The following is a 144179-nucleotide window of genomic DNA, read 5'->3' as shown; positions in this document are numbered from 1 at the left end:
AAACCACATCTGCGACCTATGCTACTGCCTGCAGCAACACTGGATCCTTAACCCACTGAGTGAGGCTGGGGAACTGAATCCCCATCCTCACGGACACTATGTGGGGTTCTTAACCTGCTGAGCCACAACAGGAACTCCACCTTATATTTAAATATACACAAGGCGGTTAAATAAAAATAAAAGGAAAAATTGGAAATTACTCAGAGGGGGAAATAATTGCTTTAGGAAGAAGAAAATAGTCGACAAGTCCATTTTCTTCCATCTTTCTAAAAGCTAAGAGAAACAGAATTTTGTCATAAATTAATTCGTGAGTGTTATACGTTTTTCTGTCCCTAAATCCAAAGAGGGATTTACAACATGGATTCTTAGATGACAGATACTCAAAATGTCATTGACACAGTTTTACCTTTATGAAAGTTGGAGGAAAAATTCTCCCTGTGGTCAAGGACCTCGTGTTAAATCATAACTCAAAAGAGGTATTTTCTGTCACAAGGAAACTGGTGTTGTCCAGGGGTTTTTGATGATTTAGCAAGACTCCAGGATAGCCTTCAGAGAAAGTAATAAACCAAGGAATGTAACTGGAATAGTGGCCAGCTGATCAGCAACCCTATTTCTGACAAATGCTTTCTCATGGGATCATCTGTTTATGCCCTTCCTGTTTAAGACCCATAGTTCTTAAAAAAAAATTATATGTATGTGAAGGAATGCTTGTTTTCCTCTTTTTTGGGGGATGTGTAAAATTCATGAATGGGATCAAGTTATTAGTTGGCAATTTAGAAAGGAAAAAAGGATGGGGGGTCCAAACCCTCTTTGGATTTTCATGACCACCTTCTCATATGCCCGAGGAGAGTTTTATCCAAAGGTTTTGACTCTCACAATTGGGGTGATGGTGCAAGATCTTTATTAGCATTCTTAATGGCCAAGGATAGGTAAATGGAGACCCTAAAATTTTTATATGGGTCAAGGTGTTCTTCTCCTCAAGGATATTGTAGCAGATGCGTCTGGGCTAAGCCTCTTTGCTCTAGAGAGAGAGGTGGTTAGAATGCTTCTTGGACCATTTTTTTTTTTTTTTTTTTTTTTTTTTTTTGTCTTTTTGCCATTTCTCGGGCTGCTCCCACAGCATATGGAGGTTCCCAGGCTAGGGGTTGAATTGGAGCTATAGCCGCCGGCCTACACCAGAGCCACAGCAACTCGGGATCCGAGCCTGGTCTGCAATCTACACCACAGCTCATGGCAACACCAGATCCTTAACCCACTGAGCAAGGCCAGGGATCGAACCCGCAACTTCACGGTTCCTAGTTGGATTCATTACCCCTGAGCCACGACGGGAACTCCGGACCATTTCTTAAATATAGTTTGTCCATGGTGCTTTCAACAGGACTATGAAGTGGAAAGAGTCTTGGGTGTTGTTAGAAGATAATCCATTCGCTTAAGATCCTGGACTCCCACCAGGTAGCCCCAGACAAGAGCTGCGCTACCTCTGCCTGAGACCAAGCAGAGCAGGATCTGTGGGAACATATGGTATTGGGGCGGGGGGGGTTGTATTGGAATAATTTAGAGTATTAGCATCAGATCTAGCACTCATAACTCTTAGCTTGTCTGTTATGTAACAGATTCACTGTTAGAAAGCTTTTGCTGGATTCCACCTTTTGCCTTTTAAGGGAAACCATGATGAGTAACTTGAGCATCTCTTAGTTTTGCCAGTTGCTCAATGGGAAGCAAATCTGATCCCCCCACGAGTATATCAGGATGATTTTTAAGGGTGAAGGACTTTGGTGCCCACCACTGGGTTGAGAGGCAGACAAGTTTGCTCTCTAGGTGAGCAGACTACACCATGTTGTTATCTGCCATGGGTGGCAATAGCTTGCTTTCTGGAGAAAAAAATGTCCCTCAAAGTCCATACAACTCTTGAGACAGTTTTTGCCATTGTTATTTTTAAAGTAAATAGACACCTCCAATTTTAATGAATGGTTGTTTCTATGGGACCTGTGCTCTGCAGTAAGTGGCTTCCATGGGGTGGGCAAGCTTTATTTGGGGGTCACCTGCCACGTGACTCAACAAAACAATACAAAACAAAACAAGCCCAGAGACCCTTGAATGGAAAGATGCGGGGGTACTCTTGTGCTGACTTAGCATGGTAGGCAGGCCCAGGAAAGGTGAACTGTCAAGTATGAAGTGCAGATTCAGCACCATAGGATCAAGCTGAAATGAGCATCTTTTTTTGGAAGACGCAAACCATATGTACTTTGTGCTTCTATGTCTTCAAAGTTTTAGTTCAGTTTTCAACAATCAAGCTGGAAACAGTGTTTGGCGTTTGTATGCCAGGTGGACTAAGACAGACTAGGGAGGTCATGGTGTTTCATAAAGTCCATTTTTTGGTTCCTACCCAATGCAGAGTCCCTTTCGATCCCCAGGTCAGCCCAGGCTCACAGGACAGTGGAGGCTATCTGTAAGTCCTACTGGAAGAGCGAATCCTGACTTTGTGTTGGAAAGGCATGCATTTTTGTGTCTGTTGTTTTGACACCTTGTGATGGTTTTCTTAGTCTGACAGGGAGGCAACTTATCTGTAAATCACAGTTGATTCTTATCTTAGAGAGGTTGATTCTTAGAACAGTTTATTAAGATGTCACTTTTAGAAGGGCCTTTAATCTTTAAGGCCAGAACTCAGCAACACATTAGATCACTTTTGTGATTTCAGCCACTTTGGAACTTAAGGTCTTGGATTCACATGGAAAGGGTACTGCCTGGGTGAATTTCAGGCCACTTTGGAACTGAAAGTCTTGGGTTCACGTGGAAAGGGTACTGCCTGGGTGAATAAGCCTTTCAAATTACAATACATGAATCAATCATGGATTTAAATCTCAATTTCCCACATAGTAGATGAGTGATATTGTGCAAGATTTTAACCTCTCTAAATCCATAGTTCTATTTTCTGTAAAATGAGGATAATAACAGCACTTTCCTCTTAGAATTGTTACATGAATTAAATGAAATAATGTGAAGTTCATACCTCAGTTCCTGGCAAACAAGCTGCCTTTGGAAAATATTAGCTGATAAAATGATGGCAAATGGCAACGGAGGAGGGAGAATCTATCACATTCAGGTTCTTATAGCTCAAAGAACTGGATTAAAACAACTCTGTTTTCTTATTGTAATTGTACATAGTAAGAATGTTTTGGGATAATGCATAACTTTAATTTGGGAAGATGTGGTGGAATATTTTGTAATGTAATAACATAGAAAATAAGAAAAGATCAAATTTTAATTTTCTGAGAATGAGTCCAAACGTTGGCATAAATTTGAAGTATGATTTTTCTAAGGGTAGACTAGAATAAGAATTTATTAAATAGACACTCATTTTAGGCACTCATTGGAAAATAGTCATTTTAGAATGTCTAGGATGTCCGTTTTCCTCTAGACATTCTACTTTTCAGCAGAACTTCTCCCTTCTATGTGCTATGGTTGAAACGAAGTCCCTGCATCTGCTGTGGCCTAAGCAGAATCCCAGGCTTTATTCTTGCTATTTTGGATTGTGACTCATGTCTTCTTGTTCCTTAAATTTACAATCTCAGGGTTAGATTTCCTGCTGCAGACGTTGTTTGTGCTGAGTGGTAGTTCCTGAGAAGGGCAATGTTTTATGACCCTGGGAAGCATTAATCTCTCTGATATACGGTCCCTTCTAGAGCAACTTCGGTGGAAGACTGTGGTTTAGTGAGAAGAGGGACCTCTCTGGAGTCAGCCAGGTTCGGCTTCTGTTTTTTTTTAAGTTGAAGTGCAGTTGATTTACAATATTATATTAGTTTAGGTGTACAGCATAGTGATTCAGTATTTTTACAGATTATACTCCATTAAAAGTTGTTATAACGTTTATAACTCCTGTGCTATACAATATAGCTTTGTTGCTATTTTATACACAGTAGTTTGTCTCTCTCCCTCTCTCTCTTTTTTTTTTTTGTTTTTGTTTTTGTTTTATTAAGGCCTCACTCAAGGCATATGGAAATATGGAAGTTCCCACCCTAGGGGGTCACATCGGATCTGCAGCTGCCAGCCTATGCCACAGCCACAGCAATGTGGGATCCGAGCCATGTCTGTGACCTACACCACAGCTCATGGCAGAGCCAGATCCTTAACCTACTGAGCAAGGCTAAGGATCGAACCTAAGTCCTCATGGATACCAGCCAGGTTCATTACTGCTGAGCCACAGTGGGAACCCCCAGTTTGTATCTCTTAATCCTTTATCCCTATCTTATCCATCCTTCCTTCTCTCTCCCTGCTGGCAACCACTAGTTGGTCTTCTATGTCTGTGAGTCTGTTTCTGTTTTGCTATATATATATATATATATATATATATATATATATATATATATTTGTCTTATTTTTGTAAGATTCCATGATATCATACAGTATTTGTCTCTGATTATTTCACTAAGTGTAATATTTTCTAGGTCCATCCACATTGCTGCAAATGGAAGAATTTCATTCTTTTTTATTATTTATTCATTTGTTTTTGCATTTTTTTTTCTTTTTAGGGCCACACCTGTGACATATGGAAGTTCCCAGGCTGGGGGTCAAATCTGAGCTGAAGCTGCCAGCCTACACCACAACCACAGCGGTGCAGGATCTGAGCCATGTCTACGCCCTTCAGCACAGCTTGCGGTAACACTGGATCCTTAGCCATGGATCAAACCGATATCCTTATGGATACCAGTGGGGTTCATAACCCTCTGAGCTGCAATAGGAACTCCTTTTTCTTTTTTTTTTGTCTTTTGTCTTTTTGTTGTTGTTGTTGTTGTTGTTGTTGCTATTTCTTGGGCCGCTCCCGCGGCATATGGAGGTTCCCAGGCTAGGGGTTGAATCGGAGCTGTAGCCACTGGCCTACGCCAGAGCCACAGCAATGCGGGATCCGAGCCTCGTCTGCAACCTACACCACAGCTCACGGCAACGCCGGATCGTTAACCCACTGAACAAGGGCAGGGACCGAACCCGCAGCCTCGTGGTTCCTAGTCGGATTCGTTAACCACTGCGCCATGACGGGAACTCCGGAACTCCTGTTTCTTTTGTCTTTTTATGGCCACACTTGCAGCATATGGACGTTCCCAGGCTAGGGGTCAAATTGGAGCTGCAGCTGCCAGCCTACACCACAGCCATGGCAACACTAGATCCAAGCTGCATCTGTGACCTGTACCACAGATTGCTGGATTCTTAACCCACTGAGCAAGGTCAGAGATCAAACCCACATCCTCACAGTGACAACATTGGGTTCTTAACCTGCTAAGTCACAGCAGGAACTCTTTATTCTTTTTTTAATAGCTGAGTAAAATTCTATCGTCTATACATTTACTGCATCTTCTTTATCCATTCATCTGTTGATGGGAGCACTTGAGTTCAGTTCTGGGTTCTGATCCAGATTCTACCTTGTCTAGAATTTTTAGCCACGAGCAAGTCCCTCCACTCTCTGAACCTACTGCTTCACCTGTGAAGTGGGAAGACACATATGTGTAAAGCCCCCAGAAAACTCCCCAGTTTATAGTGAAAACTCAATCTATATTGTGTCTTATTCTTAGGATGCTTATGCCCCTGGTTATTGTAATACAGTAAGTTAATTGTGACAACATTGTGCTATAACAATGTGTACAAAGCTGCAGAGGAGACACTTGATAAATGACAGATATTGATATTATCAATAATTTACTCCTTGCTCATAGACACTTTAAATGTTGTACTGAGTAAGTGTGTAAGGGAAGAGGATGAAGGAGTAGCCTAAAAGGTCCATGTCACCTGTCTTACAACGTTGAACAGGGCCAAACTCAGTTCTCTTCCAAGAGATTGAGGATGACGATGATAATGACAATGGCAATGATGCTGATGAGGCTGATGATGTTACCGAGTGAGCGCTTCCTCTGAGACAGAGGTGGTATTCGGCACACTCCTTCACTTATTCGTCCTGGCAAATCTGTGCTTCTGTAGCATCCCCAAACATCTTTTTCTCGCTGTTTATTTACTTGCTGGATTCCCTGTAAGAGCTGGAATCTTCTGTTTAGTTGATAAGTATGCCTCCAAAATCTTGCACACAGCCTGAAACATTGTGGGCCCTCAGTAAAAACTAGTCAAGTGAAGAATGGGGTCCAATGTCTCATGACAATCTAAAGTATAAGGGTTGATCGTCCTTCATGACTTTTGACAACCTAGAGGTTTCTGATGACCTCCATAGGGGCAGTTTTGGTGGAGAAGTGGCAGCTGCAGCCAGGGTCTGTGGGGGCAAGGAGGAAGTGGACACAGGAAGTCCACATCCTTCCTCACTCCATGACTGGCCAAGATGTTTCACTGGGGTCAGGGGCAGGATGGGTGGTGGAAGCAGGAAGGTACTAGATACCCAGTATATTTGTGTGAAAAGAATGGCAAAGGAGCAAAAGCACCAACTTTAGGCTGAATTCTCCACTAGGTACAGGAAGCCCAATGTCTAAGATTCCCCCATACTTTCAGGGGCCCACAAAACTGTTTGACTTTCACTTTTAATAAGAAGAACCAAAACTGCTTATAATCATGAAGAATCTATACTAATGAATCTGGTTTGGATTAGATTCCTCTTTATAGCAACACTTCATAAAATATAATTTTTAATATTATTTAATGGAGGAAGGGGACTCTGAAGGCAAAAGTGCCCAGAGCCCATGGCATTCAAGATCAACACCAGTGCAACCTTGTTGACCTCACAGTCTAGTCCTGCTTCTGAGATTCACTTGTCAAGAACTGGGTCACACCCTTTCTTCTCTTGGCCTCTGACTGCTACCTGGCTTTGGCTCTCCCATGCTCTCCCTGGGTTGGCCTGATGGAGGCAGGAGGCAGTTGTACCCCCTGATATCTCAGGGGCTGTGATTTGGAAAGGGCTGGTCAAGAAGGTCCTGACAAGGCCAGAGGGTGACACTGTTTTTTCACAATTTTCGCAAAGATTTTGAGTTCATCAGTTGGGCATGTCTGTTTATTTCTGTTTCTGCTAAAGGTAAGCAAAGTCTACAGGGAAAGATACCACCTTCTTGGAACTGTTGACTGAGAGAACACCAGCCAAACTGCCAACACAGCACTGGATCTGGAAACAAGAAGTGCTGACTTTGTTGGATGTAATGATTAGCAACTTTTATACAGGACTAGATGGAAGAGGAAACCCAGGGAAAATCTTCCCCCTCTTGCCCAACAAAGCATCCTTTGTTCTAAGGAGGGATCTAATTTGCTCTAGATAACCTGGGGAAGTTCTCAAGAATCTCAACCTTTTGGAGGAGGTAACTTCTCTGCAGCACTCAGGGTATATGGGGCAGGGGGAGGGGTTGAAGCAAAGACTCAAGGACTTGTCTCTTAAGGCTTTTCCTTTGGGGAACCACCTGCAGCCAATACACAAGACCTCAGTTTGTGGGGGATGAAACTAAAGCATGCATGCCCCACCCACCCCATTCTATGACTGAAGAGCAAATGTTCTGTCTGCTCAGAGATTCTACAGGTAGAGTTTATTATATTAAGTCATAACCTATTCATCCTCTTAAGCTCCTTCGAGGGCCCAGATGCTAGTGAGGTAGATGTACATAGAAACTCCAACTCTGCCTGCTTTCCTGGTGCTTTTAATCCAATGCCTTTTTTTTTTTTTTTTTTTTTTTTTTGTCTTTTTGCCTTTTCTAGGGCTGCTCCCATGGCATACGGAGGTTCCCCGGCTAGGGGTCGAATCAGAGCTGTAGCCACCGGCCTACGCCAGAGCCACAGAAACACGGGATCCGAGCCGCGTCTGCAACCTACACCACAGCTCATGGCAATGCTGGATCCTTAACCCCCTGAGCAAGGCTGGGGATCGAACCCGCAACCTCATGGTTCCTAGTTGGATTCATTAACCACTGCACCATGACGGGAACTCCAATCCAATGTCTTATATATTTACTTGTTTACTATCTTTCTCTAACCCATAAAATTATGATCTCTGTGAGACTGGGGACTTTCCTCTTTTGTTTACTCTCTGAACTTAATGCCTAGAACAGTGACTAGCATTTCTAGATAAATACTTGTTGCATGATTTTTAATGAGTGAATGAAATTGTTTTATGATCATTCTAATTCCTGAACAAACTGCTAAAATTCCCTGACCTATATTCAAAGGAGTCTTGGTTACCATTTTCAAGATTTTGGTTTTGAAAACATTTATAAAGACGTGGTAAAATTAACACGAAACATCAACACTTTCGTTTTATACAAACTCGATATAAATATATAACAGGGTGCTCCCAAACTCTACCTAAAATTCTCATAAATTATTCACTTTGAGGAATTTGAACTTCAGTTGAAGTAGCAATTGTCTTCAGTAACTTCTAAATAAAGCATTCACAGGCTCAGCAGTGTAATTCACCTTTTAGTTGTTTGGATTAATTCTTTCATCCAAGGCTAGATTCCTTACTAGGAAAGATTAATCTGTTTGCAATGATCTCTGCACATGTTCAAAGACTGGTTGGCCTGTTTTGACATTTAAAAAGAAAATAAACTTGGGCTCTGAACCAAATCAAACAACTCTTCAGGAATGAACCATATGGCTTTGTAAAGTAATTTGGTAGGCAGAATTGAGCCTTAAGAGCAGCGAGTACAGAACATAGTATGGAAAGGTTGTCTCTTGCCTTCCATGATTGAAGAGTCAATCCTTTGGGTCTCAAAAAGCTTAATTTTTGAGTTTTCTTATATAAATTTGAGAGAACTAAGTGCTCTAAGCCATTATGCCTTGAGCAACCGGGCAAAGTTATGAAACAGAGAAGCCTGGGAGTTGGGGGAACTGTGAACTATTGATGCCTATGCTCCTGATTTCTGGCTAGTAGCAACTTTAGACGTTTTATTTATAAGGATGACCACCTATCTGGGGCTAGGGTAGGGATGGGGTTATGGGGTTGTGGTTTGCATGATTGCATAGTAGTTTACATAAAATAAACACAGCATTTATTGTTTGTGTTAAGGGGTGGGGACAAAGTACAAATGGAAATTATTTGGAAGAATAACTAAAGCTCCCCTGTGACCCTGGCTCAAGTCCATTGTTGCCCTGTGATCACTAGGTCCCCGTATTGTCAGAGAAATTGCACTTTCTAAAGGAGCTGAAAGCCACAAATTTTGTGGCAAATGTCCTGATGATGGTGCTGGTTTAGCTAAGGTCGTCAGAAAACGTCTGTTTGATGAGGCGACATCTGAGTACAGACTTGAGGGTATCGCAAAGGAGTAAACCATGAGATAGCAAGGGAGGACGATTTAAGTACACAGCCCTTTGATAGCCGTGTGCTTAAGGGTCAGCAGGTACCTGGAATGAAACAAGCAGGGAGAATAGCAGACCGAGGTCAGGGCAGAGGAGGAGCAAGTAGGGGCAGCACATGGAAGTGCAGATAAGTCTGGTATGGGTTTTGATGAGGTCCTGATGGGAGTAGCGTGGGAAGCCACTGAGAGGCTTTGACCACAGGAGTAGCAGAAGCCAACCTGGGTTTTAAAGGCATTGTTCTGGCTAATGCTGTAGGGGAGAATACTTTCTAAAGGGACAAGAGCAGAAGCAGGGACAAAATCAGAAGGCATATTGGCTTGGATGCAGTTCAGCAGTGACATTGTTCTCCAAATAAGAGAGGCTTTAAACTCTCTTTTGCATTTAGAGTGAATAAGCAATGAGATCCTGCTGTGTAGCACTGGGAATTATACCTAGTCACTTATGATGGAACATGATGGAGAATAATGTGAGAAAAAGAATGTATATGTGTATGTGTGTGTGTGTGTGTGTGTGACTGGGTCACTGCTGTACAGTAGAAATTGACAGACCTCTGTAAACTAAATACAATGGAAAAAATAAAAATCATTGGAAAATTTTTAAAAAAGAAAAAAAGAGAAGCTTTATATAGAAGTTGTTGTTTTTTTTCTCTCATTCGTTAAGTTTGGAGGTCTGAATCTAGAGGTAGATAGCAGCTTCGTTTACCAAGTTCTTGGGGATTCAAAAACTTTCCAGCTCATTGCTCTAAGGACTTACCTAGGATGTGAATGCAGAGAGAAAAGTGTAACAATAAGGCTGCCTATCTGTGGGTCAAAGAGTCATCTGTGTACAGAAAGCGGGATGAGAAAAAGAGAGGAGGCTACAAAGGGTACCCTACAGCTATCTCTCACACAAGGTTCTTAGAATTTCCATAGACATTTCAGCTTACATCCCATTGGCTACACTAAGTTGCAAAACATGTTAGGAAGTCTAAATTCTGGAAGACCTGGTACCTAGTTAAAAATTCTATTTGTATCAAAGGAAAGAATATAGATATTGGCAGGAAATACACAGTTTTGCCCACTGGATACTATTGTAGAAAATCCAGTAAGAGATGATAGTGATGGAGGTGGCGAGAAGGGGTTGGATTCTGGATATGAGATGGAGGTAAGAGGATATGCTGATGCCCTTTTTGTAGGGTGTTATGGAAAGAGAATAGTCACGGAGGTGGAAAGTTTGGGTTTGAGCAACTGAAAAAATGGAGTTACTTTATTGAGCAGGCTTAAGGCTCATCATGAGTTTGACTTTTGGGAAAGTTAATTTTTTTTTTTTTTTTGTCTTTTTGCTATTTCTTGGGCCGCTCCCGCAGCATATGGAGGTTCCCAGGCTAGGTGGTCCAATCGGAGCTGTAGCCCCTGGCCTGCACCAGAGCCATAGCAACTCGGGATGCGAGCCGCGTCTGCAACCTACACCACAGCTCACGGCAACGCCAGATCGTTAACCCACTGAGCAAGGGCAAGGACCAAACCCGCAACCTCATGGTTCCTAGTCGGATTCGTTAACCACTGCGTCACAACGGGAACTCCTGGGAAAGTTAATTTTGACACCAAGAGGAGATGTCAGAAAGGCAGTTGGATATATAAGCCTGGGGTTAAGGGAGATACCTGGCTTAGAAATGGAAAATTGGGATCTGTCTGCATAGATATGGTGTTAAAAGCTATGAAATGTGGCAAAATTGCCTACAGAATGATTATACGCAAGAAAGAGTAAACAAAAGATGTTGAGCCCAAGACATTCCAACATTAGAGGTTGGGGAGATGGATAAATGACCAGTAAAGAGGGAAAAGAACCAAGAGAGAGGGGTCCCTGGAATCCAGGAGAATTGAGTATTTCCATAAGGAATGATAGATTGTATGAATGCTGCTAACAGGTTGAGTCCCATGAAGATTAATAATTGACCATTGGGTTTGGCAACATGAAGGTGATCATGACATAAGAGCTGCTTCAATGAAATGGTGAAGAAGAAAGCCTGTTTGGAGAGGGTTCAAGGAATAATGACATTGGAGAAAGAAAAAGAATGAATATAGACTTTTTCTTCTTTTTTCAGGGATATATAAAAGCTAACTAAGAAACGAAATAGTAGTTGAAAGAGGATGTGGAGTCGAGTTTTTGTTTTTTTGAAAAAATGAGATAAATTGCAACATATTTTGAGTGTTGATGGGAAAGCTCCAGTGTAGGGGAAAATGTGGTGATGCAGGAGAGAAAGGAAAAGAGTCGTTTGGAGTAAGCTCCTTGAGCAGAGAAGAGGAAATGGTGCCCAGTGCACATATGGAAGTTTTGGCTTTAGAACGGAGCACAGACAATCCACCCAGAAGAGAAGACAAATTTCATGAGAACAGATGAAGGGAGGCCGTAGAGGCCTGGTGGGAGCTAATGGAAACGCTCCCCTGATTGCTTCTGTGTTCTTATTGAAATAGAACTCAAACTTCTCAGCTGAGAGGGAGGAGGAGGGCGGAGGAACTGCAGATTTGTGAAGAGAGAAGGAAACATGAACTAGTTCTATAGGAGACTGGATGAGTGAATGAACTATGGAAATGTAATGAGGTTGCTGGAGAGTACTATGGACCGTTTTTACTTTACATCAGTGGTCATGAATTTAAACTTTGTGAGGCGTTTCCACTGTGGTCCAATGGGATTGACCATGTCTCTGCAGCACTGGGATGTTGCTTTGATCCCAGACAGGGCCAGTGGGTTAAAGGATCCAGTGTTGCCACATCTGCTGTGTCGTTTGGATCTGATCCCCGGCCTGGGAACTCCATATGATGCAGGGTGGCCAAAAACGAAGAAAAAAAAAAAATGAAGTTTGTGGGTGTGGGAGTAGGTAGAGAATTGGATGTAAGCAGAGGAGAAAGAGAGGGCAAGATAGAGCAGTTGGGCGGGGTAGACAGAGAAGAGATTAGGAGTGGATTTATAGGACTTCTTCAAGGAAATCATAAAAAATAAAAAGAAGCCATACAATCTAATCTCATCAAGGGATAAGGTGGTGATGAAAGACGGGTAAAGATCTTGGATTCCATTGACTTAAAAAAGGGCACCTTGTGAGAGCTGTAAGTTAAGTTTTATTTGAGGCAAAATGAGGACTAGAGTCTGGGAGGGAGCCTTTCTGAGAGCTCTAAAAAATTGCTCCTGGAGTTCCCGTCGTGGCGCAGTGGTTAACGAATCCGACTAGGAACCATGAGATTGCGGGTTCGGTCCCTGCCCTTGCTCAGTGGGTTAACGATCTGGCGTTGCCGTGAACTGCGTTGCTGTGGCTCTGGCGTAGACCGGTGGCTACAGCTCCAATTCGACCCCTAGCCTGGGAACCTCCATATGCTGCGGGAGCAGCCCAAGAAATAGCTAAAAAGACAAAAAAAAAAAAAAAAAAAAAAAAAATTGCTCCCAAGAGGCAGGGGGAAGGTCAGTCCATATGTGATTTTTGTAAAGGGGGATGCGTGTGTGGTCAGGCACACATTTGGCAAAAGGTCACTGCTGGTCATGCAGGGCAGATGTCGCCATGAAGGATTTTAGTGCTTTTCTAGATATGAGGAGATGCAAGAATTGGATTCATAAAATCTCCTGAAAATATCTAACTAGAGGAAGACCTGCCCTGCCAGTTTTCCCAGAGCACAGAGCGCCTCACTCCTGATCTCCACCCTAAACCTTCTCACAGGGTGTTGAGAATCAGTAGCTGCTGTGCTCATGATTCAACCCTGTAGAGGCAGATGCAAGGGCCGATCTCCAGTCCACAATTTCATGGGTCAACCATAGCCTTTCTTGGAAGAGTTGGAAAATTATACAAAAATAGACATACTACTTTTTAGCATGATGTGTTAGAGAATGTTAGACTGCAGTTAAAATAAAATTTAAATTTTATGGCTTAAAAAACCAAAAAGCCATACTGATAGGACTTAGGCTGATGGCAGCTCCCCTTCACATGGCTATTTAAGAATCTAGGTTGAGAGGAGTTCCCGTATGGCTCAGTGGTTAACGAATCTGATTAACATCCACGAGGATGCAGTTTGATTCCTGGCCTTAGCTCAGTGCTTTAAGGATCTGGCATTGACATGAGCTGCAGTTTAGGTCACAGACCTGGCTCGGATCTGGTGGTGTTGTGGCTGTGGTGTAGGCTGGCAGCTACAGCTCCCATTTGACCCCTAGCCTGGGAACTTCCATATGCCACACCTGTGGCTCTAAAAAGCAAAAAAAAAAAAAAAAAAAAAAAAAAATCCACATTGATGGTGCCTCTGCCAACTTCAATGTGTGACATCTGGGGTCATCCATCACCTTTCCCTGTCAGTCAGCCAGGAGGGAGAAGGGGCATAGAGGGACAAGCATGAGAGGCTTTTATGGGCCATGCTTGGAAGTGGCATGTAACACTTTAATCATATTCCACCTAAGAGAACTTAGTCACGTCTCTGCTGGGGTTTCGGAAAAGTGAAATCTAGATGTGTGCCCAGAAAGAAGGGGAGAATGGATTATGGTTGTCATCTAACAATCTCTATCACAATTATCCCCTTTGGTCATCATCACCCCTTACGAAAAACGTACATACTCTGGGGAGAAAACCCCAAATTTCATCCAATTATTGTATCTGTCTCAAAGTCAAGATCTCCAGGTGATTCCCAGACTACTCCTTCAGGTCCAGATATGGTTCCTCAGGGTTCAACACCCTCTGAACCAAAAGACAAGTTACCTGTGCTCTTTCTGCTCACCTAATACACAAAAGTGGACAGGATAACCACAATAAAAACTCATAAAGAAGCCCCTTGTTCACAGCAATGATAGAATCTACTGGGGGGATACTGTAAAGGACCCCAACCCTTAGAAGCGGATGTTATAATAGACTCTGGGTCTGTCCTTTGCAAGGAGTTTTCTTGTTCATTGTTCCAAGGAGCCCTAAGTTCTGCTTTCCTGGAGAATATTCTTGTCCATTATCTTCATGGTCATACATAGGGTGGATATTGGGGAGTGTGTTATAAGGAGTTGTACACCTTCCAGAGCCCACTTTCCGCTGCCATATGAGGGTAATTTTATAGATACAAGCTTGTGGTTTCGAAGTTTGCTCAAAAACATGACAGGCTTCTGACCTACTTGCCTCCAGTCAGTTCCACATAGTGGTAGATGAGCTCCAAGAGCTCTTCTAGGTCTGTTCTAAAGTCTGCTTTTCTTGCTCAGCCCATCCACTTTGCCCTCATGGAATCTACGTTGACGTCTGAAACAATCATCTTATGTGGCAAGGCAACGTCCTTGATGTTATCTTTGACCCCGGGTTGCGTCCACCCCGCCTTTTTTTATGACCCACAAGTGTTATCTTCTAACATTTGACGTACGGAAACCATCTCTTTTCCAAGCCCCACGAAGCCCTGAATTTTGAGCGTCTTTTTATTTAGTTTCACTTAAGCTGTAGACTAGACCATTTTTTGCCTGGGTTCATCTCTTTTTTGTAATACTTTGCTAAAAAGGATAAATAGTAGCCAGTATACACCAATATTCTTGCTTTTTCCAATTGCTTTCCCTAGGATACATACTTAACAGGCTCTGGGTGTGCCTTCCAGGTTATCGTAGATGATAATTTTATTGTTTTTTTTTTCCCCCCCATGGATAACATGGGGCTCTAGTTTTCAAGTCTTTGATACCTGCCTTCCAATTTGAACCCTAAGCTAGTATCATGCACTTTAGGTGTTTGCTGTGGCACCCACATTTAGGTACTGACTTCCATATATTGATGAGTGAAGATGGTGAACAATCCCTAAAATTCAGTAGTTTAGATAAAAATGTGTCCCTCTCTCATTGAGGGAGTTGTCAGTGGAAGTGGTGGCGTAGCTTTTCAGGAATCCAGGTGTGACGATGAATCTGCTATTTGCCACCCAAGGCCACCATAGTTTCCTTATGGTCGCCTTCCTGGTCAGCGAGAAAGAGGAAAGCACATGGAGGATTACGAGTAGGGAGTTTTAATGAGCTAGCCCTGGAAGGATACGGTTTACTTCTGTTCATAGTCCAGCAGTGAACACTTAGTCATATGAAACAACTGCAAAGGAAATTGAGAAATCTCCTCCAGTCATTTCTTTTTAGTTTATTAATGGGAATCTTCCTTTGAAGAATCACTTCTCCTTATATACTGTTTGGATACAGACGTCAAAGTCATACAGGAACGACAGGATGAGTGCTTGATCCTTTCCCCTTGATTAGTTTTCAAGATAATAATTTGGTTTCCCTAACCCTTCTCCAAATATGACCAATTATCTTATGAGAGTAACTACTATAAACTCATAGACTTAAACATATTTTATATGTAGTAATCTGTTGTAGTTAGTATCTTTATTGAATCTCAAATTTCCCCGTATTTGACCTTGGGGAGCCTCTTCAAATCGACTCCTTTTAACATGACGCTTAGGGAGTAACATGTTCTAGGATCATATTGTGTATTTCCTGCCACTCTCCTGAAATCAGTCACATCTCTGAGAAGCCCTCATTTCAAATCATATTTTGGGTGTTATGGATGCTCATTGCTACTGGTTTGGGTCCTTGTTTACTCATTTCTGTAGCCCCAAGGGTGGACCAGAAAATTTCAGTGAACAGATCTAGGACCAGTACACTGACACTGGGCATCCTATGCAACCAAATTGTGAACTTGAGATGAAAGCTTCTGAAATATACATACACATATATTCATAAGTGTACATTTGAATTATAGTAGTATAAATTCATTCCATTTGAATTCAGGACAATTGAGATTTTACTTAACCTCTCTTAGCTTACATCTGTCTCTTCTTTTTTCCCTACTAAGAATCTTGATTCTCTAGAATATGGGATGATAGAATTAGAATAGGTCATAATTACTAATTTGTTTTATCCTATGTCATACACAAGGTTTGTTCTATAATACTGATATTACTGACCAAAGGATTATTGGAAACAAAAAGTTTTTTGATGCTCTCCCCATTTCTTTTTTAGTTATTTTGTGATTACATTGACAGAACATAATAATGTAATGTAACTATTACACACTATAATCGTGCCTTTAACTCTCATTTTAACTTCTATAAATAACTATATGCCTGGGTTTATGTTGATGTCTCTCAATATATTGTGTGTCCAAAGTCTGATCTCTGGTAGATTCAGAAAAGGGTTAAGGGGAAAAATAGTTCCTGAATATTTAGATGTTAACACTCAGATGCTTAGAGCCTTCGATATTGAAAGTCAGTTTGGCTGGTTATACAACCTTTGGAGCATATTCTTTTTCCTTGAGTATCTCAAGTATTGTACTTCTTTTCTTCTGGAGCATTGTTTTTGAAAAGTTTGATGACAGATAAATTTTCTTTCCATTATAAGTCACTTGATCATCTTCTCTAGATGCTCACAAATAAGTTTTGTTAAAAGCAAGAGCCTGTTCTTAGCTCTATTTGGAGACTGATGAGAGAGAATCATGTCCAGGCTTGGAGGAAATCTGCTAAGTGTTTGAAATGCACTGTGAGGTGGCAAGAGGGGCTCCACCTGGCTTTGGAGAAGCGGTGGTTCAGAGAGTGGGCTGCAGCAGCAAGCGAATGAGTCCACCGGTAGAGAACAATTTTCATAGATGCATTCCTTGGAGCTTCCCCCCAAACCTATTGAAAAGTGAAACCTTGGAGAGGAATGTATTTCAGGCAGTCCATGCAGTAGGCCTAGTAATCCTGGTACTTTGAATACCAAAGAAAATAAAATACTATTTTGCTCTTATAGACTGCTGAGTCTGGTAATGTGCTGGGTATATTTTAAAGAGTTTAGCAAAGCGATTAGAAATGAATGCAAATATGCCTTCTATATACCAGTATTGACTAGAAAATATATATAATAGAGACTTCATTTCACAATACCAAGTAAAAGATTTTTTTAAAGAAATGATTCAAGACCTCTGATTTTAGAAAGCTAGCAGATCATGTTAATATAAAAACTTGCATAACATGTAGAAATTCAGGATACTATATATAATACATAGCAATTTTAAAAATACGCTTCCTGACTTCACATGATAGGGAGAAAATCTGTAGAAGTAAGAAATAAGTAAGGAATGAAAACCAGACCCGTAGGTCTAGATGAAGTTATAGGCAAGTTCTAACAACTCTAAAAAAAAAAAGTCTTATACAAACTGATTTCAAAAATAGAAAAAGAAGAAATGTTTCTATCTCATTTTGTGCCATATGCTAATCTCTATAGATGCAGAGAAGGTATTCAGAATACTAATATAAATTATTAATGCTAATATTAAATTCTAATAGAAACATAACAAATTTCTTTAATCAGAGAAGGGAACTCATAAGAAAGCCAAGATCGGATACCATATTTAATGGTGAAACCTGACAAAGATGCTTGTTATGCATATTCTGAAAGTCCTAGCTTTCAATTTTATTCAACATATTCTGAAAGTCCTAGCGAGAACAATAATAATATGAAAAGAGATAAAAGTAAAAAGGATAGGTTAAAAAATCAAAGTGTCATCATTTGTGAGCAAAATTAATATCTACACAGAAAACTGAAGGAATTTAAAGGCAAACAACTGGAACTAATAAGAGACTTCATCAAAGTTGCTAGATTCTAGATTATCTTATGAAAACTTAATTCATTCTTACACATCAACCGCAACCAATGAAGGGATAAATTTTTAAAAACACCATTTGCAGCATCAAAAATTTATAAGTCACAGATTTTAGAAGTGACCTAGCAATTAATCTAATATAGATGTCTAAGATCTTTATAGAGAATATTTTAAAACTTTCTTGAAGGCCAGAAAAGAAGATTTACACAAAATAGAAACATATGCTAACTTCTTCGATGAGAAGCCATAAATATGTAAAATTCCCCAAAATTTGTCTGTAAAATTTAATGCAATTTTAGTTAACATTTCAACAGAGTCTCCTCACAGAACTTGTTAAACTGGTCCAAAGAGCCCAACGGAAGTGTAATGGGCCAAGAATAAAAAAAATTTTCTTGGAGTTCCTGTTGTGGTGCAGCAGAAACGAATCCAACTAGTATCCATGAGGATGTGGGTTTGATCCCTGGCCTCACTCACTGGGTCGGGGTCCAGTGTTGCTGTGGTGTAGCTTGCAGAAGCGGCTTGGATCCCTCATTGCTGTGGCTGTGGTATAGGCTGGCAACTGTAGCTTCAGTCCCATCCTGAGCCTGGGAACTTCCATATGTCACGGGTGCGGCCCTAAAAAGCAAAAAAAAAAAAAAATTTTTGAAGAAAAATTAACAGTGGGATAAATCTCCTCACCAGATACAAAAATTTATTATAAATCTATGTGGTAATGAACACAGCATGATAATGGTATAAAAATAGGCACAAAGTCTCACTAAAAGAGAGGGCAGGAGTTCATGTGGTGGCTCAATGGTTAACGAATCTGACTAGGAACCATGAGGTTGCAGGTTCGATCCCTGGCCTTGTTCAGTGGGTTAAGGATCCGGTGTTGCTGTGAGCTGTGGTGTAGGTCGCAGACGCGGCTCAGATCCCGCGTTGCTGTGGCTCTGGCATAGGCTGGCGGCTACAGCTCCGATTCGACCCCTAGCCTGGGAACCTCCCATATGCCGTGATCCTGTGTTGCTGTGGCTCTGGTGGAGGCCAGAGGCCGCAGCTCCCATTCGACCCCTAGCCTGGAAACCTCCATATGCCACAGGAGCGGCCCTAAAAAGACAAAAAAAAAAAAAAAAAAAAAAAAGAGGGTAGAGTATAGATACAGACTTAGATGCATACCAGAATTAAGAAAAGTTGGAGAAATGGCATTGCATAGTGCAGGAGAAATGGCTATTCAATTAATGGTGCTGAAAAAATGGCTTTCCATGTTAAAAAATATAGAAATATTTTTATTTTTACACAGATACCACTCATTAAAATAAACTTCAGATAGGGTTCAAGTATTAATCATAGACTTCCCAACCTAAGGAAATGGCATACTTATTACCCCCATGATGATTTATAAGAGGCAACATGAAGAAACCGTGCAAAGATGGTCCCAGGCTGAAGAACCAGCCTTTGCCCTGATACAGAATGAGCAAGACAAGAAGAAGGAGGCCAGTGTGATGGAACGGGGGTAAGTGGCCAGAGTTGGGATTAGATAAAGTGTTAGTTCCATGTCAGATCGCCAAGCTTTTGTGAGCCGTGTTAACGAGTTTTAGAATCGATGCTAAGAGCAATAGAAGCCAAGAGGGGTTTTAGTGGGACAAATCCTGGTCAGACTTTTTTTTTTGAGGATCCCTTTAGCTGCTGTTTGAAGAATAGATGAGAAGACGCAGGAGTGGACATGGAAAGACCACGCTGGAGGTTCTGTCAGTGTCCAATGGCTTGAATTATGGAGGCGGCTAGAGTGTGACAAGAGAGACCTTTAAGAAAGGTATACCTAAAATGGGGAAAGGTCACATAAGCAGAAACGGATTCCGCTGCAATTCTTCCCGTAATTTTACATCGGAAGTGTAAAGCTCCAAATGAAATGAACCTTCCAAAATTGCAAAGGCCAACAAAAATGTCCTACTCCTTTATGCTGAGAGGTAAAGGACTAAGGAAGGAGACAGGCCTTATGTTTGGGTGGAAGAGTGGAGAGATGGAGAGAATTTTAGAATCACTTGGGAGAGTCTGTTTAAATTATACACACCCTGGCCTCTCCAACCTTCCAATTCAGGCAAAAGAAATTCTAATAAGGGACAAAATTAGGTGAATTATTAAGAAGTTAAGATGATTACAGGAGTTCCCATCGTGGCTCAGTGGTTAACGAATCCAACTAGGAATCATGAGGTTGCTGGTTGGATCCCTGGCTTGCTCAGTGGGTTAAGGATCCGGTGTTGCCGTGAGCTGTGGTGTAGGTCGCAGACGCGGCTCGGATCCCGCGTTGCTGTGGCTCTGGCATAGGCTGGCGGCTACAGCTCTGATTCTACCCCTAGCCTGGGAACCTCCATATTCCATGGCAGCAGCCCAAGAAATGGCAAAAAAAAAAAAAAGAATGTTAAGATGATTATAAATTTCAATATGAATATGAAAATTCAAACATATTGCTGTCTCATTGCTTCTAAGAACAGGTATGCTGACCTTGGGGGATGGGACAAAGGGTGTTGAATTTATACAGACTGAGCTCTTCACAACCCTCAGAAAAATGTATGCTCTGTTGTGAGCTCTCCAGTTGTCCATGAGAAAGTGAAGGACAGAAGGAAAGAAGGTGTGAACATCAAGCCAGGGACAGTTGCAAAGGTGCTAGAGAGGACTCAGCAGGCATAGAGGACCACAGCCCTAGCCACCACGGCTGAGTGCAGGAGCATCGTGGCCGGACACTCAGGTGAAGGGCCAGAGATGGACAGCAACACTGTGCAGAGACTCAGGGTCTGGACCCTTTGGCATCCTCCCAGCCTCACGTAACCTCCAGTGGTGTAAGAAAAAGAGCCCTAGGAAAGACTAAAGCTTTCTCAGACCAAGCATCCTGCTATCTGCACCTCAGGTCCACAGAGAATCATGGCTATAAATATTCTGGAGCCTCTTTCTTAAGAAGGGGTCTTTCCTAAGCAGGGTCCTTTTAGCACATTGAGTTCTCCAGAGTTTTCTCCAGTCACTTCCATTTATTATCATGCGGTTACCCAGGTACACCTAGATTCAATCAGGAGGAGACTTGCAGGAGCATCTAACTCCCACTGCATGGATGAGACAACTGGGTATTTGGCCAAGGTCCCACAGCAAGAGTGGGTATCGCCGGGTCAAGAATTCAGGTCTCCTGCCTCCTGCTCCAAGGCTGTATCATTATATCATCATACACTTTACACTTTAGTAAAAGTAACTTGACTCCGAAGCACAATCTATTTCTAACCTCCCCCTATCAAATATTAACTGCTTCTGGGTTTGTGTTCGACTTGGGGAGTCACATCATGAATGCACACTAGGAGAAATTCAGCAGAATGAATTCTTTCCTTTCGGATCCCCTACTGTTCTCACATGTATTACTCCAATGCTCAATAGGGAATTCAGGTGCAAGAAGTCAATGAAATAACCCTGCTTAGCCACCACATGATGGACAACCATTAGGAGATAAACATCCACAGGATACACTATGCCTCAGGCAGCTGTTTTGAAGAAGGCTCATTTGTATTTTTTTGATTTATTTTTGTCTTTTTAGGGCTGCACCTGCAGCATATGGAAGTTCCCAGGCTAGGGATTGCATGGGAGCTGCAGCAGATGGCCTACACCATAGCCACAGCAATGCAGGATCCTTAACCCACTGAGTGAGGCCAAGGATCAAACCTGCATCCTCATGGGTACTGGTTGGGTTCTTAACCCACGGAGCCACAGTGGGAACCCCTGAAAATTCCATTCTTATTGTTTGATTTCGAGGGCCACCCCTGATGCCAATCATTTAGCCTGGGCACCCTAGGAAGCACAGCTTAAAGGCTTGAGAATAATCCCAGAGATCAGGACAAAGGGAAAATAGATGTACGGAAAGCCAAAATGAGGATTTGTCAGCAAGCAGGCTGCCACTAGGTAAGACTGACTGATTACTCAATTCTGTGTATCCATCTCCCGAGAGGCCATTAAAAACTGCATCTCAGACCTGTCCATCAATCAAAGGAAGTTATCTAGTAGGAAATTAATGAGCAATAAACTTGGTTATCCATTTTGTGTGGATGACTGGTCTAGAGTCTGGAAGGAACAAGACTGCAAGAGCAGGCATAGAGTATGCAGACATTATCATCCAACAGAAACATCCACCACAGCGGGTCTCTCAACAACCAGTGGGATAGGAAGACTCTGTGCTGGACCATGGGCCCAAGGACCAAGTGGGTATATGGCAGAGGCAGATGCTTTACAGGTCCCTACTGACCTAGCTAACACAGCTCCTGAAGGCCCAACCTGCCAGCAGCAGAAACCAAGGACATAAGTCAGCCTTTTAAATTTTTGTTTTACTTTATTTTTTTAATTTATTATTTTGGCCTTGCCCATGGCATGCAGAAGTTCCCGGGCCAGGGATCGAACCCACACCACAGCAGCCACCGGAGCCACTGCAGTAACAATGCTGAATCCTCAACTTGTCGAGTGACATGGAAACTCCTCAGCCAGCCTTTTGACAGCAAGTTGATGACAACAAACATCGTTCACTCGGGGGGGGGGTGGGTGAGGGGGCAGAAATTTTTACAGGAATTGATACTTAATCTGAATATGGGTTTTCTGTACATAGAGTTTAAACACAAGTGTATTGCAACATCTATGGCCCAGCAAAGGCAAGGCAAACTTATTTGCCTTAGGCTCAGCTTCCTCAGAGACAGTCAGTGTTTATCCCACCAGGACACCAGCCTAGACCAGAGTCATCTTCCTAAAGCACAGATTTGATCGTGTCATTCATTTGCTTAAAACTCTTAAACTTGTTGACCTTAACATGAAGGGTCCCAATTATCTCAGCTAAGAGACTCTTTAAGCTTTAACTTCTGCTTCTTGCCATCCTTTATCTTTGGCCACATCCTCTGTCACGGTCAGCTCCCACAATACGGAGCTACTTTCATTTCCTTAAAATGGGGCCAGGCCTTTGTCTGCTGCCCCTCAGCCTGAAACACCCTCCGCCTTCTCATTCATGAAGCCTTCAGATCTCAGAGGAGACAGCAAGGGTTCTCGGATGTTTCCCTAGATCCTCCAGGATGGAGTCAATAGTGGTCATGCCCACTCGCCCTTCTTACTCAACTCTCCCTTAACACTCACTATATGGCATTGCTTGTCCCTGAATCCCCTGCTAGACTACAAGCCTCCCAAATACCCTTGGAACTCAGCAAAAATTAGGCATTTGGCAAAAATTCATTGAAAGAATTAATAAATAAATCTGTTTTTCTTTTCTTTTTATTAAATGGTTCATTAAAAAGATGTGTACTTTTTTTCCCTCCTACACATCTCCAATGTACTCAAGAAGTAAAAAGAATTCGAAAATGAACAGCATGACATTGATGGTGAATTTTACCAGAGGTAAAAAATCTCTTATAGTCATCATTTAGGAAAAATAGATTAAATTACATATATACAGATTTTTAGCCATTTTCACATTTTAAAAATCCTGGGTATTTTTTCTTTTTTTTGCCATTTTCATATTTTAAAAATCCTGTGTTGTATTTTTTCTTTTTTTTTTTTTTGCCATTTTCATATTTTAAAAATCCTGTGCTGTATTTTTTTTTCTTTTTTTTTTTTTTGCCTTTTTCTAGGGCCGCTTCCTGTGGCATATGGAGGTTCCCAGGCTAAGGGTCTAATTGGAGCTGTAGACGCTGGCCTGTGCCAGAGCCACAGCGACATGGGATCTGAGCCACATCTGTGATGTACATCACAGCTCACAGCAACACTAGATCCTTAACCCACTGAGCAAGGCCAGGGATCGAACCTGCAACCTCATGGTTCCTAGTCGTATTAGTTAACCACTGCGCCATGACGGGAAATCCTGTGTTGTATTTTTACCACAACAGTTTATTGCAAAGCTGAACACCCTGCCTCTTGACCATGTATTTTGTGGTGGCCTTGAATTTTATGTGATATCAAATACTTAGAATTTAGACTTCATAGTGACTAATAGAGAACAGCAATTCACTATAGCTGTTCCCTTTTCAGCTGTTAACGTGGGGTCCTCAAGGGATAGTGGCTGTCCCTTTCCCAGTAAAGTATCTGCAGTATAGCTGCAATCGGTACACAAGCATCTTCTGAAATTAGAGCAATAAAAGTCCCTCTGCCTCTTGATCCATGTAAGACCCATTCTTCAATGAAGATCCATCAGATTTAACTGTAAGAGAGAAAACATGAAAACAAAAACCCCCTGCTAGGAGAACGTGGGAACAGATGGGCTATCTAGCATGATGGTTAGGGTCACAGACTTTGGGCTCAGACATCTTGATGTAAATTCTTATTCTGCTTTTAGCCTCTCTAAGCTTCAGACCTTTCATGTACAACAGAGTTTAATAACATCTACTTGACGTGACTATTGGGGAACGTAGATAAAATATTGGATGTCGAATTCTCCACACATAGTATACTATCCTTGGACTCATGGAAGCTAAGACTGATGAGTTCTCAAGAAACTGGGACAAGAAGGAAATCTGATCAAAAGAATGTTAGGAACCAGAATATTCATAGGGGGGTGGGGATTGAGAAGAAACAGGGGAACTTAGAGGGGATATGTGGCCATTTTCTTAAAGTAATTTTATCAAACTAGAGCTTCCAATCTGGGGTTTGAAGATCTAGGCAATCATCCTGGGAGCTAGGAATGCAGAAATGAATGGTGATAAGCCTAGTTATTTATATTACGGAAAACACTCTCAGCAAACTGCAGAAAGATCCATGGCTAATGTACTGCTTTTAAAGGACTTGCATAATTCACTGGGACATACATGGATGTTTTGTGTTTTGCCTACTCATAAACAGATAATAAGCATAATGACTCACTTGTCAGGCAGAAAACTTGATTAACCTTTTTTTTTTTTTTTTTCCCCAGCAGTAAGCAGAATCACAGTAAATCATTTCCTTAATGCAATCCTGGAGTAAACTGGAGGTTAATTTCTCATTAATTCGTTTCAACTTTCACATGGTTAAAAAATACTGCCACATATAAAATGAGTCAAATGAACTTTAGTACTTTTCCTGATGTAAGAACTACAAAAATCGTGCCCATAAATAAAACATATTGATATATTTCTTATGCTCACATACAAAGGTTGAAATGATCAATATGAAATTAGTGCTTTACCACTCCCTAAACACCTTCCTATCTAATATTTTGTTTGTACGGAATGACAAATACCATCAGATGATCAAGGGAAATGTTATCTTTATATTAAAGACGAGGAAACTCAGTCTCCGAGAGATTATCTGATTTGATCACGGTCACAAAGCTAACGAGCAAAGGAACAAACACTATAACAAGTCGATGACTCCAAACCACACTGCTCTTGTCATGTATGTTCACAATCCTGTGTGTTTCAAAGGATTATTTTTGTAAATGTTTAGCAGGAAATGCTGTGATATAGGAATTTAGACAAAGACATAAGTTCAGACGTCTCATGGCCCAGGAATTCGGAATACTTGCCTACTCCCTCTTCAGACCTAATCTTGATCCTTGTCTATCCAGCTCTGTGCCCCGAGAGGCTGATGTTATGAACTACAATGATGAGATTCCCGTCTCTGGCTTCGTCATGGGTCATCCAATATGGACCCTCTTTGGAAAATTAGGTCCTTGTCCCACTAAGCAAGGCCAGGGATCGAACCCACATCCTCATGGTTACTAGTTGGATTTGTTTCTGCTGCACCACAACGGGAACTCTCAAGATACATGATAAAGGACACAGATGAGCAAAGATGAAGAGATGCGTAGGGCAATGAGGTCTGGGAGCTTCTGTCTCTGTGGGGGTGGGGTGTATCACCCTCTTGCATGGATGAATAGCCCAAGCTAGAAGCTCTCTGAACTCCGTGCTTTGTGTTGGACTTCAAGGCCCCTTCAAGGAGGCAGAACTCAAAGCCTCTGGCCAGGACAGGAATTACCATACTCTTATCACTGCCCCATCATCTCATCATAATGCTCCTTCCCCCACCTTGAGCAACCTGGCCTACTCCTTCCTACCCTCTACTCGGAAAGGGATGTGGCCCTCTCCTCACCCCACCTCTACAGGGCCCTTATATGTCCCCAAAGACCCAACAAGTGCAGGATAAGACCCCTCTTTCCCCAACCAATCTGCACGTCGGCAGGTGTATCTCCAGACCTCTCTTCTCCCTGGGTTATAAAAACAGATGCTTGTTGTCGGCTCTCCCTGATTATCAGGAAGTCGTACCACTGTGCTTGCAGTGTCTCTTATCTCAAACTCTTCTTTTTCTTTGAGTCAGGAAGTTATCCCACTGTACTTAGGGTGTCTCTTATCTCAATAAACTCTACTTTTGCTCCACTTCGTCATGCTCAATAAACCTTTCCCTTCACCCTGATACGGGCCCAGAAATTCTTTTCCAACCTGCAAGCACAGACCATGGCACTCTGGGGATGTTTATGGAGGCCCTCTCATGAAGGCATTATCCACTATGAACATTCTTTTTGAAATTTATTTTTTTTAAATTAAAGTATAGCTGAATTTGTATGTTGTGCCAATTTCTGCTGTACAGCAAAGGGACCCAGTCATACATGTGATTTTCTTCTCGTGTAATCTTCTGTCATGATGAAGTCCACTTTCAGCCCTTCTCCCTTCACACGAGAACGGTGGGTGGGGTTGAAAGTTCCAAGCTTCTAATCATAGCTTGTTCTTTCTGGTGACCAGCATTCATCCAGGAGCCATCCAGGATAAACCCTGTCACTTCATTAAAACAAAAGACACTCCTATCACCAACGGTTTCAGGAGTCCTGATTCAGGGATGCGGTCAAAGGCTAAATATGAGAACAAGAGAGATTCCTGGTGCTCTTACCACTTAGGAAATCACAAGATTCTTGGGAGCTCTGTGTTGAAAATGGAGATGAAAACCAAATTCATATTTCTTATACTTTTTTGGGGCAAGGTGGGCAATTTTAGGTCCACACCTATGGCATAGGGAAGTTCCCAGGCTAGGGGTCCAATCAGAGCTGTATCTGCCAGCCTACACCACAGCCACAGCAACACAGGATCTGGCCTGCATCTGTGACCTACACCATAGCTCACCAGATCCTTAACCCACTGAGCTAGGCCAGGGATCGAACCCACATCATCATGAATCCTAGTTGGGTTCGGTACCTCTGAGCCACGATGGGAACGCCCTTTAATTTTAAAAATTAAAGTATACCTGATTTACCATGTTGTGTCAACTGTTTATATTTCTTATTATAAATCACAATATCACAGGGGACCAGCACTCTGTTTTAACAAGCCCTCAAGGTGATTCTGTGTTCATAAAAGTCCAAGAACCACTGTTCTAGACTCTAAAACTGCGCACCACAACCCCTGGACCCAGGGCCAGGCAGCACTGACATTACCTGGGAATTTGTTAGACGTGCTCGGTGTTCTCCTTATATTTATTGAATCAAAATCTTTTAAACTAAGATTCCTCATTATTCTTACACATATGAAAATTTGAGGACCATTGCACTTATGAATGGACTTATAGTCAACCTTGTAGGGAACAGGGAGATGGTACTATTTTAAAGAAAGGTATGTTTTAGGAGTTCCCGTCGTGGCGCAGTGGTTAACGAATCCGACTAGGAACCATGAGGTTGCGGGTTCGGTCCCTGCCCTTGCTCAGTGGGTTAACCATCCGGCGTTGCCGTGAGCTGTGGTGTAGGTTGAAGATGTGGCTCGGATCCTGCGTTGCTGTGGCTCTGGCGTAGGCCGGTGGCTACAGCTCCGATTAGACCCCTAGCCTGGGAACCTCCATATGCCACGGGAGCGGTCCAAGAAATAGCAAAAAAGACAAAAAAAAAAAAAAAAAAAGAAAGAAAGGTATGTTTTCTTCTCTCTGTTACAGTAGGCACAGTAGGCAAAGCCTGGGCGTCCAAGAGACAATGATCACACTTTGACTTAGTCATGCCCACAAAATGCAACTTTATTATTTGTCACTGGTCTGGATGACCAACTTGCTGGGTGGCAGGGTGCAAATAATTGTTTTGCTTGTGGATGAAAGTATCTCCACTTCTTCCTGCTTAAATGGTCTCACTGGGTTAACTCAGCTACTCGGAGGTAAATGCTCCATCTTTCAAGTCTGCTCCACCTCTCCTAGCTCCTCTGATGAAGGCTCTGGAGTGAAAGAGGCTTACATAGTCTTGTGTTGGCAGAGGAAAGGCAATGTTAAGCTGCTCCCATGGCATTTTCCTCCCAGTGTTGAAACATTGTCATGCTGATTTTGTTAGAATGTGTTGCTCCCATATGCTCTAAAACTGCTGTAATGAACATGCAGACCTGGGATGCCTATGAAATGAATGGTGCACCATAAACATGGATTTCCTGCACAGTTCTCAACCTGCACAACCGTATGCCAGTCTCTGGTTGTGTACGACATGTGCATCAGGATGAACACAGGACTTCTCCCAAAGGCTTGCAGCTGCCAGCAGGGAAAGCAGATTACTAGCATTGGCTATCTCTCGCCTGCTCACTCTGAAGTTTCTGCCACTCCTCAGGCCATGAGGTTCAACATTTACCTTTGAAATCCTCATTCTGATCCTTCTTGCTTCCCCCGCCTCCCCCAACAGCACACTGGGGTCAGAAGGCCAGGCGTTTCCATTTTCTTGCATAACAGGAACTTTGTTTACATCACAACTGCATCATCACTTCCCTTGGCTTAGAGAAAACTCCACATTTAAGTCATCCAGGCCCGGTTCTTGATATGAAATGGGAGCCTAAGGGATTTTAAAAATTCTTTTCTTCCTCCATAACATCTGACTTTTGAGACTCTGCTTACTAGTGACTCACAATTAATACAGACTTCTTTTTTCTAGCTAAAATTCCCTTCCTTTCCCTGAAGCATGAAAACATATTGCCTCAGTGCGTAGGTCCCTTAGGTAGCAGGATTTTCTAGGTTTGAAAATGTATCAGGAAAGCTCTCACCAAAACATTGTATTATTTTACCTTTCTCTTGTGTGTGGGACCTTACTGAGGGCTGTAAAAAGAAGCCCAAAGACTCTAGTGTCTTAAATTGTTCCTAAAAATTCCCTGATGTCAAAGCCCTGGTAGGCATTTTCTGAATTCTAGGACATAGTAGAAAACAGTTTAAGCAGTTATTACCACTGATAATAAGACCTGCAAAATCCACAAGCTAGAGATGCCCCCATGGCCCTGTCATGTCTCTGCAGCCCTGCTTACTCAGCAGTCTTAGTCTGTAACTTAGATTACCTCCATTTCTGAAACCGAGCAGGGCCCTGTGGGGCTCCTGGGCACAAACGCCTTTCTATGTCCCCCCATTTCTTGTTTGTAGGACATAGACCTCATTCAGCCTCCATGGCCTTCCCTGAGTTCCAAAGGTTCAAACAGTTGCCAGTCAGGGAAGGGAGGGGATGCAGGGACCAGGGAAGAGCAGTCAAGAACATTAGTGCAGCCTTGGGTAAGGGTGCTGGGACTGCCTCAAGGGATACACATAGCAATTTTTTTTTCCTTTTTTTTTTTTTTAAGGGTTTTACCTGCAGCATATGGAAGTTCCCAGGCTAGGGGTCAAATTGGAGCTACAGCTGCTGGCCTACACCACAGCCACAGTGATGCAAGATCAGAGCCACATCTGCAACCTACACCATAGCTGGATCCTTAACCCACTGAGAAATCCCAGGGATCGAACCCACCTTCTCACGGATATTAGTCAGGTTCGTTACTGCTGAGCCATGATGGGAACTCCAGATACCAATATTTTTGAGCTCTTCTGCAGAAGTAAAACTCCCAGCAAATGGAAGAAGTTAACTACTTGATGAAGCATTCTTCATTCCAGAAAGAAAGTCATGGCGTGACAGCCTCAAGGACCACCAGAGCCCATCCAGGACTACCTAACACTAGTTTTGAAAAGAATGCAAACTTATATCTAAGCTGATCCTTACCTGTGGCCCTATTTTCTACTTCCAAACTGTAAGACCCCTTTCTGTCTCTCTCAAGGGAGGGCACATCTTTAGGGCACTGGCCTGCTGTGGCCTCCTTTGCCTGGCAAAGCAACAAAATCTATTTTTCTCTACTTCACCCCAAACAACGTCCCCACATTTCTAGTTGGTACCGGTGAACAGAGGCTGGGTTTTGGCCACACTTCCATGTACCACATTCCAGTCCAAGGAAGGGAAAAAAACCCTGACTCAGACCGATGTAAAGAATAAGGAAGCTTATGTAGCTCATGAAACTGGGATATTCAGAGAATCATTGCGTCAGAAGACCCAGCTCGAGGGCTCTGATTCCTTGGGTTCTCCTTTCTTCTATGTGTGGGCTATTTCATGATCATGAAATGGCCACAGATATGCCAGGAACCTCACCTGGAAGGCAGCTATGCTCAACACTATACCACCAAGGCTGGACCCAGAAATCTCATCTGCAGATGACATCATCTAGAGGCAAAGAAAGAGCCTTTGTCCTAACATTCTAAGCAGGTTCAGTCACATGACCACCACTGAACCAATCCTGGTTCCAGGGCATTGAGCTGCTTTGATTGGGTATATGCTCCACTCTTGAAGCCAAGAACCCCATGGGTTTTGAAGAGAATGTCTACCTGAGGCATAGGAGCCTGGGTCATTAGCTGACTCCTAGTCAGTCTTGTCAATGAGTCCTCTGCCTCAGAAGAGTCAGGGAGGTAGCAAAGAACAATTGTCGCACCAATGAAAGCTTAGAAAATGTCGTTGTCACTGGTGAGCGTTAGAGACTGGAAATCAAAGGCCCCCCCCTCCCCGTTTTCTTTACATTGTGTAGACCTCCCAGATTCTGATGTGAAGCTGAAAAAGAACAGCCCAGTAATGATTGAGATGGAATTTCCTATAGCCTGGTGGTTTGGGGGCTGGGAGTTACAATTAAGTTGACCTAAAGGAAAAGCAGTAATATTTTCTGTAGCACTGAATTAGTGAATAGAGACACTCATGCCATTGTATAGTCAATAACAAAATTTAGTCAATTTATGAACATCTGACTAAAAATTTAAGGAAAGAACATCCTAAAAAAATTCTCATGCATAAGGGATGATAGATGGAAGTCAATGTAACTTCTGTTCTTGCTAATTTAGAATGAATAAAATGTCACTGATAATATTCGTTTCTATTTTACTTTAACAAATTAAAAAACATTAATAAAACTTTCATAAAAGAAAACTATTTCTAGAGTTCCCACTGTGGTGCAACTGGATGGGCAGTGTCTCTGGAGCAATGGAACTCAACTTCAATCCCCAGCCTGGCACAGTGGGTTAAGGATCCAGCATTGCTGCAGCTGCAGTGTAGGTTGAAATTCAGCTAGGATCTGATCCTTGGCTTAGGAATCTTGTAGGCCAAAAAAGGGGGAGGAAAAGTAAACTTTCTCTTTAACCTCATTTTAACCCTACAATCTTAAAATTTTTCAACTCAAAATAAAAATAGTTCTAAGGGGTTTCAGGAACTGAACTCTGGGGTTAGGACAAAGAGTGAACCTGAATGATTTTTAGTTCATTTAATTAATTATTGTTTATTCCCTCATCAAACAATTCTGATTACCAGTGAGAACACCTTCAGCAATAGCCCTTTTAGTAGTCAGAGCTAGATTTGTAGAGCAAGACAAAGAATCTATTTATTCCAGACCCTGCTTTTTCTTAGCAATTCTTTCATCCAAGGGGAACTGAACAAGTGCTGAAAGACATGAGGTCTTTCCTTCCCACAGTCCTTTCGAACACAGGGTGTCACATATACACTTCTTGAGTAAACTGCCAGAGACTTGCTGAAGACATTGCTCCAAAGATGCAAAACCGCTTTCTTAACCATCAGCGAGTGTCATTTCCAGGAGTGGGTGGGTGGTATGACAGATGACTTTTTTTATCATATATATTTTTAAAAAACACTAATAAACTTAATAGAGCTGGCATTGGCAATTCCCACTGTGGCACAGTGGATTAAAAACCCAACTGCAGCCCCTCGGGTCTGATACCCAGCCTGGAGCAGTGGGTGAAAGGATCCGGCATTGTTGCAATTGCAGTGTAGTCACAGCTGTGGCTCGAATTCAGTCCCTGGCCTGGGAACTTCCACGTGGTGCATCCATTAAAAGAATAAAATAAAATAAAATAAAATAGACCTGGCACTTATTGTGCACGTGTTTCTAGGTGGCCAGTACGCCTCTATGTAGGCACTTTTCAGTCCATTACTACAATTCTTTGATTTGGTCCATCTAACTGTCAAAAGAAATCATGGTTTTCAAGTTAATCTATTTGTTGGTGCCAATAGTCTTAGAGCCAAGACCAGGAATTTTACAATCATTCTGAAAAGGATTCTTTTAGAAGCATTTCAATCATATTTCCAAGAAGGATCGATGAAACCCTGAGAACTGAGGTTAATATTTCTTGCAGCAAGTGTAGTCACTGCAGAGCAAGATTTCTTGATTGTATTTGATTTTGAAATTAACTGCGCACACATTTCCCAGATAATGAAATTTATGTTTTTATTCTAAAGCTTGCACTGAACAAGACATGGAGATTCCCCAGCTCATTCCTTTATTGGCTTGCTTTCTGAACATCTAATTATGACATCATTTGAGGAATCATAACCTATTTCTTAAATGTGTAAAAATCTACTGGTGTTTCATAAAGAGTTTAAGAAAATTACGGCAGAAGAAAAGTAGATTATAGGCCATTACATGTTTAATGATATGCAAATGCTGTTAAACTAGAACATGATTATATTACTGTTCTTTGGGGAAGAACAAATTTAAACAATTCAGAATAACAGATGTATATTTCTGGTGCTGAGATCTAACAATAATAAATTAGGAATTGAAAGTCATACAAATATTGAATTATATCTTGAGTTTCACAGATAATTACATCATAGTAAACAAGTTGCAAACTGCTTACGGCTCAAATGTCTTATGTTTCTCTATCTGTGAAAGATGGCCAGGATTTTCTTAAGTGGGTGAGATAACTAAATAAGAACAAGTCATCAATGTTACATCCAAAATCTTGTAGAAATTAAACAATTTAGTCTATGTTCTCTCGTGTGCAGACTGACCAATTTAACTGGTTGGAAAAAAAAATGTTAGAACAACGTGGGGAGTTTAAACCAACTGCGATTATCTGATGGTTGCTAAGCTTTCTGGAAAGCAGATAACTCAGTGATGCACACTGAATTTCACACCGTATTATTTTCCAATTCATTGTGGATATTTCTTCTTTCTTGTCTGGAAGAATGTCATCCTAAGCTCCTTTTTGCTTTTTGGAAGTGGCAGCTAGCCTTGAACTCCAAGGTTCTGAATGGAACACCATCGACACCCAGTGGCCACAGGCAGGGCTCCTGTTTGATTTTTCAGCAACAAACGATGTGGTAAGAAAAGGATATTTGGAGAAGAGGAATTTTCACTCCCACATCACTTTTTCCCTCCCTCAAGTTTGACCCAATGTTGCCATTGTCAGCTTATTTTTGCAAACAATGGGTGTTCAGCTAATGTAACTGAAAACCATGAGCTTAACCCTGTTGCTTTCCATCAGTAAGCTGTATGAAATGCCAAGGAATAACAGAAACAGCAGTGGTCAAAAATTTTTTTTAATCCATTCATCTATCGATGGATATTTAGTTTGTTTCTATGTCTTGGCTATTAAGAATAGCGCTACAATGAAGATAGGGGTGCATGTATCTTTTTGAATTGTAGTTTTGTCCATATATATGCCCACAAATGGGATTGCTGGACCATATGGTAGTTCTATATTTAGTTTTCTGAGGAACCTCCATACTGTTTTCCATAGTGTTTGCACCAATTTACATTCCCACCAACAGTGAAGGAAGGTTCCCTTTTCTCCATACTCTCTCCAGCATTTGTTACTTGTAGACTTGTGGAATACCACTTATCCATAAAAAAGAACAAAATAATGCCATTTGCAGCAACATGGATGCACCTGAGAGTCTCATACTAAGTGAGTCTCATACTAAGTCAGAAAGGGAAAGACAAATACCATATAATATCATATGTGGAATCTAAAATATGGTACAAACGAACCTATCTAAAGAACAGACTTGAGGATGCCAAGGGGGGGGGATGGATAGGGGAGTTTGGGGTTGGTAGATGCAAACTATTACATCTAGAATAGATAAGCAGTGAGGTCCTACTATATAGCACAGGGAACTATATCCAATCTCTTGGGATAGACCATGATGAAAGATAATATAAGAAAAGGAATGGGAGTTCCCGACATGGCTCAGCGGTTAATGAATCTGACTAGGAACCATGAGGTTGCAGGTTCAATCCCTGGCCTTGCTCAGTGGGTTAAGGCTCCAGCGTTGCCATGAGCTGTGGTGTAGGTCACAGACGCAGCTCGGATCCCGAGTTGCTGTGGCTCTGGCGTAGGCTGGTGGCTATAGCTCTGATTCGACCCCTAGCCTGGGAAACTCCATATGCTGAGGGAGCGGCCTTAGAAAAGGCAAAAAGACCAAAAAAAAAAAAGAAAAGAAAAGGAATGTGTGTGTGTGTGTGTGTGTGTGTGTGTGTGTGTGTCTGGGTCACTATGCTGTACAGAAGAAATTGACTCAACACTGTAGATGAACTATCCCCTAATAAAAAATACATTTGATTAATAAAATAAAAATGAAAACTAAAATTGTTTTAACTTGAATTGAATCGGGTGTATCTACTATGAACAAAGAATAAAGCAGGACATTCCTGCTTTCTCTTAAATTAATCCTCTGTTCTTTTCCCCCAAAGGTTGTCTACCCAAAGAGATATAATAAAACATCTGTCAGAACTGGATTGCTCCTGAATAGCAGAGCAATAGAAACAATGCAGGTACAAGTTTTCTCACACGGCTTCCTTGGCAGCCACGCTGGCTGAGGGCGAAGAAGGGAGGAGGGGAGAAGAGGGAAAAATCTCAACAATGTCCCCCAGCTGCCGCTTCAGTAAACGAGAAAAATAAAAATATCCAGGTTTGCATTATTGCAGAAGGCAAAGAGGTCATATGCGTTCTACTTGTTGGTATCAGACATCTTACAAAACAGTACAAACACAGGCTAAAAGGTCCCCAGGGATTTTTGTTTATTTGTTTTTGTGAGGTGAGGTGTATTATTTATGTGTGCTATTTGTGTGTTGTTGTGTCTGTTGGAGGAACAGGTAGCTGATGCATGGCAGGGTCACCCAACGGACCCAGACAAAGAAGCCTCCTTATACAAAGGCCTTCCTGGGTCAGGGTGTTATAGCAGCGGTGGTATTTCCATGGCAACCTGTAGATGAGTTTTATGAGAAAAGAACAGAGGCCCCCTGCATAAATGACAGAATGATGATAGCGGTGACTGGGAAAAAAGAAGCCCAGGGCAAGATAAAAATGTTATAAAAAGAAATGCCTACATGCTTTGTATCACAAGTTCTATTTTAAGAAAGGTGCTGTCTAATTAAAAACAGATAAATCAAGTTCTCAGAGTCAACAGAGGCAATTGGTGAATAATTGTTCATTTGATTGTAACATTAAAGGTGGGAAATGCAGTGTTTGGAAGAGAACATTTAGCTTAAATTGAAACGAGAAAGGGGAATAAATCGGGTCGGAGAGGCGGATTTTTCTCAGGATGCTCCTGGGGGAGATGATGCTATGTAATTTGAATAAAATGAGGTGGTTATTTCTTAAGTATTTTAACCTCTTCACCTACAAAGCTTCCCCAGACTAGGTAGGGAAAATGGGGGTTTTAAATGCCTGTTCTTGGGAGTTCCCGCTATGGCACAGTGGGTTAATGATCCAGCATTGTCTCTGCAGTGGCTCGGGTTCGATTCACAGCCAGGGAACTTCCATATGCCATGGGTGTGGTCACAGAGGAAAAAAAACCAAAAAAACAAAAAACCTGTTCTCAGTCTCTTCACTGGCCCATCTAAGATGTCTAATGAGTTCATTCAAATAAAAAATAACACTCTGAATAAGGACATAGAACGTCATAAATTTAAACACATTAAAAATGGTACTCTACCTGTCCGTTTATGGTGATGTCTACAGCACGTGTCTCCTCAGAACTGTGAATTCCTAGAAGCAGGCCCCACTGAAAATGTGGAACCACCAGTGAAGGCCCTTAAGGTACCCGCTGGTGTGTTGAACCATCTGAAGGAAGTAATGATGGCTGGTAGCCCACTGTGGGGGAGCCGGCACCTACCAGCTCACGCCGTGTTCCACCCACAACTTCCCTTCAGGGATTGTTCTGTCTCACAGGTAGCCGACCAGTAAACCTGAGGAAGATAAGAAAAGCTGATAATAGTCATAGACATTTAGAAATCTCATCACAGTTTACAAGGGGTTTTCACACCTACTTGTGAAAAGCAGGTGTTAGCCATTGCCCCTGCTATTTATAAAAACAGAACCTTAGGGAGGGCACAAACATTTTTTTTGTGGTCAAAGGGTTCATAAGTGGATGATTTGGTGATGTTCCAGTTTAGGTCTTCTGACAGCCAAGTCGCAGGTAATAATTGCGGCAAGGTCTTATTCTTTCCAGGGGTACTTTTAGTTTAATGGAGAGCTCTAGTCAGGACCCTATAAAGCCTTTCAAAACCAAAGGACTAACTTTCCGATGCTGGGATTGTGGGAGATAAGTTTGGATCATGTCTTGAGTGCTTTGTCCTAAATCAAATGAATATCCTCCATCTCTGTAGTTGGTCGGCCTGAATGGTTTTGGCAGGCTGGGTCCTTTTGGAACTTATTTCACAGCTTGCTAAATCGATGGTTTTGCTGTTAATCATTAAGTAAAACACTCCTATTAAGGGTGCCATGAATTCATATTTGCCAAATATCCTTATTTGGGGACCGCACCCACAGCGTGTGGAAGTTCCCAGGCTAGGGGTCGAATTGGAGCTGTAGCTGCTGGCCTACACCACAGCCATGTCAGATCCAAGCCTCATCTGCGACTCACACCACAGCTCACAGCAACACCTCGCTTAACCCACTGAGTTAGGCCAAGGATTGAACCTGTGTCCTCATGGATACTAGTCAGATTCGTTTCTGCTGAGCCACAAAGGGAACTCCTGCCACATCTCTTGATACAAGCAACTGAGGTAAAATTCTAATTAGTTCTCTGTAACAGATCAGCTTAATTACTATCTATATGATTTATTATATTTCCAGAGGGATTAACCCTTGTTCTCCTGTTTTTCCTTATTCTGATCTAAATCCAATGTCCATCTCAAACAATTCCCCTTGTATATATGTCTTTTGCATCCCCAAAGAAAGAAATGTTAAGACGTAAAACCTAGGGTTCCGTCGTGGCACAGTGGTTAACGAATCCGACTAGGAACCATGAGGTGTCAGGTTCGATCCCTGACCTTGCTCAGTAGGTTAAGGATCCAGCATTGCCATGAGCTGTGGTGTAGGTCACAGATGTGGCTCGGATGCCACGTTGCTGTGGCTCTGGTGTAGGCTTGGCAGCTACAGCTCCAATTGGACCCCTAGCCTGGGAACCTCCATATGCTGCAGGAGCGGCTCTAGAAAAGGCAGAAAAAAAAAAAAAGAAGAAGAAGAAGAAGAAGAAGAAGAAGAAGTAAAACCTCCAGGAGGAAAAGCCACTCTGGAGGGCAGTCAGGGTTCTTGGGTTCAAGGTGTGGTTCTGCTTCCAGCTAACTCTGTGATCTTGGACAAGACAATCTCTAAGTTTACAGACATAGGCAAAGTGTTTCTGGATCTTTTACTTTTACATGTATTCAACACATGGGCTGCCAAGAATTTATCAAGAATGAACCCAACAGCTCAAATTATTTGTTATTCTTCATTTTTATTTTAAGCACATGTAAGTGTATCTCAGGGTTCCCAGCATGAAACTCCAGAAACTCTAGGATCAGAATAGTACAAAGAACAGAGAAAGCACATAGAGCTTCAGAGCAAGATGGTTTTCTCTTGTGCACCCCAACCGTCACGGACAACTTTAACAGAAAATGTAGTCAAGTTTGTCCATGAGGATGGGATTAAGATGGCAGAATAGAAGGACTGGAGCTCAACTTCTCTCCGAAAATCAACAAAATTCACAGCTAAAGGCTGAGCCATCTTCAACCAAATGGACTAGCTGGAAACCTTAAAGATTTTGTCCACTGATTTTTTGTCAGTGTATATCTAGAAATTCATTATTAGTATTTCTTGTTATTAGATTATTGTTTCCTAATGTGAGGGAGCAAATGCTACTGAGACATTGGCTATGTGATCAATTTCAGGGACTAGAAGGAACAGATAGAAATGAGAAGAAAGAGGAGTTCCCATCGTGGCGCAGTGGTTAACGAATCCGACTAGGAACCATGAGATTGCGGGTTCGGTCCCTGCCCTTGCTCAGTGGGTTAACGATCCGGCGTTGCCGTGAGCTGTGGTGTAGGTTGCAGACGCGGCTCGGATCCCGAGTTGCTGTGGCTCTGGCGTAGGCCGGTGGCTACAGCTCCAATTCGACCCCTAGCCTGGGAACCTCCATATGCCGCGGGAGCAGCTCAAGAAATAACAACAACAACAAAAAGACAAAAAAAAAAAAAAAAAAAAGAAGAAAGAGGAGGACAAAAAGATCAGAATAGTATTTTTTTATGACTGCATCGCATGTGGAAGTTCCTGGGCTAGAGAGCGAATCTGAGCCACAGCTTCAACCTACGCCACAGCTGTGGCAATGCTGGATCCTCAACCCACTGCTCCACAGTGGGAACCCCCACACTACAATTGTAAAATCTTTAAAAATTCTTATAAATACTTTGGTAAGGAAAATGTTTACCCAATACCTACTTAAAACTAGGCAGAGTCATTTCTTTTTTAAATTATTTTTTTATTTTATGGCCATACCCATGACATATAGAAGTTCCCAGGCCAGGAGTTGAATCCTAGCTGCAGCTGTGACCTATGCCACCACTGTGGCAATGCCAGATCCTTTAACTTACTGTGCTGGGCTGGGGATTGAATCTGCACCTATGAAGCGACTTGAGCCACTGCAGACAGATTTTTAACCCACTGTGTCACAGTGGAAACTCCTAGGCAGAGTAATTTCCATAATGAGAAAATATTAATATTAAAGAACATATTATATCAAGTTTCTCTAAATACTCTCAACTCCTAAAAAAGTCTCTGAATGTAAGATTTAATATGTAATATAATAAATGTCTTTTTTCTTTATCTTTTGGCCTAGCCATTAAACTTCTGATAATTTCAACTATTTGCAACTGAAAATTTTGAAAGAATCAAAATTTTTAAAAATACTGTGATTTTAAAGAAAGTAAACAAGTTCCCTGAGCAGCTGAAAGAATTTTCACAAGGCTCAGGTACTTTATATCATGGGTGAGACCTTCAGACTCTCACCCAGAGACTGTTTCCTTTATAAAGAACTCTTACAAGCTTGGTGACTAGGCTTCAAACCGGTGTAAGCTTCAAAAGACCTCGTCAGATCATTTCTTTTGTAACCCCAGGACTTAATATAAAATGTAGTATGTAGAGCCAGCTCAAAAAATATCTGTTGACTAATGAAAAAATTAGAAGCAGTATTTAGGAGTTGAGGTTGTTGGAGACAAGTACATGGGGTTGAGAGAAGTGACAGCCGAAGTCCAAAGAAAGAGTGAGAAAACCACACCAGTCAGACACAAAGGTCACCAATTTATAAAGACACGTAGCCCCATGTATCTTACTAACCTGTGAGAGATGAGAACGCAGATACAAAAACAATTGCCACTGAAAATAATGATCCTGAGTCATTAGGAAAATATTAAATTTTAATTCTCATTTAATAAGAGTCAGGGAACTAATGCAGTGCACTTTTAAAATACTTCCATTGGAGAGAATTAAAATAGTCCCTCAAGGGGAACACTTAGTCTCTTTTCCTGCTTAGATTTCCTTTTCCAAACACAATCTCAGTGATATAATATTATATATCTTTAAAAAAATTCTTCGGTTCTAGTCCAGGATGTCTAATTCCAAAGTATCTCTGGTAGACATAGAAAGCATACTTTTTCTTTGTCTTTCTGATTTATTAAACTTCCCTGTAAAAAAATTTAATATATTCCACATATCTGATCTTCCTGTTTCAGTTACAAAACAGTACAGCATTGGATCTGCCACGCAATTTAGACTTGTTAATGCAACTGTGATTCTATAGATTTTATAAGTCTGCTTCCCAGACTTGTTATGGTCAAATATATGTTCATCTAAGTTCACATCACGTTCTAAAATGCTGCGAATCAGCAACATCACATGAAAGGGAGTAAAACACAAGATAAAAGTCAATGTGATACTAACAAGGAGTTTTATGATTCTCTTCTTTTCACTGTTTTCCGTGGCTTGATTTTGCTTCACAGCTTGGTAGACTTTCCGGTTGCAAACCATTATGACCACCAAAGGGATCAAATAGCCTACACACGTCCTAAAAAAGTTGAACTTGATTTGCCATTTCTCCAAAGGGTATTTGTCATAGCATAAAGTAAAATTCGATTTTTTGGTATCACAGTATTCGACAGCTGTTTCATCTTCCCACAAGATGATAGCGTTGAAAAAGCTTTCCAGCACCCAGATGAATAGACTGACCATGAACGCAAATCTTCTTGACCTTAGAAAAGAAAACCTCAGAGGGTAAACAACTGCTAGATACCGATCGATGGCGATGCAGGTGAGAAAGGCCGTACTGCTGTAAAAATTCATGTACATGAAAAAAGCGCTCCCTTTGCACAGGGCGGGAGAGAATGTCCAGTTGTCTTGATTCCAAGTATAATCAATCCACAGAGGGAGAGTTAATGCATACAGCAGATCCGATAGTGATAAACTGAAGAGGTAAATGCCTAGTTCGTTCTCCTTCTTTGCTTGCAGAAAAGACACACAGAGAGAGCCGATATTGGCTGGAACGCTCACTATTACCACAAAGATGTAAACCACTGGAAACAAGTAGTGGTCCAAGTCATGCTGTTCTTCAATACACGTGCTGTTCATCTTTTCAAGAGGCGGATTTACATTTGTTCCCGGACGGTGAATCGAAAGATAAGCCTTTCCTTGTGGTAGCTGGTTTTCAACATCGAAATCTCTTTGACTAAGACATTTCAGTTTTTCCTTGCTTTCAGAAGTTCTGATTGATTCATCAGTGGTTTTAAAGGGTGAACGTAGATCAATTTGCTCAGATATCAATGGCTGGAGTCTGGCAGGAGCCAGGCTCCCGGCACTTAGTTAAATGATCGGTCGATTTGAAAGAGCAGAGGTCCATGGGCTGCTTACTATGATAGAATGCTGATGAAGAACCCTGGAGGATAAGCCGGGTGTCCATCAGTTTTCATGGAATGTGGTCCTCAGTCTGGTTTTCCTCATGACGTTCAGAGGACATGGGTCCAAACATCAATATATAAAGATTTCTTTTCACAGAGATTGACATCTCTTTTTAAAATGTCTTTGTTTCTGTAATGAAAGACAAATTGGAATAGTTGAGATGTTTAAAAGAGACATCATAATTTTTGAAACAATCTCCTTTTATTTCGTTTATTGAAGATATTAAAATTAATCATTAAATTACAGTGAAGGTGTTTAAAAGGGAAAATTGAGAGTTCCCATTATGGCTCATGGATAACAAAGCCAACTAGTATCCATGAGGACGTGGGTTCTATCCCTGGCCTCACTCAGTGGGTTAAGGATCTGGCATTTCAGTGAGCTGTGGTGTAGGTCGCAGACAGGGCCAGGATCTGGTGTTGCTGTGGTTATGATGTAGGCCAGCAGCTGCAGCTCTGATTTGAATCCTAGCCCAGGAGCTTCCATATGATGCACATGAGGTCTTAAAAACAAAAATAAAAAATAAAAAGGGGAGATTGTCTAATTGACTTCAGTAATTGAAATTGATGATATCCGACCCACGTCAAATAAGAATTATCAAAGGGATGCCATGTTAGAGGGAATTATATTTCTTTTTGGGGGGGCTGCACTTGCCTGGGATTGACAACACGGGATCCTTAACCCCCTGAGCCACCAGGGAACTCCAAGGGAATTATGTTTCTCACTGGACATAATCTAAGAACACAAAACTAAAGTTGAAATGTCATTTTAGAAAATATTTTTTAAAGGTCATTTTAGAAGCTAATAAAAAAGGTGGCAAATTCAGTTATTTGTAATCAGTAAGTGCATTGGAATATATGATAAACTGTATGATTATAAGATTTCAAATGTTTCATTTCAAATGCAATCTAGGTATAAGGCACTTATTTTCAAAATCATCTTATGGGCCAAGAAAAAACTGTCACAAGGAGTTTGATAAAGTGAAGTATCAAAAAATATAGCAGCTTCCTGAAACTTTATAGTTAAGACAATACTACCTCATTTCTTTTGCCCTTACTTCCTTTTTTCTGTTTGTTTTTAAATGGTCGCACCTGCACCCACGGCACATGGATGTTCCCAGGCCAGGGATTAAGTCTGAGATGCAATCTATGCTGCAGCTGCAGCAACACAGGATCTTTAACCCACTGAACCAGGCTGGGGATCAAACCTGTGCCTCCTCAGAGACCCGAGTCCGATTCTTAGCCCACGGCACCATAGCAGGAACTCCTCCCTTGCTTCCTTTATGGGCTAACTTACTGTCTTTCTCGCACTCTTGTGAAAGAGAGGGCAGAATGTTCTCAGTGCTGGGCAAACTCTTGTGGTCCTCAGTTCATAACTTTATACCCGACTATTTACTAGGTTAGTTATTTGGGGAAGGTCTGAGGTTATAGATTCGCACTGGAATGGAAAACCTATCCTGCTCTCCATCCTGCAGTAGAGAAATACTGTCTTTATTCTTTCGCTAGTGAGGCCTCTTGGTGCTTTGGATGGTTTATCTGACGGGGATCTTCACAGAAAGTTCCGTAGAGTCACCCTGCAGGGGAGGAAGCTGTGCCCTCTTCCTGTGTGCCTTGAGGCCGACGGAACCACAAGACCACCCCTTTCTAAGTGCTGATGAGCCCTTAGCACAAAAGAGATCTGGCATTACGGGGCACCAGGATTCTGCTGAGATAGTAAACCATATCCACGCCCATAGTAAATGTCACTCGCAACAAAATGAAGAACTAAAACTCCTGAAATCTCCTGAGTTCACCATACCTAAAAATATGAATAAACTGGCTTTTATTTTAAGTCAATAGGAAACCTTCTAGAGTGGAAATAAAAGGAAGCAGGAGCTGAGATCAGAGAGGTAAGTGAACTCTGGGTACCCTGAGGCATATGCAGAGCTGGAGGAACTGACTAGAGCCTTTGGCTGCAGGGAACTAACATCAGAGCCGGGGCCCAGGCAGGGAGGGAGGGGTCGGTCCTTGAACATCCTGCCCCCGCTGGGGTCCAGGAGCCTCTGCCCTCAAAGTAAAATAAACTTTACAGATATTTGCAGACAGACAGCAGAGAAAGTTGGCAAGTTCCCTGTCATAGCTTTGTTTCTGAAAGGAGCTATAATAAAAAATCCCTGGGAGTTTCCGTCATGGCGCAGTGGTTAATGAATCCGACTAGGAACCATGAGGTTGCGGGTTCGGTCCCTGCCCTTGCTCAGGGGGTTAACGATCCGGCGTTGCCATGAGCTGTGGTGTAGGTTGCAGACTCGGCTCGGATCCCGCGTTGCTGTGGCTCTGGCGTAGGCTGGTGGCTACAGCTCTGATTCCACCCCTAGCCTGGGAACCTCCATATGCCGCGGGAGTGGCCCAAGAAATAGCAAAAAAGACAAAAAAAAAAAAAAAAAAAAAAAAATCCCTGAGTATTCATGGCTTCTGGCTGGTCCTCCCTTCGGAGTGGGGTCTGCGTCTACTCTATTAGTTTGGTCTTGCAAACTTCAAGCCAACAGTGAATTAACCCTGGATGTATATACTCAGTTTCACTAGTCAGGGAGCTACAAACTAGAGTCACAGTGAGATAAAGCTCCACCAGAGCAAACGAAATGAAGAAGATAGCAGATACCAAGGGCTGATGAGGATATAAAGCATCTGGAAATCTTAGATACTGTGGGTTGGAAAACTGTTGGGCCCTTATGCAAATCACATGGTTCAGCAACTCTGCTTCTAGGTATATGCTCAACAGAAATATGTAAGTGTGGTTCCCAAACGACGTGTGGTAGAATCAGAATGTTCACACTAACACAGATTGTAATAGCTCCCTTCTGATACACCCATGAGCAGGGGAAGAAATTAGCAAATTGTGGTATATTAACACAACTAAAATCTATACATGAATGAAAATGAACAAATTAGTGCTACACATTTGAAGCTCAGAAACAAGGCAGAAGGATAGAAAAAGGCAGGCACAATGAGTACATATCTGATTAAAAACCAGGTAGTGATGGAGTTCCGTGATGCAGTGGGTTAAAATCCAGTGTTGTCACTGCAGTAGCTCTAGTTGCTGCTGAGGCACAGGTTCAAGCCCTGGCCCAGGAACTTTCTCATGCTTAGGGCACAGCCCAAAACAAACAAACAAACAAACAAACAAAAACACCAGGTAGATAACGTTAATCTGTGGTTAACCAGTGCTGTCAGAAATCGGAGTGGCAATCCATTTATTGAGGGTTTTCTGTGTGCTGGACACCATGTTAAATAGCATGCATATTTGTTATAATTTATATTTTACAGGAATTCCCGTTGTGGCTCAGTGGTAACGAATCTGACTAGTATTTGTAAGGATAAGGGATCGATCCCTGGCCTCACTCGGTGGGTTAAGAATCCGACATTGCCCTGAGCTGTAGTGTAGGTTGCAGATGTGGCTTAGATTTGGCATTGCTGTGGCTGTGGTATAGGCCGGTGGCTACAGCTCTGACTGGACCCCTAGCCTGGGAACTTCCATATGTTGAGGGTGCTGCCCTAAAAAGACTGAAGAAAAAAAATTGTGGCAACTCTATGCTACTTATTTATTTATTTATTTTTGGTCTTTTCTATATGCTACTTATTATATGACAGAGAAGAGTTGAGCTACATATTAGGCACTTAGCCCCAAGTTACCTGTCTAACCTTGGTAGAACTTGGCCGCAATCCTAGGTTGTGTCTCTAAAGCCTCTTGACTCAACTGTTTTGTCTTCTGCCTTTTATATAAAAATACCTTAGAAACCTGAGGTATTTTTGCAACAGTGCAGACTGACTTTGTTGTGAAGGAAGAGAGTATTTTCTATTTTCCACCTAAATAGCAGCACTCGTGGAGGTGTACAGGTCTTCTAGCTATTATAACTCTTGTAATTGAAGAAAATTGCCAGAATAGTAATTTCTGTAAATTAGATAGAAAATAACCCCGCTTGTTCTAAAAGACATCACTTCTATGCTCTCTATTACATTGCCTGGGCTTCAAATAAACTTGTGAGAATTATCTCACATCATGTCTCACACTCAGTGACAATGTGTCATTATGTTTCCGTGTATCTGTCAACATGTTTTCTTTGGAAGGATAAATGCGTTCCTTTTCAGTAATTTATATTATGGATAAAGCAACAATTTAACTTAGGCTTTTATTTTTCTTGCACTTGATTTTAAAAATAGATGACTAAAAAGGAGCAAATATCTCACTCCCACACTAAATCTCTCACTTCTTTGAGTCAGGAGGCTGAATTTTGAAGGGTCTATTGTTTAGATCTGGAGGGATCTGCATTGTTTTAAAGTTGAATTAATTATCTTTCACCACTCATAATGTGGTAATGAAGAAAATGGAAATAAGACCAGTTGAAAGTAGGAAGAGCCACAGTGCTTTACTCTTTCTTCTCAACAAAGCCCATCTGCATTATTGCCAGCACCCATGTGGAATGTCATATGAAACATTTAATTGTTATAAAAAGCAGAGAGAAGTGAGTCAAGTAGTGGTTACCTTTCTGGACGGGCTGGGTAATGATGGGAAAAGGGCACTAGGACTTCTGAGAATTTGGTGGTATTCTGTTTTTTGATATGAGTGTTGATTCCATTAACAAGTCTCAGTTTTTAAAAATGTATCAAGCAGTACACTTAGGACATGTGCCTTTTTCTGCCACCCAGGTCACACTGCAGTTAAGGTTAAAAAGTGAAATTAAAAGGCTGTGTGAGATGGGATGTCAAGACTTGTGACAACTAACATCTGAATTACCTGCACGTATGCTTTCCTAAGAATCGATTTTGCTTCTTTCCTCAATATAAAAAGTAATTTGTAGAAACACAACCAACCAAACAATAAATGATTTAAATAATGTGAAAATGAATTCACCAAAACTAAAAGTTTGTTAAATGAAAAAATAAATATTCTAGGCACTTGGAAGATGTAAATACAAATTATCCCTTGTGGAAAACCTCCCCCAACCCAGGCTTTAAAGAATTCTCACAAGAGTTCCTGTCGTGGCTCAGTGGTTAATGAATCTGACTAGGAACCATGAGGTTGCGGGTTCGATCCCTGGCCTTGCTCAGCGGGTTAAGGATCCGGCGTTGCCGTGAGCTGTGGTGTAGGTCGCAGACGTGGCTCGTATCCCACGTTGCTGTGGCTCTGGTGTAGGCTGGTGGCTACAGCTCCGATTAGACCCCTAGCCTGGGAATCTCCATATGCCACAGGAGCGGCCCAAGAAATGGCAAAAAGACAAAAAAAAAAAAAAAAAAAAAAAAAAGAATTCTCACAGATAGAGCTTTAACAAATATAATCTGATTAACACACACACACACACACACACACACACGTGATTTTAAAAATAATGGATAAAAAGAGCAAATATCCTGCCAAACTAAAAGAAAACACACACATACACATACAGAAATTAGCTACTATGTGTGAGATTCAGCTAAAACAAGAAAGAGGAGTTCAAGGTACACAAAATTTTTAAAGATAAAATTAATATCCATAATGCAAAACAAGTATGCTTAATATGTTTAAAGAAATAAAAGAAGGAATCCTGGAGTTCCTGTTGTAGCTCAATGGTAATGAACTCAACTAGTATCCATGAGGTTGCAGGTTCGATCCCTGGCCCTGCTCAGTGGGTTAAGGAGCCGGTGTTGCCGTGAGCTGTGGTGTAGGTCGAAGGCGTGGCTCGGACCTAGCATTTCTGTGACTGTAGCTTAGGTGGGTACCTGAAGCTCCAATTTGACCCCTAGCCTGGGAACCTCCATATACTGTGAGTGCGGCCCTAAATTAAAATAAAATAAAAAAAAAAGAAGAAAGAAGAAGAAATCTGAACATATGAGTAAGGAGCAAGAGATTATAAAAGATGACTGGGCATATTTTTAAAAAGTCAGAAATAGACTTTTTAGAAACAAAAAAAAATACAATAATTTAAAATTTAAAATCAACATGGAGACTAAATAACTAATTAGTTCCAGCTGAGGAGAGAATTAATACATTGAAAGTAGAGCTAAAGAAATAACACAAAATTGGGGAGTTCCCATTGTGGCTCAGTGGTTAATGAATCTGACTAGGAACCATGAGGTTGCAGGTTCGATCCTTGGCCTTGCTCAGTGGGTTAAGGATTCAGGGTTGCCGTGAGCTGTGGTGTAGGTTGCAGATGTGGCTCGGATCTGGCGTTGCTGTGGCTATGGAGTAGCCTGGCAGCTTTAACTCCGATTGGACCCCTAGCCTGGGAACCTTCATATGCTGCGGGTGCAGCCCTGGAAAGGACAAAAAGACAAAAAAAGAAAAGAAAAAAAAAGAAAAGAAAAGAAATAACACAAAATTATCAATATTAAAGAGATAGAAAAATACCACAGACATGGAGGATAAAGTGAAAAGGTCTGCATACTTATAATGAAATTCCATAAGGACAGAAAAAAGTCGGAGTGGGGCAATATTTGAAAAGATGCTGACCAAGAAATGTGTAGACGTGACAAAGGACATGGCATCCTTAGATTCATGAAGCTCAGCAAATCCTAAATAAAATTAAAAACAAACAAACAGATGGAAATCTAGACTTAGACTTGTTGTGGTCAAGCTGCACATCACCCACCCACCACTGCAGAAACAAGTGCCAGAGAGATAAAAACGGACTACCGACAGACAGGATGAAATTTTGACCAACAGAGAACTTTCCAATAGCAATAATAACAGAAACAGAAGACAGTGGATTGATATTACAAATTGCCATGAATATATCATCCCATAATTGTGTACCCAATAGAACTAAATTTCAAAATGAAAGCACAAGCCAAAGAACACTGACCCCCAAAATCCTCAGTAGAGAGACCTCTAAAGAATATAAATGAAGAAGGAAAATGACATTAGGGAAATATCTGAGATGCATGAAGAATTGAATAAGCTACTGAGGATGAAACTCTGAGGGTTGCATGATATCACATCCATTATTAGGCTCATGTGTCTGGGGGAGAACACTTAAACCATGAAAATGTTCTTTAGAAGCAGGACTGGGGGGAGTTCCCGTCGTGGCGCAGTGGTTAACGAATCCGACTAGGAATCATGAAGTTTCGGGTTCCGTCCCTGGCCTTGCTCAGTGGGTTAACGATCCGGCGTTGCCGTGAGCTGTGGTGTAGGTTGCAGACGCGGCTCGGATCCTGCGTTGCTGTGGCTCTGGAGGCCGGTGGCTACAGCTCCAATTCAACCCCTAGCCTGGGAACCTCCATATGCCGTGGGAGCGGCCCAAGAAATAGCAACAACAACAACAACAAAAGACAAAAAAAATAAAAAAAGAAGCAGGACTGGGAGAGCAGGGGGATGGGCAGGAAGGTACCCCTTCCTCCTTTTTCCATGTTACTTAACAAATATACATCTTTTTTTTTTTTTTCAAAGATGAGATGAGATGGATAATATGGAAAAATTAGTCTTAGAAGGATTTACAAAATTCTCAATGGACCAAAATTTCTTTCTCTATAGAAATACTTCCTGCCTTAACTAAAACAACCATAAGATGGAACAGTTTAATGAAACAGATACAGGATATTTTCTGGGTTGGGCAGCAGAAGCAGTGCCTACGGAGGCTTGTGGTTACCTGTGTGAGCTCAGGAAACTCAAAGCTCTCAACAGCCCATGGGGTTTTGTGACCATGTGTGTTTCTCCATCTCTTATTAAAGTTTCAGTTTTCACAGATATAAGACAGCAACCACTGCATAGAATTCTTGTAGGGGTTAAATGAGATGATGCATGAAGCTGAGTGCCAAGCACACGGCAAGACTTCAACACACATTAACTGATACTGCTTTAATGACAACACCGGTAGTCTGCTGTCCCCTACATTTCCTGATAGGAGATCATCTTTGGCCACCTATCCAGAGAATAGCAGAGAAGCCAGTCAGACAGAGTATAATTTTTACAGCAACATTTCACATAGGATACTGAACTCTACAGATAAAGAGTTTTAAATTAATTTGTGTGAATCTGAGATTTTAATGGGACATAACTCTTATTATTCATAAGATATTATCTTGACTACTTTAATCACATTTTGAGAAATCTGTTTTTAGAACCAGTGTTGAGAAATTTAGATACTTTTTTTATTCTGATTTTAATTTTTACCTAATGCCTAAAGAAGATAATCTACAGCTCTTAAAATAGTACAATCCATAGATGACAATGATCAGAAGAAAAGAAGGGTTATAGGAAATACTTGCCTTCATGTATCAGTTAAAAGCTGCTTATTAAGACTCTACTATGTGTCAGACACTGTGATAATCACCTATTAAGAATTATTAGTAAATACTTATTAGTATGGGAAATATTATTCTCAAATTTCACATTATTCCTAATTGTATTTAAAGAAATATCACTAGAGCATTGTGTGATAGTTCTATAACCAGGAGCTGGTACATTTCTCCCCAACCACTTAATTCAGTTTGCCATCATACTGTTTCCTGAAGAGGAAATAAAGTGAGCATAAACTTTCCTCTTTTGTCATTTGATAGTTTTACCTAACTATTTCTAAACCTACATTTTGACATCCTTCACTACTGCTCAAAGCAGAGAAACCATGTGTCATCCTTATTTCTCCTTGTCTTATAACAGTTTTTATCACCACATCCATACAGCCCCAACTAGATAATGTGTTGCAAATATTACTGAGAATCATTCAAAAGTCTGTTACCTACTTAGCATCTTAGTTTATTTTTTAGTCTTACACTTACCCATGTTTCTTGAGATGACGATTTTGTCAACCGAGGAGCCAGATAAATCTGCTTGTACCCAGAAGAGAAACCAACATTGTTGAGGGGACAGGAAATTGCACTCATATTTCATCACAAACCAATGAGGAAGCAGCTTCTTAATGAGAAGGATGCACATTATCCATATTTGAGCAACAGAAGTCTCCTAAATGTTTTAAAAGGTGCTTTATTATTGAATGTAGTATAATTTTTATAACTCACATTTCTCTTTGCATCTTAATTACACCTGTATGCTAATATTTATTTAAGGATTTATTTAAGTACGTTTCCTCTTTATTTAAGAGAAAATATATCTAGAACTTCATTCATTCATTCATTCACTCTCTCCTTCCTTCCCTTCTCTGTTACCACATATATCTACCATCCTCTTAGGGTGCTGTGCTGGGAAATATTTAGGACCCATCTGCAACCCACAGGAAGCTTATCACTGAGTGAAGGGAAAGCAATAAAAAACATAATACAGTGGTAAAAATGGATAAGTTCTCCAAGAGAGGTCCAAAAAGAGAGAATGAATCCTTGGATGTGTGAGACGGAAGAGGATGCTGTCGATGGGGTTGGGGTGATCAACATCCTGGGAGAAAAACCAGCAGGGGGAGAGGAGGGGTTTGGGTGTATCAAGAGCATGTTCATTGCTTAAAGACCGACCGTGATGGCGGGGCCAAGGTAGCCAACGTGGTAAAGTTTTTTTTTTCTTTTTAAAAGGACCAATGGGATCAGCTATAAAGTATTTTATTTTAGAGCCATTTTTCTCCTTTGATTTTCCTCTTGGAATGGAAGATTCCATCAGACATTGCTACACGTGCTAAAACTCATTGAACAAACTGGCTTAGGCAAATCCATAATTTTATGAAACTTAAAAATTTGAGAAAGACATGGGTTTGACAAATCTGGAAGTGATTTTATATGAAGTGAAATAACTTCCAGAATTTTGAGATATAAAAAAGTCTGAGACATTGCTTTTGAATTTTGTCTTCATAAGCTTTAATTAAAAATGAAGGGGAAACTTGTATTCTACAAGGATGGAATTAATTTGGGATGGAAAAATTTAACCTAATTAAAAAAAAACTGAAGGGAGTTCCCATCGTGGCTCAGTGGTTGACAAATCCGACTAGGAACCATGAGGTTGCAGGTTCGATCCCTGGCCTTGCTCAGTGGGTTAAGGATCCGGCATTGCTGTGAGCTGTGGTGTAGGTTGCAGACGTGGCTCGGATCCCGTATTGCTGTGGCTCTGGTGGAGGCCGGCGGCTGCAGCTCTGATTCGACCCCTAGCCTGGGAACCTCCATATGCCGCGGGAGTGGCCCAAGAAACGGCAAAAAAAAAAAAAAAAAAAAAAAAAAAAAAAGACAAAAAACCCCAAAACTGAAATCATGGCAACTTGAGTCTGTTTTTGTAGAAGAACATTAGATATTCCTATTGGTAGGTTTGTAAATATTTCTCACCAGAGTTGGAAAAGATCTTGTAATAAAAGCAAGACTTCTGACCTTGAGGTTTCCAGGATATGACAGGAATGTAACAGGTTTCTTATACTTCCTTTGTAGATCTTTCATTGAAAATAATACAAGTAATGGTTTATTTATTTATTTTTTAGGGCCACACCTGTGGCATATGGAAGTTCCCATGCTAGGGGTCGAATCCGAGCTGTCGCTGCCAGCCTACACGACAGCCACAGCAACACAGGATCCAGGCCACCTCTGAGACCTACACCTCAGCGCATAGCAATGCTGGATCCTTAACCTACTGAGCAGGGCTGGGGATTCAACCCTCATCCTCATGGATACTAGTTGGGTTTGTTACTGCTGAGCCACAGCAGGAACTCCTAAAAGTAATTATATAGATTTATAAAGTACATTTGCAAGGTAATTTAATATATGGTACCTTAAAAATTCAGAATACTTTCTATTTTTACTGAAATAATGAAAAATTTAAGTAGAAAATGAACAATAAGAACTTTAAGCTTTTACAAAAATTAAAACAATGATTTTCGTTTACTCCCAACTCCTCCAAAATGCTCCGTTTTGCTTGGTTTTGCACATCCATTTATCTGTGGCTTCTACACATGGGTATCCTACAACACAATTTCTCATTTTACCTAAAGAGACTATACATCTGCTTTTAGGGAAATGATATTTTCACATCCACATCAGATAGATACTTATGTATTTTGCTCTTTAAAAGAAAAAAAGGATGTTAACAAAAATACACATGAAACACAGCCAGACTTTCACTTCTGATTAAATGGGAGAAAACCTGTGGCAGACCCGTGTTGAAACTTTGTCAATTCTACACAATAAGACACTTTATGTTTTTAATAAATGTGCCTCTTAAATTCAGAATATTTGGCAATACTGTATTTTCAACCACAGAGCTAGCTAATGAAGAGATGGAAATTTCAGAGTGTTGAGTCTTTGACATTTAAAAACCTTCCAGGTGAGAAAAAGTCAAATAGTCAATTCAGAACACTGTTTTGAGGGGGTTGGGATTTCTGGTGTCTCTGGTCTTCTGACGCCATAGAATGGACACCCACCACTGGCGGGTGACAGGGCACCAGGGCTACCCACGAGGAAAAAAGGAAGAGAATGTGGTTCTGCCCAGTTCCAGCTTCTCTGTGGGGCAGACAGGGTAAGAGCCTAATCTGCTGATGAAGGGTCCTTTGCGACCACATTTCCCGCTTGGTGCAATTTCGTCAGTTAAATCAGCAACTAAACACAGCAGGGTGCAATCTAAAATACTGATTTATTTCCCCAGGCATACTTCCTTTTATCCCATCCCTATCCCCTCCCTCCCCCCCAACATGCACTCAATTAACCATTTTGCATTTATTGCCTCAGAGATGGAATTCTTGGCAGAAAACTATGGGGTTAGAAGGAGAAGACAATCCTACATTTTGAGTTGCAAAAGATTTAGGCAGCTCAGGGGAAGGAGAAGGACTGAGATGCACACAATCTGCTTAGAAGGATATCGTTGAGATAAAGCAAAGCTTCCTGCCCCTAAGAACAGATAAAAGATTTTTCCTGCCTGGTGGGGCCGGGGTTGGGTTGTGAGAGAGGAAGCCATCAAAGTTCAGATGTGGTGGCCTGAGGCAGGGACCCTGTATCCTGACTGCTTGTACTCCCTCCCCAGCAAGCCCTGGTAGGGATGAGGTGTGTGCGACAGTTACTCCAAAGAGCTGCATGGTCTGGGGAGGGGAGTGGGCCTGTCTCTCATGTCCAAGGTGAAGTCCACATAGGAGGCTGTCTCAGGACTACTCGCCTCGCCAAGTTCCCCTGTGCCCAGCACAGCAAAGGCTGGGGCACACGAGGGGCACACAGAAGTGATGGAAGGCCTCAGTCCACACCATGGTAATTCCAAAAACCCCATGTCACAGACGCCACCTTGCTGCCTTGATGGAGGAAAACCCAGGTGAGTTCTGCAGGGCTCACTGCTAAAGACTGGAAGGGAATGAGGGCATCTCAGGAGAGGCCAGCATTGACAGAGGGTGTCCTTGAGAACTGGGGATTGATATACAGCCCTCCAGCCTTAGCCACATACAAACTCCCCGAATCCTATATGGTGTTCTGGGCTGAACTGCATCCCCCTACCTTTCTGCCAAAATCCATCTGTTGAGGTCGTAAATCCCCTGTACATCATAGTGTGACTGGATTTGGAGAAAGGTCCTTTAAAATGTTAGGTTGAAACACAGCTGTTGGCCTGAGTCCCAGTCCAATCTGACTGGTGGTGTCCATATAAGAAGAGGAGATTTGGGCACCCAAAGGGATGCCCGGGAGGCACATGCACAGAGGAAGGACCAGGTGAGGACACAGAGAGAAGGTGGCCATCTGCAGGCCAAGGGGAGAGACCTCAGAAGACACCAACCCTACTGACGCCTTGATTTGGATGTCCAGCCCCTAGAACTGTGACAACAAAGATTTCTGTTGGTTAAGCCACCCAGTCTGTGTTATTGTTTTGGTAGCCTGAGCAAAGTAAGTACAGGTGGAATCCAGAGGAAAAAGAGGTTGGATACTGAACTGTAATTAAGGGTTTATCACTTTGGTAGAATGCAGAATTGAAATGGAATTTTAGTTGAGTTACAGAAAGATAAAGACTGTTTTATTTCCTGCATCTCAGATTATGGTCTGAGGTTGGAATCCACATCACATGTTTGATCCAAGGTGTGCAATTCAACAAAAATTTGTTAAGCCTTTGAATAGCACTACTGAGCAAAAATATTTTTCTCATTACTTGTCAAGGTGCCTAAAATGTAGCTACTAGATAAGCTTTATATAGGGGGTCTTGAAAGTTTTACCATCCTTTCTAAAGATGCAAACATTCCTTGGGGTGAGGGTGAGGACAAGATATTAAGTTGTCAGCTAAAATACTAGTTGGCTTCTATATTGTGCCAAAGCTTCCTGGGATGCTTTTGTATCAATGGCTCTCCAAGGGTGGTTCTTGGATTAGCAGCATTAGTGTCACCTCCAAACATTTGAGAATTACAATTCTCAGTCTCACCCCAGGTTCAAGCAGTCAGAAGCTCTGGGGCTGGAATTTAGTGATGTGTGTTACAAAAAGCCCTCCAAGTGAATCCGATGCCCCCAAATTTGAGAACAACTGCGGTATAGGATGGTTGCCTGAGTAAGAGATTAGGGGGCAGGGAAGCAGAGGGAAGAGAAGCTCTAAAAAGGAAAGGGGGCAGAAACACATTCTATTCAAACTCTTGCTTGGCTTGGGTACTTTTGCACTGTCAGGAAGGAAGAAATATTTTCTGCCCTTCTAGGTTCTTCTGGCTGGTCCAAGAATGGAATTGACAGAAGGCACATTAACAGGAGAAAATAAAACAAAAGTTGAATAATGTGTATACATGGGAGAAACCCAGGAAAACTGAGTAACGCACCAAAATGGCTGAAACCCTCATCTTAAATGCCATCCCCAGCTAAAGACTAGAGAGGATGTGGGGGGTAGGGGTTTGGGATTTAAAACTGGAGGAAGGAGATTTCCATGGCGAGGGAAAAGCAAATGTTTGGTAAACACATGTTTGCTGGGCCCCACAGGGACAAGGGCACAGAGAGGAAGAAGACCTAAATTTCTAGTCTCTGCCAAGTTCCCCCCATCACACCAAGCCCATGACAGCTCTATTCTGGGATAGGCCCTTTATCCAAATCCTTTTAGGCAGCTAAGGGGGGTGGGGTGGGTGGGTAACAATAAAAACTTCTTGAGAGTCTGAGAGTCTTCTATTTCTTAAAATAATCTGCCTTGGGAGTCCCCTAGTGGCTCAGTGGGTTAAGGAGCCGGCATTTTCTCTGCTGTGGCTTGGGTCACTTCTGTGTCACAGGTTTGATCCCTGACCTGGGAACTGCTGCATGCCATGGGTGCTGCCAAACAAACAAACGAACAAACAAAATCCCCCCAAAACACAGCCTAAGTTAATCTTCATACCAAAGATGCACATTTTAAGGTGGCTTGTCTGTCATTCCCCTACAGCCACATTATCCCTTCATCAGTAATTAAATTCAATCTGCATCATTGTACCATTAGTTCATTTGGCTTCACCCTTTTAAAATAAGTAGAGCCAATACAACTTCTCATTTCAGACTTGTAAATATTTTTAACTTAAACTTAAGTCAGAACATAAGTATGGAAATAGTTAAAATGGAGACGTTATCAAACTAAAGACTAGAAGCTTTAGCAAACGAAAAATCTTTTTAGAAGATCTAACATGAATCTCTCGAGGTCTGTAAATTACATAAATAAATCTTAACGCCTTTGTTATGCTCATTTGCTGAAGTAACTTAACCAAAGTTAAGAAGATTAAATAGTTTCCTCTGATGTATTGTGAATGTGAAAACTGCTGATGAGCTTAATTTTTGAAGTCGGAATAATAAATGCAAGTTCTTGTAGAATCATCTGTTCTGTTGAGTTTGCTTATGGTAGGGATAAACAGCTAATAGTTTAAGATCCAGAAAATATTTCATGAATTCAGATTTAACCACAACATGCACTAATACTTAAGGAGGATCAGTGCAATGGATAGGGCAGAGAAGAAGTAGAGAGATGATTGGGGGAAAAAATTGAGCCAACCAGGAAAGAAGGGCTAGGGACAGACAGGAGGGAGGTTCTGAAACCAGCTTAATTGTTGTGGGTTCTATGGCATCAGGACTGGCAAGGCAGTTTGTGTTACTCAAAGCTGTGGGTCCTACCAAAATCCGCAGAATGAGCACAGGAGTGATAGTGAAAATCCAGGATCAGCTGGAATAGCTGCATTTTTAGGAAACAATGCTAGAGTCTTCATTCTCCTCAGTGCCTTCTTAGAGGATGCTAAAATAACTTTGCAAGGAGTTCCCATCGTGGCACAGTGGTTAACGAATCTGACTAGGAACCATGAGGTTGCGGGTTTGAGCCCTGGCCTCGCTCAGTGGGTTAAAGATCCTGGGTTGTCGTGAGCTGTGGTGTAGGTCGCAGATGCGGCTCAGATCCCACATTGCTGTGGCTGTGGCGTAGGCTGGTGGCTACAGCTCCAATTTGACCCCTAGCCTGGGAACCTCCATATGCCACAGGAGCGGCCCTAGAAAAGGCAAAAGGACAAAAATAAATTAAAAAATGAAATATCTTTGCAAATGTGCAGTAATTGAGTAAATCCCTTACGTTGTTTTATAATACCCATTTCTGTGAATAAGCTCAGAAAATATTAGTGACTGGAATATTTAATACATCATATGAATGTTTTGCAGAAATGCATCACGTGTATTGTGGTGATTTTAAAACATGTCCACCAATTCTTTGTCACTCTTCCTTTCAAGAGATGGAGCCTCATTTCCCTCCCCTGAATGTGGGCTGGACTTAGTGACTCACTCCCAGGGGAAAAAGCAGAAAGGATGGTGTGCCCTTTGGAGCCTGGGTCAGAGGAATCCTGTGAATTCCTCTCTCCCTGTGCTCACTCGGTCTGAGGGAGGCCAGCTGCCGAGTCCCGAGAAAAGGTCCATATGGTGGGATCTGATCGAGCCAACGGTGTATGAGTAGCTGTCTTGGAGGTAAATTTTCAAGCCTTGAGATGATTACAGATTCTACTAACATCTCTACTGCAACCTCACAAGAGATCCTGAGCTGGAACCACCCAGCAAAGGTGATCCTGAATTCCTGACCCAGAGGAACTGAGAGACACTAAATAGTTGTTGCTTTAAGCTACTGAACTTTGGGTGATTTGTGACAGAGGAACAGATAAATTCAGCATATACGCTGTTGAGTTGATGTGAACGTGGTCCCATGGAGAACAGGTGCCAGTATTCAGATGCAGAAGTAAATCATCAACTCACGATTCAGTCGGGCAAGTGTCCACATTCAAGAGGTTTTCCCTTTTTAAATCAAAATATGCTATTAACTCTGTGGGTGTACGGCATGTTCTTAACTCAAATTTTATTTTATTTTATTTATTTATTTATTATCTTTTTAGGGCTGCACGGCATATGGAGGTTCCCAGGCTAGGGGTCTAATCGGAGCTGCAGCCACTGGCCTACGCCAGAGACACGGCAACTCAGGATCCGAGCTGCGTCTGCAACCTACACCACACCTCACGACAACCCAGGATCCTTAACCCACTGAGCAAGGGCAGGGATCGAACCCACAACCTCATGGTTCCTAATTGGATTGGTTAACCACTGGGCCACGATGGGAACTCCTGTTCTTAACTTATTTTAAACATGTTTCTAATAATCATGATTACTTATTGCTGATTAAAAAAAATTGTCTGAAAAAAAAAAAGACATTCTAATCCTGTGGTTTGGAAATACAAGCAGTACAGACCGACAGTAGGGTGTATTAGTCAGCTCAGGCTGCCATAACAAAATACCATAGTTAGGGAGGCCTCAACAGTATAAATTGATTTTCAAATAGTTCTGGAGGCTGGAATTTCTGCCATTTGGTTTCTGGGAGGGGGTCTTTAACCATCTTGCACACACCTCTTCTCACTGTGCCCCCACATGGTGGGGGTGGTAGGGTAGAAGGGGTGAGGTGAGAGAGAGAGATTGGGAGGGAGGGAGAGGGAGAGGAGAGCAAGAGAGTGAGATGAGTTCATTCTGGTGCCTCTTCTTATAAGGATCCCCATCTTATTGTATTGGGGCCCCACCCTTGAGATCATATTTAACCTTAATCACCGCTGTCCGGTCCCCGGTCCCCATCTCCAGGTCTGGTCACAGTGGGGGGTTAGGGCTTCAACACATGAATTTTGGAGTAAAAAAAATTCAGCCCATAGTATTAGGCAATAATCAACGTCTTCGATGGGGGTAGGAAAGCACGTTGTAAACGAAATTATTCTCTCCTGATTTGGGGGAGAGGCACGGTGAGTGCGGGAAGGGACCCAAACAGCATCTGAGGCTTCCTCAGGGGCCAGGATGCAGGAGGCGGGAGGTCTTTTATTCAAAACTGTTGGTGTCAAAATCAGCTAAGCAAAGTGGGAAGCCAGGACTGCTAAAGTAGCCTCTGTGTCAAGGTAGAGAGCCAAAACCAGTACTGACTGCCAGAGTGTGGAGACAGGAATCTGAGATCTAGGGAGCGAGCTCAGAGCAGGGAATGCAGGGTGAATACTGGCAGGCTATTCTTGCAAACAGGCCTGCATTTATGTTTGCTTGCAGGCTGGTGTGGGAGAGGACTGGCCCCTGCGATGTTCTCTTTCTACCTGCAGAACACTTTTGATCCCAAATGTGTGGGTTTTTCCTTACAGCAGCAACCAGTTCTCCCATAGTCCAGACACCAGCTAGAGGGCCTACGATTTAGTTCAATTCGGACACTGATTACCTGGAGAAAGCATCAGATCTCATAAGGTAAGAACTCAGTCCCACATGATATTATAAGACTTGGGTCTCCAGTATTTCTGACCAACAGGCTATAGTTTGGGGGAGGGATGGCCCCACAACTCTCTCCTCAGGCTCACTACTTTGCAAGAATGACTTGTAAAGCACTGGAGAGCATTTTACTCACATTTACTAGTTTATTATAACTGAACCATTTTTGGGTCTTGTTATGGGCTGCATCATGCCTGCCTCAAATTCATATGTTGAAGCCTTAATGGCCCCAGTATTTCAGAATGTGACCATATTGGAGGAAGGGCCTTTAAGAGGTGATTAAGTTAGAATGAAATTGTTGGGATGGGCCCCCATCCAATCTCACTGGTGTCCTTAGAAGAGGAGGAGATTTGGACACACAGACAGACAGCAGGGATGCACGTGCACAGAGGAAAGACCTTGTGAAGACAGAGGGGAGGCGGCCATCTGCATGCTTAGGAGAGAGACCTCAGAAGACACCAAACTTCCTGATGACTCCTTAATGCTGAACTTCAGAACTCTGAGAAAATGCATTTCTGTGGATTAAACCACTGTTTTGTTGTATTTTGTTATGGCAGCCCCGGCCAAGAGTGGATATTCTCCAGCCTCACCTTTAGCAGCCAGAGGTTGATGTCTACTGGGTGTGCCTAGCCCAGCATCCACTAGATCTGCCCAGTCCAATGCCAGAGCCACTGGGCACACGCGCTGCTTGTGCCCTGGAAATGGAGCTAATCCGAATGGAGGCGTGCTCTACCTGTAAAACACATTCCAGGTTTTTGAAAATTCTGTATGAAACCCCCCCACAACATCATTTATTAATACATTTTCATGTTGATTACATATTTGTTGATAATATATTAGATATTGGGGTTAAATAAAATGTATCATCAAAACTAATCTCATCTGCTTTTTTAAACTTTGACTATTAGAAAATCTCAAATGGCATATTGCTTTGCCTTCTATTTGTTGGACGGAATTGTACTAGATGTTTAAAAAAAATCTTTTTGAGGAGTTCCCATCGTGGCGCAGTGGTTAACGAATCTGACTAGGAACCATGAAGTTGTGGGTTCCGTCCCTGGCCTTGCTCAGTGGGTTAACGATCCGGTGTTGCCGTGAGCTGTGGTGTAGGTTGCAGACTTGGCTCGGATCCCATGTTGCTGTGGCTCTGGTGTAGGCCGGTGGCTACAGCTCTGATTGGACCTCTAGCCTGGGAACCTCCATATGCCACGAGTGTGGCCCTAGAAAAGACAAAAAAAAAAAAAAAAAAAAAAGAACAGACATATCACAGGTGAAACATAGGAGGACAGCAAAACTTTCTGGAGTTCCTTTATGTGAACTAATCCATGTGTTAACACTTACCAACAAAAGAAGAACAGGTGGCGAAGGCAGTTCTAAAGCAGGAGACACGCAAGCATAGAGGTGGAGGATTCTTTGTCACGATCACGTTTGGCCTGGATTGTAATCTGCTGTATCTGTCAGGGCTCTTGGCTGCGGGCAGCAGCACTATCTATCTTTGGCTAACCTGTGCAAAACTGAAAGACTTTAGGAAGAAATCAGGATATGGCACAGAATTGCTGCTGAGGCTGCAGAAGTAGTCTTGTAAAGTGGTCTGGAGCCAAAGGGCTGGAAAGACAGCCCAGGTCACCTGCCGGAGCAGTAGGTGAGGATGGCATTGCTGGCCCCCCTCTGGTGGAGCCTCTAGGCCCTGCCTCCTCTGGACTCTGACACTGCTCTGGGTGCTTTCTCAGCTGTCCAAACATCTCATCAGTTTTCCAACATCGAAACTGCCGGTCTGGGGAACTGGCTGAGGGAGCTGGTCACTGCCAGAGCCCATGCTGCTGGGGACGGGAAGAGGGTGGATCTGGCTCCTTAACCTCAGAGGTTGGAATCTGCCTCCCACTAAGACTCAACCACAGGGAATCAGCACATGGTTTGTGGGTTTGTATGGCTGTCGACAATAAAATCAGACCAGTGCAGAAACAGGAAGACTCCTCTTCCTCAGCGATTGCCTTAGTGTTTGTGGAGAGCAGTAAACTTAAAGAGTGGTGTTCCAGTGAAATCTGTATCCCATTTATGTTATTATTTCTATAATAAACCCTTCTATAGCACGCAGGATGTGCTGGCCACTTTTCTAAACGTGATGTAAATATTAGTTCAGCTAACTATCCTATCCACATACCTACCATCATCTCTACTTATGGACGGCTCTACTGAAGCCCAAAGAAGTAAAACAACTTGGCCAAAATCACACAGCTAGTAGGAAGTAGGAGCAGGGTCTGAAGGTAGGCAGTCTGGGGCTCATCTTAACTGCTATACCATATTGCTCCTTAGTATAACAGTTTTTATCTCTAGTTAACAGTTAAAATGTTTAGGAAGCAATACACAATTTATTCTGTTATGTGAATTCTGTCCTTGGAACTATTTTTATTATCTTTATATAAAGCCTGGAGTTAACAGAGAGAAGTCACTGAACAGAGGGTGTTGTAATTAGCAACTACAATCAAGCAACTTTATAAAAGTTGGAAAGATCACATAAACAACAGATGTTACAGAATAGTTAGTGGAAAGTAAATACTTTGCAATTTTGGCTCAAGGGGACTCTTATTTTAAGAAATATTCCAACTTCTTCTTCTTTTTTTTTTTTTTTTTTTTTTTTTTTTTTTTTTTTTGTCTCTTTGCCTTTTTAGGGCTGCTGCTGCGGCATATGGAGGTTCCCAGGCTAGGGGTCCAATCGGAGCTGTAGCTGCCGGCCTATGCTGGAGCCACAGCAACACAGGATCCGAACCACGTCTGCAACCTACACCACAGCTCACAGCAACGCCAGATCCTTAACCTACTGAGCAAGGCCAGGGATCGAACCTGCAACCTCATGGTTCCTAGTTGGATTCGTTAACCACTGAGCCACGACAGGAACTCTTATTCCAACTTCTTTTGTAAATAATTCCTTTTTCTTACATGATTATTCAGTGATTTTTCTAAAAATCAAACATTTATTTTTTTGTATCAAAATATTGAGCCCTAAACAGACCCTGGTTATACAGGAATTTACTTATGTTTTCTAATAGAACTTGTAAGGTTTCTTTTTTTTGTTTTTTTAGTATTTAGAGCTTCATACGTTTCAAGGTTATACTTACATGCGATGCAAAGCAGAGATCTATATTTGATGTTTTCCTGAATTGTTATCCAGTTGTCCTCATATCATGTTTTAAAAATCCGTCCTTTTCCAGTGATTTGAGGCACCTTTGTCTTAGTGATTTTTGTTTAAGTTCATTTTAACTAATGTATATAGTACCAACCATGGGTCAGACATTGCACTTAAGAAGTACAAAGAGGAGTTCCTGTCGTGGTGCAGTGGTTAACGAATCTGACTACGAACCATGAGGTTGCGGGTTCGGTCCCTGCCCTTGCTCAGTGGGTTAAGGATCCGGTGTTGCTGTGAGCTGTGGTGTAGGTTGCAGACTTGGCTCGGATCCCATGTTGCTGTGGCTCTGGTGTAGGCCTGTGGCTACAGCTCCGATTAGACCCCTAGCCTGGGAACCTCCATATGCCGCGGAAGCGGCCCAAAGAAATAGCAAAAAAAAAAAAAAAAAAAAAAAAAAAAAAAAAAAAAAAAAAAAGAAGTACAAAGAAGAGGACGCCTTAGCCTCTGGTCTTGAATTCCTGGCATAGCCTAAATCAGACTTCTGAAAGTAAAGCCATTTCCTAAAGTGGGACGTCATCATACTTTATCAATAACTTTTTACTGAGGAGTTCCCTTCGTGGCTCAGCAGTTGATGAACCCCACTAGTATCCCAGGCCTTACTCAGTGGGTTAAGGATCTGGCATTGTTGTCAGCTGTGGTGTAGGTTGCAGATGCAGTTCGGATCCCGCATTGCTGTGGCTGTGGCTGTGGCTGTGGCTGTGGCTGTGGCTGTGGCTGGCAGCTACAGCTCTGATTTGACCCATAGCCTGGGAACTTCCATATGCCTTGGGTGCGGCCCTAAAAAAGACCAAAAAAAAAAAAAAAAAAAGCCTAAAACTAAAACCCACAACAAAAACAACTTTTCAGTGAAAGGCAAGATTACTCACATTTCTCAAGAGACCATCTGTTAGTGATCACATTTTTCACTTCAGAAAACTGATTTTCTATTGCTGAAGTACAGTTGTGATATGCAGAAACATTGCTTATTTAAGAGAAAAGATGTCCTTACTTTTTTTTTTTTTGTCTTTTGTCTTTTGTTGTTGTTGTTGCTATTTCTTGGGCCGCTCCTGCGGCATATGGAGGTTCCCAGGCTAGGGGTTGAATCGGAGCTGTAGCCACCGGCCTACGCCAGAGCAACGCGAGATCCGAGCCGCATCTGCAACCTACACCACAGCTCATGGCAACGCCGGATCATTAACCCACTGAGCAAGGGCAGGGACCGAACCTGCAACCTCATGGTTCCTAGTGGAATTCGTTAACCACTGCGCCACGAAGGGAACTCCTACTTTTTAAACTCATCTGAAATTTGAGACACTCCTTTCCTACTGTCTTGTTAATTTCAGGGACCCTGAAACCACAGAAGCAAGGGAAGCCCAACACATGATCACTTGTCTGATAACTGCCTTTCCCTTTAATCTCACATCTTGAGCAAATCTGAGGGCTGTGCCCAGCAGTCCAAGGACCTCTCTTTCTCAGCTTGTACTTATTGTTTTATTAGACTTTCTTATTTAATGGTTTCCTGAGCATGGATTAGAAATTTGAAATAAGAAGTATTTTCCCTGGCAAGGAATTACTTTGGTTGTGAACTAATAGCAACTAGGGTATGTCCTGGGGGTGAGGACATCTTTTCTGTTGAATAATCTGTGTTTCCTCTTTTACAAATATCACACACGGGACAAATATTTGTGGTGTTCCTTCCAATCACAAGGTACAGTGGTGCACTACAGGATGAGACATGCTGGGCTCTGGTTTCAACTTCCCACTTTCACTTGTATGGTATTTTCCCTCTATTTTCACCTTGGTATGTCCTTTCTAGCTGCATTATTATGCATTGCCGGAGTCCAGCTCCAGCTGAACCAGGGCCTCCTGAAGAATGAGTGGCGTCGGCGAAGGAGTGGATACAGACCTGGTGCTTCTGCAGGATTGCTCGCTTATTAATTGAATCAACCACGCTTATATACAATTTTTACTTTCCTTTGCCATACGTCATTCGTCATACATCTAGTGATATTTTTTTAACTTTCCACTCCGTCAAATGTTACCTTATGACCTGGCACATGACCAGGTACATTTGGGGACACAAACAATGCTCTTTTTTGTACTTTCCACTTGGCTTTTCAGAGTTAAATGTATTCATGTTAATGACCTAACTTTGCGGGTAGCAAAAGCACAAACTTATTAACATTATAATTAAAAAGATTTCTATGTGACTAAAACCTAAGACCAAACTATGTTCTATTAGGAAAGGTTAATCATATCTATCAAAGGTTATTTGATTCTCATAGAACTAGAAACCACAGCATAGACATTCCGTAAGTTTGGGCCAACAGGCCAGGCATAGCAACATACAATTGACTGAAAGCAGGTTAATTTCCTGACCTGTATACAATTATGTGGTGCAAACCGCACAAGTTTTTCTATAACTAAGGCCCAAGGGCTACCCTATTCATCAACTAGTCCCTAGCAAAGAAAAGAGCTACCTGCTGGAGCACGGAGAGACCTGTGCCTCAAGCCTCTCTTTCGTCTCCAGGATTTTCCACAGGTTAAACAGTAACAGTCTAAATATGAAAGCATTCTATTAGGGTCTGTATAGAAAAAAAGGAAGGAAACTCAGAAGTGGATGATGAGCATAGAACAAGGGGGCAGTAGGAATTTGTGAATAAGCACTAGGCCCCAACGTTTACCCTTCCTGGGGTCTTCTTTTGGGGAACTTTATTTAACAGCAATTTCCCAGCTTTCGCAGTTTTTATTAACAGCATAAGCAGACCGGGAAGAAGAAGCAGGACTGTCCCTTTCCCAGACATGCTGTGCAGTCTGGGGTCTTCAGTCTCCCGGACTTTGTCAGCAGGCAGACCTGTGCGAACGGCTCCTAGCAATGCATATATTATATGTATATCATAGATATAAACTCTCAGGGCTGGTAGAAAGCTTAGCATTCGCTTGATTTATCAGCCATGTTTTGCATCTACTTTAAGCTCATACTTAAAATAGTGTTAGGAGTTCCCACTGTGGCACCACTCAGGACGGAGGTTTGATCCCTGGCCGGCACAGTAGGTTAAAGGATCCAGTGTTGCAACTGTGGATTGGATCTGATCCCTGGCCTGGGAACTCCATATGCTGCAGGGCAGAAAAAAAAAAAATTGTGTTAGAACTGATGGATCAGAGTGAGTTCTGGGAAGAGGAATCTATGGCGCTTGTGTAGTTATTGACTTGACTCATAGAATGGTGGTTATTAGGAAAGTAGTTCAGACATGTGCTTTATGGGGGGTGGTGGAAGGAGAAGAAATGGAAGAAAACTAGTGGCCAATACACAAATTACCTCTCCCAAGCCGAACCCTTTTGAGGGTGAAAGGGGCACCATTAATAACTATGTTAGGACAATAGACACAAGTTGGGATTGTGCTCGGTAAATCATAACGGACCTACAGTAATTTAAGAAGATGGAAAGAGCAGCATACTGTCCACGAAGAACAGAGACACATCTCAAGGGCCCGATGACTGTGTTTACAGAACTGCCCAGATAAGATTTTTTTTTTCCTCTGAGTGTAATTGTGGTCTTGACACTTACATATGGGTTTGCAAATAAGGGGTAAAACCATCAGATTCCAAATAGGACCCTGCAGACAGAGGCTCCTGCGGCTTATGGCTTTGGGGTCTTCTCCGAGACATTTGGGTATTTCTGGATTACCAATTTCACAGCTCTGCCAAGTGAGATTTTGGGATCAGAAACGCCTCCCCCAGAGTCTTCTCTCTTCATTTGACTTCAATACCAAGGAAATCAGGAATTTCAGACCAAGCTGTTACTGAACCCAAGTTTGCTCTGCTTGCCCCACGACAGGCCAATAAATTTGGAGACGAGTTGTTGGGGCAAGAAATAATGATTTTAATCAGAAAGCTAGCAGACGGAGAAGATGGCAGACTAGTGTCTCAAAAACGCATCTTGCTTCAGTCCCAATTCAGACTCCTTTTATAAGGAGAAAGGGGGGGGGAGGGCCAACGGTCCCTCAGTAACTGTCACTTGCTTGGGGGAAGGGCTCACCACAATGTTGACCAACGGCTGAGCAGGACAACTGAAAGTCAGTCATTAATGTTTGCTCGCTTAGGAAGCCAGATGCGACAGGACTCTCAGGACAATTCACAATTTCCCTACCAGTTTAGGGTTTACTGCCTGGAACCATTTCAACTGGAAGCAGGACGTAGCTTATTAAGTTACACAGTAGTTACCAGGATGAAGAACCTGTCAGCTAACTTTTGTTAAGTGTGTGTGTGTGTGTGTGTGTGTGTGTGTGTGTGTGTGTGTGGATTGAAAAAAATACAATCTGAAAAGTTGAGAGTTAAGTATTATTTGGGGTGAAATTAGGACTTAAGCCCAGGAGAGCATCTCAGGCAGCCTCGGGAAACTGCTCTGAGGAGGTGAGGGGGGGAGCGAGGATATATGAGTTTTTGCAGCAATGGGGAACTAGTAGGAACAAAAGATGTACAGATAACCAGGTTTACAGAAAACCATTTCTATGGGAACACAGTAAAGTTCTGGGCTTAACCAGAATCACTCCTTTGATAACGCTTTCCTGAGTTCCCCAGGGCTCAGTGGCCCACCCTTGGGAGTGGCTGTTCTCACAGGTGACCCTGACATCTTTTGTTTGGCCCACTAATTACAGCCCAGGGGCAGAAATACCGCCCCAAAGAGGAAAGGGGGACTATCAAGATCTAAGTCATAAAGGAGAAGGGGGAGGTAATGCAGCTATGCACACACTTTACAGAAGTTTGTTGTGGGTCTTGTGAAGGTTACTACTGGTCACAGACATTAGCCATCATTGACGGATTTTTGCGTTTTTCTAGATATAAGATGTAAGAACTGGGCTCATAAAAATCTTCTCCTAAAAACATCTAACTATCTAAAGATCATTTCTTTCAGTTTTCCCAGAGCACAGAGTGCCTCACTCCTGGTCTCCACCCTGAGCTCCACTGGGGTGGGGGGGGGTGTGCTACAGGTGGGCAGCTGCAGTGGTTCCTGTTTTACTCAGGATGGCAAGCGCCAAACTGAAGTTCTCATGTGTAAGGGCAGTCAGTGAAGATATACTGCATGTCTGTCGCCTTATGTTTAATTATACGTGCCCCGTGTGGCTGCTCTTCTTGTTTCCTCTCACATTAAGAGGACACTCAGGCCCAGAAAGCTAAATGACTCAACCATGGTGACCGCTGAAGATGGACTAGTATAGAGGCTGCAAGCCTGTCCGTTTTTAGCTCTGCCCCCTGGTGGCACATGGTAGATACGCCTGGAAATGCTGGGGGACGTCTGCGTTGGGCCATTCACTGCCCGCTCCCTTGGCCTTGGCCATCCACCTTCTCTTCGCCAAAGGCTCCAGTAGGTGAAGCCAGAAGAGGGGCAGTGAAGCGATACACGCCAAAGCCGGAGTCAGACCCTGACGTATGGAGGCGACTAGAGGAGGCTCCTTCTGTCCTCCCGCAGCACTTCGGTGGCTGCGTCAGCGACCTGCGGCCCACACTCAACATGGCGGCGGGGGCGCCAGCGAACTCCTGCCCTTCTCCATCATGGCGGCGACCAGACCCGCCTCCCTGGGCGCCGGAGTCATGTGACCCACACAATGGCTGAGCGCCGACTCCAGGCTTCCCGGCAACGCCGAGTGAAAGTCATGACGGCTGCCGCGGGTTCGGCGGGCCAAGTCGCGGTGACCCTGCTGCTGTGCGCGCTGCTTGCGCCTGGCAGCTCGTACGTGCTCGACGACTCTGACGGGCTGGGCCGGGAGTTCGACGGCATCGGAGCGGTCAGCGGCGGCGGGGTGAGCAGGGGGCAGTGGGGTGAGCTGGCTGTGAGCTGAGGGGGTGGGATGGTGGGGCGGGGCGGTTGTGGGGGCGCCAGGGGTCCGCCCCGTCCCGCCCCACAAGCCCCCGCGGCGCAGCCCCGCCGCCTCTGGGCTGGTTGTCGGGGTGCGTGGACTGCGTGGCTCGAGTCCGCCCAGGCTGGTTTAAGGTGATCCTGTAGAGGCAGTTAGGTGTAACAGATAAGGATCCGGAGGTCCACCGAGTAAGTGACAGGTCTAGATAGTGACAAGGCTGGGGCTCAAATCCTCCCTCACTTTGGGCAACGGGGCCTGGGGGCTCTTCTCCTTGGGGAGGGCACCCGGTGAGGGTGGCTCTTGAGACGGCCAGAGAGTGAGCTGGGGAGCGTCTGTCTGCTGAAGAGGATGAGCCTGTGGGATGCTGTGCCTCTTCCTTTTTAGGAAGAGGGGTCGGGGGAAGTGCAGGACCACTAGTGCGGGGCGCGGTTGGGCTCTTTCAAAGGGCCGAATGCTGGATAGGTTTTTGTCTGGAGGCATAACAGGTACCCCAAGGTCTGTTTAGAAAGGTGAGAGGCCAGAAACTGGAACCTTTTTTTTTTTTTTTTTCTAGTGGCGGACTACGCCAGTATCAACTGAGAGTTTAGGATTTTTGGAGGATCGTTGTCCCCGCAGAAGGTGAAGCCCTAGGGCGTGAGTTAGAGGCTGGAAGGGTCAGTCCCTCACTGGCGGCTATTTAGGTGTGCCAGGGGAGGGAAACCTTGGATGGAGACAGTGACTCACCACCATTAAAGTGCCTAAGAATCACCTTGTGCAATGCAGACCCTGCCCCGCCCCCATTCTGACTCTAGTTCTGGAGTGGGGTCTGAGAATCTGCATTTTTAACAAATGCACCAGTTGATTCTCATAGTATGTATTGAGAGAAATTTTTTCCTGATTCAAGGGTCTTTGGGGCAAGGGATGATCTATTTTTGAACTTGTAGTTTAAGAATAGATTTAGAGTTGTGGAAGTGTTGCCAAGACAATACAGAGTTCTCATATATCCTGCAGCCAGTTTTCTCCTGTTAATGGGCATCCCACATCAGTATGGTACATTTGTCCCAACCAGTGTTCATAACATTAATGAAAGGCCATACATCCTTTCGTATATCCTGAAGCTGTTACTTAATGCTCTTTTTTGGTTCCAGGATCCCATCCAGGATATTAATTGTATTTCATTGTCATGTTTCCTTAGTCTTTTCTGGGCTGTGTCCATTGGGATAAGTTCCCCTCATGTGGGCATTCTAAAATACATAGGTTAAGGGAGACATGAGGGCCATTACAGCTTAGTGCAAAATTTGTGTGGTCGCAGCCAGTAAGTCCCTTGGTTCCTTGGTCGTGCTGACAGGCGGCCACCTGGCTTGGGAGCCTGCTATGGTAGCATGTTTTTGACTCCTAACAGTTTGCTTGGTCCTGTACCATGCTGTTTGTAACATTTGTCTTGTCTTTTTTTAATCCCCTTCTATTTATAGTCCTTGGGTCCATGGGGTTTATGGGGGCAGACCTTCAGGTGAGAAGGATTTTCTTTTTTGTACCCCAGATCATAGCTAGAGCTGATTTTATTTGAAAGTAGTTATGGCTGAACTTTGAATGGGTTGTTTGTTGGGTTGAGCCAGATGGAGCTTAGATCCTTAGATGCAGTTAAAAACTAGTTTGAATGCTTGCTTGCTGGGTGAATGTTTGGGGCTGGTCTCAGCCTTTTGATAACCAGTGATGTGGCTGCACTGGCCCTTTTGGTTTTTATAATTGCAGGATGCCTTCAGCAATAACCATCAGAAAACTCTGGAAAAAAAAAAATTTATTACTCACAGGTCCTGGCACACTTAGGGCTACACAGGGAGGTTACAGGTAAAGAGAGAGAGTGAGAGGTAGTGTGGGCCTGGTATTGTTTTCATTAGGACAAAGGGTGAGAGCCTAGCGTTTCGTGGGCCTAGCATTTTTTTGTTTGTTTTTAAGGCCACGCCTGGAGTATATGGAAGTTTCTGGACTAGGGGTCGAATTGGAGATGCAGCTGAGGCCTGTGCCACAGCCATGGTAATACTGGATCCAGGTTGCTTCTATGACCTCTGTCGTAGCTTGCGGCAACACTGGATCCTTAACCCACTCAGTGAGGCCAGGGATCAAACTTGCATCCTCACAGACACTATTTCGGGTTCTTAACCCTTTTGAGCCACAGTAGGAACTCCTGGGCTCACTTTTTATTGATGAGTTTAAAATTTAAGAGTGAGAATTTGAAGTGCAGGCAGAGAAGAAATAAGTGGCCCAAATGATGGTCATTTATCACAATCAACCAAGATGTCTAAAACCAAGGGTTCTTCATCCCTCTATCCAGCCTGGCTCATTATCTAGTTCTCTGGAGGGCAAGGTGTTTATTTGAGATAGCCATCTTGGAAGTGGATAACTTTTGAAGTAGATGCCTAAGCAATCAAAGCTTCAGTCCTACACTTTTATTACAAAAGAGGAAAAACCACCTATCAGGGATTACACTGCAATCCACCCTTGATCCCTAGGCATCAGAGTCAATGGTAGGGGTGTAAACTACTTGAGTAATTGATTTGCTAAAAGTCAAAGATAGGGCATGTTGTAAACTAGAAAATACACATCTGAATAGGATTATAGTAGCACTCGTATAATAATTATACAAGCAACAATCTGAAATCCATTTTATAGCTGTTGTCCCAAGCATAAAGTGTCCCAACTTGAAACCAGGTCAGTGACCTTGGAGCCTAGGAATCTTTTAAAAGCTTAGGATAATATTGTGATAAACATCTTAGGCCATCCAGTGTAAGTAGATTTGAAACTGTCTTGAGTTGGTGGATCAGTTCCATATCTCATCCAACTACTTTCTTAGAATAGATTAGTTCAACTAAAGGGTTGTGATTTCAGGATGCAGTTATGCAGGTTGGCTTATAAAGTTAGGCCTATATGGTGCAAGTATTTGATTCAGGTTATTTAATAAGAGGCATTCCTGTGGAAACCGAAGAAAAACAATGGTTAATGATTGGAGCAAATTATAAACCTAGTCTGATTCTGAGGGTAGCCAGTTGAGATTTATAAATGTAAGACTTGAAACATCTTCAGACATAGTGGGGACAAGATGGTGACAATCATAGATTTTCTCTCTCTCTCTCTTTTTTTTTCTTTCTGTCTTTTTGTCTTTTTAGGGCCTCACTTACGGCATATGGAAGTTCCCAGGCTAGGGGTCCAATCAGAGCTTGCTGCTGGCCTACACCAGAGCCACAACAACACCAGATCTGAGCCGCGCCAGATCTGAGCTGTGTCTGTGACCTACACCACAACTCATGGCAATGTCGGATCCTTAACCCACTGATCGAGGCCAGGGATCAAACCTGCAACCTCATGGTTCTACCCACTGATCGAGGCCAGGGATCAAACCTGCACCCTCATGGTTCTTAGCCGGTCTCTTTAACCACTGAGCCATGATGGGAACTCCAGAAACCTTAATTTCTAGTCATAACTGGAAGTAAGTAATTTTGAACCATCTATTACACCAGCCTTTTGTAGATTGGCAAGTTTATGAATATATTTTATAATTTCTAGAAGCTTATGCTTTTTTTTTTTTTTTTTTTTTTTTTTTTTGTCTCTTTTTGCCATTTCTTGGGCTGCTCCTGCAGCATATGAAGGTTCCAGGGCTAGGGGTCGAAGCAGAGCTGTAGCTGCCGGCCTACGCCAGAGCCACAGCAACGTGGGATCCAAGCCGAGTCTGTAACCTACACCACAGCTCATGGCAATGCCAGATCCTTAACCCACCGAGTGAGGCCAGGGACCGAACCTGCAACCTCATGGTTCTTAGTCAGATGCATTAACCACTGAGCCACGACGGGAACTCCTATGCTTCTTTTTTTTTACGGCTCAGTTTTCCTCTGTAGCACAGGACATGTTTACAAACAGATCTAAATATCTTTAGTTTCTCTGTAATAAGAAACCAAAATTAGGCACACCCATGTTTAGTAATTAATGTTTTAGCATTTTATATTGCTTAGAAATGATCTATGTATTTAATGAATTTCCATTGTTTAACTTAGCAAAACTCTAAGGTTTCAAGTTACCAAAGAGATTTAGGTGACTAGTTTTAAGTAGACATACCATAAAACCAATTATTTTTGAAAACTGTATGCCTGAGCAATCAGAGCTTAATTTAGACACTTGCATTATAAAAAGAAGAAGCCTGGCATTCTTGCTGTGGTGCAGTGGGTTAAGAATCTGACCACAGTAGTTTGGGTTGCTGTGGAGGTACAGGTTCAATTGCTGGCCTGGCGCAGTGGGTTAATTAAGGGGTCTGGTGTTGGGACTCAGAGTCAGTCCCTGGCCTGGGAACTTCCATATACTGTGGTTATGGCAACAAGTAAATAAATAAATAAATAACCAAAAAGAAAAGGCCAGTGGATAGCTGATTTGCTTTGCTGTAAACCTGAAGCTAGTACAACATTATAAATCAACTACAATAAAATTAAAAAAAAAAAGCCAGAGGATATCATGGTCTGTAGTCTGTTCACAGATCTGACAAAAAAAAACAACTTTTCCCTAACCCAACTGATTTTCACAATTTTAATTCTTAATATTGCATCCTCACTCACAAGTGCTGGCACATATTTCAACGTAAACAGTTGTCTAATGGGCTAATGTATTTATACGTTACTACTACCCTTCTTCTTATTTTCATGGGTTAAACCTGGAATAGCCAGTATTTCATAAAATGAGGACTCATATGTCCTAATATCTTTATTTTGATATTAAATTCAATGTTTAACTTGCCAAAAATGGAAATTTTTTATTTCATGTTTATTAACTCAGTTTAAAATTATTAAAATGATAAGAATTCTTTTATAACTCACAACAGGAAGCTCTTATCTTTCTGGTAGTGTCCTTATGAGCAATGCATTACCCATATTAGAAGTTCAACACATACTGATTGAAGGAAAATGGTTGCCAAACTATATTTGCATACCACTTTAAATTTCTTCCTGGAGTTTCTGGTACCCAGCAGTGTGTAGCAGTAAGTATTTGGAAAGTTCTCATTTAAAATGATAGGCAAGGCAGCATGGTGCACACAGACTTAAGAGCAGATTGCTAGGGATCTGTTCTGGGTCCTGCCAATCACTGGATAGCTTTGGGCAGGTTATTTAACCTCTATATATCTCAGGCATTTTTCTGAGGACACAGTGCTACCTGCCTGGTAAGGACATTGTGAGGACAGATGTCAAAGCAGATAGGATGGCATCTGCCGCATGACTAATTTTGGTTACTATCATTCTCTTTCATACCTTAGTGGGGAAGAAGTTATCCCAAGGACTTTAAATGAAAACCTTGTTCCCATTTGGGTATGCAATACCTGCCATTAATTGAGAGCTTACTATGTTGCAACTACCATGCTAAGGCTTCTTAGCATGGGCTGGTTGCAAACAGCTTCAGGACGTATTCAGGGAGTGTGATTAGTGATTTGGCAGTTTGTTATTGCTTTATGGTACATTTCAACATCTGGCCATACTACTCCTCTCGCCATTGACTACTGCTTTTGCACTGGGTATGAATATAGGCTTGCAATAGCGTAATGATGTGGTATGTTTGCTCAAAGTTGGCACTTTCTGAGTTAAGGATAAAAGAGCATAGAGAGCAGAATAACCCCCAAACAGCACAACGTACTGCTCTAACAATAGTATATATTGCTAACATATTGCAGAGCAGGAAGCATTGTTTCCTTTGGATCAAGGATAGGTTAGTGTGCACATACAGCTTTCATTAACATAAAGTGTGCCTCCTTTAGTATTCGAGCTTCTGCTAGTTTGTAAGTTCTTTCAGAACAGGGACTGTGTTTTTGAAAACAGTTTGTGTATACAATGCCTGTTATTTCTTGAGAGTTTACTATGTGCCAGCTGTGTGCTAAGTCCTTTACATACATTTTACTTTAGTCTTAGAATAGCTGAGTGAGAAAACTTACTTTATGATAGTTTGTCCTTGGTCATATTGCTTGTAAATGCTGTAATCAGGATGCCAGCTTCATTCAAACTAAAGGCCTATTTTATGTTCCCTGCACCAGTGCAACAAATGATAACATGCAAGATATTAAATGAATGTTTATTGAATAAGAGAATACATGGGGTAGGAACTGGAATAAGACACAGTCCTTCTCCTCAAGGAACTTAGCGGTGAAACAGAACAGAGAAGCATCGATGAGGGTGCTAGAGGAGTTATGGTAGAGATATGGGCCCAGTGCTTAGGGAGGGGCACCTACATCAAGCCAGTGGGGAAGAGCAGAAAGCATCCTTCCTTGAAGAGGTGGAGTTTGACCCAAAAGCTGAAGGATGAGTTGGAATTGGCCAAATAATGTGTTCTAGAAAGAAGAAAGAAAACATAGTTTGTTATTGCTAGATAGACGGTGTGAGAGCGATAAGGGGTAAAGTGTCAGAGTTGGAATCCAAATAATTAAGGGATTTGGGTGTAAAATTGAACAATCTGAACTTTATCCTGAAAGCTCTTGGGGGAATGGAGGTCTTGCTCGGTTTAAACAGAATAGTTTCATGGTTAGATTTGTATTTTGGGAAGATTAATCTGGCAAGGGGTGTGGAGGATAGAATATGAGGAGGCAAATGGGAGACCCTAAAACCATGTAGGCTGTTCTGATAATTGAGGAGGGCCTGGAGGAAGGTATTGGGGTTGAAGATGTGGGGGTTTGAGAGATGTTAAAGAGATCTTCATGACTGAAGATGGATGGAAAGTTTGGTGAAAGGGTTACCCCAGATTTATGGTTCAGGCAGATGTTTTTCTTCACTAAGATAGCAAATACATGAGAAGAAAACAGATTTAGGATAAAGTGTTTGGGAATATGTTGAGCTTGAGGTGGTTAGAGAGTACTCCATGGACCTGTGTGTCAGTGGCAGGGACTGGGGAGGTTCTGGGTATGAGGGGGATAGATGTGGTCACCACCAGAATGTCCATGGTAGCATAAACAGAACATCAAGCCTCACGAAAGTCAAGTCTTGCTCTTGTCACATACTTGGCAGGGTGTAAGCGTTTTGAACCTAGGGCTTGTCTGGCTTTCGAGCCGAGTTTCTTGTTAAAACCTGTCTTTTTTTATTCCCCTGGCTTATATTGCTCTCCAAAGTATATGTAATTGATCAATTATTGGTTTTTTTTTTGGTTTGTTTTTTGTTTTGTCTTTCCTCGGGCTGCACCTGCGGCATATGGAGGTTCCCAGGCTAAGGGTCTAATCCAAGCTGTAGCTGCCAGCCTATGCCACAGCCACAGCAACTCGGGATCCAAGCTGAATCTGCGACCTACAGCACAGTTCCTGGCAATGCCGGATCCCTAACCCACTGGGGGGGGGCCAGGGATCATACCCGGAACCTCAAGGTTCCTAGTCGGATTCATTAATCACTGAGCCATGACGGGAACTCCAGTTATTGATTTTTTGATTTTTGTGTTCAAGCTGTCATCAGCCATGGCTTAGGTGTGATCACGGGGTGGTGTCTGCATCTTCCACCTCTCTCTTTCCATGCATGCAGATGCCAGTATTGTGTGAGATTTCTTTAGGACAGCCTTGCCTGTGGACCACTGTGTGGTTATCCTTAGTGGCAATAGATGGTACCTATGAATCTAAGAAGGATGAAGAGAATGGTGATTCCTTTAAGCATTGCTGCGTGTAATATTTGCCTGCAAGATGTTGAACAGAAAATTTACCGGAGATTTATCCTTCCCCTTCTGACGCCTAGATTTTGGGTAGATTAATCTGGCAAGGAGTGGCAAGATTAATCTATTTTAAGGATGTTTGTAGTTGACAAACAGCCTTAAGATAGAGAAATTAAGTTTCTTTTTTTTTTTCTTTTTAGGGCTGCACCTGTGGCATATGGAATTTCACAGGCTAGGGGTTGAATCGGAGCTGTAGCTGCCGGCCTACACCACAGGCACAGCAACACAGGATCTGAGCTGCGTCTTTGACCTACACCACAGCTCAGGGCAATGCCGGATCCCTGGCCCCAGGGATCAAATCCATATCCTCGTGGATACTATTTAAGTTCGTTTCCGCTACACCACATCAGGAACTCCCAAGTTTGATTTCTTCTAATAACCATTCTCTGTGTCAAGGTCCTCAAGATGATTTTGTAATAATGAGACTCATCCGTAGACTTAGCAAGCGGACCTCCTAGCCAACCCTCATCCCAGTAGAAGAGGAACTTGGTTGTTGCTTGGAACCCATGTTTTAGCTATTGAACAAACAATAGTCCTATTTGCCCGATGATGGGAAAGCAAATCAGGCAAACAAGTAGGCTGGGAAATGACTTTCCACAGCTTAACTTTGCCCAAGAGCTGGCTAAATATGGGCATGCTAGATGGCATGCATAAGCACCGTGTAAAGTATTCATATTGGATTTGCTTTATTCGTACTTTTGAAAACCTTTTTCTTTTTTAGGCAACCTCCCGACTTCTAGTAAATTACCCAGAGCCCTATCGTTCTCAAATACTGGATTATCTCTTTAAGGTAAGGAAAAATAATTTTTTAATGGTATCTGTGATATTTTAGAAACTGGGGTGAATTTCACCAATAGTCTTTCGCACCTTCATAATTCTAGTTTTTAAAAATCTGGCAAAGTACTTTTTGGAATAAGTTGCTATTTATTTGAAGTTTTGCTTTCATTTTCTCATCCGTGAAACCAAAGGGATTAGTAGTTGTCTTAAAGTGTTTTGCCTTTCATACAATGAATCACAGCGTTAATATTGTTACTTCTTTCCCCAGCCAAACTTCGGTGCCTCTTTGCATATTCTAAAAGTTGAAATAGGTGGTGATGGGCAGACAACAGGTAGGAGTATTTGGGGAAATGGGATCATTTTCCACCAACATTTGAATCTGTACCTAAACTTATTGACTGTGGTGTCAGAATATGTGATACCGATACTTTCGATATTATTTCTTAGATTGTTCCCTATTCTTCCTTTTTCATTCTAAGTATTTAAAAAATGTTATATCCACATATGCATTTCTTCATACGAAACAGCATTTGGACTTTAGATTGTCGATTTAGTTGACGTAATCAATAGTAGACAAATCCACAATTTTTAATAAACTAATATTTACTAGAGAGCATAGGAACAGTTTGAAATTTTACTAAGAAGTTAAAAAAGAAAGCTTTTAATGTATAGAACATGTAAGATGTTATAAGCTTTAAATACGTGGCAAATATTTGAGTAATTAGTATTTCAGAGGTATGGTTTTTTTTTTGTCTTTTAAATATAAAACTTTTAACCACTAAATTTTCAATCTTCATTGTCATCACTTTGATGTTATGTAGTCCATGTAGTCAGTTAAAAATTTATAGGTCTCTGCTTTTCAGGAAGAAGAAAATCTCTCAATGATTATATATAGCTAATTTTAGATTCCATTATACTGAGCTTTAGTGTTCCTGTTGATGACTTGGAAGTAATTTTTGTTTAATAGATATATCTGTGTGGTAGTTTTGGTGTTTATGCTGAAAGAAAAAAATGCAAATCAAAAACAAAAGACAACCCCATAACAAGAGCTATCCCCAATCTGTTATAAGAAGACATGCATTTTATTGTTAAACCCCTTTTTGCAGAATTGATAATGACTGGCCATCTTCATTTGCTGAAGCTAAATTAGAGGCAGAGTTACAGAAGCAGGTAGTTCTTGTGAATTCTGATGTTTGCCTTTAAGAAGAAAAGGGCTAGGGCCCCTCTCCTTTCAGGCCTTTCTTAACAAGGGCAGATGTTTGAGAAACGTGGTAGCACGTGAGAACTGATGTGACTTACCTACCCTGACACCCTGTAGAGGTTATATAGAATTTTCTTACAGTGGGAATGTGTACTTGTTCCTTTTTTCTCAACGTTCTGTTGTCTTGGCCTAACAAGGCATGTTATAGGCTCTAGGCGTGGGTTATGGCAATTGGGGGTTAGGAGCCCAGGATTCACATCGGTGATTGAGAAGCTGGGAGTTGAGGTGATCTACACTTAAAGTTGGACCTGGGGATCTGAAAACCCCTGGAGACCAAATACTAGCAGAATTTAGTTCTAGGAATTTCCAATTATATGAGTTGATAACGCCACTCTGCTTATAATAGAAAGTTGTGGTTGAATTATTTTAAGACCTCTAGGATGCTTAGGGTAATGAAAAAATGGGATAATGTTCTTTGATCATCCATCTTCAATTTATATAAGATGATACTTATTTGCCCCACCTTAGGGTTGGATTTGGAATACTACTTCTCTGAAATGTGTGTGTGTGTGTCTAGGGGAGAGGGGCCCTGTGAAGCACTGTTAATAGATAGTTTCCCTTCTTTTTTGTTCTCTCTCATTCAGATGGCACTGAGCCCTCCCACATGCACTATGCATTAGATGAGAATTATTTCCGAGGATATGAGTGGTGGTTAATGAAGGAAGCTAAGAAGCGGAACCCTAATATTACACTCATTGGTAAGAAGTGAAGCTTGCTGTACTTTTGTAGTCTATTTTCCTTTACTTTTAAAATTCTGAATCTTGTAGGTGGAGTGTCTATTAATACTGAAGTATTAGTAATGTTGTTAATACTGCCAGTATGCTACCAGCAGCAAAGCACGTGCCAGGCACGATTCTTTCTTTGCTCATATTGTGTCTGATCTTTATCATACTTCTGGAGTAAGATATTACTCTTTCCATTTTCCAGAAGCATTGGAAGCATAGAGCGGTTGACCGCTGACTTAAGATTAGAAAATTAGTAAATGGCAAAAATAAGATGTAGAACCTCATTCTCTTCTGTTGTGTTTGTGTGTGTGTGATGCTAAACTAATTTCCTCAACAAAATTTCTTATCCAAATTTATAAAAGGGAAATATTAGTTATACAATTGTATTTTTTTTGTTTCTTTGTTTTCTGCTTTTTAGGGCTGCACCCGTGGCATATGGAGATTCCCAGGCTAGGGGTCTAATCAGAGCTGTTGCTGCTGGCCTATGCCAGAGCCACAGCAACGTGGGATCTGAGCTGTGACTGCGACCCACACCACAGCTCACGGCAAAGCCAGATACTTAACTTACATGGTGAGGCCAGGGATTGAACCTGCAACCTCATGATTCCTAGTCGGATTTGTTTCCCCTGCACCATGACTCCCTAAAATTGTATATTATATGCAGCAGTATATCCCAGCTATTTGCAAAATTGTGTCTTATGTGCATAGTAGACCTCGTTTCTAAGAGAGTTGCATACAAAAGTAGATTTTTGTGGTTTGTTTATTTCGAACATCAAGGATGTGGTATTCACTGTATTAGGCATTGGGAATTTGGAACAATCCAGCCCCTAATTCTTGTCCCTCTGGAGCTTAGATTTCAGCGGCAGGATGATTTCTCAAAGAGACTGTATTCCTTGCACTGTTGTCCTGTAGCAGCGTACAGACTTATAAAAGATATCACACATACATAGCGGTGGCACCCTTTCATCATTTGAAATGAATTTGATTTTTTCGAACAGGCTTATACATTCAGGTTAAGTTATATATGTTAATGAGATCCATTTTTTAGGACTTGACTTCAAATTACTTTTAAAATCATTTTCAACCATCAAATTAAAGGACAAGCATAAGTTTTTCTTCTAAATTAAAAAAAAAAAAAAAAAAAAGAGCGGTCAATGTGTTTTTTCTAAGTGGACTTTTGTAAGAGATTCCAGAAATGTTTTGAGCAGTAAGAAACATCATTGACTTCAGCACATACTTGCCCATTGTGCTGCTCTCAAGGTCAGTTCTCATTTAAATGCAGAAGATCTGGCATTCTGAACCAAGTCCTAACAAAGACATACACATGGGGAGCCTTCAAAATGTGTTTGGTGTTTCATTGTTTTAAAATGTTTCATTATTTTAATGTCACATTTCTCATGTAGATATCCTTAGGCACTCTTCCTGAATTTAGAAAAATATGTATTTTGTCATTTTGATTTTGACTTTTTTTCAATGATAGACTAGATTGGTAGTATATATTAACAGTTAAGGAACTCAATGTTAACCTTATTTTAATATATTAGTTTCGGAATTAGGATTTAGAATCATAATTAGTCCTTCTCTATCCTTCTCTCTCTCTCTCTTTTTTTTTTTTTTTAACTTAAAAAATACTACTAGGTTATTGGAAGAATGTGGATTATTTTGTTCTATATCCTATAACAAAGGTATATTTCCCTATTGAGTCATTGGCGTTTATATTGGTATACAGACAAACTAGTTTTGCAAAATTTGATTACCTGACTAGTTAGTATTTAAATAACCTCCAATTGTAAAAATATGTACTAGTGAATGAGGAATTTGTATTGTACTAACCTCACAGAAGTAGTTAAGCAGAAGCCTTTCAAGACTATTGGATCTGACCTTAGAGAAGAGAAATTGAATACTGACTATCCTTTTAGCAGGAGGTGGGGATGTTAAGTTAAATTGCATGCTGCTTTTCTTTCTGTTGGTAAGTAGCATTGAGAGAGGTGTTTGTTTCTGCTTGATTTCTTTCTTTTTCCTGAAAGAGCATTGAGAATTATGGAACTTGACTCTTGAAGTCAATGAGGAATTACTGTGTTCATAGACTGGAAAGGATTTTGAGAATTTGTGCATGGTGTGTGATCTTTTCTTTTGTCAGATCTGTATTGGCTTTTTGCTTGGCCTGAGTTCATTCTTTTTGGTTTGTTTTGCTTTTTTTTTTTATGGTGCTGTTATACCACTCCAGCTTTGCCTCTTTGTCCCTGCAGGGTTGCCATGGTCATTCCCTGGATGGCTGGGGAAAGGTTTCAACTGGCCTTATGTAAATCTTCAGCTGACTGCCTACTATGTCATGACCTGGATTGTGGGCGCCAAGCATTATCATGATCTGGATATTGATTATATTGGGGTTAGTAATATTTTTTAGAACATAATTAACTTTTAGACATGTATTTGTAATTTTTTAAAGGTAATTTGACTCTGTGGCACTTTGTTGACTAATTTGTTCTGCTGTTGTCTGTTAACAAATTAACTGGAGATCCTGCTATGGCACAGTGGGTTAAGACGCCAACTGCAGGAGTTCCCATCATGGCCCATCATTTAACAAACCCGACTAGCATCCATGAGGACTCGGATTTGACCCCTGACGTTGCTCAGTGGGTTAAGGGTCCGGCACTGCTGTGAGCTGTGGTGTAGGTCGCAGATGTGGCTTGGATCTGAGTTGCTGTGGCTGTGGTATAGGCCAGCGGCTACAGCTCTGATTCGACCCCTAGCCTGGGAACCTCCATATGCCACAGGTGCTGCCATAAAAAGACAAGACAAAAAAAAAAAAAAAATCCAACTGCAATGGCTCGAGTTGCTGCAGAGGCATGTGTTTGATTCTTGGCCCAGCACAGTAGGTTAAAGGATCTGGCATTGCTATAGCTATTGCCTAGGTCACAGCTGTGGATTCAATTGGATTCAATATCTGGCCTGGGAACTTCCATATACTGCAACTGTGCCATAAAACAAACAAACATACAAACAAACAACAAAATAACTGCATGTCATCATTTATTCTTCTTCTCTGCCCATCCAAATTCTTCCCACTCTTGAAAAGTGTACTTAGTGTAGGCCTCCCCTGAATTATGGTTTTGTTTTTGGTACACCCTAGCTCAAATCCTCCTTCTTGCAAGCTTCCTCTAGTTTCTCTAGTTCTAACAACAATACTGTGTTTACTATTCAGTTTGATGAGTAATCTCATTTTGCTCCATGAGACTTCTAAGGTCCTGAGCCAGAGGGTGGCAAACTTTCTTAAAGGGCCAGAGAGTTAATATTTTAGGTTTTGTGGGTCAAAAGGGAATATTAAGGATACTATGTAGGTAATTATATAACCATTTAAAATGTAACCACTTAAAACTGTAAAATCTATTTTTAGCTTTCAGGCAGGCCAAAATACAAATGGCAGGCTAGATTTGGCAGATTGGCAGAAATTTGACTTCCTTGTTGTAAATGATTATCAACAACTTTTAATGATTAAAAAAATGTAAAACATAGTATTTTGTGTTTCTAGCTGGTCTGTTGGTAGACTGGAGGCATGCCTCACCCTTCGTTATACTCCAGAGAGCCTCACACACAAGCATAGTGGGTGTCTATACACTTTTGCTTGTTAATATGCCATCTGTCAAAACTGATTTTAAAAGTTTTCATGCAATCAGCATGCAATTATTGAGCTTCTCCTGTGTTGCAGGCATTGTGACTGTTATGTTTTAGGGATACCACGATTAACAAGCTCCTGGAGAGTTCAGTGAGAGAGGTTGACAGTGAACAGATAAAATACCGTGTCACAGGACATGAGAATGAGCCAGTGGCTGCAGGAAACCAGAAGCAAGAATATAGTTGTTTTTGTTATCCTTCTCCAGATTATAACTGAAAATTCGTTTGTTGTGTTTGAGAACTTTCTTAGATATCAGGGTATTTTTAACCCACAGTAAGACTAAATGTAGGTTTGGGTCTAATAGCATTTGTTATGGTAAAGTCCTATTTAGAAACTGTTCCTGGTAAATAATGGATGATTTACATCTCCTTTAGACTCTTGGTAATCACAGACTGTGGTGAGGAGTTTCCTTGGTAAGAATACTTTGCTGTCATCACTAGAGTGACAAGAGTAGCTAGAGGCTAGGCCCATCTCAGTTAACAGTTTTCTCAACTACAGAATGAAAGCCATAGTTCTCTTTCAGCTCTAAAGCCTCATGCTTCGAGATTCTAGGCCTAAGAGATTTATGCATGTTCCTTTTATCTGTCTTCATTGAGTTTGCATTTGTCATGTAGCACTTTGTTGTGATTCTCTGTGTGTGCTAAACATACTACTCCTGTGCAGTGTCCTTATTAATACTTGGCTTGTGTGTGTGTGTGTGTGTGTGTGTGTGTCGGGATCTTGTAAGAATTATTACATCAATCTCCAGGGCCTGTTATAGTTCTTGGCATATAATACCTTGTCAGTCTTTGTGGAATGAATGAATAGATATTCCATTTTTAGAAATCTTTGGAATAAGTGACTTTTTGAAAAATATCCACCAAATATTTTAAGATTTTTAAAAATAATATTTCAATTAAGATATCATATAAATATCTATATATTCAATAACAGGATATTCCATAAAGTAAGAAAAATGGCTTTTAGGGTGATACAAAAGATGATGAGAGAAGAGGCGTCTTGATAATATTTACTTTCTGACACAAAAACTTTCAATTCTCATTTTTTGACTTTCTCTTTTGCAGATTTGGAATGAGAGGGCATTTGACGCCAATTATATCAAGGTCTGTACAACTTTAAAATCTTTTTATCTTTAAGATGTTAGTGAATAATACCTTTATGGTTATATGGAAATAAGTCCTAGGAACACTGTATTTTTTTACAGCACGTTTATTTGTTTTCTAGTTGTGACATAAAATTCAAGCAATAGCTAATAATATTTATATTCCTGATTAAAGCATGTGTAATTCCCTCTAACCCTCAATTGCCTTTGTCTAAAAAGTTGTATTGAATTTTCCTATTTAAAAATTCAATATTTGTGGAATTGTGGTGATCATTATAAAAAGCATATTATCATTTTAGGCCTTTAGGACCTCATGAAACATAGCTTTTTTCTTTCATTATCATATGTCAAAATTTATGGTGTATAGTCTTATTCTTGTTTTCTTTGGAATGCCTGTTATTGAAATACGTTTATGTTTGTGATTGGCAAATAGGTAGCAACTAACATTTGTTATTTTTTTGAGTCACTTTCTCTAAATACTTATCTCAATTTAAATTCTTTTTATTATTATTATTATTTTGCTTTTTAGGGCCACACCTGAGGCGTATGGAAGTTCCCAGGCTAGGGATCAAATTGGAGCTATAGCTGCCAGCCTACACCACAGCCACAGCAACCCCAGATCTGAGCTGTGTCTGTGACCCACACCACAGCTCACACCAACACCAGGTTGTTAACCCACTGAGTGAGGCCAGGGATCGAACCCAGATCTTCATGGATTCTGGTTGGATTCGTTTCTGCTGAGCCACAAGGAGAACTCTATTTACATTCTTATTACCTCCCTTATGAGGTAACTTTTATTGCTATTTCCCAGGAAAGGAAAATCTAGAAGTAATCACCCCTTCTGTCATTGGAAAACAAATGGCAGTTTAGCTCTTCAGGTGGAGATATTCTCTAGTTTACTTTTTAGTTCTATTTGTCTTGTTTTATGTGTCTTTTCTCTAACAAATGCAATTTTTGTGATTTGGTTTAATTTTTTTTTTCTTTAAATAGAGTTACTTATATTTTTAAGCAGGTCATATCTGCTACATTTCTTTCATTTATTTATTCATTCAGGCAACCAAGAAGCTTTTACTCACTTAGTTTTCCAGGCATTGCATACATGCTTGTGATACAAGATAAAAATACTGTTTTTGCACAAAAGGAGTTACATTTGGGGGCTTTAAAGCCCCATATGGGGGAGTTCCCGTCGTGGCGCAGTGGTTAAGGAATCCGACTAGGAACCATGAGGTTGCGGGTTTGGTCCCTGCCCTTGCTCAGTGGGTTAACGATCCGGCGTTGCCGTGAGCTGTGGTGTAGGTTGCAGACGCGGCTCGGATCCCGCGTTGCTGTGGCTCTGGCGTAGGCCGGTGGCTACAGCTCTGATTCCACCCCTAGCCTGGGAACCTCCATATGCCGTGGGAGCGGCCCAAGAAATAGCAACAACAACAACAACAACAAAAAGACAAAAGACCAAAAAAAAAAAATAAATAAATAAAGCCCCATATGGACAACTAAACTGTCAACCATAATTTCTCTAGCAGAATAATGTACATACAGGGTGGTCAGAAGGTGCAGAGAGGAGGGGACCCCTCTGCCTGAGTGGATTAGGGATGTCTACTGGAAGAGGCGATGTATGGTTGGAGTCTTTAAGATGGGATGGCTAGAACCCCCCAGGTCGCTAAGGCAGGGGCATGCCATTGGGAAGAAGTGACGATTGAGAGGTAAAGGGACGTGGAGGAAGAGAAGTGGAGAAAGACGGGGGTGGGGGGCACTGAGCCATCAGTGGGCCAATATATTCACTGGAGGAGCGACACAATTTCATCACTGGTTGTGGGGAGAAGAGGGCATAGATTTGGAGGACTGAATGCAGCCAGAGCCAGGTGACTCAAAGTCTGCTCCAGGCTGCAGACATGACCAGTGAATGTCTAGGGAAGTGGTGAGAGCATGGTGGTGGGCAGTGAGGCAGTGGAGCTGGTGTAAGATTGAAGCTGTTAGTGGAATGTTGTGATTGCTATGAGTACAGGTCTGATGAGAGCAGCCCGAGGATAGAGCAGAAGCCAAGTTGGTGCCTGTGTACTGTGCAACTCTATAGTCAGGTGGATGGTGTTGCTGCAGTGATGAACTTTTATTTTCCCATATTTTATATTTCACAATTTTTCCCCCTTGGCATTGTACATGCATCTCTTTCTAGCTGTGTTCATTTCCTTTGAAGGAAGCATTAGAATCTGGCTTCTTTTTTCTTTTAAACTAATAATCTGCAACTAAGGTGGTTTTTTTTTTTTTAATTAAAAATTTTTTTTAAACTTTTAAAGTTCTGTTGCTGATTCCATTACATTCTAATTCAGCTTACCTGATTTGAAAGAGTCATTGCTCTTCAAAGACTCATTAACAGTGTTTTAAACAGATCAGACTTCGTTTCCTTTTCTTCCAACCTGCGATATCTCAGGAAATAAAAGCTTTTGGTTTGCACATGCCATTTTTGTAGCAAGATTTTATTCGAATCTGTGTCCTATTTTTTGAAATGCCTATTGGAAAGAGTTCAATAATGGCAAATGAATGAAAGTGCTCAGGTTTGATAAGCTTAATGAATATATATTCCATATGGTATAGTAAGGTGGCTCCTGGAACTAATAAAGATTTGTTTTTAAGAGTATGAAGGAAAACAATACGAACAAGCAATTTATGTAAAGATGGCAAGGCTATTTCTTCTTTTAAGTCTATTTTTGCTCTTTACATTGTATTTATGATTTACTCTGGTTTTTAGAGATATAGTTTTTAAATTGTGTCTGGAAAATTCCATCTAGGATCTGAGATTTGGTGGATGGAAGTGGATGTGTGAGTCTCTAGACCCTCATTCAGTTTAATCAGAACAGCTTCCTTTTCATTTATCTTTAAATAAATCTTTCTAAGATTTTTTTTTTTTTTTTAAGAAAGGGTTCCATAGTGGAAACATTTGAAATAATAGATAAAAGTTTGCTCAAAGAATGCTACTATTCATACTGACTTGGGGATGGCAACTTATTTATAAAACACAGCATATAGGCTTGTATATTTTGGAATGTTATTTGAATATACCATAATAAAAAGTAAGCAGTCTTAGCGGTGATGGTCAAAGAGTAGCACTAGAAAAACCAGATGTATCCATAGTGCTAAATACAAATGTGAGTAAGTTGTTCCCCCTCCTTTCTGTAAGAATAAGAAAGAACTTCAGGGTGATAAAACTCAAAATTGGTCTCCTTTTTAAAAAAATTGAAGTATAGTTGATCTACAGTGTTGTGTTAGTTTCTTATGTACAGCAAAGTAATTCAGTTACACACACACACACACACACACATTATTTCCCATTGTGATTTATCACAGGATATTGAATATAGTTCCCTGTGCTATAGGTAAGACCTTATTGTTTATCTCTTTCGTGCATGGTAGTTTGTATCTGCTAATTGCAAACTCCTACTTTATCCCTCCCCTGTCCCCTTTTCCCTTTGGTAACCATAAGTTTGTTTTCTATTCTGTGAGTCTGTTTCTGTTTCATAAATAAGTTCATTCATATCATATTTTAGATTCCACATATAAGTGATGTTGTATGGTATTTATCTTTCTCTTTCTGACTTACTTCTCTTGGTATGGTAATCTCTAGGTCAGTCCATGTTGCTGCAAGTAGCCTTATTTCATTCTTTTTTTATGGCTGATTTATATTTCACTGCATATATCTACCGAATCTCCTTTATCCATTTATCTGTTGATGGACATTTAGGTTGCTTCCATGTCTTAGCATGTCTGAGCTATTGTCAGTAGTGCTGCTGTGAACATTGGGGTGCATATATCTTTTCAAATTATAGTTTTGTCCGAATATATGCCCAGGATTGGGATTGCTGAATCATATGGCAACTCTATTTAATTTTTTAAGGAACCTCCATACTGTTGTCCACTACTGAACCAATTTACATGACCACCAACAGTATAGGAGGGTTCCCTTTTATCTACACCTTCTCCAGCACTTGTTATTTAGTAGACTTTTAAATGATGGCTATTCTGACTAGTGTTAAATGATACCTCACTATAGTTTTAATTTGCATTTCTCTAATGAGTACCGATGCTGAACATCTTTTCAAGTGCTTCTTGGCTATCTGTATGTTTTCTTCAGAGCATGTCTATTTAAATCTTCTGCCCATTTTTCGATTGGGTTATTTGTTGTTGTTGTTATTGAGTTGTGTGAGCTGTTTTATATTTTGGAAATTAAGCCCTTTTTGGTTGCATCATTTGCAAATATTTTCTTCCAGTATGTAGGTTGTTTTATTGTTTTGTTTATGGTTTCCTTTCCTTTGCAGAAGCTTATAAGTTTGATTAGGTCATATTTGTTTATTTTTGCTTTTATTTCTGTTACTTTGGGAGACTGACCTAAGAAAACATTAGTCAGATTTATGTCAGAGAATGTTTTGCCATTCTAGGAGTTTTCCACTTCTAGGAATTTTATACTGTCATATCTTAATATTTAAGTCTTTAAGCCATTTTGAATTTATTTTTTGTGTGTCATGTGAGCGTGTGTTCTAGTTTCATTGGTTTACATGCAGCTGTTCAACTTTCCCAGCACCACTTTCTTAAGAGACTGTCTTTTCTCCATTGTATATTCTTGATTCCTTTGTTGAATATTAATTGACACAGGTGTGTGGGTTTATTTCTGGGCTCTCTATTCTGTTCTGTTGATCCATGTATCTTTTTTTTTTTTTTTTTTTTTTTTTTTGTGCCAATACTGTTTTGAGTACTCTACCTTTGTAGTATTATCTGTATCTCAGAGAGTTATATGAGGTTTGTTCTTTTTCCTCAGGGTTGCTTTGGCAATCCTGGTTCTTTTATGATTTCATATAAGTTTCGGGATTATTTGTTCTAGTTCTGTGAAAAATGTCATAAGTAATTTGATAGGGATCCCATTAAATCTGTAGATTGCTTTGGGTGGTATGGCCATTTTAGCAATATTAATTCTTCCAATTCAAGAGCCTGGGGTATATTTCCATTTCTTTGGATCATCTTCAGTTTCCTTTATCACTGTTTTATAGTTCTCAGCATATAAGTTTTTCACCTCCTTGATCAGGTTTATTCCTAAGTATTTTATTTATTTTTTGATGCAATTTTAAAAAGGATTTTTAAAAAAATTTATAATATTTCATTGTTAGTGTAAAGAAATGCCACTGATTTCTGTATGTTGATCTTATGTCCTGCTACTTTGCTAAATTCATTTATCAGTTCTAGTAGTTTTTTTAATGTGGAGTCTTTATGGTTTTCTTTTTTTTTTTTTCTTCACTAGAATTTCTCATTGTATTTATTTATTTATTTATTTCCATTTTAGCCAGTTTAGTGTTCTGTCCACTTTCTACTGTACAGCATGGTGACCCAGTTACACATACATGCTTACATTCTTTTTTCTTACATTATCATGCTCCATCATAAGTGACCAGATATAGTTTCCAGACATAGTTTCAACAGCAGGATCTTGTTGCTAATGCATTCCAAAGGCAATAGCCTGCATTATTAACCCCAAGCTCCCAATCCACCCCACTCCCTCCCCTTCCCCCTTGGCAACCACAAGTCTCTTCTCCAAGTCCATGATTTTCTCTTCTGTGGAAAGGTTCATTTGTATCATATATTAGATTCCAGATATAAGTAATATCTTATGGTATTCGTCTTTCTCTTTCTGACTTCACTCAATATGAGAGTCTCTAGTTCCATCCATGTTGCTGCAGATGGCATTATTTTGTTCCTTTTATGGCTGAGTAGTATTCCATTGTGTATATATACACCACATCTTCCTAATCTAATCATCTGTCAATGGACATTTGGGTCATTTCCACGTCTTGGCTATTGTGAATAGTGCTGCAGTGAACATGAGGGTGCATGTGTCTTTTATATGCCCAAGAGTGGGGTTGCTGGGTCATATGGTAGTTCTATCTGTAGTTTTCTAAGGTACCTCCATACCATTCTCCATAATGGTTGTACCAGCTTACATTCCCACCAATAGTGCAGGAGGGTTCCCTTTTCTCCACACCTGCTCCAGCATTTGTTATTTGTTGATTTATTGATGATGGCCATTCTGACTGGTATGAGGTGGTATCTCGTGGTAGTTTTGATTTGCATTTCTCTAATAATCAGTGATGTTGAGCATTTTTTCATGTGCTTGTTGGCCATCCATGTATCTTCTTTGGAGAGATGTCTATTCAGGTCTTTTGCCCATTTTTCCATTGGGTTTTTGGCTTTTTTGCTGTTGAGTTGTGTAAGCTGTTTGTATATTTTAGAGATTAAGGCCTTGTCAGCTGCATAATTTGAAACTATTTTCTCCCATTCTGTAAGTAGTCTTTTTTTTTTTTTTTTAATGGTTTCCTTTGCTGTGCAAAAGCTTGTCCGTTTGATGAGGTCTCATTGGTTTATTTTTGCTTTTATTTCTGTTGCCTTGGGAGACTGACCTAGGAAAACATTTGTAAGGTTGCTGTCAGAGAATGTTTTGCCTATGTTCTCTTCTAGGAGTTTGATGGTGTCTTTCTTGTCTTATATTTAAGTCTTTCAGCCATTTTGAGTGTATTTTTGTGCAGGGTGTGAGGGTGTGTTCCAGTTTCATTGATTTATGTGTGGCTGTCCAGTTTTCCCAGCAAGGCTTGCTGAAAAGACTGTCTTTTCCCCATTTTATGTTCTTGCCTCCTTTGTCCAAGAGTAATTGGCTGTAGGTGTCTGGGTTTGTTTCTGGGTTCTCTCTGCTGTTCCACTGGTCTGTCTGTCTGTTTTGGTACCAGTACCATACTGTCTTGATGACTGTGGCTTTGTAGTATTGCCTGAAGTCTGGGGGAGTTATGCCTCCTGCTTGGTTTTTGTCCCTCAGGATTGCTTTGGCACTTCTGGGTCTTTTGTGGTTCCATATAAATTTTTGGGTTGTTAGTTCTAGTTCTGTGAAAAATGTCATGGGTAATTTGATAGGGATTGCATTGAATCTGTAGGTTGCTTTGGGTAGTATGGCCATTTTTACAATGTTAATTTTTCCACCCCAGGAGCATGGGATATCTTTCCATTTCTTTACCTTTTCTTTAATTTCCTTGATTAATATTTTATAGTTCTCAGCATATTAAGTCTTTTACCTAGGTCAGTTGTATTCCCAGGTATTTGATTTTTTGGGGGGTGCAGTTTTAAAAGGTATTGTATTTTTGTATTCCTCTTCTAATATTTCATTGTTAGTATACAGAATTCAAGTGATTTCTGAATGTTAATCTTATATCCTCTACCTTGCTGAATTTGTTGATTAGTTCAAGTAGTTTTTGGGTTGAGTCCTTGGGGTTTTCTGTATATAGTATCACTTCATCTGCATACAGTGACAATTTTACCTCTTCCTATTTGGATGCCTTTTATTTCTTTTGTTTGTCTGCTTGCTGTGGCTAGGACTTCCAGTACTATGTTGAATAGCATTGGTTAGAGTGGATATCCTTGTCTTGTTCCAGATTTTAGTGGGAAGGCTTTCAGCTTTTCTCCATTGAGTATTATATTTGTTGTGGGTTTGTCATAAATGGCTTTTACTATGTTAAGGTATGTTCCCTCTATACCCACTTTTCTTTTGTTAATGTGATATATGACATTGATTGATTTGCATATATTGAACCATCTTTGTGAACCTGGGATGAATCCCAGCTGGTTGTGGTGTATGATCTTTTTTATGTGTTGTTTGATTCAGTTTGATAAAATTTTATTGAGAATTTTTTGTATATATTCCTCAAAGATATTGGCCTATAGTTTTCTTTTTTGGTGGCATCTATGTCTGGTTTTGGAATTAGAGTGATAGTGGTGTCATAGAGTTTCTTTGGGAGTGTTCCTTCTTCTTCAACCTTTTTAAAAAGTTTAAGGAGGTTTGTTATAAGTTCCTCTTTGTATGTTTGGTAGAATTCACCTGTGAAGCGATCTGGTCCTGGACTTTTATTTGTAGGGAGTGTTTTTATGACATATTCAATTTCATTTCTAGTGATCGGTCTGTTCAGTTGATCTGTTTCTTCTTGATTCAGTTTTTCCAGGCTGTAAGTCTCTAGAAAGTTGTCCATTTCTTCTAGGTTGTCAAATTTGTTGGCATACAGTTGTTCATAGTATTCTCTCATGGATTTTTGTATTTCTGTAGTATCCGTTATGACTTCTCCTTTTTAATTTCTTATTTTCTTTATTTGGGTTTTTTTCTCCCCTCTTCTTGGTGAGTCTGGCTGGAGTTTGTCAATTTTGTTTACCTTTTCAAAGAACCAGCTCTTGGTTTTATTGATTTTATGTCCTATTTTTTTTAATCTCTATTTTACAGATTTTCTCTCTGATCTTTGTGACTTCCTTCCTTCTGCTGACTTTAGGTTTTATTTGTTCTTTTTCTCATTCATTTAGGTGGTGGGTTAAGTTATCAATTTGAGATTTTTCTTCTTTCTTGAGGAAGGCCTGTATTGCTATGAATTTCCCTTTGAGCACTGCTTTTGTGGCATCCCATAAATTTTGAGTGGTTGTGTCTTCATTATCATTTGTCTCAAGGTATTTTTTAATTTCCTTCTTGAGTTCCTTCATTGACCCATTGGTTTTTTTAGTAGCATATTGTTTGGTCTCCATGTAGTCATTGTTTTGTCATTTCTTTTCCTGTGGTTGATTTCTTTTTTCATGCCATTGTGATCAGAGAAGATACTTGAAATAATTTCTATGCTCTTAAATTTGTTGAAGTTAGCTTTGTGCCCCAGTATGTGGTCAATTCTTGAGAATGTTCCATGCTCACTTGAGAAGAATGTATATTCTGATTTTTTTTGGATGTAATGTCCTGAAAGTGTTGATTAAGTCTAACTTTTCTATTGTGTCATTTAGAATCTCTGTGGCCTTACTGATTTTCTATCTAGAGGATCTCTCCATTGATGTGAGTGGGGTGTTAAAGTCTTATACTATAATTGTATTCCCATAAATTTATTCTTTTATGTCTGTTAGTATTTGTTGTAGGCATCTGGGTGCCCCTATATGGGGGTGTATATATATAGAGAGAGAGAGAGAGAGAGAGGGAGAGAGAGATATTGAAGTTTGTAATTTCCTCTTCTTGAATGGTCCTTTTACCATTAAATAGTGTCCTTCTTTGTCTTTCTTTATGGCCTTCATTTTAAAGTCTATTTTGTCGATATGAGTATTGCAACTCCTGCTTTCCTGTATTGTCCATTGGAATGAAGTATCTTTTCCCATCCCCTCACTTTCAATCTACATTTGTCCTTTGCCCTAAGGTGAGTTTCTTGTAGACAGAAGATTGAAGGTTTTTGCTTTTCTATCCATTCTTCCACTTAGGACTAGTACTATTCTGATTTTTTAAAAAATATTCGCCCTCTCTCCCAAATTTTCTATGGCTAAACATAATTTCTGAGGGAAAGTCCCTCTAAAATGTTTTTACCTCTTGCATTTTATTTTTCTATTTACATTCCCATGAAGTAGGTTATCTTAGTGATAATTCTTTTTCTTCCCCCCTGACAACAGGAGATACATTTCTTTTGAGAAATAATTTTGACATTATTATCCAAGATGCTGAGTTTTGAAGACACTTTAGCTCTCTTGGTTGTAATTCAACAGCTGAAAACTCATTTGTAACCTTTCCTGTGTTCTGCTTATCTCTCTGAAGGTGTTAAGAAGAATGCTGAACTATCAAGGTCTCCAGCAAGTGAAAATCATAGCAAGTGATAATCTCTGGGAGCCCATTTCTGCTTCTATGCTGCTTGACTCTGAACTCATGAAGGCGATTGATGTGATAGGGTAAGGGATGATTTACTTTCAAAACTAACAGTTTCTGGTTGCCTGCTGTGGCTGTTGACTGTGCTTTTGTTTTTGCTTGCTTCTCCCCATTTGATTGTATTTTCAGAAGGTACCTTTCTTATATTTACTCAAATAAATTAAAGCATGTATAAATTCTATTTCATTTCTTTTTCTTTGAAATGTAAGTATTTTGGGATCATTCTATGACAATATAATTACTAGTAATTTTTAAAATACTGTGTTAATGTTTGGAATAATAAAACATGTAATGGTTTAGATTAAGGGAGGGTAGTATTTATATTTTAGAAATTATAAAGGTGGTGTTGTGAAATTAGTTTTTAACTCTCAGACTTCTGTGCTTGGAAGCTCTCTCATGAACACTTATATACGTGGTATGGTATGATCATTGACCATGAGTTTTGTCACATATCCTTTGCAAGATGGCTTTGACCCTACTCCTTAGTCTAATTCTGCCTTTTAGCCTCTGGGCCTTGACCTCACTGGGTGCCAGCAGTATTTTTTTTAAAAGTGAATTTGAATTGTATCTATCATGATAACATATATAAACATTTGAAAAACAGAGTACATATTTGCGTGTGGAACTTGTTCTTTATTCAGTGTGAGGACTCTGCTTGATCTGTATATTTTTTCTTTATGGGGATTTTTGATCATACACAAAAGTAGGCAGAATAATATGGTGGATATTCATGTTCCCATCTCTCAACTTCCATAACTTTGAATCTATGGCTGATTCTCCATCCTCATGTTTATCCATTCCTCTCTTCTTCAAGCCCACATTATTTTGAAGCAAATCCAAGACATTGTATTATTTGTATTAAATACAAATTTTACCTTTACATCTCTAAAGATGAAAAACTTTTACCATAACAATACCATTATTACATCTAAAAATGTGATAATTTCTTGATATTATCAAATATCTGTTATTTTATAGTTTTATTTGCTTCAGTCTGGATCCAGTTTAGATGTATACATTGTGGTTAGTTGATATCTGTCTTCTAATTTTTTGGTTCTGCTCCATCTCTTTTTTTCTCCTTTCATTTGTGGAAGAAACTAGATCATTTGTCCTGTAAAGCTTCTCATAGTCTGGATTTTACTGATTTCATCCTTGTAGTTAAATTTAACATGCTCATCTATCCTCTTTCGTGTTGGAAATTGATAGAGCCATGATTAGATTAGATTTAGGCTTATTGTTGGCAAGAAAAGTAAAATAATTTAAATGTTTCATATGTATAAATTAAAATATTTTTTGCCTTTATTGTTAAAACTTTTATAAATAGTTCAAATCTTGAGGGGAAAAAGTTGTTGATCTTAATTATATTTGGCTAGGAAAAAATATATATGAAAGAATGAGTTTTACTGTATCTTCATGAAGAAGTTGGGGTATTTAAATTATTTTATCTTTATTGATGTGGGTATCTCATGCAATGAATTCTCCTCTGGACACTACTTTAATTCTATCTCACTGGGCCTATCTTGTCATCATTATTTTATAATTTTATTGCGTTGTGGTTATTTAGTGCTGAATGTATTATTGAATTTTTTTAAACAAAATATCCCAAGGTCTTCTTTTTATCTTATATTAGTGTGTATTTTCTATCAGGGTATAGGAATTGAGTGTATATTATCTTACTGTGTATCTACCAGTTGCATTGTTTAGGTATTCTGTATTCTAATGATTTTGTTTACTTGAACTATCCAAGGTTACCAAGAGTGTTAGTTTCCTCTTATTAGTGAGTTTCTATTTCTTCTTCCAATCTCATGCAGCTTCTGCTGTATGAAAGTTGTTGCTGTGTTATTTGGTACATAGGTGTTAATAATATTTTATCTTCATTATGGTTTGTAGCTGTTATCATTATACATTGTCATTCTTTGTCTCATATTATGCTTTGTTGAATTTTGCCTTGCATGTGACTAAGAGAATTCTGCTTTCTTTTTCATTCGTGTCTCCCTAATATATCTTTGCCTATACTTTTATTCTTTACCTTTGGAGGTCATTTTGTTTTACGTATGTTGCTGTATATTCCATAGATTTAGATTTTGCTATAAAAATATTCATATTTTAGTAAGTGAGTTAAACTCATTTATATTTATTGATGTAACTGAGGGTTTTATTTTCTGTTGGACTCTTATTGTTTAATGATTTCTAACACAAACAAAATCTTTTGCTATGTGATTTGATTTCTTTGCTTTTTTTAGAGGAGGTGGTGACTTTTTTGTTCTTTAGCAAGGTTTGATTCTATTGATTATACTTTTGTACCATTGGTTCTCAACTGGGGTTATGTTCGCCTCCTACAGGGCATTTGGCAATGATTGAAAATATTTTTGATTGTCATTGGTGTAGGTGCTATTGGAATCTGGTGGGTAAAGGCCAGAATTGCTTCTAAACATCTTCCAATACACGAGATAACTCCCCCATAACAAAGGAATTACCCAGCCAAAATGTCAATAGTGTTGAAGTTGAGATCTGCTTTATACTAATACTCTTGGTTTTCTATTTAGACATCGTTTATTGATTTACTACAATTAATATTAAAATTATTTCGTAACTTCTTTTTCTCTCTTCTGCAATGGAACTTTAATGACTAGAGTTTCTTAATCTTTGTATTCTTTCAAGAGCTTAAGCTTGTACTACCTTGATTTATCAGCTGCAAGTTGTAATCTTTTACTCCCAGCTAATTTGCACACCTAGTGTACACTTCACCTTCTTTTCTCCATTTATGTTGTGTCAGCTCTACTAGTTACACCTTATCAGAGTGTATGATATTTATATATGATTTAATTACCCTTTCTTTTAATCTGGCTCTACCTTTAAGTATATTCAATGCTTGGAGTTCCCGTTGTGGCTCAGCAGAAATGAACCCAACCAGTATCCATGAGAATGTGGGTTTGATCCCTGGGCTTTGCTCAAGGGGTTAAGGATCTGTCATTGCCTTGAGCTATGTGCAGTGTAGTTTGCAGACTCGGCTTGGATCTGGCATTGCTGTGGCTGTGGCATAGGCCAGGGGCTATAGCTCTGATTAGACGCCTAGCCTGGGAACTTCGATATGCCAGGGGTGCAGCCCTAAAAAGACTAAATATATATATTTGGCTGAAGTGTTTGCCTTAGTTCCTTGAGTGTCAGAAGCTTAATATCTACTATATTTCTCAAGAAGTGCTAATGTAAACAATATTTCTTAGTCTTTTATATGTTTATTACTGTACATCTGTGGCCTTTGTACTTGAATGACAGTTTGGTTGGATATATAAAATTCTTAACTCACATTTTCTTAATCCTTGAATATCATAACATTTGCTCTGTTCATTACTTATGTAAAATGTTGCTGTTGAGAATTTTTTTCATTTTTTTAAAGTTTTATTGAAGTATAGTTGATTTACAATATTGTGATAATTTCTGCTGTACAACATAGTGATTCAGTTGTACATAGACATATATCCAGTCTCTTGCTGTTGAGAATTCTGACTCCAGACTTATTTTATTTTCCTTATAAATGATGTGGAATAATTCCTGTATGTTCGAAAAATACTTCTCCTTATCTTTAGAGTCTGGTAGTTTTACACTATTTTTCCCGGTATCTAGTGTGCCCTTTCATTATCTGTATTTAAGTAGCTTCTTTTTTTTCTTTTTAGGGCTGCACCTGTGGCATATGGAGGTTCCCAGGCTAGGGGTCTAATTGGAGCTATAGCTGCTGGCCTACACCACAGCTCACAGCAACGCCGGATCCTTAACCCACTGAGCAAGGCCAGGGATCGAACCCACAACCTCATGGTTCCTAGTCAGATTTGTTTCCACTGCGCGCCACGATGGGAACGCCTGTATTTAAGTATCTTCGTATTTAAGTTCTACTTAAATTTTAATTAAAATAATTATACTGCTCCATTACTTTGTTTTCTTTGTAAAAGACCCAGTTACATATATCGTATCTCTTTTGCATATTTCCTTTATTCTGTATTTCTCTCAAATCTTTTTTTATTTCTTTAGTTCTGGTTGCTTTTCCATAATTTTATTCTTAATATCTTATATTTCCTTTATTGAATTTTGCAGTGTCTAGTCAGTGTTCCTTCTACTCTAATCTTCATTTCTAAAATGTTTTTTCTTTTTAAAATTATTATTTTATAATTTTCTTATTTTGGTTTTATATACCTCTGTTGTCTAATAATTTCATTTCCTTAAAAATTATTACTGAAGTATAACATACAGACACACATATACATACATATATGAGATCATAAAAGTATAGCTTAGTGAATTATCACAAAGTGAACATACCTATATGGCTACCACCCAGGTCAAGAAATAGAAAATTATCATTATCCATGAAGCTCTCCCCTTGGTAATCTTTCTAATTATTAACCTCTCCTTTTGCCACAGATGCAACTACTAATCTGACCTCTGTCATCACAGACTAATATTTCCTGTTTAAAAACTATTTAGGCATTACTGTCATGGCTCAGCTGTAATGAACTCAACTAGTATACATGAGGATGCGGGTTTGATCTCTGGCCTTGCTCAGTGGGTTAAGGATCGGGTGTTACCGTGAGCCTGGTCAAAGACATGGCTTGGATCTCGCATTACTGTGGCTGTGGTGGGGGCTGGCAGCTGCAGCTGGGATTCGGCCCCTAGCCTGGGAACTTCCAGGTGTTAGGGTGCAGCCCTAAAAAGACAAAAAAAAAAATTTATAAAAAATGACATCTTAAAGTATTATTTTGGTCAACACTATATTTATGAGCTTGACCCATGTTGCCAGGTGTATAATGGTTCATTTTAATTGCTGTTTCACATTCAGTTGTAGGACTGTAACAATTTATCCATCTATTCTTTGTTAAAGATCTTTTGGATTGTTTCCAATCTGCTACTGAGGTACAATGGAATTTTGTTCAGGAGATATTTATTCAGTGGCTTCCACCTCCATAGAAAGAGTATACCTCCTGCCCCATCAGTGTTGTGCTTGGCCTGTGCTATACCTGCAGATTTTTGTTTTGCAGTTACAGTACATTCTGGGGTCTGCTTCCTCTGGGCCTCATTCTCTCTACTGTCTAAATGTTGTCTCCCCCTCACCCTAAATGTTCTTGTCTTATTCAATTTGGATTCTAATGCAAGCAGCTTATTCTCATGGTGAGGATCAACCGCTCCAGAAAGGATTCCTTACTACCTATTTCAGAAATAGTTAAGGGTTTAAGTTTGTATGGTCCAAGATGGTAGCCAATAGCCACATGTGTTTAATGGAGCACTTGAAATATGGCTAGTCTGAATTTAGGTATGTTGTAGTGTAAAATACACACCGTATTTTAAAGACATAAAATTAAAATGTAAGTTATTGATAACTTTTTATTTTGATTGAACGTTGAATGATAATATTTTGGATATATTGGGTTAAACAAAATATATCATTAAAATTTCTCTTTTGCTTTTTAAAAATGTAGCTAATGGAAGGTTTAAAAATACATGTATAGCTAACATTATATTTCTATCAGACAAATCAGGTTTAAACTGTCACAGTATTATAGTTGATGTCTTAGTAAATGTACTGTTTTTGACACTCGGCCCCGGTTTCAAGCCCGTGAAGACATTCTCACTTTTGCCAGTTGTTCTCCGTACTTACACTCAGGGTAGGGTGTGCTCCTTTGGGCTGGTACGTGTTTCCGTATTCCAGGATTCTGCTGATCCTAGCCAGTCCTGATGCTGTAAGACTCCTGTGGATTCCATGTCACCTAATTTTGATGAGGATATTGACTATGAGTTTTTACTTTCTGTCATCAGGTTGGTCTATTTGGTTTTAGGGCGAGTATTGGGTAGTTTCAGAAACTGGGCTGCTTGTCCATAAATTCTATTTTTCTTTTATGGTTTTCTGTTTGGATAAACTTTGGTTTACTTTTGGTGATCTTAATTTTTTCCTTTAAAGTTTGAAAAATCATGCCATGAAATGCTGGAGATGTTTTGCCTGATTTAAAAAATTATATTCTTAAAGAACCTTTATATTTTGGGAGAGACCTGGATATTAGCATCAGTTCTGCACTTCTTTTCTCAACTAAGTCAGGTTTAAAATATAACAGTTTCATATTTTTCTTCTTCTTTTCTTTATTTGCCACACTCATGGCATGTGGATGTTCTTGGGTTAGGGGTCAAACCTGTGCCACAGCAGTGACTCAAACCACTGCAGTGACAATGCTGGATCCTTAACCTGCTGAGCCACCAGGGAACTTAAGTTTCATTGTTTTCCGAATGAGGGATATCATACCTATTTCTATAGCTTTAAAAGAGATACTTATTCTCATTTTAAAAATGATGCATATTCATTATGGGAAATTTGGGAAATGTAGAAAACCATATAGATTAGAATTTACTTATAATCTTAGTATCTAGAGATCACTGGTAACGTAATAGCATATTATTTTCCAGGCTATTATTTTTTATACAAGTATTTTTAACCAGAGACACACCAAATATACATTTGGCTGAGTGACAACTAGATGAGTCTTAATGTTAAGATTTGCTTGAGATGTCAAAGCCAAATATCATGATCAGAGAATGAAATTCTGGAATATGAGAATAAATCTAAAATGTAAAAGTTTATTAAAATTATATAATTATACAGATTGGTGGTCAGATTTTCCAAGGTGGGAGTTATAGTACCAGGACAATAATTTCTTAACCCTATCAGGTGCTGGCTTGCTCTCATGGTCTCTGTAGTGTATATTTACAGTACTGCATAGATGCCCATTTTTAACAGTTTGGTGATTAAACAAAATCTCATTTTTCTCTAATTCTTCCTTTTATATTCTTTATTATATATTATTTTCTTCTTCATGGAATACTGGAATGCTATATTGATGTCGTACCTTAATTAATCTTTATTAGTACAATGAATTCCCAAATAGGATTTTTTTAATTAAAAGATGCATGACCTAAATGGAATTAAATAACTAAAAACTAAAATAGGTCTTCATAATCATTCTTGTAATATTATGACTATTACTACACCAAACCACAAAGATTAGAATTATGGTATACTCTACTCTCTGTTATTCTGCCTATATTATTGCTAAATAACAAATAGTTTGTTATTTTTGTAAATAGTTATTGGCCTAAAAAGTATACACTCTTGTTCATAAAGTTATTTGGTTCATATGCTCTCTTCATAATTCTTTTTTTTTTTTTTGCTTCTTATGGCCATGTGGAAGTTTCCAGGCTGGGGTCAAATCAGAGCTGTAGCCTCTGGCCTACACCACAGCCACAGCAAGGCGGGATCTGAGCTGTGTCTGTGACCTATACCACAGCTCACGGCAATGCCAGATCCTTCACCCACTGAGTGAGGACAGGGATTGAACCCGCATCCTCATGGATGCTAGTCGGATTCGTTTCTGCTGAGCCATGACGGGACCTCTGTATGCTCTCTAATTCTGATACTGTCAAGTCTGTTTTCTATTTCACATTTGAAATTTCTTAATTATTTTTATACTCAATAATCAGTCATGTCCACAGTCATCATTATGGCAGTATTTTACTCTTGGAGCAATAAATATACATTTATATTTGAGCTGACTGACTCCTCTCAAATGCTGGAACAGGGAGGGGTTCATTACTCTGGGGCAGAGTTTTTCAACTTCTGCACTATTGATGTTTTCACTGGATAATTCTTTGCTGTGGGGACCTGTTGTGCATATAGTAGGATGTTTAGTAACATCTCTGGAATCTACCCTCTCGATTCTAGAAGCAAATCCTGCCCTGCCTTGTCCACTAGGCAGAATCACCTAAGTTGAGAACCATCACTGCTCTGGGGAAAATTCTAGTTTTCCCTATGTAGTTTATTCTTTTTATTCAAGGTAGAGTTCTCTGTGGATTTTTGTTGTCTTTGTTCTATTGTTTTTTGTTTTTGCTTGGGAATAAATGCTTTCTTTTTTAATCTGCTACGCATGGGAACAGGGGAGGAGATACTACTTTATCTGATGGACTCATTAGTCTTATTTTTGGCTTCCGCCTTACTCCTTTCTTCCTACTGTCCAGCCTCTCTACTAACCCCAGGAAGTCTGAGTCCTGTCTCCACCTCATTCATCTCTTGGAGTATTCCAGGCTTCCTCTGCCGCCTCCATCTGTCTGCATCCTTTCCTCCATTTTATGCTTTCCAGAAAGAAATTTCTCATCCATTGATGACCTGCCTTCCCATTCTGTGTGTTTTTATAGGTTTATCTCATTCTAAGGGCATCCTGAAATGTAGGGATGGGAAACAGAAGCTTATAGTCAGTCTGACATCCACCTGGAAGCTACCTGGTGTTTTAATACAGAAAGCCTTAGAGAAGACATATGTTTTTATTCCCCCAATAAATAGATATAAGTGCCATGTTCTGACCTTTTCACATCTCCTCCCTCCCTTTCTTTTCTAGAGCTCATTATCCTGGGACCCGTACAGTAAAGGATGCTAGGTTGACTGAGAAGAAGCTTTGGTCTTCTGAAGATTTTAGCACTTTGAATAATGATGTGGGTGCAGGCTGCTGGGGCCGCATATTGAATCAAAATTACATCAATGGCTACATGACTTCGTAAGTTATTAGAAACTTTTAAAGGTTTTTATTTTGAAAAAAATTCTAAAATACAATATGTAGAAAAAAGTACAATGGACTACCATAATCTCATAACCTCAATTCAATAATCGTAAATATTTGCTTTATTTCCTTCATCTATATCTATATCTATACCTAAACTGTGTCAACCAAAAAATATGCAAAAAACTGCCAATAATAATAGAGCTTATTTGGAGTCTTAAGAACTGTAATTCGGGAGATACAGATTCCAGGAACCCTAAAAGAGTGTTCTGAGGAAGAGAGAGTCAGAAGCACATTAAAAACAAAAAGCAGAGTTCCCGTCGTGGCGCAGTGGTTAACGAACCCGACTAGTAACCATGAGGTTGCGGGTTCAATCCCTGGCCTTGCTCAGTGAGTTAACGATCCGGCGTTGCCGTGAGCTGTGGTGTAGGTCGCAGATGCGGCTTGGATCCCGCCTTGCTGTGGCTCTGGCGTAGGTCAGTGGCTACAGCTCCGATTAGACCCCTAGCCTGGGAACCTCCATATGCTACAGGAGCAGCCCAAGAAATGGCAAAAAAAAAGACAAAAAAAAAAAAAAAAAGCCACAGGCTGTTAAAAGTTGCCTGTCAGGATTGATTCTGATTTGAGTCAGAAAATATTTGCCCTTAAGGGGTCACAAGTTGTTTTAGGGTAAGGGCCTTATAAGTAGATAGACTGTCATGCATTATCTTAGAGTAAAGGTCCAGAAAGTATTTTGAGGTTCTAGCAGGTATTCTGGATGACTTACTTCATCAGAGCAAAAGGTCAGACTCCATCCAGATCTAGAAGGGTATATAAATCACACTTCGTTAGTGCCCTCTGGCTCCCTTTTAGAGAGTTCTCAGCAATACCATCTCCATTTTGCGTCTGTTTTTATATGTTTGAAAATAATCTGTGTAAATAAAGTCCAGCTTATCTAGGTCTTTTCTTTTTCTTTTGGTCTCTTTAGGGCTGTACTCATGGCATAGGGAAGTTCCCAGTTTAGGGAAATCGGAGCTGTAGCTGTCGGCCTACGCCACAGCCACGGCAACGTGGGATCTGAGCCACGTCTGCGACCTACACCGCAATTCATGGCAATGCCAGATTCTTAACCCACTGAGTGAGGCCAGGGATCGAACCTGCAGCCTCATGGATACCATTGGGTTCATTACTGCTGAACCATGATGGGAGCTTCAAGTCCAGCTTATTTAGATATTATTTTATATATAGTTAAATTCATTGTATTTCTATGACTTTTGACAACCTCTCTACATATCTTAATGAGCAATTATAAAGTAAATTACAGATGTTGTGACACCTCACCCCTAAATATTTTAGCTTGTTGTTCCGAAACATAAAGTTACTCACGTACATGATCACAATATCATTTGAAATATAAGAGCATAGGAGCCTTTAAAAATATTTCTCATAGTCTGTATTGAGATTTCCCTAATTATCTCCAAAAATGTTGTTTATAGTCTGTTTTTAAAGCTAAGAACAAATCAAGGACCATGCATTGCATTTACATGTCACGCCCCTCAAATCTCTTTTAATCTAGAATAGTTATCTTCCTTCCTCATTCATTATGACAGTGACCTTTTGAAAGGACCAGGTAAACTGTCTTGTGGACTCTCCTTCCCAAGCTGCTTAACTAATTCCTCACAGAGTCACTTATTTGTGTCACTGTCTGTTTTTACAAAACAGAGATTTTAAGGAAGATCACACTCTTTATTTTTCAAGAAAATATTTCTTAAATGCTTTGAGAAGCTTTAATTGTAATTATATTCAAATTGCCTTTCTAAAACAATGATACATAGAGCAAAAGCAACCAATGCATCTTTTGTGATGTCAGTGTGAGCTTATACATACTTCTCACAATCTTTGTTTTTTCCCTTTTCTTGAAAGAAAAGAAGCTTATTTTGGAGAGTTTGGTTCTAATAATATAATTTGGTATTGAGAGTAACACATGCTCATGGGAGAAAATTTAGTAACTGTATATAGGTACAAAGAAGAAAACAATGTCACCTGTCATCTTGTTGTGTATAAAGTAATTGTCCTAAATAATTTTGGTGTATGTCTTCCTATTTATATTTATATGTATAAAATTTTAATTCATAATTGAGACCACGCTGTATAATATTTAGTAAATAAGCTATTTTTCACTTGACAAGGTATTATGAACTTTTTCTTATATTTTGTAGAGAAGTAAGTATACTTCTTCTATTTCATCATTTTTAATGCAAATATGAATTTTGTTAACATAAAGCAGAATTTCCCAACTTGCCTTGACTTAAGAAGTACCTGAGATACTTGATTATACTGATTCCTTGGTAGCTGCCCCAACCTTTCAAATCTGAATCTGAAGGATCCTTGGACTCTGTTTAGTCAGTGCCCCAGGTGATTTTGATGCCACAATTTTTATTTTTTTCATTTTAGTTGGTTTATAGTGTTCTGTCAATTTTCTACTTTTCAGCAAAGTGACCCAGTTATGTGTGTGCATGTGTGTGCACACACACACACACATACATACACACACATATATATATATACATTCTTTTTCTCACATTATCCTCCATCATGTTACATCACAAGTGACTAGATATACTTCTCTGTGCTATACAGCAGGATCTCATTGCTTATCCATTCCAAAGGCAATAGTTTGCATCTGTTAACCCCAGATTCCCGGTCTATCCCACTCCCTCTCCCTCCCCCTTGGCAACTACAAGTCTGTTCTCCAAGTCCATGAGTTTCTTTTCTGTGGACAGGTTCATTGGTTGATGCCACAGAATTTTGATACCAGTGTTTGGGAAACACCAATGTAGAAATTATTCTTTTCTGCCTAGAAATGGAAGTTGTCTCTATTTTGAGGAACAGCTTTGTACACACTGTAATGATCTATTATATACAAATATCTTTGTGTACATTTGTGATTATTTCCTTAGGATGTATTCCTAGAAATAGAATGAATGTCTGGGTCAGCGGTATATAGATTTTAAAGGCTTTCATATATATTATAAAATGCTCTCCACATGTTTTAATTTATACTTCTACCAATAGCCAGAGAAGATACCATACATTTTGCATGGGGATCATCAGGAGAACTTTAACAATTTTCACTGACAGTAAGGATTTTTGAAACTTGAGGCTATGTTTTCTACCTTGTATTGACAGAATTAGAAGGCTTTGATTTTCTAAGAATGTCAGTCTGTCATTTTATGATAAGTGAGGACTTGATAAGAAAAATGAAATTCTGGAGTTCCTGTTGTGGCTCAGTGGGTTAAGAACCTGACTAGTATCCACGAGGATGTGGGTTTGATCTCTGGCCTCACTTCATTGCCACGAGCTATGGTGTAGGTCACAGATGTGGCTTGGATCTGGCATTGCTATGGATGTGGTGTAGGCTGGCAGCTGCAGCTCTGATTCAGCCCCTAGCCTGGGAGCTTCCACATGCTGCAGGTATGGCCCTAAAAAGAAAAAAAAGAAAAACAAAGAAAGGAAGAAAGAAAGAAAGACAGACAGACCCAGAGTTTATCCACAGAATTTCATGTTTATTTCTTTCTCTCTCTCTTCTTTCCTTCCTTCCTCCCTCATTTCTTTCCTTCCTTCTCTCTCTCTCTTTCTTTCTTTCTCTCTCCCTCTCCCTCTCTCTCTTTCTCTCTCAAGCTTTGAGAAACCCAGCAGTACCAGGGTCCAGAGCTTGCCTTTTGCCCTTGGATTCTCCTAGGAACCACAGAGTCACAATCTTAGAGTTCAGCACCAGCTATACACAACAATGGACCAGAATACAGACCATCAAGCTGACCTATTAGTACTTGTAGATGAAGCACAATTATAGCCATGCTGCAGCCCAGACCTTGCTCTGTCCTCTTCATATGCATTAGTACGTTTAATCCTCGCAAAAATCACATGAGCAAGGTACAATTATTATTCTCATTTTATAGGTGAGGAAACTGAGGTCCAGAGAGGTTAAGTGGTAGAGCCATTGTTACACAAACACTGGGTTTGCCTGTTGGTGGGTGTCAAGCTGAAAGGTACAACAAAGCCAACGCCTGGGAGAAAGAAGGATTCATTACTTGCAGTATGTAAGGAGAACACCAGGGATATTTCCTAAAGCAATGTCTCCCTGAACAGCAAAATTGAGGAAGTTTTAAGCTACGGACTCATGCGTATTCACAAAGGGTCAAGGGTATATGTATATTTATGAGGGGGCTTAAGCAGGGAATTCAGCATAGAATTGGGGCAAAGACTGACAGAGTTTGGCATTTGCTGATTGAAGTCACAAGGATCAGACAAGGTCAACCTAGTCATTCCTTAGTTGGTGGTTGAGTGTTTGAGGCATTTTGGATCTTGCAGAACAGCTGAAGAATGTGCCTCAGGCTAAGCTTTACCTTTGAAACAGAACTGGGAGTCTTTATAACTGACATCTTGTCTCAGATATGGTTATTTCCCTGGCCTGATATTAGCTGTTGTTACATTCTTTTGTTCCCTTAAAATCACTGAAACCTGTTCTGCAAGGTCAAACCTTATGGCCAGGCTTAGATCACAAAACGGCTTAGGTCTAAAATGACTTCTCTTATGTAAAGTAAATCATGTCTGGTTCTTGTCTTCCAGGGGCCCCCTGCCCTGTCTACTTACACCATCATATCAACCTAGGCAGTCTGAGACTCTAAGAGTTCTCAGTTGTAAAATTTTGTGATAGCTCAGAGTCAGGTTCATAAAATTATGTCACGAAATTGGGGCATTAAGAAGGGACTTAATGACAAAAGGAAAGCAGGTATGGACAAAGCCTTTATTTGTATTCAGCTCACATTTGTGACCTCTCTGGTACTGGTAGAGCATGATTCACCTTTTGGTTACACCATGGGTCAGTAAAAATTGTACACCTCATATAGATTTGTATTTTTTATTATGTGATTCACCATTAAAAATATTTAGATGTGTCCAACAGTTGACTTTTCAAAATGTGAGCTTAGATAACATATATTCTTGTTTTGGATGGTCATTTTTTGGTCATTTACATATGTTTGTATAAACTCTGATAAAGTCTTTTTTTTTTTTTTTACTGTGGGCTTCTAGATATTTACATTTTTATTAAAAGCTACTTTGGTGTTCCTCTTTTATCAAACAAATCTTTTAGCACCATTGCTTGGAATTTAGTGGCTAGTTACTATGAACAGTTGCCGTATGGGCGTTGCGGACTGATGACTGCTCAGGAGCCATGGAGCGGGCACTATGCAGTAGAAGCTCCCATCTGGATATCAGGTATGGCTCAGAGTCCATCACTCACTCCCTGAATTCCTATATAAGAGACAAGGCAAACAGCACCTAGAGGGGAAGATATAAACACTGTGTGCGTGTGTGTGTTGTGTGTGCACCCGTGTGTATGTGCATGTTTTAAGTGTGTCTCTGTTTCAAGCAAGATGTCACATTTCATAAGAATCTTTTGGGTAATTAGGCTACTTTTTACATTCTAGTCTTGATCATTCTAAGATCTGGCTTTTTTTTTTTTTTAAATAATGATTTTTATTTTGTCCATTATAGCTGGTTTATAGTGTTCTGTTAGTTTTCCATGGTGTACAACAAGTTGACCCTGCTGTACATAGATATAGTTCCCAGTGCCACACAGCAGGATCTCATTGCTTATCCATTCCAAAGGCAATAGTTTGCATCTATTAAGCCCAAATGCCCAATGCATCCCACTCCCTCCCCCTCTACCTTGGCAACCACAAGTCTGTTCTCCATGTCCATGATCTTTTCGGTGGAAAGGTTCATTTGTGCCTTACATAATATTCCAAATATAAGTGATATCATATGGTATTTGGCTTTCTCTTTCTGACTTACTTCACTTGGCATGAGATTCTCTAGTTCCATCCATGTTGCTGCAGATGGCATAATTTCGTTCTTTTTTATGGCTGAGTAGTATTCTATTGTGTATAATATATACCACATCTTCTTCATCTGATCATCTGTTGATGGACATTTAGGTTGTTTCCATGTCTTGGCTATTGTGAATAGAGCTGCAATGAACATGAGGGTGCATGTGTCTTTTTCAAGGAAAGTTTTGTCCAGATATATGCCCATGAGTGGGATTGCTGGGTCATATGGTAGTTCTATGTATAGTTTTCTAAAGTATCTCCATTCTGTTTTCCATAGTGGTTGTACCAATTTACATACCCGCCAACAGTGTAGGAGGGTTCCCTTTTCTCCACACCCTCTCCAGCATTTGTTATTTGTGGACTCATTAATGATGGCCATTCTGACTGGTGTGAAATGGTACCTCATAGTAGTGATATTGAGCATTTTTCTCTAATAATCAGTGATGTTGAGCATTTTTTCATGTGCTTGTTGGCCATCCATGTATCTTCTTTGGAGAGATGTCTATTCAGGTCTTTTGCCCCTTTTTCCATTGGGTTTTTGGCTTTTTTGCTGTTGAGTTGTGTAAGTTGTTTGTATATTTTAGAGATTAAGGCCTTGTCAGTTGCATCATTTGAAACTATTTTCTCCCATTCTGTAAGTAGTCTTTTTTTTTTTTTTTTTAATGGTTTCCTTTGCTGTGCAAAAACTTGTCCGTTTGATGAGGTCTCATTGGTTTATTTTTGCTTTTATTTCTGTTGCCTTGGGAGACTGACCTAGGAAAACATTTGTAAGGTTGCTGTCAGAGAATGTTTTGCGTATGTTCTCTTCTAGGAGTTTGATGGTGTCTTTCTTGTCTTATATTTAAGTCTTTCAGCCATTTTGAGTGTATTTTTGTGCAGGGTGTGAGGGTGTGTTCCAGTTTCATTGATTTATGTGTGGCTGTCCAGTTTTCCCAGCAATGCTTGCTGAAAAGACTGTCTTTTCCCCATTTTATGTTCTTGCCTCCTTTGTCCAAGAGTAATTGGCCGTAGGTGTCTGGGTTTATTTCTGGGTTCTCTCTGCTGTTCCACTGGTCTGTCTGTCTGTTTTGGTACCAGTACCACACTGTCTTGATGACTGTGGCTTTGTAGTATTGCCTGAAGTCTGGGAGAGTTATGCCTCCTGCTTGGTTTTTGCCCCTCGGGATTGCTTTGGCACTTCTGGGTCTTTTGTGGTTCCATATAAATTTTTGGGTTGTTAGTTCTAGTTCTGTGAAAAATGTCATGGGTAATTTGATAGGGATTGCATTGAATCTGTAGGTTGCTTTGGGTAGTATGGCCATTTTTACAATGTTAATTTTTCCACCCCAGGAGCATGGGGTATTTTTCCATTTCTTTACCTTTTCTTTAATTTCCTTGATTAATATTTTATAGTTCTCAGCGTATAAATCTTTCACCTCCTTGGTCAGGAATTAAAGTATAGTTTATTTACAGTGATGTACGAATTGCTGCAGTATAACAAATTGACCCAGTCATATACCATATATATATATATAGTCTTATGTCATGGTCTACCCTAAGAGACCAAATATAATTCCCTGTGCTATACAGCAGGACCTCATTGCTTATCCATTCTTTTTTTTTTTTTTTTTTTTTGGTCTTTTTGTCTTTTGTTGTTGTTGTTGTTGTTGCTATTTCTTGGGCCGCTCCTGCGGCATATGGAGGTTCCCAGGCTAGGGGTCCAATCGGAGCTGTAGCCACCGGCCTACGCCAGAGCCACAGCAACGTGGGATCCAAGCCGCGTCTGCAACCTACACCACAGCTCACGGCAACGCTGGATCGTTAACCCACTGAGCAAGGGCAGGGACCGAACCTGCAACCTCATGGTTCCTAGTCGGATTCGTTAACCACTGCGCCACAACAGGAACTCCTGCTTATCCATTCTAAATGTTAATAGTTTGTATCTGCTAATCCAAAACTCCCAGTCCATCCTACTGCCTCCACCTCCCCTGTGTTAACCACAAGTCTGTTGTCTATGTCAGTGAGTCTGTTTTTGTTTTTGTTTGTTTGTTTGTTTGTTTTTGGTGCCATTTCTTGGGCTGCTCCCGTGGCACATGGAGGTTCCCAGGCTAGGGGTCTAATTGGAGCTGTAGCCACCGGCCTACACCAGAGCCACAGCAATGTGGGATCCGAGCCACGTCTGCAGCCTACACCACAGCTCATGGCAATGCCGGATCGTTAACCCACCGAGCAAGGCCAGGGATCCGACCCGCAACCTCATGGCTTCTAGTTGGATTCGCTAACCATCGAGCCATGACGGGAACTCCCATTTGTCAAATTTCTAAGTTTGGTTTTTGGGAGATTAATTTTGTTACCTCCCAAAATGGGACATGGAATATTGCTCAGGACCAGATTTGGAGGTGCCCAGTAGATGTTTATTGTGGAAATAAACTTGTTTTAAAACATAAAGCTTAGGTTTTGAAATATTTATTAAATTTTTAAAAACCACATTCTTTGTAGTTACATTAGGATGGGTTAAGTGGAACTGAGCAGGGGATGGGAGGGTATAACTTTACTCTTGGAAAAAAAAAGGTTTAACTAGTATTCTTGAACTGGCAGAGTGTGGCTCATTTATTTTTTTATCAGTCATTGTAAGAATATTCCTATATTTATGCCACTTAACTGGACTAAATATTCAAAAGTTGAAACGTGAGACTGGCAAATATTTTTCTCCAAAAGAGAAAATAGCTACTGGACCCAATCAAACTTGGGGTAGAAAAAATTTCCTTCTACCCTTCTAGGTTCTTTGGCTGGTCTAATAATTAAATTGACGTAAGGCAGATCAACAGGAGAAAAACAAATTTAACTTTGTATGTATGGAGCTCCCATAAAAATATGAGACTCAAATGTGCAGTCAAGCAGTTGAGGCTTATAATGCCATCCTGGCTAAGGAATGGGATGGGGCCTGGAGCTTCAAGGGGATGGAAGAAAGTTCACAGGAGAAGAAGAGCAGATGTGTGTCCTGCCATACAGGTAAGTCTTTCAGATAAAAAATTATCTCTAGTAATAGCTCTCTTTCTGGGCCAGGTCCCCTACCTAAATTCTTTGAGGCAGTTAAAGGAGAGAGAAAAGTTTTTCTTTGGTCTTCTGGGTCTTGATGGCCATCAACTCAAAATAATCCAGGCGCTAAAAGTGGCACATTTTGGAGTGGCAAATTCTTATTTTTCAGACTCAAATCTGAAACGTAGTCAGTCTTTTGTTTTTTGAAGAAATCCTGTTATCACAATTTTAATCTTATTTGGGTCTTTCTCTGCTTTTCTGTAGCTCATACCACTCAGTTTACTCAACCAGGTTGGTATTACCTGAAGACAGTTGGCCATTTAGAGAAAGGAGGAAGCTACGTAGCCCTGACTGATGGTTTAGGTAACCTCACCATCATCGTTGAAACTATGGTAATTATTTGTGGTTTTTATTGGCTTGATTCACTTTGTTAGTGTTGGAAAAAATAACATATAACACAACTGAACACTTTTTTAAAGCTAGCTTTACTTAAGTATAGTTAACATATAATAAACTACATGTAGGGAGCAAGAAACTTTTTCCTGTATCTTCTTGAATTCAGTAGCTGGGGCCCTACCAATTAAACTGACAAAAGACAAAAGATTAACAGGGGAAAGAAAACAGCTTATTTGTTCGTGCATGTGGCAACATGTGGAGAACCTCGGTGATGAATAACTCAAACACATGCACATGTGTTCAGTGGGTTCTATGTAATCCAGTGTTAGGAACTCTGAAGGATTTAGGGTTTGGGTTTTATATGCCTAGCTTAGTAGGTAATGGTCAGAGGAGAAAGGACACCTACGGGAAAATAAATCACTGTTTGGAAAGTTTTCAGGAGAACAAACAGGAGATAAGAAAGTTTGTGGATAGTATTTGTCTACATTCGTTCAAGTGGTCTTTTTCTTCCCTTCAGAGCCATAGATTCCCTTGCAGATATGGGAAGTTCTCATCCCTCCTTTCTGGGAGTAGACCCGCCCTGAAGAGGAATTTATGGCAACCTTATTTCCCAGAAGTTACTGCTTTTAGTCAGAAAAGGGAAGCTAAGAGGAGACTTTCTCTGCATGTTGAGTCTCAAATACCTTCAACTTAAAATAATCTTCACTCCCAAGTGGCATGTGCCCCTTCAAACACATACTTAAAATGCACAATTTCAGAAGTTTTAACATGTATCTGCACAATAAACCATCATGACAATCAGGACAGAGAACATATCCATCACCTCCCGAAAGAATACTCCTGTCTCTTTGTAAATATTTTCTCCATGTTGCTCCTCCCCTTATACAGTGACGTCCCTGATTACTGCTTTCTGTCACTGTAGATTCATTTGCATTTTTCTAGAGTTTTATATCAGTGGAACCATACAGCACATGCTGTTTTTTGTCTTGCTGTTTTCACTCGACAGAATTTTTTTTTTTAATATTCATCGATGTTGTGTGTTTCCCATTATTGCTGAATAGTATTCCATTGTAAGGTGGCATCATAGTTTGTTTATCCATTCACCTGTTGCTGGAAATTTGTTGGTTTTTTTTTTTCTTTTTTTTGGTTATTACACATAAAACTGTGAACATATGTGTCAAATCTTAATATGAATATGTGTTTCTTTTCTCTTGGGTAAATATATAGTAGTGGAATGACTAGACAATATGGTGTGTCATTTTAGAAAACTGCCAAAATGTTCTTCAAAGTAGTTGTGCCATTTTAGATTCCCATCAACAGCATAGTGAGTTCTAATTTTTCTTTTTAATTGCCAACACTTGGTGTGATCAGTTTTTTAATTTTAGCTATTAGTAGGTATGGTGTGGTATTTAATTTTAGTTTTAGTTTGCATTTCTCTAATGACTGATGATGCTGAGCTTTTCTTGTGCTTATTGGTCCTTCATATATATATCTTTGGTGAAATATCTATTCAGATCTCTTAATTTTTATTGGATTTCTTTCTTATTGTTTCATTTTGAGAGTTCTTTGCATATTCTAGGTACAAGTCCTTTATAGATATGTGCTTTGTATAGATTTTCTATCAGTCTTTAGCTTTCATTTGTTAATAGTGTTTTTGGAAGATAGAGATTTTAATTTTTTAGGAGGTCCAATTTATCCATTTGTAGTTTCACAGAACATACTTTTGATGTGGTTTCTAAGAAATTTTTGCATATGACTATCCACTGGTTCTAGCACCGTTTGTTGAAAAAGCTGTTGTTTTTTTTTCTCTGCTGCGTTGCCTTTGCACTTTTGTAAAAAATTCAGTTGTTGATAAATATGTAGAATTATTTCTGGACTCTATTTGTTTATGCATTTATGTATCTTTACAACTATACTGTGATTGTGTGTGTGTGTGCACACACGTGCATTCCCATTGAGTGCATTTGCTTCACTGGGAGACAGACTGTGGTTTGCTCCTTTGGTGCCACCCAAGTAAACATTGACAGTGGCTGCTGCTCCACCTGGATCACACCCCAGGACCATCATACTTTCTCTCCTTAGCAAGACAGAGTCTTTTCCCAGGGCTTAGATCTCCTGCCAAGCTGTGGTGTGGTGTGAGCAGGGCCTGGGTGTTTGCATTGGAGTACAGTGAGGTGTGGCAGCCACCAGTGCATATCTCTCCTCACCCTGATTGTTGGCAAGCCAGCTCACATGCACTCCTTGTGAATAGAGTCTAAGCTTCTCCATCCCTTCTATTTTTCCTAGCATTTCTCCCAGTAGTCAAGGGAGATTTTCTCTTTTGCATAGGATCCCAGGACTGGGACGACCACTCTGTGGCTTGACCCACTCACTTTCCAGGTTGAAGGTCTACCCATTGGAACCTTCTCTTCCTTTCACATGTGGAGAACCCACCATTATGCCTTTTCCCCCATTATACCCAGTTATATGGAAATCTTTCTTGCAGCTTTGGTTGTATAGAAGTTCTTCTGTCAGTTTCTAGTTAGTTTTCCTTGAGAACTGTTCTACATGTAAATGTATTTTTGGCATGTTTGTGGGGGGGGGAGTTAGCACTATGTTCTCCTCCTCTGCCATATTGATCCATCCTCCTTTTTTTGTTTCTTTGAAGCTAAAGTGTGTTTCCTTTTGACACCATATTGTTGGATCTTGCTTTTTAAAAAATCTAGCCTGACTTTTTGATTGAATTGCATTTATATTTAATGTTAATATTGATATAGTTAGATTTATATCTGTCAGCTTTTTGTTTTCTATATGTCTCACTTTTGGGTTCATCTGTTCCTCCTTTACTGTCTTCTTTTGCATGATGTCAATATTTTGTGATGTAACATTTAAATTCATTTGATTTTTAAAAACTATATTTTGGCGATTTGTTTTTTAGTGATTGTTCCAGGGTTTACTGTAGAAATCTGGATTTTCAGAGTCTACTTCAGATTTATATTAATTAATTAATTACACTCCAGTAAGGTATTCATTTTTGAAAGTTATTTTAGCTGGATTTAAAATTCTTGGCTGACAGTTTATTTTCTCTGAGCTCTTTGAATGTGTTATCTTCCACTGCTGGTGATAAATCAACTGTTAATCTTATTGAGGTTCCCTTGTAAATGACCTTGCACATCTCAAGAGTTTCTTCTTTTCTTTGACTTTCAACATTTTTATTGGGTGTCTGTATGTGCAACACTTTATATTTATTCCTCTTGGTATTTGTTGAGCCTCTTGGATCTGCAGATTGATGTTTTTCCTCAAATTTGTGCCTAGAGAAGTTCCTTTAGCATTTATTATTAAACTGGCTTGGCAGTACTAAATTCTTTTAGCTTTTGCTTTTCTACAAAGCTTTTGCTTTCTCTGTCAAATCTGAACAAGAGCCTTACTGGGTAGAGTATTCTTGGTTGTAAGTTTTCCCTTTCATCACTTTAAATATGTCATGCCACTCCTTTCTGACCTGCAGAGTTTCTGCTAAAAAATCAGCTGATAACCTTTTGGGGATTGACTTGTATGTTATTTGTTGCTTTTCCCTAGTTACTGTTAATATTTTCTCTTTGTCTTTAATTTTGGTCAGTTTGATTACTATGTGTTCCTTCTGGAGCTTATCCTATATAGTACTTGCTGTGGTTCTTGTACTTGATTTTCTGGTTTGTGTTTTTTTTCTCTTTTCATCTTTATTATTTTATTTACTCTGTTTTTTTTAAATTTTACTTAAAATTTTATTAAAATAATAGTTGATTTGTAATATATTAGTTTCAGTTGTATAACACAGTATTTCAACATATATATAGATTATGCTCCCTTTAAAATTATTACACAATAGATGCAAACTATTGACTTTGGAATGGATAAGCAATGAGATCCTGCTGTATAGCACTAGGAACTATGTCTAGTCACTTATGATGGGGCATCATAATGTGAGAAAAAAGAATGTATACATGTATGTGTAACTGGATCGCCTTGCTGTACAGTAGAAAATTGACAGAACACTGTAAACTAGCAATAATGGAAAAAATAAAAATCATTATAAAAAATAAAATTATTACACAATAATATTTATATTTCCCTGTGCTGTGGAGTATATACTTGTTGCTTATCTGCTTTATACAAGTAGTTTATAGCTCTTAATCCTATATCCTATGCTTAATGCCATAAAGTTTTTTCTAACTCGTGCTTTAGTGACATCCCACAAATCCTGAGGTGGTGTTGTGTTTTTATTTTCATACACTCCGAAATTCTAGTTTTCCTTTTTATTTTTTTTTCTTTAAGGCAGGACTTATTTAGGAATTTGTTATTTAGTTTCTAAATATTTTGGAATTTTTCAAGGGATTTTTGTTATTCATTTATGATTTAATTCTGCTGTGTCAAAGAACAGACTTTGTGTGACTTGAATCATTTTGAATTTATGGAGACTTCTTTTATGGCTAATAATATGGTGTAGTTTGGTAAATGTTCTTTATGCACTTGAAAAGAATATGCATTCTGCATTTGCTGGATGTTTCATGTTACTCCAGGCAAATTATTTGGTAGTGTTCAAATCTCCTGTATCTTTGTTGGCTCTCTGTCTAGTCGTATATCAATTATTGAGAGTGGAGTATGGACATCTGTAATTATAATTTTAATTTTAAAATTTCCCACAAAGCCTGGCCCAGAACTTTATAAGTGCTCTGTGATTGATGAATTCCCTCGGAGGGATTATGTCTCAGATTACTTTTATCCCAGCCCATAGTAGTGACCATTTTGGAAAAAATTGGCAATGAGATTTGTTACATGTATTTAGTTGGCTTCAGTTTTGTATTTGAAGGTTATATTCAGGTAAGGTGCCTTTTCAGTGAGAACATACCAGGCATTTACCTTTTTTAATCTATATCACTTGGAAAACAGAACATAAAAATCTGTTTGTGCCATCAAATGAGTCTGGAATTCAAAGTTTGATTCAGTTAAGATGCCATTGAGTTTTACTTTGACTAGGCATGTACAATAGACATTCAATAAAAATTTTTAGAATAAAGTCTTTAAAAATATGAAATAAACTCATATTTGTCACTAATATGTATCATTTATATTAATCTTGGGACTTTATCATTTAGATAACATTTTTTTTCTCCTCAGAGTCATAAACATTCCCTGTGTATAAGGCCATTTCTTCCCTATTTCAACGTGTCACATCAATTTGCTACCTTCGTTCTTAAAGGTTCTTTTGTAAGTAAATAAATGGAACTTTGATTTTGGTTTTGAATTAAGAATTTATATATTTTATCACAAGCCACCAGTTCTTAAGTAAAATCTTATATTACAAGCTATTAAGAGTTTGTATATGAATGGATAAATGCCTGATGTCAGTTGCCTGGTTTTAGTCAAACAGTACAGAAGCCACTAGGAGGTGATACTCTCTATAGCTTTGAAAAACCCTAACAAAAATCACTTGCAAGAAAGTTGGTCTTTTTGGTAGAGCATCACTTGTGTAGTCAAAGGTATTTTCAAACATTGTTCTTCATAGTACTCTGTACACAATAAAATGATAGAAGGATTCTTACTTCTTTTTCTTTTTCTTTTTTTTTTTTTTTTTTTTTTGTCTTTTCTAGGGCTGCACCCATGGCATATGGAGGTTCCCAGGCTAGGGGTCTAATTGGAGCTGTAGCTGCCAGCCTACGCCAGAGCCACAGCAACACGGGATCTGAGCTGCGTCTGTGACCTACACCATAGCTCACAGCAACACCGGATCCTTAACCCACTGAGCAAGGCCAGGGATTGAACCTGCAACCTCATGGTTTCCTAGTCAGATTCCTTAACCCCTGAGCCATGATGGGAACTCTGATTCTTGTTATTTCTGTTAGATTTGAAAATACCGTGCCCCTTCTGACTACCAATTGCATGAGAATTTTTTTTAATGCCAGAAATTTTACAAAACCTTTTTACATAGTTATGAGTATTTTTGAAGCAAAGGCACTAAAATCTTTTAGACGTTTGCCAGAAGACTGCAGCATTTATAGGAAATCAAGTATTTGCTTGAATAGTATCTTCCTACTTTCAACATATTTACTATTTAAGATTTGAGGTGGGCTTTTTGATAAATAAATTGCAGACTGTCATTGGTTCATTCTTGCTGCTGCTGATTTTAGAAATCCTCAAAGAGGAGATAACGAATCACTCAACCATGTTTTCTTTGTGTTTTCTCCCTTAGCGTGAAATACCAGAGCTGCAGGTGTGGTATACCAAACTTGGAAAACCGTCTAAGAGATATCTTTTCAAACAACTGGATTCTCTATGGGTAATTTTATTTATTTATTTATTTATTTAGTCTTTTTTACTATTTCTTTGGGCCATTCCGTGGCATATGGAGGTTCCCAGGCTAAGGGTCCAATCGGAGCTGCAGCCCCCCACCTACGCCAGAGCCACAGCAACGCGGGATCCGAGCCGCATCTGCAACCTACACCACAGCTCACGGCATCGTTAACCCACTCAGCAAGGGCAGGGATCGAACCCGCAACCTCATGGTTCCTAGTGGGATTCGTTAACCACTGAGCCATGACGGGAACTCCTCTATGGGTAGTTTTAAAATAAATTCCTATAGTAGCATTGCAACAGTAGAAGGAACAGAAATTTTATTAGTTCATTAATTTTTAATTTCATAATTGATTTTATGGCTAAAGCAAAACAGAGATGAGATTGTCACCAATTTTTTTTTTTTTTTTTTTATATAGAAGCCCTCTAAAGAGGGCTGTGTAGTTTGGTGGGTGGGTTTGCTCTTGACGTTTAGTTTGTCTCCATGAATGGTACCATCACTTGTCTGCCCGTGTCAGAAACATGAGGCTCATCTGAGACTGGCATCCCCAGTCACGCTTTGTATACCGCCAGTGTCAAGTGTAGACAGCTTCACCCATGTTTTCCTCCCACTTGCTCCTTAGTCTTCAGTCCATTGCTACGGCTCATTTCACCTCCTCGTTGCGTCTCTCTTGGATTTTGGAAGCTACCTTTTGCTTTTTCAGTCTCAGTACCACCCATCACACTGCTACTAGAATGGTTTGTCTGAAATGCAGATCTGACTTCTGTCAGTCCCTTGCTCAAAATGCCCCAATGCTTTTCCCCATGCATTCGTATCCCTTAGTGTAGTGTGCCACCCCCATTATCACCTCCTGAGGTAAAAGGCTGCTTTCCTCTCTAGGTGATGTCCTTTTAAACTGGCCTCTCTTCACAAACGGAATTTCTTGCATTTTTCAGGGCATGGCCCGCCAAGTTAATTACTTCTGTGACTTTGCACATGCTTCTTCCTCCTCTTAGAATGCCTTCTGTTCCCATCTTTGTCCTCTTTTAAGACTCTGCCCAAGTGTTGCTTCCTCTGAAGCCTTCCTCACCAGTCTCAGGCCACCAACATCTAGGGATATATGCTAACCTAGTAAACACTTTTCCCACCACACTGAACTTGAGGGTTGGGGCCCTGCCTTATGTAGCATTTTTGTCCTTGATGCCTGCTCTAGAGCTTAGCACACAGTGGTTTCTCATCAGTAAATGTTTCAAAGGAAGAATCGGCCCATGTAAGTGCATCACTTCACCTAATTGACACAAATCTACTTTTTCAAGTTTGTTTTTTTTGGCTTTTGGAAGGTCCCAGGATAGGGGTAGAATCGGAGCTACAGCTGCCAGCCTACTCCATAGCCACAGCGATGCCAGATCTAAGCCACATCTGTGACCTACACCACAGCTCACAGCAACACCGGATCCTTGACCCACTGAGCAAGGCCGGGACCAAACCCACATCCTCATGGTTATTAGTCGGGTTCATTTCTGCTCTGCCACAACGGGAGCTCCACTGGTAATTATTAATGTTCTGTGAGTCACCCAATCACCATCAATGAGTGAATGTCAATTATGTACTAAACTTGAGAAAAAGAATAGTCTCTACTTTTTGTGCAACACATTGCTAGAAATAGCATAATAAAATTGATTTTCCCTATAGGAAAAATATATCATTTGGGGTTCTTCCTAAGCCAGAATATGGTATTAGATAGTTCATAGATATGACCAACAATTTATTAAAGCAAAGGTATTATATAAACTACTTTAATTCACGATCTAAAAAAAGAGCTGCTCACATTTCATAAAGTGGACACATGTTTAGTCTACACCAATTATGCAAAGGATTTCAGTGTCTTCAGAGGTCTCCATTTACCACCGCACAGCTATGATGTAGGGAATGTTTCTCGTCAGTCACTCATGAGCTTAGAACTTTAGAAACATCTCACATAATCCTCACAACAGCCCTATAAAGTATATATTTTCCCCTCATTTTGTGGAGGAAGAGATTATGGCTTGAAGAGATTAAATCACCAAGAACATAAAAGTGATACAAACCTAACTTGCTAATGGAAATATCAACTGAACGTATAATGAGTAGGACTTCTTTTCCTTCATGGTACAAGGTTAACAGCTGAGTCAACAGTAAGAGTTTTGTGGATTTTTCTACCTTAGAAAGTCCTAAAGAACAAATAAGCAGAGCTCGTTGTTCCATGCATTGACTTTTTCTGGATGAAATTTAAGCTCTCAGGAGCTTAATAGTCTAATGGAGAAGAACAGACTCCTAGGAATAGATTCGGGCTCGTCTAGTCCTTCTTCCTTCCAGGAAGTGACATGAAGGTCTTTTCTAAAAAGTTTAACTGCGTAAAATCTAAGTTAATTTAAGAAAAAAGATTCTGTGGGCCTTGATATTGAGCGTGTCCTTCGCAAGTGGTTAGGCGGTTCTTATAGACATGAGTTTGGCTTTTCTTAAGCTTATTTCTTCAAAAGCTCTTTAGCCCACACGAGATGTGCCAAAAGCAGCTGCCCTGAACACAGCCATGTTTCTTTCTCAGCTTCTCGACAGCAGTGGCAGTTTCACGTTAGAACTGCATGAGGACGAGCTGTTCACATTCACCACTCTCACCACCGGAAACAAAGGCAGCTACCCGCCGCCTCCAAAGTCCCAGCCCTTCCCCTGTGTCTATGAGGACGATTTCAACGTCGGTAAGCTTTCCTCCTCAGACTTAACGTTCCTTTTCAGCAGTAGCGGATGGATTTCTACCTGTCAAGCCCGTGCATGATGGAGTGGCTTTTTAGATTAGCTCTAAATCTCTCCATGGTAAACAGGACCTAATTTTTGTGTTACTTCAGGGTAAATCACAATTTGGGGGTCCCGTCTTTTTCAGTGCCCAGAAAAACCTAGAGGTTACTGTCGGAATGAATGTTACTGCCGACCTTACTTGACTTAAGGTGGGGTTACGTCCTGATAAACCTACCGTATGTTGAAGATATTGTAGGTCAAAAATCCATTTAATGCACCTGACCGAGCAAACCTCCTAAGTCATTCTAGCCTACCTTAAATGTACCCAGAACACTTAGCCGAGCCTACAGTTGGGCAAAATCATCTAACACGAAGCCTATTTTTATAGTGAAGTGTGGCATATCGCATGTCATTTATTGCATACTATACTGAACGTGAAAAACAGAATGGTTGTCTGGGTACAGAATAGTTCATCACTTGTCACCCTTACCATGGCGTGGCTGACAGAGCTGTGGCCCACTGCTGCTCACTGCCACTACCCAGCATCACAAGAGGGTATCGCACTGTGTATTGCTTGCCCAGGAAAAGATCAAAATCCAAAATTTGAGGTACAGTTTCTATTGAATGCATGTCACCTTTGCACCGTTCAAAAGTTGAAAACTTGTAAGACAGGGACCATCTGTAATTCTAACTTTTTCTGGATGAAATTTAAGATTTGTAGCCTTGGTACTGCCCTGTTATTTCATGAGAGCCATTACTGACACCTTTGTTTTTTTTGTGAGGAAGATAAAGTATTTCAATAGCTGTCTTTCCACAGTGCTAGCCACCTGCTTGTTAAGGGCAATTATGTCTTCTTTAGGTAATTCAGCTCATTTTCTACCCTCTAGCTATGTCTAGGAGTTTTATATTTGTGCTCTCCTGGTTTTCTAGGAAGATCTGTCCGTCCTAAAGCTATTAGATAAGGCGTGGATTATATAGGTCATTTAGGAGAACTGTGTAAAAAGTTAGAAGCCGGGTCATTGCAGTTATATTCCCAGATCACTCAGTAAGTGACAAAACTTGTTGATGCTGTTGTCTGGCACAACAGACCTCACAGGTGGGGTTCGGGGCTCTGTCCTCTGCTCCTAGAAGCAGGCCGGGAGGCTGCCATTACTGGAGGGTGACTCAAACCTCATGTTGTTGCCTGGCTGCTTATTCCACCATGTTGGAGGCTCCCTATATCCCCCACACCCCCCCACCCCCGTCCCTGCCACAGGGTCTCAGCTCCCTTTCCCAGGAAATGATCTCCTGATGGCCCTGTGGACTGTGTCCTGGAGTCCTGTCAGTGAGCAGTGACCCTCAGGGGAGCTTGGTGTTTTGTTTCCTTACGACTCTGAAGTGGCCTCATGTATGGCTCATTAAGGTTGCCAACCATGAATGTCATAGCAACCTGTCTCTCAGTTCTCTGCAGCAAAGGTAACTCCTCTTGGCCTTCAGTGGGAGAGGAGCCTACGGGCTATGGGATGTGCCTGATTAACAACACTGAAGAACTGCCAACACCAAAACTATTTATTCCATGACCTGCAGACTAAAAGGCATTCTCACCCTTCCAATCTAAAATGTAATGCTTTATGGGCTACAAGGGAAACTGAAAACTAAAGTTAGAAACTATAAGCCAGGCTTTAGAACTACAGTTGACCCTTGAACCACGCAGGTTTGAACTGTGCTGGCCCACTTGCATGTGGATGCTTTTCAGTAGTAAATGTCACAGTACTCCAGACCTGGGGTTGGCTGAATCCGAGGATGTAGAGGAATGGTGGCTATGGAGAGGTCAGCCATGAATTATATGTGGATTAATCCTTGCGCTGTTCAAGGTACTTCTAGGGTTCTTCATGTCTGAAATGATGTGGTGAGTGTGAAAACCCTTGGAAAAGTGCAAAGTAGCTATAAAATATTATGACTAAGAGTTCTCTTCTATAGCCTTCATCATTGTAAGACTCTTATTTAATTTAATGAAACTAAGAAGAGATGGACAGATAGTTTAGGCCCCAAGCAGGGTTTTGCTCCATTTCAGAAATAAAAGAGAATTTGTTATTTGTAAATTCTGTATTTGATATAGTCAGCCTTTTCTTCTTTTAGGGCCGCACCTGTGGCATATGGAGTTCCCAGGGCTAGGGGCCAAGTCAGAGCTGCGGTTGCCAGCCTACGCCACAGCCACAGCCACTCCAGATCCAGGCTGTGTCTGTGACCCACACCACAGCTCACGGCAACGCCAGATCCTTAACCCACTAAGCAGGGCCAGGGATCGAACCCACTTCCTCATGGATACTAATCGGGTTTGTTACTGCTGAGCCACAACGGGAACGTCATATGGTCAGCCTTTCCTCATGTCCTCTCAGCTGATGACTGTTACCAGTGATGTAGACCTTGTTTTACGGATATTAGAAATAACACTATCTCTTATTGAGCCCTTGCTTGATGCTAGCTTATGTAGACTCTTCATATACATTCTTTTATTAGTTCTCTTGTCCTGTTTCCCACTTAGAAATGAGGAAACTGGAGACACAGGGCAGTTAAGCAACTTAACCTGGGGAACTTACTGAGCTAGAATCTGAACCCAGGTCTGCTTATTCCAAAACTGATGATTTTGCCTCCTAAGCAGTTGCATGGGTTTTATATATATATATATATATATATATATATATATATATATATATATATATAAAGTCTGCAGGTCACACTGGTCATATTGATATTTAATAATGAGGCTATGATAAAAGTCGGTAACTTTTTATGAACCTAAACCCTAAACTCTGGTTATTAGTGTCATTTACTTGTAAAGTTTTAAATAACTTTTCAGAAGTATTTAAAATGTACCAGAAAATAGGACAGATTCTATCGGATTTGGTACTAAACAGACAATTTATTGTGTTCTGAACAGATTACCCGTATTTTAGTGAAGCTCCAAATTTCGCTGATCAGACTGGTGTGTTTGAATATTTTATGAACATCGAAGACCCTGGAGAGCATCGCTTCACCCTGCGCCAGGTTCTCAACCAAAGACCCATCACTTGGGCCGCTGATGCATTCAACACCATCAGTGTTATAGGAGATTACAAATGGTATGTAAGATTAATGTCCTCGGTGTAGATCTGGCTGAAATCACCTTGTCATGTTGTCGGACTCATTCTGAAACCAGGTCTCCTCCACAGTTGTCCCGGTCCAAGAACCAAATAGAATATCATAGTGGTGACAAACAGCCAGTTGCCTTGGTGCCTTTTCCTCAGATGTGCTCAATTTAATAGTAACTTTGCATGGTAAAATTAATTTTAATATAAAAATTGAGGACTTTTAGACCCAACTGTAATTTAACATTTATTTATAAACAGACCTTGTGATTTATGTGTTCTTTTTTTTTTTTTGTTTTTGCTGGAGATTTGATTTGTTGATCAGTGTTGCCACCTGGTGGATCTATACTAGAATTACAGTGTTTTAACCTTTGTAGAAAGTGTATTTAACCAGGTGGCCGTAGATGGCAAATTGGCTTTTAGTTGGCTAGTGAATCCCACTCTTTTTTTTTTTTTTTTTTTTTAGGCATTGGATAAAGAGACCAGATGTATTTATTATCCACTCAAAATATAATGATGAAACCAAAACTTCACCTTCCCCTTTAAGTCAGTTATGGAATTCCAGTGTTTTGACTTATAACTGTTTTAGGGTTTTGTTTTTTTGTTTATTTTGTCTTTTAAAGGCTGCACCCTTGGCATATGGAGGTTCCCTGGCTAGGGGTCCAACTGGAGCTGTAGCTGCCAGCCTACACCACGGCCACAGCAGTGCCAGACCTGAGCCTCGTCTGTGACCTACACCACAGCTCACGGAAACACCGAATCCTCAACCCACTGAGTGAGGCCAGGGATCAAACCTTCAACCTCATCGTTCATAGTCGGATTCATTAACCACTGAGCCATGACAGGAACTCTTTTTTTTTTTTTTTTTTTCTTTCTTTCTTTTTTCCTTTCTAAAATTTTATTTTTATTAAAGTATAGCTAATTTACAATGTTGTGCCAATTTCTGCTATACAGAAAAGTGACTCAGTCATACATATATGTACATTCTTTTTTAAAATATTTTTCATCATGATCTATTGCAGGAGATTTGATATAGTTCCCTGTGCTATGTAGTAAGACCTTGTTGCTCATCCATTCTAAATGTAATAGTTTGCATCTACCAACCCCAAACTCCCAGTCAATCCTACTCCCTCCCCCTCCCCTTTGGCAACCATAAGTCTGTTCTCTATGTTTATATGTTTCTGTTTTGTAGATAGGTTCATTTGTGCCATGTATTAGAGCCCACATATAAGTGATATTATTTGGTATTATATGGTATTTGCCCTTCTTTTCCTGAATCACTAGTATAAGAATCTCTAGTTACATCTATATTGCTATAAATGGCATTTCATTCTTTTTTATGGCTGAATAATATTCCTTTGTATATATGTACCACATCTTTGTTCATTCCTCTGTTGATGGACATTTAGGTTGTTTCCATGTCTTGGCTACTGTGAATAGTGCTGCTGTGAACATAGGGGTGGTATGTATCTTTTTGAATATAGTTTTGTCCAGATATATGCCCAGAAGTGGGGTTACTGGATCATATGGTAAATCTATTTGTGGTTTTCTTAGGAACCTCCAATAGTATTTTCCATAGTGGCTATATTAATCTGCATTCCCAACAGTGTAGGAGGGTCCCCTTTTCTCCATACCCTCTCCACCATTTATTATTTTAGGTGTTTCTTTTCTACTTTTTCTTTTAACTAGTATAATTCCATTGTGAAATATAAAACACAAGCATTTCAGATTTAGTGATAGTAGCTATTAGTGCCAGGTCTTCCAACAGGCATATCTGTGGCTCGGAAATTGGACAGAGAAGGGAAAATAATTCAGAAAGAGCCATAAATTGTTTGTCTTTGGAATGCTGCAGAAAGTCTGTGTCCCTTCATATTGCCTTACTTCCTGTTATAAATCCAATGTAGTCCTTAGCACCAATGTAAGTCCTGAGAAACTTTCAGTTATCCAGCACCATGGAGGGTTACCAGGGCAGAGTAAAGAAATAGTGCCTAACTTAGGATGACTTTGGTGGCTTGTCTTTTTATTCAGCAGAAATGTTTATCCATCACCTCAGTTCTAGACACTGTATCTGGATATTCTGATTGTGTCGGTGATTTCCTCACTTGTTTCGGATGGCCTTACTCTGCGACAGGTGGCTGGGTTTAACTCTCTCAGGGATGGACCCTGTTATTTTGGTCGCCAGTCTGGAAGCCAGCCACCACAGAAACGCTTTAAGGGTTTCTGTGACAACCCTTAGCCTCCATGCTCATGAATATCACAGAGGGCTCTCTCTGAACCCCAAATCTATTCTTTCTGGCTGGCACTCTAGAAAAATTGAGGGACTCTTTCATTACAGTAGAGGAATGAGATAGGCCACCATCCAAAGATTAACCAAAACTCTTCATAACTTTGAAGATTTACAGTATTTAAATAGCGGTACTTTATCTTTCGTATTGCAGTGGATAAGAAGGTGGGGAAGAGGAGTGTGGGGGAAAGTGGGGAGAGAAGGAAAGAGCAGCATATTCTGAAAGAAAAAGAAGTGGGGGATACCAGTTCTTCATGTCAGGAAAGGACTGTTTTTGTCTTTCTTAAGCCCCATTTTCACCCTGCTATTCTGCAGCTCAGGAATATGCATGAACTCTGTCCTGCTACCAAGTCAGAGCTATACTTCTGTATCTGACTTCCAAGACCCTTTAAAATATGGTCTCATCCTCTTTATTGTGTATATTTCCCATTATCTCCTATCCTGGATTCGAAGTCGTATCTGCTTGGAGATGCACACCATGTCCCATGTTCATGTCTGTTCTCTGGATGTGATGCATGTTTATTGCAGAGAAGGGGGAATGAAAACTGGGAAACACTGATGTGAGCTACCCAGAGCTGCCTTATGGCAAAGTGGCATCTTCTCTACCTATAGACTCTGGGAAACTGAGGCTCCAGCACAGGTTTGTTCAAGATCGCATACTTTTACTTATTTATTTATTAATTATTATTATTATTATTTTGCTTTTTAGGGCCACATCTGCGGCATATGGAAGTTCCCAGGCTAGGGGTAGAATCAGAACTGCAGCTGCCGACCTGTACCACACTCACGGCAACACTGGATCCTTAACCCGCTGAGCAAGACCAGGGATACTAGTCAGGTTTGTAACCCGCTGAGCCACATTGGAAACTCCCTATTTTTTACTTTTTAAAAGATGCTTTACTTCTCAAAAGGCTCATAATTTCAGAAGTATTAATATTATGTCCTGTCACACTTGAGTGAAGAGGTTTCTGTTTATTTTTATAGCTGCACCTGCAGCATATGGCAGAGGTCGAATCAGAGCTGCAGCTGAGGCCTACACCACAGCCACAGCAACACTGGATCTGAGCCGCATCTGCAACCTATGCCACAGCTTGCAGCAATGATACAAGATCCTGTACTTTTAAATTCCAGAACTAGGGCAAGAGGCCAAGTGCGTCTGGTGCTGTAGCCCATGCTCTTTGGACTACGCTTCACAGCCTTGTTTTAATCATTGTTTTCTTCCTAAGAGTAGGAAAGGGAAAGTTAGTGTAGTTTATCCATCGTGCTATTCAAGTAGACCAGCTCTGCGAGTGCATAGTGCCATCAGCGTTTAGAACGGTGTTTATGGCAGAACTTCCTCCCTTGTGTTTAGATTTGGTTAAATATCCGCACAGGAATGTGAGTATAAAGGGTAGACTTTACCAAAGCTCCTTAAGACTTATCTTGTTCATGAACCTCGTTTGGGATCTGAAGACACTCACAAAATTATCTTTTGCTGCCCATACCTGAACTCTGCATCCTTTTGATCAACTTTGCTTGAAATACTGGCTGCTTTTTGTTCTCTCAGCACTTCTAAGAGATCATGGCTGTGGAAGACTAAGCTGCACTTTTGTTCTATTTCTTTCATTATCTGTAAAATTGCCTGTGAGTTCTGATGCAGGAATCATTTATTCTGAAATGTGATATAAAAAAAAAATAGAGAAAAAAATTCAACCTTCGCTCACTCTAACTCAAAAAGACTGAGTTTCCGGTGCAGACAGGATCTGTAGCACTTTTAAACTTCTAATGAACCAGCAAGGAGGCGGAAGATGTAAGGAGCGAGGCCGATCATAGTGGTTTCAAGCTGCTGATTGTCTGCAGAGAAAAGCTCCCTCTGCCTGGAGACACAGGAGAGACTGGGCATAGTTACTTAGCATTCGCTTTTCCTGTCAAGTAGCCCAGCTTTGATTAAAAGATTCAGTGTGAATGTTCTTGATGGTGTGTACCTATTGCAGGTGCTTCTTTTCCTTTGCATAGTAAAGGAAATTCACTGTGCAAAATTCACTGACAGGAAACTCTGAGAAATGTAGAAGTCGTGGCATTCTAGATCCAATTTCTTTTCATTTGCAAAACATACTGCTCGCCATACTTAGTTTTATTTTAGATGAACTGCTTGTTTTATTGCTTGGCTGTATGCAGGCTTTCTAATTCTTTGCTATTTACAGTTAGCATTTGAGTAGGAGGGGAATTATTTTTAGAGGTTATGTTGGCTTGGGGCGGCCATATGATTGCTGTGGGTCTCTAGTTGCATTTGTAAAAGGAAGCCTGGAGCAGAGCTCATCGTGAAAGCGCTGGTAATTCCTGGTTGGCTGAATCTTTCCCCTCCTTTGTTATATTCCGGTCCTTCAATGATCCCCAAACCAGGGTTTTACTGCTTCTGTATAGACAGAGATGTTCTGTAGGGGAAAATGGTTCTCAAGGTGTGAGTCCCTGAGCAGCAGCGGCAGCATCACCTGGCAATTTATTAGACATGCAGATTCAAGGGGCCAGCCCTAGACCTGCTGAATTGGACTCTGTTGGGGGAGTGGAACCAGCAAACTGAGTTGAACAAAGCCCTCCAGGGTGATTTCAGTGCTGCTCAAGCTCGAAACCCCCCGTAGAATCAATGTAGCGTTGACTCTGTCTTTGCAGAGAAATAATTTTAGCTCTTTCTTCTAGGGTTTTTAAGTCTTGCTAGGTTCACATGTAAAAACTAGCCCCACAGTAGCTTTTGTTCCCCCGGAGGCTCCTAATAGTTGCCACTGCTTCTGTTGTTGACAGAAATTTAATAAACCTTTTTGAAAGTTCAGAATAATGTGGAAACTTTTATGTATTTCTAGAAAAAATAGCTTCTAATAATATTATACTCTTAGGATGGGAAGTTGTTTTATTTATAACTTACACTATAGATTTATAACTTAGACTATTTATAAATTAGACTATAGGAAATATAGTCTTAAAGAACTTGAAAACAGTAAATATTACTTTCCAGTAGTAACTCATTAAAAGAGGTAGTGATATGACTTGACTTCAGTCATGCAAAACTTAAAACCATCATCAGCTAAGATTCTTGAATCCCACACCTGCTATAAGTGTGGACTTCATACCTCAATACACTGTAAACCAGCTATAACGGAAAAAATAAAAGTCATTATAAATGAAAAAAAAAGTGTGAAAGCATCCATCTGTGAACTGAGCTGTTTGTGCTACGTAATTCGAGACGTTGTAATTAAAAGCACTAACACTTTTATTCTGCAGGTCCAATCTGACTATCAAGTGTGATGTGTACATAGAGACCTCTGAGACGGGTGGTGTGTTCATTGCCGGAAGGGTAAATAAAGGTGGTATTTTGATTAGAAGTGCCAGAGGAGTTTTCTTCTGGATTTTTGCAAATGGATCCTACCAAGTTACAGGTGATCTAGGTAAGTGGCTTCTTCCGTAGCACATGACTCACTCTGTAACACGTTGCTGTCTCTGCCTGTTACTTATGGGAGTGATGAAAGAGCCTCAACATGCTTGGACACCTGATTGGGATTCAACACATGCAAGCAAATGCCAAAGGATTCAAAATTATAAAGCTTATTAATTGGCACAGAGAGAGGCAGCTCAATGAAACAGAAAACTGTGCAAAGCTTTTTGGATACTGTTGCGTTGAGCTAGGCTGTCATGGTAGGATTACCATAGATTGGGGTGAAGCGGTAGTAGTCAGGAGAGAATGCTTAGGAAACACTGTGAATAAAAGCAGGACTGGAGTTCCCGTCGTGGCTCAGTAGTTAATGAACCCGACTAGTATCCATGAGGATGCGGGCTCTATCCCTGGCCTCACTCAGTGGGTTAGGGATCCAGTGTTGCCGTAAGCTGTGGCATAGGTCACACACGCTCCTCAGATCCCAAGTTGCTGTGGCTGTGGCTTAGGCCGGCAGCTGTAGCTCTGACTGGACCCCTAGCCTGGGAACCTCCATATGCTACAGTGCAGCCCTTAAAAGACAAAAAGAAAAAAAAATTAAATAAAAAAATAAAAGCAGGACTATAAGAATGTTGCTGCTGTGCTTATGGAAATATAAAAGGAAGGATTGATTTGCTTAAAGTAAAGAAACTCTATTACCTAATTTAGTAATAACTTGAAAACAGCTTGACTTTTCTCCTTCATCTTAACAGTCTTTGTCTTATGCACAATAGTATTTTATCTAGAATAGGTGCTTAGAATCTGTTCAGGTTGAATTCTGTCCACTTCACTTTGGTTTGGGTACACATTGCTCTGTTGAAACTAGGCCTTATCCCAGTGATGACTCTTCTTGATTTAACGTCTCTTGACGTTCATCCTCTATTAATAAACAATCTGCTCTTCTATAGTTTCCTCCTCTTTGCCTCTTCCTAAGGTGGAAAGGGCTCCAGTAATAAGAATAAAGAGGAAGTAAGAATGACATTAGAATAGGAATTGCATAAACATAGCACGACGGGCCTAGAAGGGACCGCACGTTTTCTGGTCTAAAACAGAGTGCCAGAGAGGGTAATTGCTTTGCCCAAGGTCTCAGAGTGAGTTAGTGGCAGAATTGGAACCAGGATTTTAAATCTGTGTCTTCAATATTCCCTGCTCCATGTTTAAATTGCCCTTTGGACATCTCATCCTGGGCTTCTCTCAGACATTCAAATATAATACATTCAAAAACTAACTCATTATTTTGTCTCTCTAATTAATCCTCAGTGGCTGCTGTTACCATGTAACCAGTTACACTACAGTAGTTTTTGTCTATTCTCACCCTCCACGTTCAATCCAATCAGATGTACATGTATACCTGCACCCTACCTGCTAATGCTTCGTTGTACCATGGTTGATTTGTTAAATTTATTTCACTGGGTCTCTTGTGAGCTCATATATACTTAGTATATGACTCTAAGTAGGATCTCTCTGCATGTTGAATGCATGCCTGAATGAAGGATGTTTTGTTTTAAATTATTTGTAGATCTGGAAATGTTTGTCTTGATTGAGGCTGACTTTGCTACCTAAAAATACACCTGAGAACCCCACTGAGTTATGTGATTCTGTGATTTAGATTTTAAAAATATATCAGTTAGGATAATCTTTTTGTGTTACAGCTGGATGGATCATATATACTTCAGGATATGCTGACATTAAAGCAAAAAAATGGTATACACTCACTTTAACTATTAAGGTAGGTATGGCTGTTGAGAATGCCTGGAGGTAAAAGGTTCTTTTCTTGTGCCTTTCTAGCATGTTCTCTTATCAAATGAGAGGTGGGAAAGTGTGATCAGTAGTGGAACCAGGCATAGTATGCTATGATACTGGCAAACCACCTGTCCCTGGGATGATAGGCTTTTGCTGCTATAGGATAGGTTCCAGTGAATAGTTCTGTAAAGACGTACTAAGAATCATCCACAGCAATCAAGAGCTAAAGAACTTCAGAAGAATCTGAACCTTTTACCTCTGCCTGGAGGTAAAAGGTTCTTTTCTTGTGCCTTTCTAGATAAGCCCACATGAGAACCATCAGCACCAGCCTTTATCACCCCCACTGTTTTTAAATTTTTTTTTTTCTGGATTCAGAAGTAATTGATGGATAAAGTCAATCATCAAACTGTTTTTTTTTTCAAGGTTTCTTATATCAAGATTCTAATTGGAGCTGATAGGTATAAGCAAAGTCACATAAATTTATTTTTGATGGTTAAGAAGGATTTGGTTGTTGTTTGTTTGGACACGTATTAGTTCTTGGAATTGGATTTTAACTTTTAACAGATACTGCCCTACTGCTAGCCAAATGGTATTAATTTTTATAGCAGTTATAAAAACTCATTTTATATTATATAATATTTAATTATATAAATATTTGACAAATATTAATATGTTTATTAAATATATAGTTAATATATAAATATTAATATATTATATATTACAATACAATATTACATAAAAATTAATAAATATTTAATCATATAATGTATAATAGATATATATGTTTAATTATATATGATTAATTATAATTAATAATTATATACAATATACATTATGCATAATGATTATATATAAATTCTATATTTATATTTGGTATTATATAAAATTAATAAATATTTGAATCAATAATTTGTAATTGTTAAATTGATAAATATCTAATTATAAAAATATATAATTTTATATTTATAATATTTGATATTATTAGTTTTTAAGTTTTTCCAAACTAATAATGATTTTTATTTCCTTAATAGCTAGGGAGGTTTCACATCTTACATTTATTGGCTATTTGTGTTTTTTTCTTCTCTGAAGTTATTCACATTCTTTCCTCATTTATTTTCCTATTTGTATTGTCTTTTTCTGATGGATTTGTGTGAATGTATTACATATTCTGTAATAACCTTTTGTCTGTTACATATGTCATAAATATTTTCTTCCATTCTTTCATGTGTATTTCCGTTTTGCTTCTGGTATGTTTCATGAATAGGAGTTTTAAATTTTGGTATTATCATATATTTCACTTTTTTTCCATTGCTTTTATGTCATGTTTAAGGACTTCCCCTTTCCCAAGGCTTAGAACTTTTTTTTCCCCAAAAGCTAAACAAAGTTTAGATTTTTTTTTTAATGTTTAAGTCTTTTTAAAAAAATTTTTCATTGGAGTATAGTTGACTTACAATGTTGTGTTGCAGGTGTACAGCAAAGTAAATCACTTATGATATCTATACATATATCCTATGTTTAAGTCTTTAATCCATCTGGAATTTATTTGTGAATCACAGGGAAAGGAGCCCAATATAATTTTTTTTAAACAAATGGATAGCCGTCATCACTTATTAAATAGCCTGACTTTTTGCCCATGATTTAAAGGCCACATTTTTGATACAACAAATCATCACATGTGTAGAGGTTTATTTCTGAACTTTTTTCTGTTCTTTAACTGGTTTATCTGTTATTATCCAATATTCCACTTTAAGTTGTGTTTACATTCTAAACCATTTGGTTACATGGTTGACTCCCTTCCTTTCCTGATTGCCGTGTGTGAAATAGCACCTGTCTCACTTCCTGCCCCTTCCCTTCCTTTATTTTTCTCTGAAGCTCTTCTTACTTCCTGACATCATACATATTCTGTTGATCGTTTGTGTGTTTGTCCTACTCCCTTCACTAAAACCAAGCTCTTTCAGTGACAGGTGTCTCTTTGTTTTATTCACTGCTGGCTCTCTTGAATTTACGTCTTAGATCTGCTGGTTAATTGGTGCCTTTGGTTTTTAATCTTGTTATGTCGTAATATCTCTATCCATGAAATAAAAGAACTAAATGACGGCCCATTCCATTATAATTCTGTGACTTAAGAGCAGATTTTATTTTGGTTCCTGGCCTAGTGCTTTGGATCTTTAGCTCTTCATCCTTCGACGTGCGCAAATTTGAAAAGTAGCTGGAATGAGTACGCTGTGAGTGTATGCTCATAAGCATGCTGTAGTCATGACAGGCGTGCTGTAGTCATGACAGACATGCTCTAGTAATGATAAGCATGCTCTAGTAAGGATAAGCATGCTCTAGTAATGATAAGCATGCTATAATAAATCATAAGAGCTGTGTGCCAGGCCTTAGCTAAGTGGGAATAGCATCTGTCTGAGGAAGACCTTATTTGTATATGTCTCTGTCAGTGAGCAGTCAGTTGTTCCTGTGGATATTTCTCTCTTCCATCTGCCCCCTCCCACCCTGCCCCACTCATCAGTTTAGCTAATGGTTGTTTTTATTTATTTATTTATTTTTGTCTTCTTAGGGCCGAACACGTGCGATGTGGAGATTCTCAGGCTCCGGGTCTAATTGAAGCCGCAGCTGCCAGCCTACATCACAGCCACAGCAATGTGGGATCTGAGCTGAGTCTGAGACCTATACCACAGCTCATGGCAGTGCTGGATCCTTAATCCACTGAGCGAGGCCAGGGAGAGAACCCTCGTCCTCATGGATACTAGTTGGGTTCATTTCCACTGAGCCATAATGGGAACTCCTGATGGTTACTGTTTTTTTAATTTAAGAGCAGACTCTTGATATGGCTTTGAAATGATACTCTCCACATGAGGATAAAACAATAAAACTAAGGTTAATTACTGCTCTCCCGGCTGGGCTGAGGCTCCTTAATGAAGACCTTAAATAAACATTCTGGCGGTAGCAGTCCTGTCTCAAGAACTGGTGGCTCTCAGCCACAACACATATACATGCAGCTACTTGTAAATAACAATTTTTTTTTTTTATTGTAGTGAGCTTTTGTCTAAAATTTTATCAAAATGCTATGAAAAGTGTTAACATTTCCGTAGGCTTTACATTTTGTTTCAGTGGAGTACAAGAAAATTTGAGGTATTCCTTGTACCTTGGAAACTGTATAAATGGATAAGAATTTCCTCTGAGAAAAAATTTTCCTGTATTTCAAACTTTTGCTTAAACTTGTGGAGTTGTTTGGCCGTGGTGAGTCTTAAGTGAGAATTATATCTGTTGCACTGAGCAGGGGGCTGTCCATTGAGAAACAGACCTCAGACGGTCCTCTCATGTGTCTTGAAGGGATGTGTTTCTCCCCACTCCAGGGTGGTTCCTCCTCCGGCACGCTGAATGGCAAGCTTCTCTGGAAGAATGTCTCTGTGAACTTCCCGAAGAACGGCTGGGCCGCAATTGGGACGCACTCCTTTGAATTTGCCCAGTTTGACAACTTCCGTGTGGAAGCCACATGCTAACACTCAGAGAACGCCATAGAACACTCTGGATTTTCTTTCTTTTTGGTTTTGGTTTAGAGCCAGTTCTTGTTTTGATGGATCAATATATGAGCCATTTGGAAGTTAAACATAATTGAAGCGAAAAATATATTTTTGCTCGAAACAGATGAATCTTTAACATGATCAGGTATGTCCTGCAGCTAGAATGCTGCGTACGCTTGTCTGATCCTTAGGAGCGGTTTGCGTCTTCAGACCGCGAAGCCTTGTTTTAATGCTGAGGTCGCTCCTGACGTCTTATTTGCACGTGATCACGCAGATGGCCTCGACCTGATCATCACTGTGATGTATTTATTCACGTTGACCGTGTGTCTGAGTGAGCTGTGTCCTCGTCGTGGGTAATTCTGTCATGGCAGGAAGCCGAAGAACACTGGAAGTGCTGCTCTTTGAAAACCACTTCTACATGTTGTGCTTACACTCTAAAAAGTATTTTTTCTTTCCCCTTTTTTTAAGATGATGCTTTTGAATTTTATATTTGATGAATGGGATGATTTGAAAGATGCTTCATTAATAAACTACCTCTAAAGCTATTTGTACACTAATAAATATTAGTGGATTAATTGGGTTATCTGCATTTTTTAATTCTTTCGGATCCAACGTTTAGTCTCGTGACCCTTACAACTCTCGGTGAACGTTTTCCCAGGTGGCCAGTGCTGCAAGTGGGCCCAAAGGTAAGGCCGTAGCAGTTTTCTTATGTCTGTTTCACTGTGCCTTTCATGGCCCGTCTTCTCTTGAGGCACGGGAGACAGACTGAAATAGCTAGTGAATACTTTTATCTCCTTGTGCCTGGGAGAAGAGGAACACTTAGCCTTTTGCTAGTTCATAGAGTGGGATCATCCTCTAATATTTTGTGTGGTTAAATGCATTTATTTCTGTAAAGTACTTACATTTAAGTAGGGTGCAGTATAATTTATATCTAATCATTAGTGTACCTCTTAGAAATAGCTCAGTTATTCATGTCGGTAAAGTAAATTCTGGAATTATTTATCATGAAACTTTAAAACTTCCTTGAACCAATTCTACAGTTTTGGAATTGGTAATGGTTTCAGGTAGGCTAAATTAACAGGAAGTTTTGTATTACTGTTCAGACGAGAAGCTAAACAGTCGAATAAGTCAGGTTACAGAGGAAACTTTTAAAATTACAACCAAATCTAAGTGATTTCCTGTTGAGGTCCCTACATATTTTTAAAAATTAATTTTATTGTATAATTTACATACAATAAAATATTCCCATTTTCAGGGTACAGTTCAGTGAGTCTTGATAATCAGATACACCCATGTAATCAAGACCCCAAGCAAGACAGTGAACATTTCCGTCACTCCAGAAAGTTCTCTGGTACACCCGTGTGGTCATTTCCTCTCACCTCCACCCTCATCCAAGGCCACCCTCAACCTGATTTCCATCACTATAGACAAGTTTTTTGTTCCAAAACATTACAAACGTGGCCCCATACACTCTGTACTCTTTTATGAATCATTTATTTTATTCAGCATAAAATTTTTGAGATTTGTTTATGTGCTGTGTCTATCAGTGATTTGCTCCTGCCTTCAAAGAGTAGTCCATTGTAGGGGACTTTCACGATGTGTTCCCCTGGTTTTTGGTGTGACAAATGAAGCTGTTATGAACTTTTGTGTACAAGTCTTTGTGTGGATGTGTGTTTTCATATTTTATCAATATTTATCATTATTTTATCATATTTATCAATACCGAGTCGTGAAATCGATGGATATTTTGGGAAGTATATGTTTAACTTTATAAGAAACTGTGACTGTTTTCCAAGATAATTGTGTGATTTTACACTCCCATTAGAAATGTTTGAGAATTTCACTTGCTCTGCATTCTTGTCAATGCTTCCTCCTATTATTCTTTCTAAGTTTAACCCTTTCTCATGAGTTTGTAGTAGGTGCATTAGCTGCTGAGCATCTTTTCAAGGGCTTATTTGTCATTTGTATGTTTTTGTGAAATGCTTGTTCACATCTTGTGCGCACTTAAAAAATGCAGTTCCCAGAGTTCCTGTTGTGGCTCAGCAGGTTAAGAACCTGACATAGTGTCCATGAAGATGCGTGTTCAGTCCCTGGCCTTGCTCTGAGGGTTAAGCATCCTGTGTTGCTGAAAGCTGCAGTGTAGGTCAGAGATGCAGTTTGGATATAGCTTTGCTGAGGCTGTGGCCTAGGCCTGCAGATGCAGCTCCGATTCACCCGCTAGCCTGAGAACTTCTATATGCTGCAAGCGCAGCTGTAAAAGCAAAAAAAAATTGGGGTTTTTGTCTTACTGTTGAGTTGTAAAATCTCTTTATACATTCCAGGTACAATTTTTAAAATCAGGTATGTTTTGTAAATTTTTTCCAAGTCTGTATCTTAAGAATACAACATTTTAATTTGGAAGTCCAATTTATATTTTTTCATTTTATGGTAGATTTTTTTTTTTTTGGAATCCCGAGATTCCAAAACAAGGATTTCCTCATCCTTTGTTTTCTTCTAGAAGTGTAATTTTTTAGTGTTTTCATTCAGGTCTGTGATCCACTTTGCATTATCTTTTTTTTTTTTTTTTTGGTTTTTAGGGCCACACCTGCGGCATATGGAAGTTTCCAGGCTAGGGGGCAGATCAGAGCTGCAGCTGCTGGCCTATGCCACAGCCACAGTGTTGCCAGATCGAAGCCATACCTGTGACTTATACCACAGCTCATGGCAACTCTGGATCCTCATCCTACTGAGTGAGGCCTGGAATAAAACCCACATCCTCATGGATACTAGTTGGGTTTGAAACCTGATAAGCCGCAGTGGAAACTCCCTGCATTACTTTTTATATATGATAAGAGGTGTGGTCTCTTTTATTTCTGATGTTGTTGTCTTATTGCACTAGTTGGGACTTCCAATATAAAGTAGGAAAGAAGGAGTAAGAGCAAATGTCCCTGCCTTTTTCTTGATCTTACGAGAAAAGTGTCTTTCATTATTAAGCGTGATGTTAGCTATAGAATTTTTTTTTTTTTTGGTAGATCCCTTTTATCCAGGGAAAGTTACCTTCTTTTTCCAGTTTTCTAAGAATTTTCTTATGAATAGAGATTGAATTTTTTACATGTTTTTTCTATACCTAATAAGACAGTTGTATGATTTTCTCCTTTATTTTATTAAGGTGGTATATATCACATTGATTGATTTTTAAATATTAAAACAATTTTGCATTCCTGAGATACATATTATGACCAAGTAGAGTTTATTACCCTGTTCATTTGGTAGTAGTAAATTTGATTTGCTGGCATTTGGTTAAGGGTATTTGTGTCTATGTTTACATGGAATATTGGTCTAATTTATTTTCTTGTAATGTTTTTGTCTGGTTTTGGTAACAGGAAGATGCTTTATAAATCAGTTGGGAAGTATTCCTTCCTTTATTTTCTGAAAGAGTTGGTGAGTTTCTTAAATTTTTGATACGATTGATGGATTCCTTCTGTCAGGGGCCAGTCAGGAAGCAGAAGCCACAGATGGCAGATAAAGAAACCAGCCACTTCCCTGACTGGGGCAGCATACTCAAGAAAGAAGCACACTTGGAAGAGGGCTTCCTTACGGGCTGAGATTCAGATCTCAGTGGAAACGGTGTGGCTGTGGATGGCACAGATGTTTTCCGAGATGTGTGTGCTGGGACCAGAAACTGCCTTTTGGGATGTGTTTGAAATTCACTGGGAAGCTGCCCTCTGGGAAGCTGCTGAACCTCTCTAGAAAGTTACCCTTTGTGGTGCTGGTGATACTTTCTGGGAAAGCAGGTAGAGTGTTGGTGGAAATCACTGGAGGGTAAGTACCACTGGTCATCCCAGCCCTGACTGGTACATCACAGGGCGTCGCCAGGCTGCCAGCAGCCACACACCACAGAAGCAGAAAGAAGGCACACTGCCTCAGGTATGGATGCTCCTTTCTTCCAAACATCCTTGGGGTACCCTACATGCTAACTGGCAAAAAAGCAGTGTTTACAGACCTCAACTCCTTCTTTGACTTGCTTGTCTCAAAGCAAGTCAAAGAAGGGGTAGGGGGCTGAGAAACTTTAACAGGAATCTTCAGTTTTTAAATTTCTTATGTCAGTTTTGGCAATTTGTGTTTTTTAAGGAGTTTGTCCATTTCATATGTAAGTTGTCTATTGGCATAAACTGGTTTATAATATTTCCTTATTTTAATGTCTAGAAAACATTTCCGATATGGCTGATTTGTGCTCTGTCTCTTTTATCATTACTAGTATAAATAGAGCTTTGTCAATTTTATTTGTCTTTTGAAGAACCAGCTTTTGGTGTCTTAGATTTTTTCCCTTTTGTTTCTCTGTCTTCTGTTCTGTTGATTGCTGCTTATACCTTTGTTACCTATTTTCTTCAGGTGTAATTTTCTCTTTTTCTATCTTTTCAAGATGTATGCTAGGATCTTTTGGATATTCACTTTCTTAAATATTGGCATTTAATGCTAAATATTTCTCTAAATGCTAATTTAACTGTATCATGTATTTTGATATGTCATATTTTAATTTTCATTCTGTTCAAAATGTTTTCTAATTTCCCTTGTATTTTTTTTTTTTTTATCTTCTTGTTAACTAGAAGCTTGGTGTTTAGTTTTCAATCATTTGAGGATGTTTCCGATTTCTTTTTTGTCACTGTTATTTAAATTCATGTTGTTGTGGTGAGAGAATATGCTCTGCTTGGTTTCAATTATTTTAAATGTAGCTAAACTTGTGACCCAATTTATCTTAGTCCATGTACCCTTGAAAAGGATACAGATTTTGCAGTGATTGGCTGTAATGTTTTAAAACGTGAAGTCACGTTTGACAGTGTTGTTTAAGAATTCTATGTTCTTACTGATTTTCTGCCCACTTGTTTCAGTTACTGAGAGGAGTGTTAGAATCTACAAATACAATTGTGCCTTTTTCTGTTTCTCCTTTTAGTTGTGACAGTTTGGTTCTTCTGGAGCTTTTGAAGCTTTGTCAAGGCAGGTCCAGAGTAGCCTTTCTTCCAGGTTTGGAGTAGCCCTGTTCCTAAGGCATGGAATTCTCTGGGAGTTGAATAAGTTCTCCCCTGTACGGCTCTGTTATGGTTCAGATCTTGTGAACAGATCTCCCAGCTCTGAGAATTTTGATAGTTGTTCATCCAACAGGTCCCCGGTGACTACTCTTGGCCTGGTGATTCTTTGCCTGGCCCATAGACTCTCACATTATGAATATGTAGCTTAGTAGAGCCAAAGATACAAATGGACCCCCCTGCAGATTTCTGGGCCTCTTTTTTTTCTGCAGAGCTCTCTTCTCTTGGGTGCTCTGCCCTGCCTCTTTCAGGTGTCTGAGCCTCGTTCCTCTGATCCTTATTGCCTCAGCTCTGTAAGACCCTGCCCCCACACTCTGTTTTCCCATCTGTGTACCAGAATCTGGTACATGCCTCCACATAGAAATTAGGGATCACAGGATACACCTCATTTATTTCCCTAATTTCAAGGATCACAGTCTGGAATACATTGTCTACTCTGAAACAGTTACTTATGGCAGAAAGCCTGGTCTGGTTCCACCTGCTGTTCTTTCATGGCTGAAAATGGAACTCTCTACTCATTGAATTTAATATTTAGCCTTCATGGGCCTTTTCTGAAATCTTTAACACTAGTAATTTGAACCACGTTATTATTATGACTTCGATGCTCTTTCAGGTGTTGCCTGGATCATCTCAACTAGCTTTTGGGTACTTACCCTTTGGGTAAAGAATGTCTCCCACTTCTCCGTTCCCTATATTGGCACACACTTATTAAAAGGTTTTCAGCAAAGACTTGATTTCTGGTCAGGTTTGATTTTTTACACTGTGTTTACATACAGCCACTCGTAACCATGAATTGTATTTACTGAAGCAGACATGACAAGCCTCTAGATGAAAACATTTTATAAATGGCCAAAGTTATTTCACATAGTGTCTTAGCTGTGTGGGCTGTTAAAAGAGAACACCACACACCAGGTGGCTTATAAACAACTGACATTTACCTTCCACAGTTCTGGTGACTGGGAAGTCCAAAATCCAGACACCGGCGTGCTTGCCTTCTAGTGAGGATGCCCCTTCTGTCTCACAGTGGCTCCCCTTCACTGTGTCCTCATATGGTAGAAGGGACTAGGGGTATCTCGGGAGCCCTTTTATGAAAATAAGAATACCTTATTCTCATGACCTAATTGCACCTCAAAGGCCCCACATCCCAATACCAACATATTGGGCATAAGGATTTCAACATATGAATCTGGGGGAGATATAAACATTCAGATCATAGCACACACCTAATAACACCTGTAGGAACGCCATGATAAGAGTGTTGAACTTGAATCCTAAGATCTAGGTTAAATGCCAGCTCTATTACATATCAACTGGTTGACTCACTTAAGCCTTCTGGGCTGAAGTTGCTGTAAAGCAAAGAGGCCAGGCTGGTCACTGAGACTCCTTCCAGCCCTTACTCTCTAATTCTGTGACTTGTAAATCTGCATTTCTTTATTTAATTCAAATCTTGCTTACTTGAAAAGGAAATTTTTTTTTCTAAATCAGTATGATTTTCTACCCATCGTTTCTGGTGCGTGCATGATCATACGATGCCTTGGATTTTTTCACTCAGGCAAAATGGCTTCATCAAGTGAAATCGCTTAGCAAACTTTTTTTTTTTCTAACTTCATTCTAAAGTAATACAGATAAGCCTTGTGGCAGATTCCATTCCTCTAGTTACGTGACCTGCTTAGAAAAGACCTCTTTATCACTCTCACCGAACTATTAGTAATATTTCAAACTATCATGATGTCCAAACATTGTGATTAACTAGAAGCAAGCAGTAATCAAGAAGCATGGTTTAGAAACCATGGTTTTGCTCATAGGTGGATTCTTTCTGACACTTGATTTTTCTTTTATTGTGTTAATATTTTACTTGCACTTGAATGAAGTATTTGCCTTGTATGTCACAAATGTTGTAATTTGATCCTCGTATTCTGAAAATTGCCTTTTTGCTTAATTCCAGCCTATGGATAATGTGACACTGTGGTACAAGCTGTTTTCCTCCTCTTTCTCTTCCTCCTCCTCCTTCTCTTCTTCCTAATCCCCTCCTCCTCCCTCTTTGCCCTCCTTTTCCACCTTCTTTTTCCTTCTTTCATCCTTCTTTCCTTCTCCAATAAAATTGAACTTGATGCTCCCTATAATTGATGCTTGTTACTCAATTGGAAAAAATGAAAATACTTTGAGGAATTGTGGGGATTTTTGGGTAGGAAACTCGAAGTGATTTTGTTCCAACGAGATATTTATAGTTTTCACTTTCACTGGGGGAGGAAAACATTATGAAATTAAGTGATTTGAAGATTATACTGAAAAGACAGTTTATTACTTTCTGCATCTGTTTAACAGATTGCACCGATTAATGTCTTTGAATCATGTGGTATGTAGTGAACACAACATGAGGAGTGTGTTTAAGCCTGTGTTAAAGGTTTATAAACAAGGTGGTGCCATGTGCTTTGGCAAATCTGTGTGGACGTTGGCTTCTATGATACTGTTGCAATGGATTTACTGCTCTGTTTGATAACAGACAGGCTGGCAGCCAATCAGTGGCAAGACCCTACTAGTCACAGGCAGAGGATACAGTTTCCTTTAAAGTAAGTAAATGATGCTAAACTTACCTGTATATGACTCTTCAGTGTGGGGGTGCCCCCGGGTGGGGTTACACATTTTCTGGCCCTGAAGGCTCATAAGATTTTTCAACTGCTTGTGATACTGTCTCATGGGGGTGGGAATATTGTCAGATTTTTTTTTTTTTTTTTTTTTTTTAATGGGAGGATTTAGGATGTCTCTTTCCAATTGCTCTGGAGACTAGGTATATGCATGGCTACTCCTTATGTGTAACTGGTAACAATCCTAGGATCATTTGTGAATGTGCTGTAAGATTGGGTGAGTTGAAGTTCAGTTTCTGAGGTATAGCCTCCCCTGGACAGTCCAGGTCACACACCCTCCCAAGGTCTCTTCTTGTCTACCCTCTATGACAGATTTACAAAAAGTGTGATTATTTTTGCAAATAATTAAGGTTTGCAAATGAAACTACCTAAGAAGCTGGAATGTTTTTAATTTTATATGTCACCTTGGCTAAGCCATGATACCCAGATATTTGGTTAAATAGTATTCGAAATATTTCTGTGAAGTTTTTTTAAGATGAGATTAACATTTACATTAGTAGATTTTTAGTAAAACAGATTACCCTCCAGAATGTGAGTGGTTTTCATCCAGTCAGTTAAAGGCTTTAATTAAAAAAAAAAGAAACCTATGTGGAAGAGGAGGGAAATCTGCCAGTGGACAGGCTTTGGCCTTGAGCTGCAGCTCTTCCCTGAGTCTCCAGTCTGCTGGCCTGGCCAGCAGATTTTGAAGTTGCCCAGCCTTTCCAGTAGTGTGAGCCAATTCCTGAAAACAGATCTCTCTCTCTCTAGCTGTAGACGTCGTGGGGGTCCTGTTTCTCTGGAGAATTCTGACTCATGCAGATGCCTTAATCATAGGAGCACATTTTGGCATTCTTCAATGGAAGTAGATAAAATCTTCCATTTGCAGTCCTGCATTACATTTTCTAATAAAAACGTAATTTAGAACATAAGGGTTTGGGGCAGCTTTTTGTAGAGAATAGAAGAGTGCATGGGAAGTCTTCAATGATCATAACCATCTGTGAATGAATATTGAATGCAAAGGCTACAATTAGTCTGGGGTGATAGTCCCTGCACCCCGCCCCAGCAGTGTACAGGGTATAAGAACCATTCATCTAATCCTCTAAAGAGAGGGCATATGGCTTGCTGAGTTATGGTGATGATTAAGTAAAAAGCTTCTTAAAACATTGACTTTGGAACATCACTCTTTTTTGCATATTTCAGTAGCATTTTTTATTTCCCACATACTCCTTTTGTTTATTGCTTGGATGTGGGGGAAAAGCACCCTTCTCATTTAAGAAGACTTACTGGAAAGATCAATTTCCATGTCGTTGCCTGAAATTTAGCAACATTCTAGCCGGAGTCACAAGAGAGGCTGGGAAGTAAGGTCTTCTGGCTGGGCACACTGACACGCCAAATAAAATCGGGTTCAGGTGCCCAGGAGAAAGGGGAAGTGAATGTTGGATCAGACACCTATCAGTCTGCCTAGAGGTGCTTATCTTTGTTACTGGTATTTAAAATCTCAGTCTGTGGAAAAGCATTTTGTCTGGTTATTTTCAGTGCTGCTTTATGAAATCTGGCAGACCTGACTTCTCATTGTTTTCAGGGGAACCCTCCCCCAACATACTCACACTTAAAATTACTAGAAAATGTGGGAGCCGGTAGGGATCTTAGACATAATCTGGCACAGTATCTTCATTTCGCAGATGAAACTAAAGCCCAGAGAGGCGAGGGACTTAAGTGGAAGTTATAATGCTCAGGAAAGACTTCTTGGGAGCAGGAAGTTGGTTGGCTTAGCCTATTTCTATACCCCCCTAATCCCTGTCATTTCAAGTTCAATCAAAGTCAGAAAGCTCTCCAGCCCTTTAGGGCTGCATTTGTTTGTTTTCATAAAACTAAACTGTATAAATACCTGCCATTTGGGAGTCAGCAAGCCCAAGGAAAAGGTTGCAAATTTCTTGCAGTACCACTCACACTATTTATTTTTAGCAGCAAAAGGATCATTCTCATTCTTAGCATCTTGAAATAATAAGAGCCCACATCTATTGAGAATTAGTTTGTAAGCTTCATGGAAGTAGGGATCAAGTTTGATTTTCCGCATCACTGTATCCGTAGTGCCTAGCCCAGTCTTTCATGTGCATTCTATAAAACAACAAATAAATAGCTGTTGGATGAGAGGATGTAGTGTTTACGAGGTGGCAGACACTGTGTTAAGCACTTTTCATGAGTTATCTCATTCCATCTTCATAACTATCCCATGAGCTAGGTAATCTCTGGAACTTAAATTTGAAAATGTGCCCAAAGATACAAACATAGTGAGTGTTAGGACCTGGACTAGTCTGTCTGACTCCATCCTGAATTACCAGGGAGGCTGGAGGTTTCGAGGTTGCCACTGATTATCATCTGAAATGTATAAAACTACTCTTAGATTAAACATGGGGAATTTTAAAATCCTGACTAGCTGACATGTTATCTGGCATTAAAGATAAGTGGCTTAGTCTTTTAAAAAATGGAAGTCTAAGAACAGACTGAACTGTTGGGTGAGCTAAAGATGGTTGGGGACTTTGGGGGGCATGGGATGAGGTTGGGTGGAGAATAGGTATGCAGTAAAATTTCTACGCTGTCTTGTTTGAGACTTGAGCCATATGTTGTTCAGTTTGAAAATGCCATCCTGTGGTGTATTACTTCTAGATTGTGGATGAGAGGCATTGAAGTCCTACTCTCAGGATTGATTCCCACGATGCTAAATCTTTTTCAGAGGAAATGGTGCGTTTGTGTAGGAGCAGAGACCAGTGAGCTACAAGAACTGACTCTGTGTTTTCTATGCCTCAGGCACTGCTCTTCCACCATGT

The 144179-nt window shown here is 40.2% G+C and overlaps 2 protein-coding genes and 1 long non-coding RNA gene across 7 annotated transcripts; 2 read left to right on the top strand and 1 right to left on the bottom strand.

The window, feature by feature from the left end:
- On the bottom strand, positions 31132 to 49907 carry GPR65 (G protein-coupled receptor 65). 2 transcript variants are annotated; one of them, XR_002346026.1, is made up of 4 exons: positions 49813 to 49907; positions 39473 to 41215; positions 35814 to 36066; positions 31132 to 33167 (listed from the first exon to the last, which is right to left on the bottom strand). XR_002346026.1 is itself a non-coding variant. In XM_003482299.4 (2 exons), the coding sequence occupies exon 2, from the start codon at positions 40757 to 40759 to the stop codon at positions 39734 to 39736; it is 1026 nt and encodes a 341-aa protein (XP_003482347.1). In that variant the 5' UTR covers positions 40760 to 41215; positions 49813 to 49907; the 3' UTR covers positions 38843 to 39733. The 2 variants fall into 2 exon arrangements, 1 of the variants encoding a protein (XP_003482347.1); XM_003482299.4 differs by lacking the exons at positions 31132 to 33167; positions 35814 to 36066 and having other exon boundaries at positions 38843 to 41215.
- On the top strand, positions 41827 to 59433 carry LOC106504523. Its single transcript, XR_001298070.2, has 3 exons — positions 41827 to 42971; positions 58539 to 58638; positions 59217 to 59433. It is a non-coding gene; the product is annotated as an uncharacterized LOC106504523 (long non-coding RNA).
- On the top strand, positions 67413 to 134244 carry GALC (galactosylceramidase). 4 transcript variants are annotated; one of them, NM_001243631.1, is given in 17 exon segments: positions 67413 to 67620; positions 76085 to 76153; positions 76409 to 76472; positions 77986 to 78099; positions 80376 to 80515; positions 82867 to 82905; positions 92524 to 92654; positions 101058 to 101213; positions 106351 to 106475; positions 110372 to 110499; positions 115637 to 115726; positions 116709 to 116795; positions 119374 to 119524; positions 122482 to 122662; positions 128208 to 128371; positions 130047 to 130123; positions 133497 to 134239. In NM_001243631.1, coding segments are annotated over 17 exon segments (2058 nt in total). In that variant the 5' UTR covers positions 67413 to 67425; the 3' UTR covers positions 133644 to 134239.

Source organism: Sus scrofa, chromosome 7 (assembly GCF_000003025.6).
Source record: "Sus scrofa isolate TJ Tabasco breed Duroc chromosome 7, Sscrofa11.1, whole genome shotgun sequence".
Lineage (NCBI taxonomy): Eukaryota > Metazoa > Chordata > Mammalia > Artiodactyla > Suidae > Sus > Sus scrofa.
Note: the sequence above shows the minus strand (reverse complement) of the source record. Positions and strands in the feature narration are given on the sequence as shown.

Bases quoted from the DNA above. Each gene is read 5' to 3' on its own strand.
- GALC (XM_021098103.1), top strand. From the start codon at position 78,006: ATGCACTATGCATTAGATGAGAATTATTTCCGAGGATATGAGTGGTGG. The intron at 78,100-80,375 runs GTAAGAAGTGAA...TTGTCCCTGCAG, and splicing joins CCCTAATATTACACTCATTG to GGTTGCCATGGTCATTCCCT. The intron at 119,525-122,481 runs GTAAGCTTTCCT...TGTTCTGAACAG, and splicing joins TGAGGACGATTTCAACGTCG to ATTACCCGTATTTTAGTGAA.
- GPR65 (XM_003482299.4), bottom strand. From the start codon at position 40,759: ATGAACAGCACGTGTATTGAAGAACAGCATGACTTGGACCACTACTTG.